Below are 121,896 nucleotides of genomic sequence, written 5' to 3'. Positions count from 1 at the left end.
ACCGGGGCGCTGCAAGGCTGCCTACTTAGCTCCTTCCTATATACCCTATACACACCAGACTGTGTGGCAGAATGTGGCTCCAACTCCATCCACATGTTTGCTGATGACACGACCATAGTGAGTCAGAGTACCGGAGGGAGATAGAAAACTTAATAACGACAACGTTCTCTCCTTCAATGTCAGCAAATCTAAGGGGATGGTCATTGACATCAGGAAGTGAAGGATCGTACATATATCTATCTGCATCAATGGTGCCGATGTGGATATGCTTAACAGCTTCCAATTCCTAAGTGTACAAGTCACCAACAATCCGTCCTGGTCCATCCACATCGATGCTAAGACCAAGAAAGCCTTTCCTCCTCAGAAAATTCGGGATGCCCGGATTGACTCTCACAAATTTTTACGACAGAGAATCGTGGCCACAGCCCATTCCTCGTGATACCACACCCCATCCATTGACTCTGTCTACATCTCCTGCTGAACTGATCTCTCCATGCATCATCTCTACTGAGTAGTACTGCGCTCCATATGTTTCACCGGATGACAATGACTATGTATTTGCATTGTGTATTTATGTATGTCCTATGCTTTTACATGTATGGTACGATCTTTCCGTTCACAGAACAATAATTTTCACTGTGCCTCGGTACACGTGACAATAATTTGAATCGAAGTCCAAACCTGAATTGTGGACTCAACACCAGGCAGATCAGAATTCAATTCCTCTCTCCAAAGATTCTCCACCTACTGCCTCGCTAATGCTTTCAAATGTCTTTCTGCCTTATTTGGCTCCACCCACTAATCACCTCACTCCGCAAACCGAAAAACAAATGACCTCTGCAGAGTGCAAAACACATTAACTCCCCAGGGACTACCCCAGTCAAATCACAATCCATTAGCCTCGAATAAAACACACATTCCATTGCCTATTTCACCTTCTGGCTGGTAAAAATACCCAGCCCCTATTGCAGTCAAAGACATTTCAAACCATGATACTAACCCTTAAATTGCACCATACTTAGACTCCAATATTGCTAACGTCTTCCAGTCGTCACAGTGGTCTACGTTTAACAATCTCTAATAGTACAAGAGAGTGATGAATTCATTCTGGACCATTCAATCTCCGGTGTATGTGAAAGAAACGTTCAGTGACTCCCTGCCTCACTGCTTATTGCGTGCAATGGCTTAGTTACAGAAACGGCAACGGGCAGAGGATCATATCAACAGAGGTAGACCGTGTGGATCTTCAAACCTGCTCACTGCCTTCAATGTGACGGAGTGTGGGATTCAAATGTCTGATTGAAGAAATGGTTTCTCATTATTCTAAGCTGCAGAAAGTATAGACTCATTTTACTCAATGTGTCCTCTGAACCCTGGAATAAAACTCGGGATGAGGCCGATATTTTAACAATTAACGCAATCTCAATAAGAGGTATTGCTCCGCAAGATAAAGACTCCAAAACGGCACGTGTTCGTTTATTTCCAATCCCTTGGAACAAAGGTTGTCGAGGAGAGTCAGGGAAGGTGCGGGGGAAGTGCAGGGGAGATGTCAATCAATGGATCACCGAGGTTTTGCAATTTTAACAATTTAGGGAGGGGGAGATGTCAATCAATGGATCACCGGGGCTTTGCAACCTTAACAATTTTTTGGGAATGCAAAATCAGCATTATTGTCCAATATAAACAGATCTGGTCAAAGCACAAAATTCTTAAAGCAGAAATTTCAATTAAAACCAAATTGTTCAGTAAAGGGCAGAAGCAGCAAATACACCAATCTGAAGTAAACACAGAAATATCTGAACTGCCATAAGCACAATGTCTTCCTGGCACTATCAGAGGCTGATGTTTCTCCCGATTTTCGGTATGAAATGAACAGTTTGAACAAAGAACAAAGAACAAAGAAATGTACAGCACAGGAACAGGCCCTTCGGCCCTCCAAGCCCGTGCGGACCATGCTGCCCGACTAAACTACAATCTTCCACACTTCCTGGGTCCATATCCCTCTATTCCCATCCTATTCATGTATTTGCCAAGATGCCCCTTAAATGTCACTATCGTCCCTGCTTCCACCACCTCCTCGGGTAGCGAGTTCCAGGCACCCACTACCCTCTGTGTAAAAAACTTGCCTCGTACATCTCCTCTAAACCTTGCCCCTCTCACCTTAAACCTATGCCCCCTAGTAATTGACCCCTCTAACCCAGGGAAAAGCCTCTGACTATCCACTCTGTCTATGCCCCTCATAATTTTGTAGACCTCTATCAGGTCGCCCCTCAACCTCCTTCGTTCCAGTGAGAACAAACCAAGTTTTTTAACCGCTCCTCATAGCTAATGATCTCCATACCAGGCAACATTCTGGTAAATCTCTTCTGCACCCTCTCTAAAGCCTCCACATCCTTCTGGTAGTGTGGCGACGAGAATTGAACACTTTACTCCAAGTGTGGCCTAACTAAGGTTCTATACAGCTGCAACATGACTTGCCAATTCTTATACTCAATGCCCCGGCCAATGAAGGCAAGCATGCCGTATGCCTTCTTGGCTGTGGTGTTTTTGACACAGATGGTGTAATGGAGCACTAAATCAGGCAGTGGGACTGTGTTGTTGCACAACATTTGAGAGAATTGTTTAAGTCCTTAACCGCAGCAATGGGAAACACCTCGGGCGAGATTCTCTGACCCTGAGGCTAAGTGTTGACGCCGTCGTAAACGCCACCACTTTTCTCGACGGCGTCAACTTGCCGTCAGGAGCAGCGATTTTGACCCGTACAGTGGGCCAGCATGGCACTGGAGCAACCCACGCCACTCCAGCTGCCGATCCTGGCGTCAGATGGGCGCCAGTGGTCTGCGCATATGGAGTGGCTCCCCTCTCCGCACCCGCCCTGACGCAACATGGTGTAGGGCGACAGGGGCCAGCGCGGAACAAAAGAGACCCCCCAGCCTGAGAGGCCGGCTTGCCGATCGGTAGGCCCCGACCGCGGGCCAGGCCACAGCGGAGGCCCGCCCTGCGGTGGGACCCCCTTTCCCCCACCAGGCCATCCCCCGATGCATGCACGTCGAGGTCACGCCGGGTAAGACCACATGTGGATAGCGTGGCCGCTCGGCCCATCCCGGATGGAGAATCGCAGGGGGCGGGGGTACCGTAGAGCGGCCCCCAACCGGCGCCGCGCCGAACGCGCCGGCGCCAATGGCCATTCTCCGGCCCGGCCTGGGCTGAGAGTGTCCCACCTCTCGTGTTTCACCACCTCAATGCCAGAATTTCTCATTTATTTTTTGTGTATGTTTACCAGTATGGAGTCAGTTTTCCGTGTGGAGACCAGCTGCATGTGTGTAAAGTGGATCTGTTAACAGGCGACTCAGGAATTGAATTTAAATCTATAAGACAAAGTCAAAGGTTTGTTCAGTTGACATGCTGTCAGTTCAACTGAATTTCCAAATTTCAATAAATCTTCGAAACCGCTCGCTGCGGTCTAGTGGTTAGCATTCGGTGATTTCACCGCTGCCGCCCGGGTTCAATTTCGATCAAGACATTTTATTAAACAGCTAACAGGTTGGATCCTACCTGTCGGGGAAGGAGAATTCTGTTCACGCTGTGTATGGGCCCTGCACCTGCGAAAGCAAATGTGTCAAGAGTCAGGTCACCCATCAGTGTCTCAGGCGAAACTAATAAGTTGAACAAAACAGAAACACCTAACTTCTTGTTCTCAGGTCAAAGCCAGGGTGACAATACAACGCGGAATCATCTGGATTACCATCAAAAACATTCGCTGCGAATCAAATATACGTCAACTTCCTGGAACGCAGCTCTGCTCACCAATATACCACATCACTGACAAACGCTAGGTGAATTTAGGCATATGTCTCAGGCTTTTGACAAAGGAGCAACAAGACATGATGTATTTTACAATAACATTATCATAAAGCGCAGCAGGGGGCCATTAGGCCCACCGAGTCTGCACCAACCCTCTGAAAGAACATGCTACCTGGGCTCACGCCACGCAACTTCCCGGACCTGCACATCTTTGGACTGTGGGAGGAATTCCACGCAGAAAGTGCAAACTGTACACAGACACTTCAAGCCGGAATGAAACGCGGTCCCTAGCGCTGTGAGGCACTGCGCCACCGTGACGCTCCTAATTGTGGCCAATGAAATAAAGTTGACGCTGAGCCACAGAAGGAGATATTAGGTCAGCTGCCAAAAGCTTGGCCAAAGAGGTAGATTTTGAGGATCTTCTTAAAGAGGAGAGCAAGCGAGATAAGAGGAGAGGTTTAGGAAAGGAGTCCAGAACGTTGGACCATAGATTAAAATCGGGAATGTACGGAATATCAAAAGAGCAGAAATCTGGAAGATTTGTTGGGCTGGAGAGGGTTTCAGAGAAAGGGAAGGACGATGTCATGGAAGGATTTGGACGTAAGGATGGGGATTTTAAAACATGCATTTTCGGGACAGGAGCCAGTGTCGATCAGCAAACACGGGGCTGATTGGTGAACTGGACTTGGTTCAGGTGAAGTTCCAGGCCGCAGGAGTCTGGATGAGCACAGCTATATTTAAGGTGGAAGATGGGAGGCCGGCCAGAGGAATACTGGAATGGTCAAGTCCAGAATGAACAAAGGCATGGATGAGTCTTTCAACTGCAGGTGAGCTGAGGCATGGTCGGAGTTGGACAATTTTTAGAATGTGGAAATACAATGTATTCAACTGATAACATTCTGTCAGTCCGTCTAATATCACAGTAAGAAGTCTCACAACACCAGGTTAAAGTCCAACAGGTTTGTTTCAAACACTAGCTTTCGGAGCGCTGCTCCTTCCTCAGGTGAATGAAGAGGTGTGTTCCAGAAACACATATATAGACAAAGTCAAAGATGCAAGACGATACTTTGAATGCGAGCATTTGCAGGTAATTAAGTCTGGTGTTAAGAAGTTGTAAGACTTCTTACTGTGCTCACCCCAGTCCAACGCCGGAACCTCCACATCATGTCTAATATCATACAGTTCAGTCAGGGATATTGAGGCGTAATGGATACAGTGTCAGTCATTGCTGAATATTAGGATTATTCCTGTATCTGTATCTCTGGAATATTATATCAGTGCGGAACATTCCATAATTCATTGTGATCAGAAGCGGTACATAATGTTTCAATAACTCCATGAATATAATCATGCTGCACAGACTTGCTTTTGCGATCCCTCAGCACTCAATCCTGAAAAACCGAGTTCAAATTGGAAAGCCTGTTAATAAAAGGAAACTTCTCCCCGTCGGGGAATTGAACCCCGGTCTCCCACGTGACAGGCGGGGATACTAACCACTATACTAACGAGGAACAGCTGGTCAACTGCCAATACTGATCATCCAACAATCCAATTTCCGCCACTCAACAAAATCTGTTGAATTGTGTTAATGACCGTCCTGCATCCCAGATGAGAATTGGAACACAGTCAGTTCACTGAGAGGAGGTTTCCTGTAATCCGCCCAGTCTCACTCCGAGATATCTGAAGGAAACCCGCAGCCCCTCCAATCTCCGTTTGTGGTTAATTCCTGAATGGAGTGGACCACTCCTTCATTTTCAGATGATTGTGTTCAGATCTGAAGTAAACAACGATTTTTCAACATTCGAGAGAATTGTTTGAGTCCTTAACCCGCAGCAATGTTTAATACCTCGTGTTTGACCACCTCAGTGCTGGACTTTTTAATTTATTTTTCGTACATGTTTCCCAGTATTGAGTCAGTTTTCTATGTGGACACCAGCTGCACGTGTGTGAAGTGGACCTGTTAACAGGAATTGAATTTGAATCTATCAGACAAAATCCAAGTTTTGTTCAGTTGACATCTCTCAGTTCAACTGAATATCCAAATTTCAATGAGTATTCGAAACCACTCCCTGCTGGTCTATTGGTGAGGATTCGGTGCTTTCCCGCTGCGGCCTGGGTTCAATTTCGGTCAAGACATTTTATTAAACAGCTAACCAGTTCGATGCTATCTGTCGGGGAAGGAGAATTCTGTTCACGCTGTGTATGGGCCCTGCACCTAAAAGCAAATGTGTCAAGCGACAGGTCACCGTCAGTGTCTCAGGCGAAACTACTAAGTTGAACAAAATGGAAACACCTAACTTCTTGTCCTCAGGTCAGAGCCAGGGTGACGATGAAACGCGGAATCACCTGCATTACCAAAAGAAACATTCAATCAAATACACGTCAACTGCCTGGAAGGCAGCTCTGCTCACCATTATACCACATCACTGAAAAAAGCTAGGGTGAAGTTAGGCATATGTCTCAAGCGTTTGACAAAGGAGCAACAAGACATAAGGTATTTTACAAGAACATTATCATAAAGCGCAGAAGTAGGCCATTCGGCCCACTGAGTCTGCACCCACCCTCTGAAAGAACATGCTACCTGGGCTAATTCCCGCAACCTCCCCGGACCTGCACATCTTTGGTCTGTGGGAGGAATGCCCCGCAGACACGGTGAGAAAGTGCACACTGTACACAGGCACCTCAAACCGGAATGAAACGCGGCCCCTCGCGCTGTGAGGCAGTGGTGCTAGCCACTGCGCCACCGTGACGCTTCTATTGTGGGCAATGAAATAAAGTTGACGCTGAGCCACAGAAGGAGATATTAGGTCAGCTGCCAAAAGCTTGGCCAAAGAGGTAGATTTTAAGGATCATCTTAAAGAGGAGAGCGAGCGAGATAAGTGGGAGGCTTAGGAAAGGAGTCCAGAACGTTAGACTACAGATTAAAATCGGGTTATTTAGAATGTCAAAAGAGCAGAAATCTGGAAGATTTGTTGGGCTGGAGAAGGTTCCAGAGAAAGGGAAGGACGATGTCATGGAAGGATTTGGACGTAAGGATGGGGATTTTAAAACATGCATTTTCGGGACAGGAGCCAGTGTAGATCAGCAAACAAGGGGCTGATTGGTGAACTGGACTTGGTTCAGGTGAAGTTCCAGGCAGCAGGAGTCTGAATAAGCACAGGTATATTTAGGGTGGAAGATGGGAGGCCGGCCAGAGGAATACTGGAATGGTCAAGTCCAGAATGAACAAAGGCGTGGATGAGGCTTTCAACTGCAGGTGAGCTGAGGCATGGTCGGAGTTGGACAATGTTTAGAATGTGGAAATACAATGTATTCAACTGATAACATTCTGTCAGTCTGTCTAATATCACAGTAAGAAGTCTTACAACACCAGGTTAAAGTCCAACAGGTTTCTTTCAAACATTAGCTTTCTGAGCACTGCTCCTTCCTCAGGTGGATGAAGACGTGTGTTCCAGAAACATAACGATAGACAAAGTCAAAGATGAAAGATTATACTTTCAATGCGAGCATTTGCAGGCAATTAAGTCTGGTGCTAAGAAGTTGTAAGACTTCTTACTGTGCTCACCCCAGTCCAACGCCGGCACCTCCATATCATGTCTAATATCATACAGGGATATTGGGGCATAATGGGTACAGTGTCAGTCATTGCTTCACATTAAGATCATTGTTGTATCTGTATCTCTGGAATATTATATCAGTACAAAACATTCCACAATTCACTCTGATCAGAAGTGGAACATAATGTTTTAATAACTCCGAGAATATAATCATGCTGCACGGACTTCCTTTTGCGATGCCTCAGCACTCAATCCTGAAAATCCGAGTTCAAATTGGAAAGCCTGTTAATAAAGGGAAACTTCTCTTCGTTGGGGAATTGAACCCCGGTCTTCCTCGTGACAGGCAGGGACACTAGCCACTATACCAACGAGGAACAGCTCCTAAGTAGCCAACACTGATCATTGAAAATACATTTTCCGCCATTCAACAAAATATGTTGAGTTATGTTAATGACCATCATACATCCCAGATGAGAATTGGAACACAGTCAGTTCACTGAGAGGAATATTCTTACGATCCGTCCAGTCTCATTCCGAGATAACTGAAGTAAACCCGCAGTCCCTCCAATCTCACAGTTTGTGACTAATTCCTGAATGGATTGTAGCAGTCCTTCATTTTCAGATGATTGTGTTTAGATCTGAAGTAAAACTCGATTTTTCCGCCAATTTCACCAATTAAGACTTGAATTGTTAGAGATGACTTCATATAATTAAATACAGTTTACGGAATTGGAAATCGAATTCGAATTAGATATTTGTAAATAAAACATTTATTTACTTACTTTATCTAAACTCACCATAAACCCGGACAGCTCTCGGGAATCTCCGGTCAATCTATTTTACCCTTGTGTTATTTGCTGTTACAGAGACATGAAAAGTTCACTCTGTTTCTCTTAGATGTCTCTCACACTTACCTCTCAGAGGGAAGATGTGGAAATGCCGGCATTGGACTGGGATGAGCACAGTAAGCACTCTTACAACATCAGGTAAAAGTCCAACAGGTTTGTTTTGAATCATTAGCTTTTGGAGTTCCTTCCGCAGGTGAATGAAGAGGTGTGTTCCAGAAACACATAGATAGACAAAGTCAAAGATGCAAGACGATACTTTGAATGCGAGCATTTGCAGGTAATTAAGTCTGGTGTTAAGAAGTTGTAAGACTTCTTACTGTGCTCACCCCAGTCCAACGCCGGTACCTCCACATCATGTCTAATATCATACAGTTTAGTCAGGGATATTGGGGCGTAATGGATACAGTGTCAGTCATTGCTGAATATTAGGATTATTCGTGTATCTGTATCTCTGGAATATTATATCAGTGCGGAACATTCCACAATTCATTGTGATCAGAAGCGGTACATAATGTTTCAGTAACTCCATGAATATAATCATGCTGCACAGTCTTGCTTTTGCGATCCCTCAGCACTCAATCCTGAAAAACCGAGTTCAAATTGGAAAGCCTGCTAATAAAAGGAACGTTCTCCCCGTCGGGGAATTGAACCACGGTCTCCCGCGTGACAGGCGGGGATACTAACCACTATACTAACGAGGAACAGCTGGTCAACTGCCAATACTGATCATCCAACAATCCAATTTCCGCCACTCAACCAAATCTGTTGAATTATGTTAATGACCGTCCTACATCCCAGATGAGAATTGGAACACAGTCAGTTCACTGAGAGGAGGTTTCCTGTAATCCGCCCAGTCTCACTCCGAGATATCTGAAGGAAACCCGCAGCCCCTCCAATCTCCGTTTGTGGTTAATTCCTGAATGGAGTGGACCACTCCTTCATTTTCAGATGATTATGTTTAGATCTGAAGTAAACAACGATTTTTCAACATTCGAGAGAATTGTTTGAGTCCTTAACCCGCAGCAATGTTTAATACCTCGTGTTTGACCACCTCAGTGCTGGACTTTTTAGTTTATTTTTCGTACATGTTTCCCAGTATTGAGTCAGTTTTCTATGTGGACACCAGCTGCACGTGTGTGAAGTGGACCTGTTAACAGGAATTGAATTTGAATCTATCAGACAAAATCCAAGTTTTGTTCAGTTGACATCTCTCAGTTCAACTGAATATCCAAATTTCAATGAGTATTCGAAACCACTCCCTGCTGGTCTCTTGGTGAGGATTCGGTGCTTTCCCGCTGCGGACTGGGTTCAATTTCGGTCAAGACATTTTATTAAACAGCTAACCAGTTCGATGCTACCTGTCGGGGAAGGAGAATTCTGTTCACGCTGTGTATGGGCCCTGCACCTAAAAGCAAATGTGTCAAGCGACAGGTCACCGTCAGTGTCTCAGGCGAAACGACGAAGTTGAACAAAATGGAAACACCTAACTTATTGTCCTCAGGTCAGAGCCAGGGTGACGATGAAACGCGGAATCACCTGCATTACCAAAAGAAACATTCAATCAAATACACGTCAACGGCCTGGAAGGCAGCTCTGCTCACCATTATACCACATCACTGACAAAAGCGAGGGTGAAGTTAGGCATATGTCTCAAGCTTTTGACAAAGGAGCAACAAAACATAAGGTATTTTACAAGAACATTATCAAAAAGCGCAGAAGTAGGCCATTCGGCCCACTGAGTCTGCACCCACCCTCTGAAAGAACATGCTACCTGGGCTCACTCCACGCAACCACCCCGGACCTGCACATCTTTGGACTGTGGGAGGAATGCCCCGCAGACACGGTGAGAAAGTGCACACTGTACACAGGCACCTCATGCCGGAATGAAACGCGGCCCCTCGTGCTGTGAGGCAGTGGTGCTAACCACTGCGCCACCGTGACGCTTCTATTGTGGGCAATGAAATAAAGTTGACGCTGAGCCACAGAAGGAGCTATTAGGTCAGCAGACAAAAGCTTGGTCAAAGAGGTAGATTTTAAGGATCATCTTAAAGAGGACAGCGAGCGAGATAAGTGGAGAGGTTTAGGAAAGGAGTCCAGAACGTTGGACCATAGATTAAAATCGGGAATGTACAGAATATCAAAAGAGCAGAAACCTGGAAGATTTGTTGGGCTGGAGAGGGTTTCAGAGAAAGGGAAGGACGATGTCATGGAAGGATTTGGACGTAAGGATGGGGATTTTAAAACATGCATTTTCGGGACAGGAGCCAGTGTCGATCAGCAAACACGGGGCTGATTGGTGAACTGGACTTGGTTCAGGTGAAGTTCCAGGCCGCAGGAGTCTGGATGAGCACAGCTATATTTAGGGTGGAAGATGGGAGGCCGGCCAGAGGAACACTGGAATGATCAAGTCCAGAATGAACAAAGGCGTGGATGAGTCTTTCAACTGCAGGTGAGCTGAGGCATGGTCGGAGTTGGACAATGTTTAGAATGTGGAAATACAATGTATTCAACTGATAACATTCTGTCAGTCCGTCTAATATCACAGTAAGAAGTCTCACAACACCAGGTTAAAGTCCAACAGGTTTGTTTCAAACACTCGCTTTCGGAGCGCTGCTCCTTGCTCAGGTGAATGAAGAGGTGTGTTCCAGAAACACATATATAGACAAAGTCAAAGATGAAAGATTATACTTTCAATGCGAGCATTTGCAGGCAATTAAGTCTGGTGCTAAGAAGTTGTAAGACTTCTTACTGTGCTCACCCCAGTCCAACGCCGGCACCTCCATATCATGTCTAATATCATACAGGGATATTGGGGCATAATGGGTACAGTGTCAGTCATTGCTTCACATTAAGATCATTGTTGTATCTGTATCTCTGGAATATTATATCAGTACAAAACATTCCACAATTCACTCTGATCAGAAGTGGAACATAATGTTTTAATAACTCCGAGAATATAATCATGCTGCACGGACTTCCTTTTGCGATGCCTCAGCACTCAATCCTGAAAATCCGAGTTCAAATTGGAAAGCCTGTTAATAAAGGGAAACTTCTCTTCGTTGGGGAATTGAACCCCGGTCTTCCTCGTGACAGGCAGGGACACTAGCCACTATACCAACGAGGAACAGCTCCTAAGTAGCCAACACTGATCATTGAAAATACATTTTCCGCCATTCAACAAAATATGTTGAGTTATGTTAATGACCATCATACATCCCAGATGAGAATTGGAACACAGTCAGTTCACTGAGAGGAATATTCTTACGATCCGTCCAGTCTCATTCCGAGATAACTGAAGTAAACCCGCAGTCCCTCCAATCTCACAGTTTGTGACTAATTCCTGAATGGATTGTAGCAGTCCTTCATTTTCAGATGATTGTGTTTAGATCTGAAGTAAAACTCGATTTTTCCGCCAATTTCACCAATTAAGACTTGAATTGTTAGAGATGACTTCATATAATTAAATACAGTTTACGGAATTGGAAATCGAATTCGAATTAGATATTTGTAAATAAAACATTTATTTACTTACTTTATCTAAACTCACCATAAACCCGGACAGCTCTCGGGAATCTCCGGTCAATCTATTTTACCCTTGTGTTATTTGCTGTTACAGAGACATGAAAAGTTCACTCTGTTTCTCTTAGATGTCTCTCACACTTACCTCTCAGAGGGAAGATGTGGAAATGCCGGCATTGGACTGGGATGAGCACAGTAAGCACTCTTACAACATCAGGTAAAAGTCCAACAGGTTTGTTTTGAATCATTAGCTTTTGGAGTTCCTTCCGCAGGTGAATGAAGAGGTGTGTTCCAGAAACACATAGATAGACAAAGTCAAAGATGCAAGACGATACTTTGAATGCGAGCATTTGCAGGTAATTAAGTCTGGTGTTAAGAAGTTGTAAGACTTCTTACTGTGCTCACCCCAGTCCAACGCCGGTACCTCCACATCATGTCTAATATCATACAGTTTAGTCAGGGATATTGGGGCGTAATGGATACAGTGTCAGTCATTGCTGAATATTAGGATTATTCGTGTATCTGTATCTCTGGAATATTATATCAGTGCGGAACATTCCACAATTCATTGTGATCAGAAGCGGTACATAATGTTTCAGTAACTCCATGAATATAATCATGCTGCACAGTCTTGCTTTTGCGATCCCTCAGCACTCAATCCTGAAAAACCGAGTTCAAATTGGAAAGCCTGCTAATAAAAGGAACGTTCTCCCCGTCGGGGAATTGAACCACGGTCTCCCGCGTGACAGGCGGGGATACTAACCACTATACTAACGAGGAACAGCTGGTCAACTGCCAATACTGATCATCCAACAATCCAATTTCCGCCACTCAACCAAATCTGTTGAATTATGTTAATGACCGTCCTACATCCCAGATGAGAATTGGAACACAGTCAGTTCACTGAGAGGAGGTTTCCTGTAATCCGCCCAGTCTCACTCCGAGATATCTGAAGGAAACCCGCAGCCCCTCCAATCTCCGTTTGTGGTTAATTCCTGAATGGAGTGGACCACTCCTTCATTTTCAGATGATTATGTTTAGATCTGAAGTAAACAACGATTTTTCAACATTCGAGAGAATTGTTTGAGTCCTTAACCCGCAGCAATGTTTAATACCTCGTGTTTGACCACCTCAGTGCTGGACTTTTTAGTTTATTTTTCGTACATGTTTCCCAGTATTGAGTCAGTTTTCTATGTGGACACCAGCTGCACGTGTGTGAAGTGGACCTGTTAACAGGAATTGAATTTGAATCTATCAGACAAAATCCAAGTTTTGTTCAGTTGACATCTCTCAGTTCAACTGAATATCCAAATTTCAATGAGTATTCGAAACCACTCCCTGCTGGTCTCTTGGTGAGGATTCGGTGCTTTCCCGCTGCGGACTGGGTTCAATTTCGGTCAAGACATTTTATTAAACAGCTAACCAGTTCGATGCTACCTGTCGGGGAAGGAGAATTCTGTTCACGCTGTGTATGGGCCCTGCACCTAAAAGCAAATGTGTCAAGCGACAGGTCACCGTCAGTGTCTCAGGCGAAACGACGAAGTTGAACAAAATGGAAACACCTAACTTATTGTCCTCAGGTCAGAGCCAGGGTGACGATGAAACGCGGAATCACCTGCATTACCAAAAGAAACATTCAATCAAATACACGTCAACGGCCTGGAAGGCAGCTCTGCTCACCATTATACCACATCACTGACAAAAGCGAGGGTGAAGTTAGGCATATGTCTCAAGCTTTTGACAAAGGAGCAACAAAACATAAGGTATTTTACAAGAACATTATCAAAAAGCGCAGAAGTAGGCCATTCGGCCCACTGAGTCTGCACCCACCCTCTGAAAGAACATGCTACCTGGGCTCACTCCACGCAACCACCCCGGACCTGCACATCTTTGGACTGTGGGAGGAATGCCCCGCAGACACGGTGAGAAAGTGCACACTGTACACAGGCACCTCATGCCGGAATGAAACGCGGCCCCTCGTGCTGTGAGGCAGTGGTGCTAACCACTGCGCCACCGTGACGCTTCTATTGTGGGCAATGAAATAAAGTTGACGCTGAGCCACAGAAGGAGCTATTAGGTCAGCAGACAAAAGCTTGGTCAAAGAGGTAGATTTTAAGGATCATCTTAAAGAGGACAGCGAGCGAGATAAGTGGAGAGGTTTAGGAAAGGAGTCCAGAACGTTGGACCATAGATTAAAATCGGGAATGTACAGAATATCAAAAGAGCAGAAACCTGGAAGATTTGTTGGGCTGGAGAGGGTTTCAGAGAAAGGGAAGGACGATGTCATGGAAGGATTTGGACGTAAGGATGGGGATTTTAAAACATGCATTTTCGGGACAGGAGCCAGTGTCGATCAGCAAACACGGGGCTGATTGGTGAACTGGACTTGGTTCAGGTGAAGTTCCAGGCCGCAGGAGTCTGGATGAGCACAGCTATATTTAGGGTGGAAGATGGGAGGCCGGCCAGAGGAACACTGGAATGATCAAGTCCAGAATGAACAAAGGCGTGGATGAGTCTTTCAACTGCAGGTGAGCTGAGGCATGGTCGGAGTTGGACAATGTTTAGAATGTGGAAATACAATGTATTCAACTGATAACATTCTGTCAGTCCGTCTAATATCACAGTAAGAAGTCTCACAACACCAGGTTAAAGTCCAACAGGTTTGTTTCAAACACTCGCTTTCGGAGCGCTGCTCCTTGCTCAGGTGAATGAAGAGGTGTGTTCCAGAAACACATATATAGACAAAGTCAAAGATGCAAGACGATACTTTGAATGCGAGCATTTGCAGGTAATTAAGTCTGGTATTAAGAAGTTGTATGACTTCTTTCTGTGCTCACCCCAGTCCAACGCCGGAACCTCCACATCATGTCTAATATCATACAGTTTCGTCAGGGACATTGAGGCGTAATGGATTCAGTGTCAGTCATTGCTGAATATTAGGATTATTCCTGTATCTGTATCTCTGGAATATTATATCAATGCGGAACATTCCACAATTGATTGTGATCAGAAGCGGTACATAATGTTTCAATAACTCCATGAATATAATCATGCTGCACAGTCTTGCTTTTGCGATCCCTCAGCACTCAATCCTGAAAAACCGAGTTCAAATTGGAAAGCCTGTTAATAAAAGGAAACTTCTCCCCGTCGGGGAATTGAACCCCGGTCTCCCGCGTGACAGGCGGGGATACTAACCACTATACTAACGAGAAACAGCTGGTCAACAGCCAGTACTGATCATCCAACAATCCAATTTCGGCCACTGAAACAAATCTGTTGAATTCTGTTAATGACCGTCGTACATCCCAGATGAGAATTGGAACACAGTCAGTTCACTGAGAGGAGGTTTCCTGTAATCCGCCCAGTCTCACTCCGAGATATCTGAAGGAAACCCGCAGCCCCTCCAATCTCCGTTTGTGGTTAATTCCTGAATGGAGTGGACCACTCCTTCATTTTCAGATGATTATGTTTAGATCTGAAGTAAACAACGATTTTTCAACATTCGAGAGAATTGTTTGAGTCCTTAACCCGCAGCAATGTTTAATACCTCGTGTTTGACCACCTCAGTGCTGGACTTTTTAATTTATTTTTCGTACATGTTTCCCAGTATTGAGTCAGTTTTCTATGTGGACACCAGCTGCACGTGTGTGAAGTGGACCTGTTAACAGGAATTGAATTTGAATCTATCAGACAAAATCCAAGTTTTGTTCAGTTGACATCTCTCAGTTCAACTGAATATCCAAATTTCAATGAGTATTCGAAACCACTCCCTGCTGGTCTCTTGGTGAGGATTCGGTGGTTTCCCGCTGCGGACTGGGTTCAATTTCGGTCAAGACATTTTATTAAACAGCTAACCAGTTCGATGCTATCTGTCGGGGAAGGAGAATTCTGTTCACGCTGTGTATGGGCCCTGCACCTAAAAGCAAATGTGTCAAGCGACAGGTCACCGTCAGTGTCTCAGGCGAAACTACTAAGTTGAACAAAATGGAAACACCTAACTTCTTGTCCTCAGGTCAGAGCCAGGGTGACGATGAAACGCGGAATCACCTGCATTACCAAAAGAAACATTCAATCAAATACACGTCAACTGCCTGGAAGGCAGCTCTGCTCACCATTATACCACATCACTGACAAAAGCGAGGGTGAAGTTAGGCATATGTCTCAAGCTTTTGACAAAGGAGCAACAAAACATAAGGTATTTTACAAGAACATTATCAAAAAGCGCAGAAGTAGGCCATTCGGCCCACTGAGTCTGCACCCACCCTCTGAAAGAACATGCTACCTGGGCTCACTCCACGCAACCACCCCGGACCTGCACATCTTTGGACTGTGGGAGGAATGCCCCGCAGACACGGTGAGAAAGTGCACACTGTACACAGGCACCTCAAGCCGGAATGAAACGCGGCCCCTCGTGCTGTGAGGCAGTGGTGCTAACCACTGCGCCACCGTGACGCTTCTATTGTGGGCAATGAAATAAAGTTGACGCTGAGCCACAGAAGGAGCTATTAGGTCAGCTGCCAAAAGCTTGGCCAAAGAGGTAGATTTTAAGGATCATCTTAAAGAGGAGAGCGAGCGAGATAAGTGGGAGGCTTAGGAAAGGAGTCCAGAACGTTAGACTACAGATTAAAATCGGGTTATACAGAATGTCAAAAGAGCAGAAATCTGGAAAATTTGTTGGGCTGGAGAAGGTTTCAGAGAAAGGTAAGGACGACGTCATGGAAGGATTTGGACGTAAGGATGGGGATTTTAAAACATGCATTTTCGGGACAGGAGCCAGTGTCGATCAGCAAACACGGGGCTGATTGGTGAACTGGACTTGGTTCAGGTGAAGTTCCAGGCCGCAGGAGTCTGGATGAGCACAGCTATATTTAGGGTGGAAGATGGGAGGCCGGCCAGAGGAACACTGGAATGATCAAGTCCAGAATGAACAAAGGCATGGATGAGTCTTTCAACTGCAGGCGAGCTGAGGCATGGCCGGAGTTGGACAATGTTTAGAATGTGGAAATACAATGTATTCAACTGATAACATTCTGTCAGTCCGTCTAATATCACAGTAAGAAGTCTCACAACACCAGGTTAAAGTCCAACAGGTTTGTTTCAAACACTCGCTTTCGGAGCGCTGCTCCTTCCTCAGGTGAATGAAGAGGTGTGTTCCAGAAACACATATATAGACAAAGTCAAAGATGCAAGACGATACTTTGAATGCGAGCATTTGCAGGTAATTAAGTCTGGTGTTAAGAAGTTGTATGACTTCTTTCTGTGCTCACCCCAGTCCAACGCCGGAACCTCCACATCATGTCTAATATCATACAGTTTATTCAGGGATATTGAGGCGTAATGGATACAGTGTCAGTCATTGCTGAATATTAGGATTATTCCTGTATCTGTATCTCTGGAATATTATATCAATGCGGAACATTCCACAATTCATTGTGATCAGAAGCGGTACATAATGTTTCAATAACTCCATGAATATAATCATGCTGCACAGTCTTGCTTTTGCGATCCCTCAGCACTCAATCCTGAAAAACCGAGTTCAAATTGGAAAGCCTGTTAATAAAAGAAAACATCTCCCCATCGGGGAATTGAACCCCGGTCTCCCGCGTGACAGGCGGGGATACTAACCACTATACTAACGAGAAACAGCTGGTCAACAGCCAATACTGATCATCCAACAATCCAATTTTGGCCACTGAACCAAATCTGTTGAATTCTGTTAATGACCGTCGTACATCCCAGATGAGAATTGGAACACAGTCAGTTCACTGAGAGGAGGTTTCCTGTAATCCGCCCAGTCTCACTCCGAGATATCTGAAGGAAACCCGCAGCCCCTCCAATCTCCGTTTGTGGTTAATTCCTGAATGGAGTGGACCACTCCTTCATTTTCAGATGATTATGTTTAGATCTGAAGTAAACAACGATTTTTCAACATTCGAGAGAATTGTTTGAGTCCTTAACCCGCAGCAATGTTTAATACCTCGTGTTTGACCACCTCAGTGCTGGACTTTTTAATTTATTTTTCGTACATGTTTCCCAGTATTGAGTCAGTTTTCTATGTGGACACCAGCTGCACGTGTGTGAAGTGGACCTGTTAACAGGAATTGAATTTGAATCTATCAGACAAAATCCAAGTTTTGTTCAGTTGACATCTCTCAGTTCAACTGAATATCCAAATTTCAATGAGTATTCGAAACCACTCCCTGCTGGTCTCTTGGTGAGGATTCGGTGCTTTCCCGCTGCGGACTGGGTTCAATTTCGGTCAAGACATTTTATTAAACAGCTAACCAGTTCGATGCTATCTGTCGGGGAAAGAGAATTCTGTTCACGCTGTGTATGGGCCCTGCACCTAAAAGCAAATGTGTCAAGCGACAGGTCACCGTCAGTGTCTCAGGCGAAACTACTAAGTTGAACAAAATGGAAACACCTAACTTCTTGTCCTCAGGTCAGAGCCAGGGTGACGATGAAACGCGGAATCACCTGCATTACCAAAAGAAACATTCAATCAAATACACGTCAACTGCCTGGAAGGCAGCTCTGCTCACCATTATACCACATCACTGACAAAAGCTAGGGTGAAGTTAGGCATATGTCTCAAGCTTTTGACAAAGGAGCAACAAGACATAAGGTATTTTACAAGAACATTATCAAAAAGCGCAGAAGTAGGCCATTCGGCCCACTGAGTCTGCACCCACCCTCTGAAAGAACATGCTACCTGGGCTCACTCCACGCAACCACCCCGGACCTGCACATCTTTGGACTGTGGGAGGAATGCCCCGCAGACACGGTGAGAAAGTGCGCACTGTACACAGGCACCTCAAGCCGGAATGAAACGCGGCCCCTCGTGCTGTGAGGCAGTGGTGCTAACCACTGCGCCACCGTGACGCTTCTATTGTGGGCAATGAAATAAAGTTGACGCTGAGCCACAGAAGGAGCTATTAGGTCAGCAGACAAAAACTTGGTCAAAGAGGTAGATTTTAAGGATCATCTTAAAGAGGACAGCGAGCGAGATAAGTGGAGAGGTTTAGGAAAGGAGTCCAGAACGTTGGACCATAGATTAAAATCGGGAATGTACAGAATATCAAAAGAGCAGAAATCTGGAAGATTTGTTGGGCTGGAGAGGGTTTCAGAGAAAGGGAAGGACGATGTCATGGAAGGATTTGGACGTAAGGATGGGGATTTTAAAACATGCATTTTCGGGACAGGAGCCAGTGTCGATCAGCAAACACGGGGCTGATTGGTGAACTGGACTTGGTTCAGGTGAAGTTCCAGGCCGCAGGAGTCTGGATGAGCACAGCTATATTTAGGGTGGAAGATGGGAGGCCGGCCAGAGGAACACTGGAATGATCAAGTCCAGAATGAACAAAGGCATGGATGAGTCTTTCAACTGCAGGTGAGCTGAGGCATGGCCGGAGTTGGACACTGTTTAGAATGTGGAAATACAATGTATTCAACTGATAACATTCTGTCAGTCCGTCTAATATCACAGTAAGAAGTCTCACAACACCAGGTTAAAGTCCAACAGGTTTGTTTCAAACACTCGCTTTCGGAGCGCTGCTCCTTCCTCAGGTGAATGAAGAGGTGTGTTCCAGAAACACATATACAGACAAAGTCAAAGATGCAAGACGATACTTTGAATGCGAGCATTTGCAGGTAATTAAGTCTGGTGTTAAGAAGTTGTATGACTTCTTTCTGTGCTCACCCCAGTCCAACGCCGGAACCTCCACATCATGTCTAATATCATACAGTTTAGTCAGGGATATTGAGGCGTAATGGATACAGTGTCAGTCATTGCTGAATATTAGGATTATTCCTGTATCTGTATCTCTGGAATATTATATCAATGCGGAACATTCCACAATTCATTGTGATCAGAAGCGGTACATAATGTTTCAATAACTCCATGAATATAATCATGCTGCACAGTCTTGCTTTTGCGATCCCTCAGCACTCAATCCTGAAAAACCGAGTTCAAATTGGAAAGCCTGTTAATTAAAGGAAACTTCTCCCCGTCGGGGAATTGAACCCCTGTCTCCCGCGTGACAGGCGGGGATACTAACCACTATACTAACGACGAACACCTGGTCAACAGCCAATACTGATCATCCAACAATCCAATTTCGGCCACTGAACCAAATCTGTTGAATTCTGTTAATGACCGTCGTACATCCCAGATGAGAATTGGAACACAGTCAGTTCACTGAGAGGAGGTTTCCTGTAATCCGCCCAGTCTCACTCCGAGAGATCTGAAGGAAACCCGCAGCCCCTCCAATCTCCGTTTGTGGTTAATTCCTGAATGGAGTGGACCACTCCTTCATTTTCAGATGATTATGTTTAGATCTGAAGGAAACAACGATTTTTCAACATTCGAGAGAATTGTTTGAGTCCTTAACCCGCAGCAATGTTTAATACCTCGTGTTTGACCACCTCAGTGCTGGACTTTTTAATTTATTTTTCGTACATGTTTCCCAGTATTGAGTCAGATTTCTATGTGGACACCATCTGCACGTGTGTGAAGTGGACCTGTTAACAGGAATTGAATTTGAATCTATCAGACAAAATCCAAGTTTTGTTCAGTTGACATCTCTCAGTTCAACTGAATATCCAAATTTCAATGAGTATTCGAAACCACTCCCTGCTGGTCTCTTGGTGAGGATTCGGTGCTTTCCCGCTGCGGACTGGGTTCAATTTCGGTCAAGACATTTTATTAAACAGCTAACCAGTTCGATGCTATCTGTCGGGGAAGGAGAATTCTGTTCACGCTGTGTATGGGCCCTGCACCTAAAAGCAAATGTGTCAAGCGACAGGTCACCGTCAGTGTCTCAGGCGAAACTACTAAGTTGAACAAAATGGAAACACCTAACTTCTTGTCCTCAGGTCAGAGCCAGGGTGACGATGAAACGCGGAATCACCTGCATTACCAAAAGAAACATTCAATCAAATACACGTCAACTGCCTGGAAGGCAGCTCTGCTCACCATTATACCACATCACTGACAAAAGCTAGGGTGAAGTTAGGCATATGTCTCAAGCTTTTGACAAAGGAGCAACAAGACATAAGGTATTTTACAAGAACATAATCAAAAAGCGCAGAAGTAGGCCATTCGGCCCATTGAGTCTGCACCCACCCTCTGAAAGAACATGCTACCTGGGCTCACTCCACGCAACCACCCCGGACCTGCACATCTTTGCACTGTGGGAGGAATGCCCCGCAGACACGGTGAGAAAGTGCACACTGTACACAGGCACCTCAAGCCGGAATGAAACGCGGCCCCTCGTGCTGTGAGGCAGTGGTGCTAACCACTGCGCCACCGTGACGCTTCTATTGTGGGCAATGAAATAAAGTTGACGCTGAGCCACAGAAGGAGCTATTAGGTCAGCAGACAAAAACTTGGTCAAAGAGGTAGATTTTAAGGATCATCTTAAAGAGGACAGCGAGCGAGATAAGTGGAGAGGTTTAGGAAAGGAGTCCAGAACGTTGGACCATAGATTAAAATCGGGAATGTACAGAATATCAAAAGAGCAGAAATCTGGAAGATTTGTTGGGCTGGAGAGGGTTTCAGAGAAAGGGAAGGACGATGTCATGGAAGGATTTGGACGTAAGGATGGGGATTTTAAAACATGCATTTTCGGGACAGGAGCCAGTGTCGATCAGCAAACACGGGGCTGATTGGTGAACTGGACTTGGTTCAGGTGAAGTTCCAGGCCGCAGGAGTCTGGATGAGCACAGCTATATTTAGGGTGGAAGATGGGAGGCCGGCCAGAGGAACACTGGAATGATCAAGTCCAGAATGAACAAAGGCATGGATGAGTCTTTCAACTGCAGGTGAGCTGAGGCATGGCCGGAGTTGGACAATGTTTAGAATGTGGAAATACAATGTATTCAACTGATAACATTCTGTCAGTCGGTCTAATATCACAGTAAGAAGTCTCACAACACCAGGTTAAAGTCCAACAGGTTTGTTTCAAACATTAACTTTCTGAGCACTGCTCCTTCCTCAGGAGGATGAAGACGTGTGTTCCAGAAACATAACTATAGACAAAGTCAAAGATGAAAGATTATACTTTCAATGCGAGCATTTGCAGGTAATTAAGTCTGGTGTTAAGAAGTTGTATGACTTCTTTCTGTGCTCACCCCAGTCCAACGCCGGAACCTCCACATCATGTCTAATATCATACAGTTTAGTCAGGGATATTGAGGCGTAATGGATACAGTGTCAGTCATTGCTGAATATTAGGATTATTCCTGTATCTGTATCTCTGGAATATTATATCAATGCGGAACATTCCACAATTCATTGTGATCAGAAGCGGTACATAATGTTTCAATAACTCCATGAATATAATCATGCTGCACAGTCTTGCTTTTGCGATCCCTCAGCACTCAATCCTGAAAAACCGAGTTCAAATTGGAAAGCCTGTTAATTAAAGGAAACTTCTCCCCGTCGGGGAATTGAACCCCGGTCTCCCGCGTGACAGGCGGGGATACTAACCACTATACTAACGAGGAACACCTGGTTCTCAGTCAATACTGATCATCCAACAATCCAATTTCGGCCACTGAACCAAATCTGTTGAATTCTGTTAATGACCGTCGTACATCCCAGATGAGAATTGGAACACAGTCAGTTCACTGAGAGGAGGTTTCCTGTAATCCGCCCAGTCTCACTCCGAGAGATCTGAAGGAAACCCGCAGCCCCTCCAATCTCCGTTTGTGGTTAATTCCTGAATGGAGTGGACCACTCCTTCATTTTCAGATGATTATGTTTAGATCTGAAGGAAACAACGATTTTTCAACATTCGAGAGAATTGTTTGAGTCCTTAACCCGCAGCAATGTTTAATACCTCGTGTTTGACCACCTCAGTGCTGGACTTTTTAATTTATTTTTCGTACATGTTTCCCAGTATTGAGTCAGTTTTCTATGTGGACACCATCTGCACGTGTGTGAAGTGGACCTGTTAACAGGAATTGAATTTGAATCTATCAGACAAAATCCAAGTTTTGTTCAGTTGACATCTCTCAGTTCAACTGAATATCCAAATTTCAATGAGTATTCGAAACCACTCCCTGCTGGTCTCTTGGTGAGGATTCGGTGCTTTCCCGCTGCGGACTGGGTTCAATTTCGGTCAAGACATTTTATTAAACAGCTAACCAGTTCGATGCTATCTGTCGGGGAAGGAGAATTCTGTTCACGCTGTGTATGGGCCCTGCACCTAAAAGCAAATGTGTCAAGCGACAGGTCACCGTCAGTGTCTCAGGCGAAACTACTAAGTTGAACAAAATGGAAACACCTAACTTCTTGTCCTCAGGTCAGAGCCAGGGTGACGATGAAACGCGGAATCACCTGCATTACCAAAAGAAACATTCAATCAAATACACGTCAACTGCCTGGAAGGCAGCTCTGCTCACCATTATACCACATCACTGACAAAAGCTAGGGTGAAGTTAGGCATATGTCTCAAGCTTTTGACAAAGGAGCAACAAGACATAAGGTATTTTACAAGAACATAATCAAAAAGCGCAGAAGTAGGCCATTCGGCCCACTGAGTCTGCACCCACCCTCTGAAAGAACATGCTACCTGGGCTCACTCCACGCAACCACCCCGGACCTGCACATCTTTGGACTGTGGGAGGAATGCCCCGCAGACACGGTGAGAAAGTGCACACTGTACACAGGCACCTCAAGCCGGAATGAAACGCGGCCCCTCGTGCTGTGAGGCAGTGGTGCTAACCACTGCGCCACCGTGACGCTTCTATTGTAGGCAATGAAATAAAGTTGACGCTGAGCCACAGAAGGAGCTATTAGGTCAGCAGACAAAAACTTGGTCAAAGAGGTAGATTTTAAGGATCATCTTAAAGAGGACAGCGAGCGAGATAAGTGGAGAGGTTTAGGAAAGGAGTCCAGAACGTTGGACCATAGATTAAAATCGGGAATGTACAGAATATCAAAAGAGCAGAAATCTGGAAGATTTGTTGGGCTGGAGAGGGTTTCAGAGAAAGGGAAGGACGATGTCATGGAAGGATTTGGACGTAAGGATGGGGATTTTAAAACATGCATTTTCGGGACAGGAGCCAGTGTCGATCAGCAAACACGGGGCTGATTGGTGAACTGGACTTGGTTCAGGTGAAGTTCCAGGCCGCAGGAGTCTGGATGAGCACAGCTATATTTAGGGTGGAAGATGGGAGGCCGGCCAGAGGAACACTGGAATGATCAAGTCCAGAATGAACAAAGGCATGGATGAGTCTTTCAACTGCAGGTGAGCTGAGGCATGGCCGGAGTTGGACAATGTTTAGAATGTGGAAATACAATGTATTCAACTGATAACATTCTGTCAGTCCGTCTAATATCACAGTAAGAAGTCTCACAACACCAGGTTAAAGTCCAACAGGTTTGTTTCAAACACTCGCTTTCGGAGCGCTGCTCCTTCCTCAGGTGAATGAAGAGGTGTGTTCCAGAAACACATATATAGACAAAGTCAAAGATGCAAGACGATACTTTGAATGCGAGCATTTGCAGGTAATTAAGTCTGGTGTTAAGAAGTTGTATGACTTCTTTCTGTGCTCACCCCAGTCCAACGCCGGAACCTCCACATCATGTCTAATATCATACAGTTTAGTCAGGGATATTGAGGCGTAATGGATACAGTGTCAGTCATTGCTGAATATGAGGATTATTCCTGTATCTGTATCTCTGGAATATTATATCAATGCGGAACATTCCACAATTCATTGTGATCAGAAGCGGTACATAATGTTTCAATAACTCCATGAATATAATCATGCTGCACAGTCTTGCTTTTGCGATCCCTCAGCACTCAATCCTGAAAAACCGAGTTCAAATTGGAAAGCCTGTTAATTAAAGGAAACTTCTCCCCGTCGGGGAATTGAACCCCGGTCTCCCGCGTGACAGGCGGAGATACTAACCACTATACTAACGAGGAACACCTGGTCAACAGACAATACTGATCATCCAACAATCCAATTTCGGCCACTGAACCAAATCTGTTGAATTCTGTTAATGACCGTCGTACATCCCAGATGAGAATTGGAACACAGTCAGTTCACTGAGAGGAGGTTTCCTGTAATCCGCCCAGTCTCACTCCGAGATATCTGAAGGAAACCCGCAGCCCCTCCAATCTCCGTTTGTGGTTAATTCCTGAATGGAGTGGACCACTCCTTCATTTTCAGATGATTATGTTTAGATCTGAAGGAAACAACGATTTTTCAACATTCGAGAGAATTGTTTGAGTCCTTAACCCGCAGCAATGTTTAATACCTCGTGTTTGACCACCTCAGTGCTGGACTTTTTAATTTATTTTTCGTACATGTTTCCCAGTATTGAGTCAGTTTTCTATGTGGACACCAGCTGCACGTGTGTGAAGTGGACCTGTTAACAGGAATTGAATTTGAATCTATCAGACAAAATCCAAGTTTTGTTCAGTTGACATCTCTCAGTTCAACTGAATATCCAAATTTCAATGAGTATTCGAAACCACTCCCTGCTGGTCTCTTGGTGAGGATTCGGTGCTTTCCCGCTGCGGACTGGGTTCAATTTCGGTCAAGACATTTTATTAAACAGCTAACCAGTTCGATGCTATCTGTCGGGGAAGGAGAATTCTGTTCACGCTGTGTATGGGCCCTGCACCTAAAAGCAAATGTGTCAAGCGACAGGTCACCGTCAGTGTCTCAGGCGAAACTACTAAGTTGAACAAAATGGAAACACCTAACTTCTTGTCCTCAGGTCAGAGCCAGGGTGACGATGAAACGCGGAATCACCTGCATTACCAAAAGAAACATTCAATCAAATACACGTCAACTGCCTGGAAGGCAGCTCTGCTCACCATTATACCACATCACTGACAAAAGCTAGGGTGAAGTTAGGCATATGTCTCAAGCTTTTGACAAAGGAGCAACAAGACATAAGGTATTTTACAAGAACATTATCAAAAAGCGCAGAAGTAGGCCATTCGGCCCACTGAGTCTGCACCCACCCTCTGAAAGAACATGCTACCTGGGCTCACTCCACGCAACCACCCCGGACCTGCACATCTTTGGACTGTGGGAGGAATGCCCCGCAGACACGGTGAGAAAGTGCACACTGTACACAGGCACCTCAAGCCGGAATGAAACGCGGCCCCTCGTGCTGTGAGGCAGTGGTGCTAACCACTGCGCCACCGTGACGCTTCTATTGTGGGCAATGAAATAAAGTTGACGCTGAGCCACAGAAGGAGCTATTAGGTCAGCAGACAAAAACTTGGTCAAAGAGGTAGATTTTAAGGATCATCTTAAAGAGGACAGCGAGCGAGATAAGTGGAGAGGTTTAGGAAAGGAGTCCAGAACGTTGGACCATAGATTAAAATCGGGAATGTACAGAATATCAAAAGAGCAGAAATCTGGAAGATTTGTTGGGCTGGAGGGGGTTTCAGAGAAAGGGAAGGACGATGTCATGGAAGGATTTGGACGTAAGGATGGGGATTTTAAAACATGCATTTTCGGGACAGGAGCCAGTGTCGATCAGCAAACACGGGGCTGATTGGTGAACTGGACTTGGTTCAGGTGAAGTTCCAGGCCGCAGGAGTCTGGATGAGCACAGCTATATTTAGGGTGGAAGATGGGAGGCCGGCCAGAGGAACACTGGAATGATCAAGTCCAGAATGAACAAAGGCATGGATGAGTCTTTCAACTGCAGGTGAGCTGAGGCATGGCCGGAGTTGGACAATGTTTAGAATGTGGAAATACAATGTATTCAACTGATAACATTCTGTCAGTCCGTCTAATATCACAGTAAGAAGTCTCACAACACCAGGTTAAAGTCCAACAGGTTTGTTTCAAACACTCGCTTTCGGAGCGCTGCTCCTTCCTCAGGTGAATGAAGAGGTGTGTTCCAGAAACACATATATAGACAAAGTCAAAGATGCAAGACGATACTTTGAATGCGAGCATTTGCAGGTAATTAAGTCTGGTGTTAAGAAGTTGTATGACTTCTTTCTGTGCTCACCCCAGTCCAACGCCGGAACCTCCACATCATGTCTAATATCATACAGTTTAGTCAGGGATATTGAGGCGTAATGGATACAGTGTCAGTCATTGCTGAATATTAGGATTATTCCTGTATCTGTATCTCTGGAATATTATATCAATGCGGAACATTCCACAATTCATTGTGATCAGAAGCGGTACATAATGTTTCAATAACTCCATGAATATAATCATGCTGCACAGTCTTGCTTTTGCGATCCCTCAGCACTCAATCCTGAAAAACCGAGTTCAAATTGGAAATTTCCTGTTAATTAAAGGAAACTTCTCCCCGTCGGGGAATTGAACCCCGGTCTCCCGCGTGACAGGCGGGGATACTAACCACTATACTAACGAGGAACACCTGGTCAACAGCCAATACTGATCATCCAACAATCCAATTTCGGCCACTGAACCAAATCTGTTGAATTCTGTTAATGACCGTCGTACATCCCAGATGAGAATTGGAACACAGTCAGTTCACTGAGAGGAGGTTTCCTGTAATCCGCCCAGTCTCACTCCGAGATATCTGAAGGAAACCCGCAGCCCCTCCAATCTCCGTTTGTGGTTAATTCCTGAATGGAGTGGACCACTCCTTCATTTTCAGATGATTATGTTTAGATCTGAAGGAAACAACGATTTTTCAACATTCGAGAGAATTGTTTGAGTCCTTAACCCGCAGCAATGTTTAATACCTCGTGTTTGACCACCTCAGTGCTGGACTTTTTAATTTATTTTTCGTACATGTTTCCCAGTATTGAGTCAGTTTTCTATGTGGACACCAGCTGCACGTGTGTGAAGTGGACCTGTTAACAGGAATTGAATTTGAATCTATCAGACAAAATCCAAGTTTTGTTCAGTTGACATCTCTCAGTTCAACTGAATATCCAAATTTCAATGAGTATTCGAAACCACTCCCTGCTGGTCTCTTGGTGAGGATTCGGTGCTTTCCCGCTGCGGACTGGGTTCAATTTCGGTCAAGACATTTTATTAAACAGCTAACCAGTTCGATGCTATCTGTCGGGGAAGGAGAATTCTGTTCACGCTGTGTATGGGCCCTGCACCTAAAAGCAAATGTGTCAAGCGACAGGTCACCGTCAGTGTCTCAGGCGAAACTACTAAGTTGAACAAAATGGAAACACCTAACTTCTTGTCCTCAGGTCAGAGCCAGGGTGACGATGAAACGCGGAATCACCTGCATTACCAAAAGAAACATTCAATCAAATACACGTCAACTGCCTGGAAGGCAGCTCTGCTCACCATTATACCACATCACTGACAAAAGCTAGGGTGAAGTTAGGCATATGTCTCAAGCTTTTGACAAAGGAGCAACAAGACATAAGGTATTTTACAAGAACATTATCAAAAAGCGCAGAAGTAGGCCATTCGGCCCACTGAGTCTGCACCCACCCTCTGAAAGAACATGCTACCTGGGCTCACTCCACGCAACCACCCCGGACCTGCACATCTTTGGACTGTGGGAGGAATGCCCCGCAGACACGGTGAGAAAGTGCACACTGTACACAGGCACCTCAAGCCGGAATGAAACGCGGCCCCTCGTGCTGTGAGGCAGTGGTGCTAACCACTGCGCCACCGTGACGCTTCTATTGTGGGCAATGAAATAAAGTTGACGCTGAGCCACAGAAGGAGCTATTAGGTCAGCAGACAAAAACTTGGTCAAAGAGGTAGATTTTAAGGATCATCTTAAAGAGGACAGCGAGCGAGATAAGTGGAGAGGTTTAGGAAAGGAGTCCAGAACGTTGGACCATAGATTAAAATCGGGAATGTACAGAATATCAAAAGAGCAGAAATCAGGAAGATTTGTTGGGCTGGAGGGGGTTTCAGAGAAAGGGAAGGACGATGTCATGGAAGGATTTGGACGTAAGGATGGGGATTTTAAAACATGCATTTTCGGGACAGGAGCCAGTGTCGATCAGCAAACACGGGGCTGATTGGTGAACTGGACTTGGTTCAGGTGAAGTTCCAGGCCGCAGGAGTCTGGATGAGCACAGCTATATTTAGGGTGGAAGATGGGAGGCCGGCCAGAGGAACACTGGAATGATCAGGTCCAGAATGAACAAAGGCATGGATGAGTCTTTCAACTGCAGGTGAGCTGAGGCATGGCCGGAGTTGGACAATGTTTAGAATGTGGAAATACAATGTATTCAACTGATAACATTCTGTCAGTCCGTCTAATATCACAGTAAGAAGTCTCACAACACCAGGTTAAAGTCCAACAGGTTTGTTTCAAACACTCGCTTTCGGAGCGCTGCTCCTTCCTCAGGTGAATGAAGAGGTGTGTTCCAGAAACACATATATAGACAAAGTCAAAAATGCAAGACGATACTTTGAATGCGAGCATTTGCAGGTAATTAAGTCTGGTGTTAAGAAGTTGTATGACTTCTTTCTGTGCTCACCCCAGTCCAACGCCGGAACCTCCACATCATGTCTAATATCATACAGTTTAGTCAGGGATATTGAGGCGTAAAGGATACAGTGTCACTCATTGCTGAATATTAGGATTATTCCTGTATCTGTATCTCTGGAATATTATATCAATGCGGAACATTCCACAATTCATTGTGATCAGAAGCGGTACATAATGTTTCAATAACTCCATGAATATAATCATGCTGCACAGTCTTGCTTTTGCGATCCCTCAGCACTCAATCCTGAAAAACCGAGTTCAAATTGGAAAGCCTGTTAATTAAAGGAAACTTCTCCCCGTCGGGGAATTGAACCCCGGTCTCCCGCGTGACAGGCGGGGATACTAACCACTATACTAACGAGGAACAATACTGATCATCCAACAAACCAATTTCCGCCACTGAACCAAATCTGTTGAATTATGTTAATGACCGTCGTACATCCCAGATGAGAATTGGAACACAGTCAGTTCACTGAGAGGAGGTTTCTGTAATCCGCCCAGTCTCACTCCGAGATATCTGAAGGAAACCCGCAGCCCCTCCAATCTCCGTTTGTGGTTAATTCCTGAATGGAGTGGACCACTCCTTCATTTTCAGATGATTATGTTTAGATCTGAAGTAAACAACGATTTTTCAACATTCGAGAGAATTGTTTGAGTCCTTAACCCGCAGCAATGTTTAATACCTCGTGTTTGACCACCTCAGTGCTGGACTTTTTAATTTATTTTTCGTACATGTTTCCCAGTATTGAGTCAGTTTTCTATGTGGACACCAGCTGCACGTGTGTGAAGTGGACCTGTTAACAGGAATTGAATTTGAATCTATCAGACAAAATCCAAGTTTTGTTCAGTTGACATCTCTCAGTTCAACTGAATATCCAAATTTCAATGAGTATTCGAAACCACTCCCTGCTGGTCTCTTGGTGAGGATTCGGTGCTTTCCCGCTGCGGACTGGGTTCAATTTCGGTCAAGACATTTTATTAAACAGCTAACCAGTTCGATGCTATCTGTCGGGGAAGGAGAATTCTGTTCACGCTGTGTATGGGCCCTGCACCTAAAAGCAAATGTGTCAAGCGACAGGTCACCGTCAGTGTCTCAGGCGAAACTACTAAGTTGAACAAAATGGAAACACCTAACTTCTTGCCCTCAGGTCAGAGCCAGGGTGACGATGAAACGCGGAATCACCTGCATTACCAAAAGAAACATTCAATCAAATACACGTCAACTGCCTGGAAGGCAGCTCTGCTCACCATTATACCACATCACTGACAAAAGCTAGGGTGAAGTTAGGCATATGTCTCAAGCTTTTGACAAAGGAGCAACAAGACATAAGGTATTTTACAAGAACATTGTCAAAAAGCGCAGAAGTAGGCCATTCGGCCCACTGAGTCTGCACCCACCCTCTGAAAGAACATGCTACCTGGGCTCACTCCACGCAACCACCCCGGACCTGCACATCTTTGGACTGTGGGAGGAATGCCCCGCAGACACGGTGAGAAAGTGCACACTGTACACAGGCACCTCAAGCCGGAATGAAACGCGGCCCCTCGTGCTGTGAGGCAGGGGTGCTAACCACTGCGCCACCGTGACGCTTCTATTGTGGGCAATGAAATAAAGTTGACGCTGAGCCACAGAAGGAGCTATTAGGTCAGCAGACAAAAGCTTGGTCAAAGAGGTAGATTTTAAGGATCATCTTAAAGAGGACAGCGAGCGAGATAAGTGGAGAGGTTTAGGAAAGGAGTCCAGAACGTTGGACCATAGATTAAAATCGGGAATGTACAGAATATCAAAAGAGCAGAAATCTGGAAGATTTGTTGGGCTGGAGAGGGTTTCAGAGAAAGGGAAGGACGACGTCATGGAAGGATTTGGACGTAAGGATGGGGATTTTAAAACATGCATTTTCGGGACAGGAGCCAGTGTCGATCAGCAAACACGGGGCTGATTGGTGAACTGGACTTGGTTCAGGTGAAGTTCCAGGCCGCAGGAGTCTGGATGAGCACAGCTATATTTAGGGTGGAAGATGGGAGGCCGGCCAGAGGAACACTGGAATGATCAAGTCCAGAATGAACAAAGGCATGGATGAGTCTTTCAACTGCAAGTGAGCTGAGGCATGGCCGGAGTTGGACAATGTTTAGAATGTGGAAATACAATATATTCAACTGATAACATTCTGTCAGTCCGTCTAATATCACAGTAAGAAGTCTCACAACACCAGGTTAAAGTCCAACAGGTTTGTTTCAAACACTCGCTTTCGGAGCGCTGCTCCTTCCTCAGGTGAATGAAGAGGTGTGTTCCAGAAACACATATATAGACAAAGCCAAAGATGCAAGACGATACTTTGAATGCGAGCATTTGCAGGTAATTAAGTCTGGTGTTAAGAAGTTGTATGACTTCTTTCTGTGCTCACCCCAGTCCAACGCCGGCACCTCCATATCATGTCTAATATCATACAGGGATATTGGGGCATAATGGGTACAGTGTCAGTCATTGCTTCACATTAAGATCATTACTGTATCTGTATCTCTGGAATATTATATCAGTGCAAAACATTCCACAATTCACTCTGATCAGAAGCAGAACATAATGTTTTAATAACTCCGAGAATATAATCATGCTGCACAGACTTCCTTTTGCGATGCCTCAGCACTCAATCCTGAAAATCCGAGTTCAAATTGGAAAGCCTGTTAATAAAAGGAAACTTCTCTTCGTTGGGGAATTGAACCCCGGTCTTCCTCGTGACAGGCAGGGACACTAGCCACTATACCAACGAGGAACAGCTGTTAAGTAGCCAACACTGATCATTGAAAATACATTTTCCGCCATTCAACAAAATATGTTGAGTTCTGTTAATGACCATCATACATCCCAGATGAGAATTGGAACACAGTCAGTTCACTGAGAGGAATATTCTTACGATCCGTCCAGTCTCATTCCGAGATAACTGAAGTAAACCCGCAGCCCCTCCAATCTCACAGTTTGTGACTAATTCCTGAATGGATTGTAGCAGTCCTTCATTTTCAGATGGTTGTGTTTAGATCTGAAGTAAAACTCGATTTTTCCGCCAATTTCACCAATTAAGACTTGAATTGTTAGAGATGACTTCATATAATTAAATACAGTTTACGGAATTGGAAATCGAATTCGAATTAGATATTTGTAAATAAAACATTTATTTATTTACTTTATCTAAACTCACCATAAACCCGGACAGCTCTCGGGAATCTCCGATCAATCTATTTTACCCTTGTTGTATTTGCTGTTACAGAGACATGAAAAGTTCACTCTGTTTCTCTTAGATGTCTCTCACACTTACCTCTCAGAGGGAAGATGTGGAAATGCCGGCATTGGACTGGGATGAGCACAGTAAGCACTCTTACAACATCAGGTAAAAGTCCAACAGGTTTGTTTTGAATCATTAGCTTTTGGAGCTCCTTCCGCAGGTGAATGAAGAGGTGGGTTCCAGAAACATATATATATCGACAAAATCAAAGATGCAAGATGATACTTTGAATGCAAGTCTTTGTAGGTAATTAAGTCTTTACAGGTCCAGATGGAGCAACTGGAGAGAGCGATAATGACAGGTTAAAGAGGCGTGATTTGTCTCAAGCCACGACAGTTTCACAGAGACATGGCTCACTGGACTGCGCCACACAAGCTGTCAGATTCTCAATACACCGGATGGACTGCATGGCGACGCGAAGGGTGGAGGATTTTGCCTGGAACTTCACCTGAACCAAGTCTAGTTCACCAATCAATTCCTACTGTTGTTTGTACATGGCGACCCTGGCGAACTACTGCTCCTCGGACCTGGAATACCTGATGCGAAGTGCCGCCCATGCTACCTTCCACGGGAGCTCACTTCTGATATCATAGCGATCTACATCCTACCCCAGGCGGAAGTGCGAGATTGACTCTGTTAGAATTGTTCTCGCTCTAGGTCAGAAGAATGAGGTTGGATCTCATGGAAACTTATAAAATTCTAACAGGGCTAGACAGGGTAGATACAGGAAGGATGTTCCCGATGGTGGGTATGTCCAGAATCAGGGATCACAGTCTGAGGATACAGGGCAAATCATTTCGGACAGAGATGAGGAGACATTTCTTCACCCAAAGAGAGGTGAGCCTGTGGAATTCATTACCAGAGGAAGTAGTTGATGCTAAAACATTGAATATAATGAAGAGGCGGTTAGATATTGCATTTGGGTGAATGGGATCAAAGGTTATGGGGAGAAAGCAGGATTAGGCTATTGCATTGGATGATCAGCCATGATCGTGATAAATGATGGAGCATGCTCGAAGGGCCAAAATGCCTCCTCCTGCTCCTGTGTAACTATGAAGAAGGTACATGATGAATTGTACTTCTTTTAAAAATTCATTCATGGGATGTGAGAGTTATTGGCCATCGCGTGCATTTAATGGTCAACCACATTGCTGTGGGTCTGGAGTCACATGGAGGCCAGACCAGTAATGACAACAGATTTCCATTTCATGGTCATCTTTGGAGTTTTAGTTCCAGAATGTTTCACTGAATTCAAATTTCACCATCTACCATGGCGGTATTTGAACCTGGGTCCCCAGAGCATGACTCCAGGTTCTGGGGTACTCATAAAGCAACAGCACCACAATGCCACTGCCTCCCCACATCGTGAAAATATCAGTGAAACAGAATACCCAGAGGCCTTGTTCATCATTGCCGGGGTCTTCAACCAGACCAACCTCAAGAACGTACTGCCAAAATTCCACCAACATATTACTTGTCCCAGCAGGGGTGCCAACATCCTTGACCACTGCTGCAAAATCATCAAGGACACCTACCGATCAATCCCCTGACCAGACTTCGAAAAATCGGCCCATAAGGCTCTGCACCTTATCCCTTCATTCAACAGAAACGTAAGGGAAGATTCCGGCTAAGAAAGTCATACACTGATGGTCTTAGGCAACAGAAATCTGATATATGACTGTTTGGAGTCACTGGATTAGTCCATATTGAAAAACTCAGCAGCAAACCTAAACGAGTATGCCTACAGTGTCACAAACTTCATCAGCAAGTGTGCCGAAGATTGCATGCCAAACAAGGTAGTACGTACATTCCCCAACTGGAAATCACAGTTTAATCAGGAGATTCACTCTCGACTGAAGGCCAGGTCTGAGGCATTCAAGACAGGCGACCTGACCTATACAAGAAATCTAGATGCGACCTCCACAAAGCCATCAGGGATGCCAAGAGACAATACCAAAGTAAGCCAGAGTCACAGACTAACGACACGGCCACTCGTTGGCCGTGGCAAGGCTTAAACAACATAACGGGCTACAAAGCAAAGCTGAATAGAATCTTCAGCAGCAGCGTACCCCTCCCCAATTAACTCAATGCATTCTGTAGCTTCGTTCGAGCAGGAAACCAAAAAAATTGTTGTCAACTTCCCCAGCAGTCTCGGACACACCCATACCTACCTAGAGCATCTCGACAACAAGGACTCCTATGTCAGACTCTTTTTCATTGACTAAAGCTCTGCTTTCGACACCATAATCCCAGCCAAGCTCATAACAAAACTTCAAAACCTCGGACCTCACTCCTCCCTCTGCAACTGGGTCCTTGGCTTCCTGACTCATAGACCACAAACAGTAAAGGTAAACAACAATACCTCTTCAATGATAGTCCTCAATACCGGGGCGCTGCAAGGCTGCCTACTTAGCTCCTTCCTATATACCCTATACACACCAGACTGTGTGGCAGAATGTGGCTCCAACTCCATCCACATGTTTGCTGATGACACGACCATAGTGAGTCAGAGTACCGGAGGGAGATAGAGAACTTAATAACGACAATGTTCTCTCCTTCCATGTCAGCAAAACTAAGGGGATGGTCATTGACATCAGGAAGTGAAGGATCGTACATATATCTATCTGCATCAATGGTGCCGATGTGGATATGCTTAACAGCTTCCAATTCCTAAGTGTACAAGTCACCAACAATCCGTCCTGGTCCATCCACATCGATGCTAAGACCAAGAAAGCCTTTCCTCCTCAGAAAATTCGGGATGCCCGGATTGACTCTCACAAATTTTTACGACAGAGAATCGTGGCCACAGCCCATTCCTCGTGATACCACACCCCATCCATTGACTCTGTCTACATCTCCTGCTGAACTGATCTCTCCATGCATCATCTCTACTGAGTAGTACTGCGCTCCATATGTTTCACCGGATGACAATGACTATGTATTTGCATTGTGTATTTATGTATGTCCTATGCTTTTACATGTATGGTACGATCTTTCCGTTCACAGAACAATAATTTTCACTGTGCCTCGGTACACGTGACAATAATTTGAATCGAAGTCCAAACCTGAATTGTGGACTCAACACCAGGCAGATCAGAATTCAATTCCTCTCTCCAAAGATTCTCCACCTACTGCCTCGCTAATGCTTTCAAATGTCTTTCTGCCTTATTTGGCTCCACCCACTAATCACCTCACTCCGCAAACCGAAAAACAAATGACCTCTGCAGAGTGCAAAACACATTAACTCCCCAGGGACTACCCCAGTCAAATCACAATCCATTAGCCTCGAATAAAACACACATTCCATTGCCTATTTCACCTTCTGGCTGGTAAAAATACCCAGTCCCTATTGCAGTCAAAGACATTTCAAACCATGATACCAACCCTTAAATTGCACCATACTTAGACTCCAATATTGCAAACGTCTTCCAGTCGTCACAGTGGTCTACGTTGAACAATCTCTAATAGTACAAGAGAGTGATGAATTCATTCTGGACCATTCAATCTCCGGTGTATGTGAAAGAAACGTTCAGTGACTCCCTGCCTCACTGCTTATTGCGTGCAATGCCTTAGTTACAGAAACGGCAACGGGCAGAGGATCATATCAACAGAGGTAGACCGTGTGGATCTTCAAACCTGCTCACTGCCTTCAATGTGACGGAGTGTGGGATTCAAATGTCTGATTGAAGAAATGGTTTCTCATTATTCTAAGCTGCAGAAAGTATAGACTCATTTTACTCAATGTGTCCTCTGAACCCTGGAATAAAACTCGGGATCAGGCCGACATTTTAACATTTAACGCAATCTCAATAAGAGGTATTGCTCCGCAAGATAAAGACTCCAAAACGGCACGTGTTCATTTATTTCCAATCCCTTGGAACAAAGGTTGTCGAGGAGAGTCAGGGAAGGTGCGGGGGAAGTGCAGGGGAGATGTCAATCAATGGATCACTGAGGTTTTGCAATTTTAACAATTTAGGGAGGGGGAGATGTCAATCAATGGATCACCGGGGCTTTGCAATCTTAACAATTTTTTGGGAATGCAAAATCAGCATTATTGTCCAATATAAACAGATCTGGTCAAAGCACAAAATTCTTAAAGCAGAAATTTCAATTAAAACCAAATTGTTCAGTAAAGGGCAGAAGCAGCAAATACACCAATCTGAAGTAAACACAGAAATATCTGAACTGCCATAAGCACAATGTCTTCCTGGCACTATCAGAGGCTGATGTTTCTCCCGATTTTCGGTATGAAATGAACAGTTTGAACAAAGAACAAAGAAATGTACAGCACAGGAACAGGCCCTTCGGCCCTCCAAGCCCGTGGCGACCATGCTGCCCGTCTAAACTAAAATCTTCCACACTTCCTGGGTGGGGGAAAGAGGGTCCCACCGCAGGGCGGGCCTCCGCTGTGGCCTGGCCCGCAGTCGGGGCCTACCGATCGGCAAGCCGGCCTCTCAGGCTGGGGGGTCTCTTTTGTTCCGCGCTGGCCCCTGTCGCCCTACACCATGTTGCGTCAGGGCGGGTGCGGAGAGGGGAGCATCCTATTCCCATCCTATTCATGTGTTTGTCAAGATGCCCTTAAATGTCACTATCGTCCCTGCTTCCACCACCTCCTCGGGTAGCGAGTTCCAGGCACCCACTACCCTCTGTGTAAAAAAACTTGCCTCGTACATCTCCTCTGAACCTTTAACCTCGCACGTTAAACCTTTGCCCCCTAGTAATTGACCCCTCTAACCCGGGGAAAAGCCTCTGACTATCCACTCTGTCTATGCCCCTCATAATTTTGTAGACCTCTGTCAGGTCGCCCCTCAACCTCCTTCGTTCCAGTGAGAACAAACCAAGCTTATTCAACCGCTCCTCATAGCTAATGCCCTCCATAGCAGGCAACATTCTGGTAAATCTCTTCTGCACCCTCTCTAAAGCCTCCACATCCTTCTGGTAGTGTGGCGACGAGAATTGAACACTTTACTCCAAGTGTGGCCTAACTAAGGTTCTATACAGCTGCAACATGACTTGCCAATTCTTATACTCAATGCCCCGACCAATGAAGGCAAGCATGCCGTATGCCTTCTTGGCTGTGGTGTTTTTGACACAGATGGTGTAATGGAGCACTAAATCAGGCAGTGGGACTGTGTTGTTGCACAACATTTGAGAGAATTGTTTAAGTCCTTAACCGCAGCAATGGGAAACACCTCGGGCGAGATTCTCTGACCCTGAGGCTAAGTGTTGACGCCGTCGTAAACGCCACCACTTTTCTCGACGGCGTCAACTTGCCCTCAGGAGCAGCGATTTTGACCCGTACAGTGGGCCAGCATGGCACTGGAGCAACCCACGCCACTCCAGCTGCCGATCCTGGCGTCAGATGGGCGCCAGTGGTCTGCGCATATCGAGTGGCTCCCCTCTCCGCACCCGCCCTGACGCAACATGGTGTAGGGCGACAGGGGCCAGCGCGGAACAAAAGAGACCCCCCAGCCTGAGAGGCCGGCTTGCCGATCGGTAGGCCCCGACTGCGGGCCAGGCCACAGCGGAGGCCCGCCCTGCGGTGGGACCCTCTTTCCCCCACCAGGCCATCCCCCGATGCATGCACGTCGAGGTCACGCCGGGTAAGACCACATGTGGATGGCGTGGCCGCTCGGCCCATCCCGGATGGAGAATCGCAGGGGGCGGGGGTACCGTAGAGCGGCCCCCAACCGGCGCCGCGCCGAACGCGCCGGCGCCAATGGCCATTCTCCGGTCCGGCCTGGGCTGAGAGTATCCCACCTCTCGTGTTTCACCACCTCAATGCCAGAATTTCTCATTTATTTGTTGTGTATGTTTACCAGTATGGAGTCAGTTTTCCGTGTGGAGACCAGCTGCATGTGTGTAAAGTGGATCTGTTAACAGGAGACTCAGGAATTGAATTTAAATCTATAAGACAAAGTCAAAGGTTTGTTCAGTTGACATGCTGTCAGTTCAACTGAATTTCCAAATTTCAATAAATCTTCGAAACCGCTCGCTGCGGTCTAGTGGTTAGCATTCGGTGATTTCACCGCTGCCGCCCGGGTTCAATTTCGATCAAGACATTTTATTAAACAGCTAACCGGTTGGATCCAACCTGTCGGGGAAGGAGAATTCTGTTCACGCTGTGTATGGGCCCTGCACCTGCGAAAGCAAATGTGTCAAGAGTCAGGTCACCCATCAGTGTCTCAGGCGAAACTAATAAGTTGAACAAAACAGAAACACCTAACTTCTTGTTCTCAGGTCAAAGCCAGGGTGACAATACAACGCGGAATCATCTGGATTACCATCAAAAACATTCGCTGCGAATCAAATACACGTCAACTTCCTGGAACGCAGCTCTGCTCGCCATTATACCACATCACTGACAAACGCTAGGTGAATTTAGGCATATGTCTCAGGCTTTTGACAAAGGAGCAACAAGATATAATGTATTTTACAATAACATTATCATAAAGCGCAGCAGGGGGCCATAAGGCCCACCGAGTCTGCACCAACCCTCTGAAAGAACATGCTACCTGGGCTCACGCCACGCAACTTCCCGGACCTGCACATCTTTGGACTGTGGGAGGAATTCCACGCAGAAAGTGCAAACTGTACACAGACACTTCAAGCCGGAATGAAACGCGGTCCCTAGCGCTGTGAGGCACTGCGCCACCGTGACGCTCCTAATTGTGGCCAATGAAATAAAGTTGACGCTGAGCCACAGAAGGAGATATTAGGTCAGCTGCCAAAAGCTTGGCCAAAGAGGTAGATTTTGAGGATCTTCTTAAAGAGGAGAGCCAGCGAGATAAGTGGAGAGGTTTAGGAAAGGAGTCCAGAACGTTGGACCATAGATTAAAATCGGGAATGTACAGAATATCAAAAGAGCAGAAATCTGGAAGATTTGTTGGGCTGGAGAGGGTTTCAGAGAAAGGGAAGGACGATGTCATGGAAGGATTTGAACGTAAGGATGGGGATTTTAAAACATGCATTTTCGGGACAGGAGCCAGTGTCGATCAGCAAACACGGGGCTGATTGGTGAACTGGACTTGGTTCAGGTGAAGTTCCAGGCCGCAGGAGTCTGGATGAGCACAGCTATATTTAGGGTGGAAGATGGTAGGCCGGCCAGAGGAATACTGGAATGGTCAAGTCCAGAATGAACAAAGGCATAGATGAGTCTTTCAACTGCAGGTAAGCTGAGGCATGGTCGGAGTTGGACAATTTTTAGAATGTGGAAATACAATGTATTCAACTAATAACATTCTGTCAGTCCGTCTAATATCACAGTAAGAAGTCTCACAACACCAGGTTAAAGTCCAACAGGTTTGTTTCAAACACTAGCTTTCGGAGCGCTGCTCCTTCCTCAGGTGAATGAAGAGGTGTGTTCCAGAAACACATAGATAGACAAAGTCAAAGATGCAAGACGATACTTTGAATGCGAGCATTTGCAGGTAATTAAGTCTGGTGTTAAGAAGTTGTAAGACTTCTTACTGTGCTCACCCCAGTCCAACGCCGGTACCTCCACATCATGTCCAGTATCATACAGTTTAGTCAGGGATATTGGGGCGTAATGGATACAGTGTCAGTCATTGCTGAATATTAGGTTTATTCGTGTATCTGTATCTCTGGAATATTATATCAGTGCGGAACATTCCACAATTCATTGTGATCAGAAGCGGTACATAATGTTTCAGTAACTCCATGAATATAATCATGCTGCACAGTCTTGCTTTTGCGATCCCTCAGCACTCAATCCTGAAAAACCGAGTTCAAATTGGAAAGCCTGTTAATAAAAGGAACGATCTCCCCGTCGGGGAATTGAACCCCGGTCTCCCGCGTGACAGGCGGGGATACTAACCACTATACTAACGAGGAACAGCTGGTCAACTGCCAATACTGATCATCCAACAATCCAATTTCCGCCACTCAACCAAATCTGTTGAATTATGTTAATGTCCGTCCTACATCCCAGATGAGAATTGGAACACAGTCAGTTCACTGAGAGGAGGTTTCCTGTAATCCGCCCAGTCTCACTCCGAGATATCTGAAGGAAACCCGCAGCCCCTCCAATCTCCGTTTGTGGTTAATTCCTGAATGGAGTGGACCACTCCTTCATTTTCAGATGATTATGTTTAGATCTGAAGTAAACAACGATTTTTCAACATTCGAGAGAATTGTTTGAGTCCTTAACCCGCAGCAATGTTTAATACCTCGTGTTTGACCACCTCAGTGCTGGACTTTTTAGTTTATTTTTCGTACATGTTTCCCAGTATTGAGTCAGTTTTCTATGTGGACACCAGCTGCACGTGTGTGAAGTGGACCTGTTAACAGGAATTGAATTTGAATCTATCAGACAAAATCCAAGTTTTGTTCAGTTGACATCTCTCAGTTCAACTGAATATCCAAATTTCAATGAGTATTCGAAACCACTCCCTGCTGGTCTCTTGGTGAGGATTCGGTGCTTTCCCGCTGCGGACTGGGTTCAATTTCGGTCAAGACATTTTATTAAACAGCTAACCAGTTCGATGCTACCTGTCGGGGAAGGAGAATTTTGTTCACGCTGTGTATGGGCCCTGCACCTAAAAGCAAATGTGTCAAGCGACAGGTCACCGTCAGTGTCTCAGGCGAAACGACGAAGTTGAACAAAATGGAAACACCTAACTTCTTGTCCTCAGGTCAGAGCCAGGGTGACGATGAAACGCGGAATCACCTGCATTACCAAAAGAAACATTCAATCAAATACACGTCAACTGCCTGGAAGGCAGCTCTGCTCACCATTATACCACATCACTGACAAAAGCGAGGGTGAAGTTAGGCATATGTCTCAAGCTTTTGACAAAGGAGCAACAAAACATAAGGTATATTACAAGAACATTATCAAAAAGCGCAGAAGTAGGCCATTCGGCCCACTGAGTCTGCACCCACCCTCTGAAAGAACATGCTACCTGGGCTCACTCCACGCAACCACCCCGGACCTGCACATCTTTGGACTGTGGGAGGAATGCCCCGCAGACACGGTGAGAAAGTGCACACTGTACACAGGCACCTCATGCCGGAATGAAACGCGGCCCCTCGTGTTGTGAGGCAGTGGTGCTAACCACTGCGCCACCGTGACGCTTCTATTGTGGGCAATGAAATAAAGTTGACGCTGAGCCACAGAAGGAGCTATTAGGTCAGCAGACAAAAGCTTGGTCAAAGAGGTAGATTTTAAGGATCATCTTAAAGAGGACAGCGAGCGAGATAAGTGGAGAGGTTTAGGAAAGGAGTCCAGAACGTTGGACCATAGATTAAAATCGGGAATGTACAGAATATCAAAAGAGCAGAAACCTGGAAGATTTGTTGGGCTGGAGAGGGTTTCAGAGAAAGGGAAGGACGATGTCATGGAAGGATTTGGACGTAAGGATGGGGATTTTAAAACATGCATTTTCGGGACAGGAGCCAGTGTCGATCAGCAAACACGGGGCTGATTGGTGAACTGGACTTGGTTCAGGTGAAGTTCCAGGCCGCAGGAGTCTGGATGAGCACAGCTATATTTAGGGTGGAAGATGGGAGGCCGGCCAGAGGAACACTGGAATGATCAAGTCCAGAATGAACAAAGGCGTGGATGAGTCTTTCAACTGCAGGTGAGCTGAGGCATGGTCGGAGTTGGACAATGTTTAGAATGTGGAAATACAATGTAATCAACTGATAACATTCTGTCAGTCCGTCTAATATCACAGTAAGAAGTCTCACAACACCAGGTTAAAGTCCAACAGGTTTGTTTCAAACACTCGCTTTCGGAGCGCTGCTCCTTCCTCAGGTGAATGAAGAGGTGTGTTCCAGAAACACATATATAGACAAAGTCAAAGATGCAAGACGATACTTTGAATGCGAGCATTTGCAGGTAATTAAGTCTGGTGTTAAGAAGTTGTATGACTTCTTTCTGTGCTCACCCCAGTCCAACGCCGGAACCTCCACATCATGTCTAATATCATACAGTTTCGCCAGGGACATTGAGGCGTAATGGATTCAGTGTCAGTCATTGCTGAATATTAGGATTATTCCTGTATCTGTATCTCTGGAATATTATATCAATGCGGAACATTCCACAATTGATTGTGATCAGAAGCGGTACATAATGTTTCAATGACTCCATGAATATAATCATGCTGCACAGTCTTGCTTTTGCGATCCCTCAGCGCTCAATCCTGAAAAACCGAGTTCAAATTGGAAAGCCTGTTAATAAAAGGAAACTTGTCCCCGTCGGGGAATTGAACCCCGGTCTCCCGCGTGACAGGCGGGGATACTAACCACTATACTAACGAGGAACAGCTGGTCAACAGCCAATACTGATCATCCAACAATCCAATTTCGGCCACTGAAACAAATCTGTTGAATTCTGTTAATGACCGTCGTACATCCCAGATGAGAATTGGAACACAGTCAGTTCACTGAGAGGAGGTTTCCTGTAATCCGCCCAGTCTCACTCCGAGATATCTGAAGGAAACCCGCAGCCCCTCCAATCTCCGTTTGTGGTTAATTCCTGAATGGAGTGGACCACTCCTTCATTTTCAGATGATTATGTTTAGATCTGAAGTAAACAACGATTTTTCAACATTCGAGAGAATTGTTTGAGTCCTTAACCCGCAGCAATGTTTAATACCTCGTGTTTGACCACCTCAGTGTTGGACTTTTTAATTTATTTTTCGTACATGTTTCCCAGTATTGAGTCAGTTTTCTATGTGGACACCAGCTGCACGTGTGTGAAGTGGACCTGTTAACAGGAATTGAATTTGAATCTATCAGACAAAATCCAAGTTTTGTTCAGTTGACATCTCTCAGTTCAACTGAATATCCAAATTTCAATGAGTATTCGAAACCACTCCCTGCTGGTCTCTTGGTGAGGATTCGGTGCTTTCCCGCTGCGGACTGGGTTCAATTTCGGTCAAGACATTTTATTAAACAGCTAACCAGTTCGATGCTACCTGTCGGGGAAGGAGAATTCTGTTCACGCTGTGTATGGGCCCTGCACCTAAAAGCAAACGTGTCAAGCGACAGGTCACCGTCAGTGTCTCAGGCGAAACTACTAAGTTGAACAAAATGGAAACACCTAACTTCTTGTCCTCAGGTCAGAGCCAGGGTGACGATGAAACGCGGAATCACCTGCATTACCAAAAGAAACATTCAATCAAATACACGTCAACTCCCTGGAAGGCAGCTCTGCTCACCATTATACCACATCACTGACAAAAGCGAGGGTGAAGTTAGGCATATGTCTCAAGCTTTTGACAAAGGAGCAACAAAACATAAGGTATTTTACAAGAACATTATCAAAAAGCGCAGAAGTAGGCCATTCGGCCCACTGAGTCTGCACCCACCCTCTGAAAGAACATGCTACCTGGGCTCACTCCACGCAACCACCCCGGACCTGCACATCTTTGGACTGTGGGAGGAATGCCCCGCAGACACGGTGAGAAAGTGCACACTGTACACAGGCACCTCATGCCGGAATGAAACGCGGCCCCTCGTGCTGTGAGGCAGTGGTGCTAACCACTGCGCCACCGTGACGCTTCTATAGTGGGCAATGAAATAAAGTTGACGCTGAGCCACAGAAGGAGCTATTAGGTCAGCAGACAAAAGCTTGGTCAAAGAGGTAGATTTTAAGGATCATCTTAAAGAGGACAGCGAGCGAGATAAGTGGAGAGGTTTAGGAAAGGAGTCCAGAACGTTGGACCATAGATTAAAATCGGGAATGTACAGAATATCAAAAGAGCAGAAACCTGGAAGATTTGTTGGGCTGGAGAGGGTTTCAGAGAAAGGGAAGGACGATGTCATGGAAGGATTTGGACGTAAGGATGGGGATTTTAAAACATGCATTTTCGGGACAGGAGCCAGTGTCGATCAGCAAACACGGGGCCGATTGGTGAACTGGACTTGGTTCAGGTGAAGTTCCAGGCCGCAGGAGTCTGGATGAGCACAGCTATATTTAGGGTGGAAGATGGGAGGCCGGCCAGAGGAACACTGGAATGATCAAGTCCAGAATGAACAAAGGCGTGGATGAGTCTTTCAACTGCAGGTGAGCTGAGGCATGGTCGGTGTTGGACAATGTTTAGAATGTGGAAATACAATGTATTCAACTGATAACATTCTGTCAGTCCGTCTAATATCACAGTAAGAAGTCTCACAACACCAGGTTAAAGTCCAACAGGTTTGTTTCAAACACTCGCTTTCGGAGCGCTGCTCCTTCCTCAGGTGAATGAAGAAGTGTGTTCCAGAAACACATATATAGACAAAGTCAAAGATGCAAGACGATACTTTGAATGCCAGCATTTGCAGGTAATTAAGTCTGGTGTTAAGAAGTTGTATGACTTCTTTCTGTGCTCACCCCAGTCCAACGCCGGAACCTCCACATCATGTCTAATATCATACAGTTTCGTCAGGGATATTGAGGCGTAATGGATTCAGTGTCAGTCATTGCTGAATATTAGGATTATTCCTGTATCTGTATCTCTGGAATATTATATCAATGCGGAACATTCCACAATTGATTGTGATCAGAAGCGGTACATAATGTTTCAATAACTCCATGAATATAATCATGCTGCACAGTCTTGCTTTTGCGATCCCTCAGCACTCAATCCTGAAAAACCGAGTACAAATTGGAAAGCCTGTTAATTAAAGGAAACTTCTCCCCGTCGGGGAATTGAACCCCGGTCTCCCGCGTGACAGGCGGGGATACTAACCACTATACTAACGAGGAACAGCTGGTCAACAGCCAATACTGATCATCCAACAATCCAATTTCGGCCACTGAAACAAATCTGTTGAATTCTGTTAATGACCGTCGTACATCCCAGATGAGAATTGGAACACAGTCAGTTCACTGAGAGGAGGTTTCCTGTAATCCGCCCAGTCTCACTCCGAGATATCTGAAGGAAACCCGCAGCCCCTCCAATCTCCGTTTGTGGTTAATTCCTGAATGGAGTGGACCACTCCTTCATTTTCAGATGATTATGTTTAGATCTGAAGTAAACAACGATTTTTCAACATTCGAGAGAATTGTTTGAGTCCTTAACCCGCAGCAATGTTTAATACCTCGTGTTTGACCACCTCAGTGTTGGACTTTTTAATTTATTTTTCGTACATGTTTCCCAGTATTGAGTCAGTTTTCTATGTGGACACCAGCTGCACGTGTGTGAAGTGGACCTGTTAACAGGAATTGAATTTGAATCTATCAGACAAAATCCAAGTTTTGTTCAGTTGACATCTCTCAGTTCAACTGAATATCCAAATTTCAATGAGTATTCGAAACCACTCCCTGCTGGTCTCTTGGTGAGGATTCGGTGCTTTCCCGCTGCGGACTGGGTTCAATTTCGGTCAAGACATTTTATTAAACAGCTAACCAGTTCGATGCTACCTGTCGGGGAAGGAGAATTCTGTTCACGCTGTGTATGGGCCCTGCACCTAAAAGCAAATGTGTCAAGCGACAGGTCACCGTCAGTGTCTCAGGCGAAACTACTAAGTTGAACAAAATGGAAACACCTAACTTCTTGTCCTCAGGTCAGAGCCAGGGTGACGATGAAACGCGGAATCACCTGCATTACCAAAAGAAACATTCAATCAAATACACGTCAACTCCCTGGAAGGCAGCTCTGCTCACCATTATACCACATCACTGACAAAAGCGAGGGTGAAGTTAGGCATATGTCTCAAGCTTTTGACAAAGGAGCAACAAAACATAAGGTATTTTACAAGAACATTATCAAAAAGCGCAGAAGTAGGCCATTCGGCCCACTGAGTCTGCACCCACCCTCTGAAAGAACATGCTACCTGGGCTCACTCCACGCAACCACCCCGGACCTGCACATCTTTGGACTGTGGGAGGAATGCCCCGCAGACACGGTGAGAAAGTGCACACTGTACACAGGCACCTCATGCCGGAATGAAACGCGGCCCCTCGTGCTGTGAGGCAGTGGTGCTAACCACTGCGCCACCGTGACGCTTCTATAGTGGGCAATGAAATAAAGTTGACGCTGAGCCACAGAAGGAGCTATTAGGTCAGCAGACAAAAGCTTGGTCAAAGAGGTAGATTTTAAGGATCATCTTAAAGAGGACAGCGAGCGAGATAAGTGGAGAGGTTTAGGAAAGGAGTCCAGAACGTTGGACCATAGATTAAAATCGGGAATGTACAGAATATCAAAAGAGCAGAAACCTGGAAGATTTGTTGGGCTGGAGAGGGTTTCAGAGAAAGGGAAGGACGATGTCATGGAAGGATTTGGACGTAAGGATGGGGATTTTAAAACATGCATTTTCGGGACAGGAGCCAGTGTCGATCAGCAAACACGGGGCCGATTGGTGAACTGGACTTGGTTCAGGTGAAGTTCCAGGCCGCAGGAGTCTGGATGAGCACAGCTATATTTAGGGTGGAAGATGGGAGGCCGGCCAGAGGAACACTGGAATGATCAAGTCCAGAATGAACAAAGGCGTGGATGAGTCTTTCAACTGCAGGTGAGCTGAGGCATGGTCGGTGTTGGACAATGTTTAGAATGTGGAAATACAATGTATTCAACTGATAACATTCTGTCAGTCCGTCTAATATCACAGTAAGAAGTCTCACAACACCAGGTTAAAGTCCAACAGGTTTGTTTCAAACACTCGCTTTCGGAGCGCTGCTCCTTCCTCAGGTGAATGAAGAAGTGTGTTCCAGAAACACATATATAGACAAAGTCAAAGATGCAAGACGATACTTTGAATGCCAGCATTTGCAGGTAATTAAGTCTGGTGTTAAGAAGTTGTATGACTTCTTTCTGTGCTCACCCCAGTCCAACGCCGGAACCTCCACATCATGTCTAATATCATACAGTTTCGTCAGGGATATTGAGGCGTAATGGATTCAGTGTCAGTCATTGCTGAATATTAGGATTATTCCTGTATCTGTATCTCTGGAATATTATATCAATGCGGAACATTCCACAATTGATTGTGATCAGAAGCGGTACATAATGTTTCAATAACTCCATGAATATAATCATGCTGCACAGTCTTGCTTTTGCGATCCCTCAGCACTCAATCCTGAAAAACCGAGTACAAATTGGAAAGCCTGTTAATTAAAGGAAACTTCTCCCCGTCGGGGAATTGAACCCCGGTCTCCCGCGTGACAGGCGGGGATACTAACCACTATACTAACGAGAAACAGCTGGTCAACAGCCAATACTGATCATCCAACAATCCAATTTCGGCCACTGAACCAAATCTGTTGAATTCTGTTAATGACCGTCGTACATCCCAGATGAGAATTGGAACACAGTCAGTTCACTGAGAGGAGGTTTCCTGTAATCCGCCCAGTCTCACTCCGAGATATCTGAAGGAAACCCGCAGCCCCTCCAATCTCCGTTTGTGGTTAATTCCTGAATGGAGTGGACCACTCCTTCATTTTCAGATGATTATGTTTAGATCTGAAGGAAACAACGATTTTTCAACATTCGAGAGAATTGTTTGAGTCCTTAACCCGCAGCAATGTTTAATACCTCGTGTTTGACCACCTCAGCGCTGGACTTCTTCATTTATTTTTCGACATGTTTCCCAGTATTGAGTCAGTTTTCTATGTGGACACCAGCCGCACGTGTGTGAAGTGGACCTGTTAACAGGAATTGAATTTGAATCTATCAGACAAAATCCAAGTTTTGTTCAGTTGACATCTCTCAGTTCAACTGAATATCCAAATTTCAATGAGTATTCGAAACCACTCCCTGCTGGTCTCTTGGTGAGGATTCGGTGCTTTCCCGCTGCGGCCTGGGTTCAATTTCGGTCAAGACATTTTATTAAACAGCTAACCAGTTGGATGCTATCTGTCATGGAAGGAGAATTCTGTTCACGCTGTGTATGGGCCCTGCACCTACGAAAGCAAATGTGTCAAGCGACAGGTCACCGTCAGTGTCTCAGGCGAAACTACTAAGTTGAACAAAATGGAAACACCTAACTTCTTGTCCTCAGGTCAGAGCCAGGGTGACGATGAAACGCGGAATCACCTGCATTACCAAAATAAACATTCAATCAAATACACGTCAACTGCCTGGAAGGCAGCTCGGCTCACCATTATACCACATCACTGACAAAAGCTAGGGTGAAGTTAGGCATATGTCTCAAGCTTTTGACAAAGGAGCAACAAGACATAAGGTATTTTACAAGAACATTATCATAAAGCGCAGAAGTAGGCCATTCGGCCCACTGAGTCTGCACCCACCCTCTGAAAGAACATGCTACCTGGGCTCACTCCACGCAACCTCACCGGACCTGCACATCTTTGGACTGTGGGAGGAATGCCCCGCAGACACGGTGAGAAAGTGCACACTGTACACAGGCACCTCAAGCCGGAATGAAACGCGGCCTCTCGCGCTGTGAGGCAGTGGTGCTAACCACTGCGCCACCGTGACGCTTCTATTGTGGGCAATGAAATAAAGTTGACGCTGAGCCACAGAAGGAGCTATTAGGTCAGCTGCCAAAAGCTTGGCCAAAGAGGTAGATTTTAAGGATCATCTTAAAGAGGAGAGCGAGCGAGATAAGTGGGAGGCTTAGGAAAGGAGTCCAGAACGTTAGACTACAGATTAAAATCGGGTTATACAGAATGTCAAAAGAGCAGAAATCTGGAAGATTTGTTGGGCTGGAGAATGTTTCAGAGAAAGGAAAGGACGACGTCATGGAAGGATTTGGACGTAAGGATGGGGATTTTAAAACATGCATTTTCGGGACAGGAGCCAGTGTCGATCAGCAAACACGGGGCTGATTGGTGAACTGGACTTGGTTCAGGTGAAGTTCCAGGCCGCAGGAGTCTGGATGAGCACAGCTATATTTAGGGTGGAAGATGGGAGGCCGGCCAGAGGAACACTGGAATGATCAAGTCCAGAATGAACAAAGGCATGGATGAGTCTTTCAACTGCAGGTGAGCTGAGGCATGGCCGGAGTTGGACAATGTTTAGAATGTGGAAATACAATGTATTCAACTGATAACATTCTGTCAGTCCGTCTAATATCACAGTAAGAAGTCTCACAACACCAGGTTAAAGTCCAACAGGTTTGTTTCAAACACTCGCTTTCGGAGCGCTGCTCCTTCCTCAGGTGAATGAAGAGGTGTGTTCCAGAAACACATATATAGACAAAGTCAAAGATGCAAGACGATACTTTGAATGCGAGCATTTGCAGGTAATTAAGTCTGGTGTTAAGAAGTTGTATGACTTCTTTCTGTGCTCACCCCAGTCCAACGCCGGAACCTCCACATCATGTCTAATATCATACAGTTTAGTCAGGGATATTGAGGCGTAATGGATACAGTGTCAGTCATTGCTGAATATTAGGATTATTCCTGTATCTGTATCTCTGGAATATTATATCAATGCGGAACATTCCACAATTCATTGTGATCAGAAGCGGTACATAATGTTTCAATAACTCCATGAATATAATCATGCTGCACAGTCTTGCTTTTGCGATCCCTCAGCACTCAATCCTGAAAAACCGAGTTCAAATTGGAAAGCCTGTTAATAAAAGGAAACCTCTCCCCGTCGGGGAATTGAACCCCGGTCTCCCGCGTGACAGGCGGGGATACTAACCACTATACTAACGAGAAACAGCTGGTCAACAGCCAATACTGATCATCCAACATTCCAATTTCGGCCACTGAACCAAATCTGTTGAATTCTGTTCATGACCGTCGTACATCCCAGATGAGAATTGGAACACAGTCAGTTCACTGAGAGGAGGTTTCCTGTAATCCGCCCAGTCTCACTCCGAGATATCTGAAGGAAACCCGCAACCCCTCCAATCTCCGTTTGTGGTTAATTCCTGAATGGAGTGGACCACTCCTTCATTTTCAGATGATTATGTTTAGATCTGAAGTAAACAACGATTTTTCAACATTCGAGAGAATTGTTTGAGTCCTTAACCCGCAGCAATGTTTAATACCTCGTGTTTGACCACCTCAGTGCTGGACTTTTAAATTTATTTTTCGTACATGTTTCCCAGTATTGAGTCAGTTTTCTATGTGGACACCAGCTGCACGTGTGTGAAGTGGACCTGTTAACAGGAATTGAATTTGAATCTATCAGACAAAATCCAAGTTTTGTTCAGTTGACATCTCTCAGTTCAACTGAATATCCAAATTTCAATGAGTATTCGAAACCACTCCCTGCTGGTCTCTTGGTGAGGATTCGGTGCTTTCCCGCTGCGGACTGGGTTCAATTTCGGTCAAGACATTTTATTAAACAGCTAACCAGTTCGATGCTATCTGTCGGGGAAGGAGAATTCTGTTCACGCTGTGTATGGGCCCTGCACCTAAAAGCAAATGTGTCAAGCGACAGGTCACCGTCAGTGTCTCAGGCGAAACTACTAAGTTGAACAAAATGGAAACACCTAACTTCTTGTCCTCAGGTCAGAGCCAGGGTGACGATGAAACGCGGAATCACCTGCATTACCAAAAGAAACATTCAATCAAATACACGTCAACTGCCTGGAAGGCAGCTCTGCTCACCATTATACCACATCACTGACAAAAGCTAGGGTGAAGTTAGGCATATGTCTCAAGCTTTTGACAAAGGAGCAACAAGACATAAGGTATTTTACAAGAACATTATCAAAAAGCGCAGAAGTAGGCCATTCGGCCCACTGAGTCTGCACCCACCCTCTGAAAGAACATGCTACCTGGGCTCACTCCACGCAACCACCCCGGACCTGCACATCTTTGGACTGTGGGAGGAATGCCCCGCAGACACGGTGAGAAAGTGCACACTGTACACAGGCACCTCAAGCCGGAATGAAACGCGGCCCCTCGTGCAGTGAGGCAGTGGTGCTAACCACTGCGCCACCGTGACGCTTCTATTGTGGGCAATGAAATAAAGTTGACGCTGAGCCACAGAAGGAGCTATTAGGTCAGCAGACAAAAACTTGGTCAAAGAGGTAGATTTTAAGGATCATCTTAAAGAGGACAGCGAGCGGGATAAGTGGAGAGGTTTAGGAAAGGAGTCCAGAACGTTGGACCATAGATTAAAATCGGGAATGTACAGAATATCAAAAGAGCAGAAATCTGGAAGATTTGTTGGGCTGGAGAGGGTTTCAGTGAAAGGGAAGGACAATGTCATGGAAGGATTTGGACGTAAGGATGGGGATTTTAAAACATGCATATTCGGGACAGGAGCCAGTGTCGATCAGCAAACACGGGGCTGATTGGTGAACTGGACTTGGTTCAGGTGAAGTTCCAGGCCGCAGGAGTCTGGATGAGCACAGCTATATTTAGGGTGGAAGATGGGAGGCCGGCCAGAGGAACACTGGAATGATCAAGTCCAGAATGAACAAAGGCATGGATGAGTCTTTCAACTGCAGGTGAGCTGAGGCATGGCCGGAGTTGGACAATGTTTAGAATGTGGAAATACAATGTATTCAACTGATAACATTCTGTCAGTCCGTCTAATATCACAGTAAGAAGTCTCACAACACCAGGTTAAAGTCCAACAGGTTTGTTTCAAACACTCGCTTTCGGAGCGCTGCTCCTTCCTCAGGTGAATGAAGAGGTGTGTTCCAGAAACACATATATAGACAAAGTCAAAGATGCAAGACGATACTTTGAATGCGAGCATTTGCAGGTAATTAAGTCTGGTGTTAAGAAGTTGTATGACTTCTTTCTGTGCTCACCCCAGTCCAACGCCGGAACCTCCACATCATGTCTAATATCATACAGTTTAGTCAGGGATATTGAGGCGTAATGGATACAGTGTCAGTCATTGCTGAATATTAGGATTATTCCTGTATCTGTATCTCTGGAATATTATATCAATGCGGAACATTCCACAATTCATTGTGATCAGAAGCGGTACATAATGTTTCAATAACTCCATGAATATAATCATGCTGCACAGTCTTGCTTTTGCGATCCCTCAGCACTCAATCCTGAAAAACCGAGTTCAAATTGGAAAGCCTGTTAATAAAAGGAAACTTATCCCCGTCGGGGAATTGAACCCCGGTCTCCCGCGTGACAGGCGGGGATACTAACCACTATACTAACGAGGAACAGCTGATCAACAGCCAATACTGATCATCCAACAATCCAATTTCGGCCACTGAACCAAATCTGTTGAATTCTGTTAATGACCGTCGTACATCCCAGATGAGAATTGGAACACAGTCAGTTCACTGAGAGGAGGTTTCCTGTAATCCGCCCAGTCTCACTCCGAGAGATCTGAAGGAAACCCGCAGCCCCTCCAATCTCCGTTTGTGGTTAATTCCTGAATGGAGTGGACCACTCCTTCATTTTCAGATGATTATGTTTAGATCTGAAGGAAACAACGATTTTTCAACATTCGAGAGAATTGTTTGAGTCCTTAACCCGCAGCAATGTTTAATACCTCGTGTTTGACCACCTCAGTGCTGGACTTTTTCATTTATTTTTCGTACATGTTTCCCAGTATTGAGTCAGTTTTCTATGTGGACACCAGCTGCACGTGTGTGAAGTGGACCTGTTAACAGGAATTGAATTTGAATCTATCAGACAAAATCCAAGTTTTGTTCAGTTGACATCTCTCAGTTCAACTGAATATCCAAATTTCAATGAGTATTCGAAACCACTCCCTGCTGGTCTCTTGGTGAGGATTCGGTGCTTTCCCGCTGCGGACTGGGTTCAATTTCGGTCAAGACATTTTATTAAACAGCTAACCAGTTCGATGCTATCTGTCGGGGAAGGAGAATTCTGTTCACGCTGTGTATGGGCCCTGCACCTAAAAGCAAATGTGTCAAGCGACAGGTCACCGTCAGTGTCTCAGGCGAAACTACTAAGTTGAACAAAATGGAAACACCTAACTTCTTGTCCTCAGGTCAGAGCCAGGGTGACGATGAAACGCGGAATCACCTGCATTACCAAAAGAAACATTCAATCAAATACACGTCAACTGCCTGGAAGGCAGCTCTGCTCGCCATTATACCACATCACTGACAAAAGCTAGGGTGAAGTTAGGCATATGTCTCAAGCTTTTGACAAAGGAGCAACAAGACATAAGGTATTTTACAAGAACATTATCAAAAAGCGCAGAAGTAGGCCATTCGGCCCACTGAGTCTGCACCCACCCTCTGAAAGAACATGCTACCTGGGCTCACTCCACGCAACCACCACGGACCTGCACATCTTTGGACTGTGGGAGGAATGCCCCGCAGACACGGTGAGAAAGTGCACACTGTACACAGGCACCTCAAGCCGGAATGAAACGCGGCCCCTCGTGCTGTGAGGCAGTGGTGCTAACCACTGCGCCACCGTGACGCTTCTATTGTGGGCAATGAAATAAAGTTGACGCGGAGCCACAGATGGAGCTATTAGGTCAGCAGACAAAAACTTGGTCAAAGAGGTAGATTTTAAGGATCATCTTAAAGAGGACAGCGAGCGAGATAAGTGGAGAGGTTTAGGAAAGGAGTCCAGAACGTTCGACCATAGATTAAAATCGGGAATGTACAGAATATCAAAAGAGCAGAAATCTGGAAGATTTGTTGGGCTGGAGGGGGTTTCAGAGAAAGGGAAGGACGATGTCATGGAATGATTTGGACGTAAGGATGTGGATTTTAAAACATGCATTTTCGGGACAGGAGCCAGTGTCGATCAGCAAACACGGGGCTGATTGGTGAACTGGACTTGGTTCAGGTGAAGTTCCAGGCCGCAGGAGTCTGGATGAGCACAGCTATATTTAGGGTGGAAGATGGGAGGCCGGCCAGAGGAACACTGGAATGATCAAGTCCAGAATGAACAACGGCATGGATGAGTCTTTCAACTGCAGGTGAGCTGAGGCATGGCCGGAGTTGGACAATGTTTAGAATGTGAAAATACAATGTATTCAACTGATAACATTCTGTCAGTCCGTCTAATATCACAGTAAGAAGTCTCACAACACCAGGTTAAAGTCCAACAGGTTTGTTTCAAACACTCGCTTTCGGAGCGCTGCTCCTTCCTCAGGTAAATGAAGAGGTGTGTTCCAGAAACACATATATAGACAAAGTCAAATATGCAAGACGATACTTTAAATGCGAGCATTTGCAGGTAATTAAGTCTGGTGTTAAGAAGTTGTATGACTTCTTTCTGTGCTCACCCCAGTCCAACGCCGGAACCTCCACATCATGTCTAATATCATACAGTTTAGTCAGGGATATTGAGGCGTAATGGATACAGTGTCAGTCATTGCTGAATATTAGGATTATTCCTGTATCTGTATCTCTGGAATATTATATCAATGCGGAACATTCCACAATTCATTGTGATCAGAAGCGGTACATCATGTTTCAATAACTCCATGAATATAATCATGCTGCACAGTCTTGCTTTTGCGATCCCTCAGCACTCAATCCTGAAAAACCGAGTTCAAATTGGAAAGCCTGTTAATTAAAGGAAACTTCTCCCCGTCGGGGAATTGAACCCCGGTCTCCCGCGTGACAGGCGGGGATACTAACCACTATACTAACGAGGAACACCTGGTGAACTATCAATACTGATCATCCAACAATCCAATTTCCGCCACTGAACCAAATCTGTTGAATTCTGTTAATGACCGTCGTACATCCCAGATGAGAATTGGAACACAGTCAGTTCACTGAGAGGAGGTTTCCTGTAATCCGCCCAGTCTCACTCCGAGATATCTGAAGGAAACCCGCAGCCCCTCCAATCTCCGTTTGTGGTTAATTCCTGAATGGAGTGGACCACTCCTTCATTTTCAGATGATTATGTTTAGATCTGAAGTAAACAACGATTTTTCAACATTCGAGAGAATTGTTTGAGTCCTTAACCCGCAGCAATGTTTAATACCTCGTGTTTGACCACCTCAGTGCTGGACTTTTTAATTTATTTTTCGTACATGTTTCCCAGTATTGAGTCAGTTTTCTATGTGGACACCAGCTGCACGTGTGTGAAGTGGACCTGTTAACAGGAATTGAATTTGAATCTATCAGACAAAATCCAAGTTTTGTTCAGTTGACATCTCTCAGTTCAACTGAATATCCAAATTTCAATGAGTATTCGAAACCACTCCCTGCTGGTCTCTTGGTGAGGATTCGGTGCTTTCCCGCTGCGGACTGGGTTCAATTTCGGTCAAGACATTTTATTAAACAGCTAACCAGTTCGATGCTATCTGTCGGGGAAGGAGAATTCTGTTCACGCTGTGTATGGGCCCTGCACCTAAAAGCAAATGTGTCAAGCGACAGGTCACCGTCAGTGTCTCAGGCGAAACTACTAAGTTGAACAAAATGGAAACACCTAACTTCTTGTCCTCAGGTCAGAGCCAGGGTGACGATGAAACGCGGAATCACCTGCATTACCAAAAGAAACATTCAATCAAATACACGTCAACTGCCTGGAAGGCAGCTCTGCTCACCATTATACCACATCACTGACAAAAGCTAGGGTGAAGTTAGGCATATGTCTCAAGCTTTTGACAAAGGAGCAACAAGACATAAGGTATTTTACAAGAACATTATCATAAAGCGCAGAAGTAGGCCATTCGGCCCACTGAGTCTGCACCCACCCTCTGAAAGAACATGCTACCTGGGCTCACTCCACGCAACCACCCCGGACCTGCACATCTTTGGACTGTGGGAGGAATGCCCCGCAGACACGGTGAGAAAGTGCACACTGTACACAGGCACCTCAAGCCGGAATGAAACGCGGCCCCTCGTGCTGTGAGGCAGTGGTGCTAACCACTGCGCCACCGTGACGCTTCTATTGTGGGCAATGAAATAAAGTTGACGCTGAGCCACAGATGGAGCTATTATGTCAGCAGACAAAAACTTGGTCAAAGAGGTAGATTTTAAGGATCATCTTAAAGAGGACAGCGAGCGAGATAAGTGGAGAGGTTTAGGAAAGGAGTCCAGAACGTTGGACCATAGATTAAAATCGGGAATGTACAGAATATCAAAAGAGCAGAAATCTGGAAGATTTGTTGGGCTGGAGGGGGTTTCAGAGAAAGGGAAGGACGATGTCATGGAAGGATTTGGACGTAAGGATGTGGATTTTAAAACATGCATTTTCGGGACAGGAGCCAGTGTCGATCAGCAAACACGGGGCTGATTGGTGAACTGGACTTGGTTCAGGTGAAGTTCCAGGCCGCAGGAGTCTGGATCAGCACAGCTATATTTAGGGTGGAAGATGGGAGGCCGGCCAGAGGAACACTGGAATGATCAAGTCCAGAATGAACAACGGCATGGATGAGTCTTTCAACTGCAGGTGAGCTGAGGCATGGCCGGAGTTGGACAATGTTTAGAATATGAAAATACAATGTATTCAACTGATAACATTCTGTCAGTCCGTCTAATATCACAGTAAGAAGTCTCACAACACCAGGTTAAAGTCCAACAGGTTTGTTTCAAACACTCGCTTTCGGAGCGCTGCTCCTTCCTCAGGTGAATGAAGAGGTGTGTTCCAGAAACACATATATAGACAAAGTCAAAGATGCAAGACGATACTTTAAATGCGAGCATTTGCAGGTAATTAAGTCTGGTGTTAAGAAGTTGTATGACTTCTTTCTGTGCTCACCCCAGTCCAACGCCGGAACCTCCACATCATGTCTAATATCATACAGTTTAGTCAGGGATATTGAGGCGTAATGGATACAGTGTCAGTCATTGCTGAATATTAGGATTATTCCTGTATCTGTATCTCTGGAATATTATATCAATGCGCAACATTCCACAATTCTTTGTGATCAGAAGCGGTACATAATGTTTCAATAACTCAATGAATATAATCATGCTGCACAGTCTTGCTTTTGTAATCCCTCAGCACTCAATCCTGAAAAACCGAGTTCAAGTTGGAAAGCCTGTTAATAAAAGGAAACCTCTCCTCGTCGGGGAATTGAGCCCCGGTCTCCCGCGTGACAGGCGGGGATACTAACCACTATACTAACGAGGAACACCTGGTCAACAGCCAATACTGATCATCCAACAATCCAATTTCCGCCACTGAACCAAATCTGTTGAATTCTGTTAATGACCGTCGTACATCCCAGATGAGAATTGGAACACAGTCAGTTCACTGAGAGGAGGTTTCCTGTAATCCGCCCAGTCTCACTCCGAGATATCTGAAGGAAACCCGCAGCCCCTCCAATCTCCGTTTGTGGTTAATTCCTGAATGGAGTGGACCACTCCTTCATTTTCAGATGATTATGTTTAGATCTGAAGTAAACAACGATTTTTCAACATTCGAGAGAATTGTTTGAGTCCTTAACCCGCAGCAATGTTTAATACCTCGTGTTTGACCACCTCAGCGCTGGACTTCTTCATTTATTTTTCGACATGTTTCCCAGTATTGAGTCAGTTTTCTATGTGGACACCAGCCGCACGTGTGTGAAGTGGACCTGTTAACAGGAATTGAATTTGAATCTATCAGCCAAAATCCAAGTTTTGTTCAGTTGACATCTCTCAGTTCAACTGAATATCCAAATTTCAATGAGTATTCGAAACCACTCCCTGCTGGTCTCTTGGTGAGGATTCGGTGCTTTCCTGCTGCGGACTGGGTTCAATTTCGGTCAAGCCATTTTATTAAACAGCTAACCAGTTTGATGCTATCTGTCATGGAAGGAGAATTCTCTTCACGCTGTGTATGGGCCCTGCACCTAAATGCAAATGTGTCAAGCGACAGGTCACCGTTACTGTATCAGGCGAAACTACTAAGTTGAACAAAATGGAAACACCTAACTTCTTGTCCTCAGGTCAGAGCCAGGGTGACGATGAAACCCGGAATCACCTGCATTACCAAAATAAACATTCAATCAAATACACGTCAACTGCCTGGAAGGCAGCTCTGCTCACCATTATACCACATCACTGACAAAAGCTAGGGTGAAGTTAGGCATATGTCTCAAGCTTTTGACAAAGGAGCAACAAGACATAAGGTATTTTACAAGAACATTATCATAAAGCGCAGAAGTAGGCCATTCGGCCCACTGAGTCTGCACCCACCCTCTGAAAGAACATGCTACCTGGGCTCACTCCACGCAACCTCCCCGGACCTGCACATCTTTGGACTGTGGGAGGAATGCCCCGCAGACACGGTGAGAAAGTGCACACTGTACACAGGCACCTCAAGCCGGAATGAAACGCGGCCTCTCGCGCTGTGAGGCAGTGGTGCTAACCACTGCGCCACCGTGACGCTTCTATTGTGGGCAATGAAATAAAGTTGACGCTGAGCCACAGAAGGAGCTATTAGGTCAGCTGCCAAAAGCTTGGCCAAAGAGGTAGATTTTAAGGATCATCTTAAAGAGGAGAGCGAGCGAGATAAGTGGGAGGCTTAGGAAAGGAGTCCAGAACGTTAGACTACAGATTAAAATCGGGTTATACAGAATGTCAAAAGAGCAGAAATCTGGAAGATTTGTTGGGCTGGAGAAGGTTTCAGAGAAAGGGAAGGACGACGTCATGGAAGGATTTGGACGTAAGGATGGGGATTTTAAAACATGCATTTTCGGGACAGGAGCCAGTGTCGATCAGCAAACACGGGGCTGATTGGTGAACTGGACTTGGTTCAGGTGAAGTTCCAGGCCGCAGGAGTCTGGATGAGCACAGCTATATTTAGGGTGGAAGATGGGAGGCCGGCCAGAGGAACACTGGAATGATCAAGTCCAGAATGAACAAAGGCATGGATGAGTCTTTCAACTGCAGGTGAGCTGAGGCATGGCCGGAGTTGGACAATGTTTAGAATGTGGAAATACAATGTATTCAACTGATAACATTCTGTCAGTCCGTCTAATATCACAGTAAGAAGTCTCACAACACCAGGTTAAAGTCCAACAGGTTTGTTTCAAACACTCGCTTTCGGAGCGCTGCTCCTTCCTCAGGTGAATGAAGAGGTGTGTTCCAGAAACACATATATAGACAAAGTCAAAGATGCAAGACGATACTTTGAATGCGAGCATTTGCAGGTAATTAAGTCTGGTGTTAAGAAGTTGTATGACTTCTTTCTGTGCTCACCCCAGTCCAACGCCGGAACCTCCACATCATGTCTAATATCATACAGTTTAGTCAGGGATATTGAGGCGTAATGGATACAGTGTCAGTCATTGCTGAATATTAGGATTATTCCTGTATCTGTATCTCTGGAATATTATATCAATGCGGAACATTCCACAATTCATTGTGATCAGAAGCGGTACATCATGTTTCAATAACTCCATGAATATAATCATGCTGCACAGTCTTGCTTTTGCGATCCCTCAGCACTCAATCCTGAAAAACCGAGTTCAAATTGGAAAGCCTGTTAATTAAAGGAAACTTCTCCCCGTCGGGGAATTGAACCCCGGTCTCCCGCGTGACAGGCGGGGATACTAACCACTATACTAACGAGGAACAGCTGGTCAACAGCCAATACTGATCATCCAACAATCCAATTTCGGCCACTGAACCAAATCTGTTGAATTCTGTTAATGACCGTCGTACATCCCAGATGAGAATTGGAACACAGTCAGTTCACTGAGAGGAGGTTTCCTGTAATCCGCCCAGTCTCACTCCGAGATATCTGAAGGAAACCCGCAGCCCCTCCAATCTCCGTTTGTGGTTAATTCCTGAATGGAGTGGACCACTCCTTCATTTTCAGATGATTATGTTTAGATCTGAAGTAAACAACGATTTTTCAACATTCGAGAGAATTGTTTGAGTCCTTAACCCGCAGCAATGTTTAATACCTCGTGTTTGACCACCTCAGCGCTGGACTTCTTCATTTAATTTTCGACATGTTTCCCAGTATTGAGTCAGTTTTCTATGTGGACACCAGCCGCACGTGTGTGAAGTGGACCTGTTAACAGGAATTGAATTTGAATCTATCAGACAAAATCCAAGTTTTGTTCAGTTGACATCTCTCAGTTCAACTGAATATCCAAATTTCAATGAGTATTCGAAACCACTCCCTGCTGGTCTCTTGGTGAGGATTCGGTGCTTTCCCGCTGCGGACTGGGTTCAATTTCGGTCAAGCCATTTTATTAAACAGCTAACCAGTTTGATGCTATCTGTCATGGAAGGAGAATTCTGTTCACGCTGTGTATGGGCCCTGCACCTAAATGCAAATGTGTCAAGCGACAGGTCACCGTTACTGTATCAGGCGAAACTACTAAGTTGAACAAAATGGAAACACCTAACTTCTTGTCCTCAGGTCAGAGCCAGGGTGACGATGAAACGCGGAATCACCTGCATTACCAAAATAAACATTCAATCAAATACACGTCAACTGCCTGGAAGGCAGCTCTGCTCACCATTATACCACATCACTGACAAAAGCTAGGGTGAAGTTAGGCATATGTCTCAAGCTTTTGACAAAGGAGCAACAAGACATAAGGTATTTTACAAGAACATTATCATAAAGCGCAGAAGTAGGCCATTCGGCCCACTGAGTCTGCACCCACCCTCTGAAAGAACATGCTACCTGGGCTCACTCCACGCAACCTCCCCGGACCTGCACATCTTTGGACTGTGGGAGGAATGCCCCGCAGACACGGTGAGAAAGTGCACACTGTACACAGGCACCTCAAGCCGGAATGAAACGCGGCCTCTCGCGCTGTGAGGCAGTGGTGCTAACCACTGCGCCACCGTGACGCTTCTCTTGTGGGCAATGAAATAAAGTTGACGCTGAGCCACAGAAGGAGCTATTAGGTCAGCTGCCAAAAGCTTGGCCAAAGAGGTAGATTTTAAGGATCATCTTAAAGAGGAGAGCGAGCGAGATAAGTGGGAGGCTTAGGAAAGGAGTCCAGAACGTTAGACTACAGATTAAAATCGGGTTATACAGAATGTCAAAAGAGCAGAAATCTGGAAGATTTGTTGGGCTGGAGAAGGTTTCAGAGAAAGGGAAGGACGACGTCATGGAAGGATTTGGACGTAAGGATGGGGATTTTAAAACATGCATTTTCGGGACAGGAGCCAGTGTCGATCAGCAAACACGGGGCTGATTGGTGAACTGGACTTGGTTCAGGTGAAGTTCCAGGCCGCAGGAGTCTGGATGAGCACAGCTATATTTAGGGTGGAAGATGGGAGGCCGGCCAGAGGAACACTGGAATGATCAAGTCCAGAATGAACAAAGGCATGGATGAGTCTTTCAACTGCAGGTGAGCTGAGGCATGGCCGGAGTTGGACAATGTTTAGAATGTGGAAATACAATGTATTCAACTGATAACATTCTGTCAGTCCGTCTAATATCACAGTAAGAAGTCTCACAACACCAGGTTAAAGTCCAACAGGTTTGTTTCAAACACTCGCTTTCGGAGCGCTGCTCCTTCCTCAGGTGAATGAAGAGGTGTGTTCCAGAAACACATATATAGACAAAGTCAAAGATGCAAGACGATACTTTGAATGCGAGCATTTGCAGGTAATTAAGTCTGGTGTTAAGAAGTTGTATGACTTCTTTCTGTGCTCACCCCAGTCCAACGCCGGAACCTCCACATCATGTCTAATATCATACAGTTTAGTCAGGGATATTGAGGCGTAATGGATACAGTGTCAGTCATTGCTGAATATTAGGATTATTCCTGTATCTGTATCTCTGGAATATTATATCAATGCGGAACATTCCACAATTCATTGTGATCAGAAGCGGTACATCATGTTTCAATAACTCCATGAATATAATCATGCTGCACAGTCTTGCTTTTGCGATCCCTCAGCACTCAATCCTGAAAAACCGAGTTCAAATTGGAAAGCCTGTTAATTAAAGGAAACTTCTCCCCGTCGGGGAATTGAACCCCGGTCTCCCGCGTGACAGGCGGGGATACTAACCACTATACTAACGAGGAACAGCTGGTCAACAGCCAATACTGATCATCCAACAATCCAATTTCGGCCACTGAACCAAATCTGTTGAATTCTGTTAATGACCGTCGTACATCCCAGATGAGAATTGGAACACAGTCAGTTCACTGAGAGGAGGTTTCCTGTAATCCGCCCAGTCTCACTCCGAGATATCTGAAGGAAACCCGCAGCCCCTCCAATCTCCGTTTGTGGTTAATTCCTGAATGGAGTGGACCACTCCTTCATTTTCAGATGATTATGTTTAGATCTGAAGTAAACAACGATTTTTCAACATTCGAGAGAATTGTTTGAGTCCTTAACCCGCAGCAATGTTTAATACCTCGTGTTTGACCACCTCAGCGCTGGACTTCTTCATTTAATTTTCGACATGTTTCCCAGTATTGAGTCAGTTTTCTATGTGGACACCAGCCGCACGTGTGTGAAGTGGACCTGTTAACAGGAATTGAATTTGAATCTATCAGACAAAATCCAAGTTTTGTTCAGTTGACATCTCTCAGTTCAACTGAATATCCAAATTTCAATGAGTATTCGAAACCACTCCCTGCTGGTCTCTTGGTGAGGATTCGGTGCTTTCCCGCTGCGGACTGGGTTCAATTTCGGTCAAGCCATTTTATTAAACAGCTAACCAGTTTGATGCTATCTGTCATGGAAGGAGAATTCTGTTCACGCTGTGTATGGGCCCTGCACCTAAATGCAAATGTGTCAAGCGACAGGTCACCGTTACTGTATCAGGCGAAACTACTAAGTTGAACAAAATGGAAACACCTAACTTCTTGTCCTCAGGTCAGAGCCAGGGTGACGATGAAACGCGGAATCACCTGCATTACCAAAATAAACATTCAATCAAATACACGTCAACTGCCTGGAAGGCAGCTCTGCTCACCATTATACCACATCACTGACAAAAGCTAGGGTGAAGTTAGGCATATGTCTCAAGCTTTTGACAAAGGAGCAACAAGACATAAGGTATTTTACAAGAACATTATCATAAAGCGCAGAAGTAGGCCATTCGGCCCACTGAGTCTGCACCCACCCTCTGAAAGAACATGCTACCTGGGCTCACTCCACGCAACCTCCCCGGACCTGCACATCTTTGGACTGTGGGAGGAATGCCCCGCAGACACGGTGAGAAAGTGCACACTGTACACAGGCACCTCAAGCCGGAATGAAACGCGGCCTCTCGCGCTGTGAGGCAGTGGTGCTAACCACTGCGCCACCGTGACGCTTCTATTGTGGGCAATGAAATAAAGTTGACGCTGAGCCACAGAAGGAGCTATTAGGTCAGCTGCCAAAAGCTTGGCCAAAGAGGTAGATTTTAAGGATCATCTTAAAGAGGAGAGCGAGCGAGATAAGTGGGAGGCTTAGGAAAGGAGTCCAGAACGTTAGACTACAGATTAAAATCGGGTTATACAGAATGTCAAAAGAGCAGAAATCTGGAAGATTTGTTGGGCTGGAGAAGGTTTCAGAGAAAGGGAAGGACGACGTCATGGAAGGATTTGGACGTAAGGATGGGGATTTTAAAACATGCATTTTCGGGACAGGAGCCAGTGTCGATCAGCAAACACGGGGCTGATTGGTGAACTGGACTTGGTTCAGGTGAAGTTCCAGGCCGCAGGAGTCTGGATGAGCACAGCTATATTTAGGGTGGAAGATGGGAGGCCGGCCAGAGGAACACTGGAATGATCAAGTCCAGAATGAACAAAGGCATGGATGAGTCTTTCAACTGCAGGTGAGCTGAGGCATGGCCGGAGTTGGACAATGTTTAGAATGTGGAAATACAATGTATTCAACTGATAACATTCTGTCAGTCCGTCTAATATCACAGTAAGAAGTCTCACAACACCAGGTTAAAGTCCAACAGGTTTGTTTCAAACACTCGCTTTCGGAGCGCTGCTCCTTCCTCAGGTGAATGAAGAGGTGTGTTCCAGAAACACATATATAGACAAAGTCAAAGATGCAAGACGATACTTTGAATGCGAGCATTTGCAGGTAATTAAGTCTGGTGTTAAGAAGTTGTATGACTTCTTTCTGTGCTCACCCCAGTCCAACGCCGGAACCTCCACATCATGTCTAATATCATACAGTTTAGTCAGGGATATTGAGGCGTAATGGATACAGTGTCAGTCATTGCTGAATATTAGGATTATTCCTGTATCTGTATCTCTGGAATATTATATCAATGCGGAACATTCCACAATTCATTGTGATCAGAAGCGGTACATCATGTTTCAATAACTCCATGAATATAATCATGCTGCACAGTCTTGCTTTTGCGATCCCTCAGCACTCAATCCTGAAAAACCGAGTTCAAATTGGAAAGCCTGTTAATTAAAGGAAACTTCTCCCCGTCGGGGAATTGAACCCCGGTCTCCCGCGTGACAGGCGGGGATACTAACCACTATACTAACGAGGAACAGCTGGTCAACAGCCAATACTGATCATCCAACAATCCAATTTCGGCCACTGAACCAAATCTGTTGAATTCTGTTAATGACCGTCGTACATCCCAGATGAGAATTGGAACACAGTCAGTTCACTGAGAGGAGGTTTCCTGTAATCCGCCCAGTCTCACTCCGAGATATCTGAAGGAAACCCGCAGCCCCTCCAATCTCCGTTTGTGGTTAATTCCTGAATGGAGTGGACCACTCCTTCATTTTCAGATGATTATGTTTAGATCTGAAGTAAACAACGATTTTTCAACATTCGAGAGAATTGTTTGAGTCCTTAACCCGCAGCAATGTTTAATACCTCGTGTTTGACCACCTCAGCGCTGGACTTCTTCATTTATTTTTCGACATGTTTCCCAGTATTGAGTCAGTTTTCTATGTGGACACCAGCCGCACGTGTGTGAAGTGGACCTGTTAACAGGAATTGAATTTGAATCTATCAGACAAAATCCAAGTTTTGTTCAGTTGACATCTCTCAGTTCAACTGAATATCCAAATTTCAATGAGTATTCGAAACCACTCCCTGCTGGTCTCTTGGTGAGGATTCGGTGCTTTCCTGCTGCGGACTGGGTTCAATTTCGGTCAAGCCATTTTATTAAACAGCTAACCAGTTTGATGCTATCTGTCATGGAAGGAGAATTCTGTTCACGCTGTGTATGGGCCCTGCACCTAAATGCAAATGTGTCAAGCGACAGGTCACCGTTACTGTATCAGGCGAAACTACTAAGTTGAACAAAATGGAAACACCTAACTTCTTGTCCTCAGGTCAGAGCCAGGGTGACGATGAAACGCGGAATCACCTGCATTACCAAAATAAACATTCAATCAAATACACGTCAACTGCCTGGAAGGCAGCTCTGCTCACCATTATACCACATCACTGACAAAAGCTAGGGTGAAGTTAGGCATATGTCTCAAGCTTTTGACAAAGGAGCAACAAGACATAAGGTATTTTACAAGAACATTATCATAAAGCGCAGAAGTAGGCCATTCGGCCCACTGAGTCTGCACCCACCCTCTGAAAGAACATGCTACCTGGGCTCACTCCACGCAACCTCCCCGGACCTGCACATCTTTGGACTGTGGGAGGAATGCCCCGCAGACACGGTGAGAAAGTGCACACTGTACACATGCACCTCAAGCCGGAATGAAACGCGGCCTCTCGCGCTGTGAGGCAGTGGTGCTAACCACTGCGCCACCGTGACGCTTCTATTGTGGGCAATGAAATAAAGTTGACGCTGAGCCACAGAAGGAGCTATTAGGTCAGCTGCCAAAAGCTTGGCCAAAGAGGTAGATTTTAAGGATCATCTTAAAGAGGAGAGCGAGCGAGATAAGTGGGAGGCTTAGGAAAGGAGTCCAGAACGTTAGACTACAGATTAAAATCGGGTTATACAGAATGTCAAAAGAGCAGAAATCTGGAAGATTTGTTGGGCTGGAGAAGGTTTCAGAGAAAGGGAAGGACGACGTCATGGAAGGATTTGGACGTAAGGATGGGGATTTTAAAACATGCATTTTCGGGACAGGAGCCAGTGTCGATCAGCAAACACGGGGCTGATTGGTGAACTGGACTTGGTTCAGGTGAAGTTCCAGGCCGCAGGAGTCTGGATGAGCACAGCTATATTTAGGGTGGAAGATGGGAGGCCGGCCAGAGGAACACTGGAATGATCAAGTCCAGAATGAACAAAGGCATGGATGAGTCTTTCAACTGCAGGTGAGCTGAGGCATGGCCGGAGTTGGACAATGTTTAGAATGTGGAAATACAATGTATTCAACTGATAACATTCTGTCAGTCCGTCTAATATCACAGTAAGAAGTCTCACAACACCAGGTTAAAGTCCAACAGGTTTGTTTCAAACACTCGCTTTCGGAGCGCTGCTCCTTCCTCAGGTGAATGAAGAGGTGTGTTCCAGAAACACATATATAGACAAAGTCAAAGATGCAAGACGATACTTTGAATGCGAGCATTTGCAGGTAATTAAGTCTGGTGTTAAGAAGTTGTATGACTTCTTTCTGTGCTCACCCCAGTCCAACGCCGGAACCTCCACATCATGTCTAATATCATACAGTTTAGTCAGGGATATTGAGGCGTAATGGATACAGTGTCAGTCATTGCTGAATATTAGGATTATTCCTGTATCTGTATCTCTGGAATATTATATCAATGCGGAACATTCCACAATTCATTGTGATCAGAAGCGGTACATCATGTTTCAATAACTCCATGAATATAATCATGCTGCACAGTCTTGCTTTTGCGATCCCTCAGCACTCAATCCTGAAAAACCGAGTTCAAATTGGAAAGCCTGTTAATTAAAGGAAACTTCTCCCCGTCGGGGAATTGAACCCCGGTCTCCCGCGTGACAGGCGGGGATACTAACCACTATACTAACGAGGAACAGCTGGTCAACAGCCAATACTGATCATCCAACAATCCAATTTCGGCCACTGAACCAAATCTGTTGAATTCTGTTAATGACCGTCGTACATCCCAGATGAGAATTGGAACACAGTCAGTTCACTGAGAGGAGGTTTCCTGTAATCCGCCCAGTCTCACTCCGAGATATCTGAAGGAAACCCGCAGCCCCTCCAATCTCCGTTTGTGGTTAATTCCTGAATGGAGTGGACCACTCCTTCATTTTCAGATGATTATGTTTAGATCTGAAGTAAACAACGATTTTTCAACATTCGAGAGAATTGTTTGAGTCCTTAACCCGCAGCAATGTTTAATACCTCGTGTTTGACCACCTCAGCGCTGGACTTCTTCATTTAATTTTCGACATGTTTCCCAGTATTGAGTCAGTTTTCTATGTGGACACCAGCCGCACGTGTGTGAAGTGGACCTGTTAACAGGAATTGAATTTGAATCTATCAGACAAAATCCAAGTTTTGTTCAGTTGACATCTCTCAGTTCAACTGAATATCCAAATTTCAATGAGTATTCGAAACCACTCCCTGCTGGTCTCTTGGTGAGGATTCGGTGCTTTCCCGCTGCGGACTGGGTTCAATTTCGGTCAAGCCATTTTATTAAACAGCTAACCAGTTTGATGCTATCTGTCATGGAAGGAGAATTCTGTTCACGCTGTGTATGGGCCCTGCACCTAAATGCAAATGTGTCAAGCGACAGGTCACCGTTACTGTATCAGGCGAAACTACTAAGTTGAACAAAATGGAAACACCTAACTTCTTGTCCTCAGGTCAGAGCCAGGGTGACGATGAAACGCGGAATCACCTGCATTACCAAAATAAACATTCAATCAAATACACGTCAACTGCCTGGAAGGCAGCTCTGCTCACCATTATACCACATCACTGACAAAAGCTAGGGTGAAGTTAGGCATATGTCTCAAGCTTTTGACAAAGGAGCAACAAGACATAAGGTATTTTACAAGAACATTATCATAAAGCGCAGAAGTAGGCCATTCGGCCCACTGAGTCTGCACCCACCCTCTGAAAGAACATGCTACCTGGGCTCACTCCACGCAACCTCCCCGGACCTGCACATCTTTGGACTGTGGGAGGAATGCCCCGCAGACACGGTGAGAAAGTGCACACTGTACACAGGCACCTCAAGCCGGAATGAAACGCGGCCTCTCGCGCTGTGAGGCAGTGGTGCTAACCACTGCGCCACCGTGACGCTTCTATTGTGGGCAATGAAATAAAGTTGACGCTGAGCCACAGAAGGAGCTATTAGGTCAGCTGCCAAAAGCTTGGCCAAAGAGGCAGATTTTAAGGATCATCTTAAAGAGGAGAGCGAGCGAGATAAGTGGGAGGCTTAGGAAAGGAGTCCAGAACGTTAGACTACAGATTAAAATCGGGTTATACAGAATGTCAAAAGAGCAGAAATCTGGAAGATTTGTTGGGCTGGAGAAGGTTTCAGAGAAAGGGAAGGACGACGTCATGGAAGGATTTGGACGTAAGGATGGGGATTTTAAAACATGCATTTTCGGGACAGGAGCCAGTGTCGATCAGCAAACACGGGGCTGATTGGTGAACTGGACTTGGTTCAGGTGAAGTTCCAGGCCGCAGGAGTCTGGATGAGCACAGCTATATTTAGGGTGGAAGATGGGAGGCCGGCCAGAGGAACACTGGAATGATCAAGTCCAGAATGAACAAAGGCATGGATGAGTCTTTCAACTGCAGGTGAGCTGAGGCATGGCCGGAGTTGGACAATGTTTAGAATGTGGAAATACAATGTATTCAACTGATAACATTCTGTCAGTCCGTCTAATATCACAGTAAGAAGTCTCACAACACCAGGTTAAAGTCCAACAGGTTTGTTTCAAACACTCGCTTTCGGAGCGCTGCTCCTTCCTCAGGTGAATGAAGAGGTGTGTTCCAGAAACACATATATAGACAAAGTCAAAGATGCAAGACGATACTTTGAATGCGAGCATTTGCAGGTAATTAAGTCTGGTGTTAAGAAGTTGTATGACTTCTTTCTGTGCTCACCCCAGTCCAACGCCGGAACCTCCACATCATGTCTAATATCATACAGTTTAGTCAGGGATATTGAGGCGTAATGGATACAGTGTCAGTCATTGCTGAATATTAGGATTATTCCTGTATCTGTATCTCTGGAATATTATATCAATGCGGAACATTCCACAATTCATTGTGATCAGAAGCGGTACATCATGTTTCAATAACTCCATGAATATAATCATGCTGCACAGTCTTGCTTTTGCGATCCCTCAGCACTCAATCCTGAAAAACCGAGTTCAAATTGGAAAGCCTGTTAATTAAAGGAAACTACTCCCCGTCGGGGAATTGAACCCCGGTCTCCCGCGTGACAGGCGGGGATACTAACCACTATACTAACGAGGAACAGCTGGTCAACAGCCAATACTGATCATCCAACAATCCAATTTCGGCCACTGAACCAAATCTGTTGAATTCTGTTAATGACCGTCGTACATCCCAGATGAGAATTGGAACACAGTCAGTTCACTGAGAGGAGGTTTCCTGTAATCCGCCCAGTCTCACTCCGAGATATCTGAAGGAAACCCGCAGCCCCTCCAATCTCCGTTTGTGGTTAATTCCTGAATGGAGTGGACCACTCCTTCATTTTCAGATGATTATGTTTAGATCTGAAGTAAACAACGATTTTTCAACATTCGAGAGAATTGTTTGAGTCCTTAACCCGCAGCAATGTTTAATACCTCGTGTTTGACCACCTCAGCGCTGGACTTCTTCATTTATTTTTCGACATGTTTCCCAGTATTGAGTCAGTTTTCTATGTGGACACCAGCCGCACGTGTGTGAAGTGGACCTGTTAACAGGAATTGAATTTGAATCTATCAGACAAAATCCAAGTTTTGTTCAGTTGACATCTCTCAGTTCAACTGAATATCCAAATTTCAATGAGTATTCGAAACCACTCCCTGCTGGTCTCTTGGTGAGGATTCGGTGCTTTCCTGCTGCGGACTGGGTTCAATTTCGGTCAAGCCATTTTATTAAACAGCTAACCAGTTTGATGCTATCTGTCATGGAAGGAGAATTCTGTTCACGCTGTGTATGGGCCCTGCACCTAAATGCAAATGTGTCAAGCGACAGGTCACCGTTACTGTATCAGGCGAAACTACTAAGTTGAACAAAATGGAAACACCTAACTTCTTGTCCTCAGGTCAGAGCCAGGGTGACGATGAAACGCGGAATCACCTGCATTACCAAAATAAACATTCAATCAAATACACGTCAACTGCCTGGAAGGCAGCTCTGCTCACCATTATACCACATCACTGACAAAAGCTAGGGTGAAGTTAGGCATATGTCTCAAGCTTTTGACAAAGGAGCAACAAGACATAAGGTATTTTACAAGAACATTATCATAAAGCGCAGAAGTAGGCCATTCGGCCCACTGAGTCTGCACCCACCCTCTGAAAGAACATGCTACCTGGGCTCACTCCACGCAACCTCCCCGGACCTGCACATCTTTGGACTGTGGGAGGAATGCCCCGCAGACACGGTGAGAAAGTGCACACTGTACACAGGCACCTCAAGCCGGAATGAAACGCGGCCTCTCGCGCTGTGAGGCAGTGGTGCTAACCACTGCGCCACCGTGACGCTTCTATTGTGGGCAATGAAATAAAGTTGACGCTGAGCCACAGAAGGAGCTATTAGGTCAGCTGCCAAAAGCTTGGCCAAAGAGGTAGATTTTAAGGATCATCTTAAAGAGGAGAGCGAGCGAGATAAGTGGGAGGCTTAGGAAAGGAGTCCAGAACGTTAGACTACAGATTAAAATCGGGTTATACAGAATGTCAAAAGAGCAGAAATCTGGAAGATTTGTTGGGCTGGAGAAGGTTTCAGAGAAAGGGAAGGACGACGTCATGGAAGGATTTGGACGTAAGGATGGGGATTTTAAAACATGCATTTTCGGGACAGGAGCCAGTGTCGATCAGCAAACACGGGGCTGATTGGTGAACTGGACTTGGTTCAGGTGAAGTTCCAGGCCGCAGGAGTCTGGATGAGCACAGCTATATTTAGGGTGGAAGATGGGAGGCCGGCCAGAGGAACACTGGAATGATCAAGTCCAGAATGAACAAAGGCATGGATGAGTCTTTCAACTGCAGGTGAGCTGAGGCATGGCCGGAGTTGGACAATGTTTAGAATGTGGAAATACAATGTATTCAACTGATAACATTCTGTCAGTCCGTCTAATATCACAGTAAGAAGTCTCACAACACCAGGTTAAAGTCCAACAGGTTTGTTTCAAACACTCGCTTTCGGAGCGCTGCTCCTTCCTCAGGTGAATGAAGAGGTGTGTTCCAGAAACACATATATAGACAAAGTCAAAGATGCAAGACGATACTTTGAATGCGAGCATTTGCAGGTAATTAAGTCTGGTGTTAAGAAGTTGTATGACTTCTTTCTGTGCTCACCCCAGTCCAACGCCGGAACCTCCACATCATGTCTAATATCATACAGTTTAGTCAGGGATATTGAGGCGTAATGGATACAGTGTCAGTCATTGCTGAATATTAGGATTATTCCTGTATCTGTATCTCTGGAATATTATATCAATGCGGAACATTCCACAATTCATTGTGATCAGAAGCGGTACATCATGTTTCAATAACTCCATGAATATAATCATGCTGCACAGTCTTGCTTTTGCGATCCCTCAGCACTCAATCCTGAAAAACCGAGTTCAAATTGGAAAGCCTGTTAATTAAAGGAAACTTCTCCCCGTCGGGGAATTGAACCCCGGTCTCCCGCGTGACAGGCGGGGATACTAACCACTATACTAACGAGGAACAGCTGGTCAACAGCCAATACTGATCATCCAACAATCCAATTTCGGCCACTGAACCAAATCTGTTGAATTCTGTTAATGACCGTCGTACATCCCAGATGAGAATTGGAACACAGTCAGTTCACTGAGAGGAGGTTTCCTGTAATCCGCCCAGTCTCACTCCGAGATATCTGAAGGAAACCCGCAGCCCCTCCAATCTCCGTTTGTGGTTAATTCCTGAATGGAGTGGACCACTCCTTCATTTTCAGATGATTATGTTTAGATCTGAAGTAAACAACGATTTTTCAACATTCGAGAGAATTGTTTGAGTCCTTAACCCGCAGCAATGTTTAATACCTCGTGTTTGACCACCTCAGCGCTGGACTTCTTCATTTAATTTTCGACATGTTTCCCAGTATTGAGTCAGTTTTCTATGTGGACACCAGCCGCACGTGTGTGAAGTGGACCTGTTAACAGGAATTGAATTTGAATCTATCAGACAAAATCCAAGTTTTGTTCAGTTGACATCTCTCAGTTCAACTGAATATCCAAATTTCAATGAGTATTCGAAACCACTCCCTGCTGGTCTCTTGGTGAGGATTCGGTGCTTTCCCGCTGCGGACTGGGTTCAATTTCGGTCAAGCCATTTTATTAAACAGCTAACCAGTTTGATGCTATCTGTCATGGAAGGAGAATTCTGTTCACGCTGTGTATGGGCCCTGCACCTAAATGCAAATGTGTCAAGCGACAGGTCACCGTTACTGTATCAGGCGAAACTACTAAGTTGAACAAAATGGAAACACCTAACTTCTTGTCCTCAGGTCAGAGCCAGGGTGACGATGAAACGCGGAATCACCTGCATTACCAAAATAAACATTCAATCAAATACACGTCAACTGCCTGGAAGGCAGCTCTGCTCACCATTATACCACATCACTGACAAAAGCTAGGGTGAAGTTAGGCATATGTCTCAAGCTTTTGACAAAGGAGCAACAAGACATAAGGTATTTTACAAGAACATTATCATAAAGCGCAGAAGTAGGCCATTCGGCCCACTGAGTCTGCACCCACCCTCTGAAAGAACATGCTACCTGGGCTCACTCCACGCAACCTCCCCGGACCTGCACATCTTTGGACTGTGGGAGGAATGCCCCGCAGACACGGTGAGAAAGTGCACACTGTACACAGGCACCTCAAGCCGGAATGAAACGCGGCCTCTCGCGCTGTGAGGCAGTGGTGCTAACCACTGCGCCACCGTGACGCTTCTATTGTGGGCAATGAAATAAAGTTGACGCTGAGCCACAGAAGGAGCTATTAGGTCAGCTGCCAAAAGCTTGGCCAAAGAGGCAGATTTTAAGGATCATCTTAAAGAGGAGAGCGAGCGAGATAAGTGGGAGGCTTAGGAAAGGAGTCCAGAACGTTAGACTACAGATTAAAATCGGGTTATACAGAATGTCAAAAGAGCAGAAATCTGGAAGATTTGTTGGGCTGGAGAAGGTTTCAGAGAAAGGGAAGGACGACGTCATGGAAGGATTTGGACGTAAGGATGGGGATTTTAAAACATGCATTTTCGGGACAGGAGCCAGTGTCGATCAGCAAACACGGGGCTGATTGGTGAACTGGACTTGGTTCAGGTGAAGTTCCAGGCCGCAGGAGTCTGGATGAGCACAGCTATATTTAGGGTGGAAGATGGGAGGCCGGCCAGAGGAACACTGGAATGATCAAGTCCAGAATGAACAAAGGCATGGATGAGTCTTTCAACTGCAGGTGAGCTGAGGCATGGCCGGAGTTGGACAATGTTTAGAATGTGGAAATACAATGTATTCAACTGATAACATTCTGTCAGTCCGTCTAATATCACAGTAAGAAGTCTCACAACACCAGGTTAAAGTCCAACAGGTTTGTTTCAAACACTCGCTTTCGGAGCGCTGCTCCTTCCTCAGGTGAATGAAGAGGTGTGTTCCAGAAACACATATATAGACAAAGTCAAAGATGCAAGACGATACTTTGAATGCGAGCATTTGCAGGTAATTAAGTCTGGTGTTAAGAAGTTGTATGACTTCTTTCTGTGCTCACCCCAGTCCAACGCCGGAACCTCCACATCATGTCTAATATCATACAGTTTAGTCAGGGATATTGAGGCGTAATGGATACAGTGTCAGTCATTGCTGAATATTAGGATTATTCCTGTATCTGTATCTCTGGAATATTATATCAATGCGGAACATTCCACAATTCATTGTGATCAGAAGCGGTACATCATGTTTCAATAACTCCATGAATATAATCATGCTGCACAGTCTTGCTTTTGCGATCCCTCAGCACTCAATCCTGAAAAACCGAGTTCAAATTGGAAAGCCTGTTAATTAAAGGAAACTTCTCCCCGTCGGGGAATTGAACCCCGGTCTCCCGCGTGACAGGCGGGGATACTAACCACTATACTAACGAGGAACAGCTGGTCAACAGCCAATACTGATCATCCAACAATCCAATTTCGGCCACTGAACCAAATCTGTTGAATTCTGTTAATGACCGTCGTACATCCCAGATGAGAATTGGAACACAGTCAGTTCACTGAGAGGAGGTTTCCTGTAATCCGCCCAGTCTCACTCCGAGATATCTGAAGGAAACCCGCAGCCCCTCCAATCTCCGTTTGTGGTTAATTCCTGAATGGAGTGGACCACTCCTTCATTTTCAGATGATTATGTTTAGATCTGAAGTAAACAACGATTTTTCAACATTCGAGAGAATTGTTTGAGTCCTTAACCCGCAGCAATGTTTAATACCTCGTGTTTGACCACCTCAGCGCTGGACTTCTTCATTTATTTTTCGACATGTTTCCCAGTATTGAGTCAGTTTTCTATGTGGACACCAGCCGCACGTGTGTGAAGTGGACCTGTTAACAGGAATTGAATTTGAATCTATCAGACAAAATCCAAGTTTTGTTCAGTTGACATCTCTCAGTTCAACTGAATATCCAAATTTCAATGAGTATTCGAAACCACTCCCTGCTGGTCTCTTGGTGAGGATTCGGTGCTTTCCTGCTGCGGACTGGGTTCAATTTCGGTCAAGCCATTTTATTAAACAGCTAACCAGTTTGATGCTATCTGTCATGGAAGGAGAATTCTGTTCACGCTGTGTATGGGCCCTGCACCTAAATGCAAATGTGTCAAGCGACAGGTCACCGTTACTGTATCAGGCGAAACTACTAAGTTGAACAAAATGGAAACACCTAACTTCTTGTCCTCAGGTCAGAGCCAGGGTGACGATGAAACGCGGAATCACCTGCATTACCAAAATAAACATTCAATCAAATACACGTCAACTGCCTGGAAGGCAGCTCTGCTCACCATTATACCACATCACTGACAAAAGCTAGGGTGAAGTTAGGCATATGTCTCAAGCTTTTGACAAAGGAGCAACAAGACATAAGGTATTTTACAAGAACATTATCATAAAGCGCAGAAGTAGGCCATTCGGCCCACTGAGTCTGCACCCACCCTCTGAAAGAACATGCTACCTGGGCTCACTCCACGCAACCTCCCCGGACCTGCACATCTTTGGACTGTGGGAGGAATGCCCCGCAGACACGGTGAGAAAGTGCACACTGTACACAGGCACCTCAAGCCGGAATGAAACGCGGCCTCTCGCGCTGTGAGGCAGTGGTGCTAACCACTGCGCCACCGTGACGCTTCTATTGTGGGCAATGAAATAAAGTTGACGCTGAGCCACAGAAGGAGCTATTAGGTCAGCTGCCAAAAGCTTGGCCAAAGAGGTAGATTTTAAGGATCATCTTAAAGAGGAGAGCGAGCGAGATAAGTGGGAGGCTTAGGAAAGGAGTCCAGAACGTTAGACTACAGATTAAAATCGGGTTATACAGAATGTCAAAAGAGCAGAAATCTGGAAGATTTGTTGGGCTGGAGAAGGTTTCAGAGAAAGGGAAGGACGACGTCATGGAAGGATTTGGACGTAAGGATGGGGATTTTAAAACATGCATTTTCGGGACAGGAGCCAGTGTCGATCAGCAAACACGGGGCTGATTGGTGAACTGGACTTGGTTCAGGTGAAGTTCCAGGCCGCAGGAGTCTGGATGAGCACAGCTATATTTAGGGTGGAAGATGGGAGGCCGGCCAGAGGAACACTGGAATGATCAAGTCCAGAATGAACAAAGGCATGGATGAGTCTTTCAACTGCAGGTGAGCTGAGGCATGGCCGGAGTTGGACAATGTTTAGAATGTGGAAATACAATGTATTCAACTGATAACATTCTGTCAGTCCGTCTAATATCACAGTAAGAAGTCTCACAACACCAGGTTAAAGTCCAACAGGTTTGTTTCAAACACTCGCTTTCGGAGCGCTGCTCCTTCCTCAGGTGAATGAAGAGGTGTGTTCCAGAAACACATATATAGACAAAGTCAAAGATGCAAGACGATACTTTGAATGCGAGCATTTGCAGGTAATTAAGTCTGGTGTTAAGAAGTTGTATGACTTCTTTCTGTGCTCACCCCAGTCCAACGCCGGAACCTCCACATCATGTCTAATATCATACAGTTTAGTCAGGGATATTGAGGCGTAATGGATACAGTGTCAGTCATTGCTGAATATTAGGATTATTCCTGTATCTCTGGAATATTATATCAATGCGGAACATTCCACAATTCATTGTGATCAGAAGCGGTACATCATGTTTCAATAACTCCATGAATATAATCATGCTGCACAGTCTTGCTTTTGCGATCCCTCAGCACTCAATCCTGAAAAACCGAGTTCAAATTGGAAAGCCTGTTAATTAAAGGAAACTTCTCCCCGTCGGGGAATTGAACCCCGGTCTCCCGCGTGACAGGCGGGGATACTAACCACTATACTAACGAAGAACAGCTGGTCAACAGCCAATACTGATCATCCAACAATCCAATTTCGGCCACTGAACCAAATCTGTTGAATTCTGTTAATGACCGTCGTACATCCCAGATGAGAATTGGAACACAGTCAGTTCACTGAGAGGAGGTTTCCTGTAATCCGCCCAGTCTCACTCCGAGATATCTGAAGGAAACCCGCAGCCCCTCCAATCTCCGTTTGTGGTTAATTCCTGAATGGAGTGGACCACTCCTTCATTTTCAGATGATTATGTTTAGATCTGAAGTAAACAACGATTTTTCAACATTCGAGAGAATTGTTTGAGTCCTTAACCCGCAGCAATGTTTAATACCTCGTGTTTGACCACCTCAGCGCTGGACTTCTTCATTTATTTTTCGACATGTTTCCCAGTATTGAGTCAGTTTTCTATGTGGACACCAGCCGCACGTGTGTGAAGTGGACCTGTTAACAGGAATTGAATTTGAATCTATCAGACAAAATCCAAGTTTTGTTCAGTTGACATCTCTCAGTTCAACTGAATATCCAAATTTCAATGAGTATTCGAAACCACTCCCTGCTGGTCTCTTGGTGAGGATTCGGTGCTTTCCTGCTGCGGACTGGGTTCAATTTCGGTCAAGCCATTTTATTAAACAGCTAACCAGTTTGATGCTATCTGTCATGGAAGGAGAATTCTGTTCACGCTGTGTATGGGCCCTGCACCTAAATGCAAATGTGTCAAGCGACAGGTCACCGTTACTGTATCAGGCGAAACTACTAAGTTGAACAAAATGGAAACACCTAACTTCTTGTCCTCAGGTCAGAGCCAGGGTGACGATGAAACGCGGAATCACCTGCATTACCAAAATAAACATTCAATCAAATACACGTCAACTGCCTGGAAGGCAGCTCTGCTCACCATTATACCACATCACTGACAAAAGCTAGTGTGAAGTTAGGCATATGTCTCAAGCTTTTGACAAAGGAGCAACAAGACATAAGGTATTTTACAAGAACATTATCATAAAGCGCAGAAGTAGGCCATTCGGCCCACTGAGTCTGCACCCACCCTCTGAAAGAACATGCTACCTGGGCTCACTCCACGCAACCTCCCCGGACCTGCACATCTTTGGACTGTGGGAGGAATGCCCCGCAGACACGGTGAGAAAGTGCACACTGTACACAGGCACCTCAAGCCGGAATGAAACGCGGCCTCTCGCGCTGTGAGGCAGTGGTGCTAACCACTGCGCCACCGTGACGCTTCTATTGTGGGCAATGAAATAAAGTTGACGCTGAGCCACAGAAGGAGCTATTAGGTCAGCTGCCAAAAGCTTGGCCAAAGAGGCAGATTTTAAGGATCATCTTAAAGAGGAGAGCGAGCGAGATAAGTGGGAGGCTTAGGAAAGGAGTCCAGAACGTTAGACTACAGATTAAAATCGGGTTATACAGAATGTCAAAAGAGCAGAAATCTGGAAGATTTGTTGGGCTGGAGAAGGTTTCAGAGAAAGGGAAGGACGACGTCATGGAAGGATTTGGACGTAAGGATGGGGATTTTAAAACATGCATTTTCGGGACAGGAGCCAGTGTCGATCAGCAAACACGGGGCTGATTGGTGAACTGGACTTGGTTCAGGTGAAGTTCCAGGCCGCAGGAGTCTGGATGAGCACAGCTATATTTAGGGTGGAAGATGGGAGGCCGGCCAGAGGAACACTGGAATGATCAAGTCCAGAATGAACAAAGGCATGGATGAGTCTTTCAACTGCAGGTGAGCTGAGGCATGGCCGGAGTTGGACAATGTTTAGAATGTGGAAATACAATGTATTCAACTGATAACATTCTGTCAGTCCGTCTAATATCACAGTAAGAAGTCTCACAACACCAGGTTAAAGTCCAACAGGTTTGTTTCAAACACTCGCTTTCGGAGCGCTGCTCCTTCCTCAGGTGAATGAAGAGGTGTGTTCCAGAAACACATATATAGACAAAGTCAAAGATGCAAGACGATACTTTGAATGCGAGCATTTGCGGGTAATTAAGTCTGGTGTTAAGAAGTTGTATGACTTCTTTCTGTGCTCACCCCAGTCCAACGCCGGAACCTCCACATCATGTCTAATATCATACAGTTTAGTCAGGGATATTGAGGCGTAATGGATACAGTGTCAGTCATTGCTGAATATTAGGATTATTCCTGTATCTCTGGAATATTATATCAATGCGGAACATTCCACAATTCATTGTGATCAGAAGCGGTACATAATGTTTCAATAACTCCATGAATATAATCATGCTGCACAGTCTTGCTTTTGCGATCCCTCAGCACTCAATCCTGAAAAACCGAGTTCAAATTGGAAAGCCTGTTAATTAAAGGAAACTACTCCCCGTCGGGGAATTGAACCCCGGTCTCCCGCGTGACAGGCGGGGATACTAACCACTATACTAACGAGGAACAGCTGGTCAACAGCCAATACTGATCATCCAACAATCCAATTTCGGCCACTGAACCAAATCTGTTGAATTCTGTTAATGACCGTCGTACATCCCAGATGAGAATTGGAACACAGTCAGTTCACTGAGAGGAGGTTTCCTGTAATCCGCCCAGTCTCACTCCGAGAGATCTGAAGGAAACCCGCAGCCCCTCCAATCTCCGTTTGTGGTTAATTCCTGAATGGAGTGGACCACTCCTTCATTTTCAGATGATTATGTTTAGATCTGAAGTAAACAACGATTTTTCAACATTCGAGAGAATTGTTTGAGTCCTTAACCCGCAGCAATGTTTAATACCTCGTGTTTGACCACCTCAGCGCTGGACTTCTTCATTTATTTTTCGACATGTTTCCCAGTATTGAGTCAGTTTTCTATGTGGACACCAGCCGCACGTGTGTGAAGTGGACCTGTTAACAGGAATTGAATTTGAATCTATCAGACAAAATCCAAGTTTTGTTCAGTTGACATCTCTCAGTTCAACTGAATATCCAAATTTCAATGAGTATTCGAAACCACTCCCTGCTGGTCTCTTGGTGAGGATTCGGTGCTTTCCTGCTGCGGACTGGGTTCAATTTCGGTCAAGCCATTTTATTAAACAGCTAACCAGTTTGATGCTATCTGTCATGGAAGGAGAATTCTGTTCACGCTGTGTATGGGCCCTGCACCTAAATGCAAATGTGTCAAGCGACAGGTCACCGTCACTGTATCAGGCGAAACTACTAAGTTGAACAAAATGGAAACACCTAACTTCTTGTCCTCAGGTCAGAGCCAGGGTGACGATGAAACGCGGAATCACCTGCATTACCAAAATAAACATTCAATCAAATACACGTCAACTGCCTGGAAGGCAGCTCTGCTCACCATTATACCACATCACTGACAAAAGCTAGGGTGAAGTTAGGCATATGTCTCAAGCTTTTGACAAAGGAGCAACAAGACATAAGGTATTTTACAAGAACATTATCATAAAGCGCAGAAGTAGGCCATTCGGCCCACTGAGTCTGCACCCACCCTCTGAAAGAACATGCTACCTGGGCTCACTCCACGCAACCTCCCCGGACCTGCACATCTTTGGACTGTGGGAGGAATGCCCCGCAGACACGGTGAGAAAGTGCACACTGTACACAGGCACCTCAAGCCGGAATGAAACGCGGCCTCTCGCGCTGTGAGGCAGTGGTGCTAACCACTGCGCCACCGTGACGCTTCTATTGTGGGCAATGAAATAAAGTTGACGCTGAGCCACAGAAGGAGCTATTAGGTCAGCTGCCAAAAGCTTGGCCAAAGAGGTAGATTTTAAGGATCATCTTAAAGAGGAGAGCGAGCGAGATAAGTGGGAGGCTTAGGAAAGGAGTCCAGAACGTTAGACTACAGATTAAAATCGGGTTATACAGAATGTCAAAAGAGCAGAAATCTGGAAGATTTGTTGGGCTGGAGAAGGTTTCAGAGAAAGGGAAGGACGACGTCATGGAAGGATTTGGACGTAAGGATGGGGATTTTAAAACATGCATTTTCGGGACAGGAGCCAGTGTCGATCAGCAAACACGGGGCTGATTGGTGAACTGGACTTGGTTCAGGTGAAGTTCCAGGCCGCAGGAGTCTGGATGAGCACAGCTATATTTAGGGTGGAAGATGGGAGGCCGGCCAGAGGAACACTGGAATGATCAAGTCCAGAATGAACAAAGGTATGGATGAATCTTTCAACTGCAGGTGAGCTGAGGCATGGCCGGAGTTGGACAATGTTTAGAATGTGGAAATACAATGTATTCAACTGATAACATTCTGTCAGTCCGTCTAATATCACAGTAAGAAGTCTCACAACACCAGGTTAAAGTCCAACAGGTTTGTTTCAAACACTCGCTTTCGGAGCGCTGCTCCTTCCTCAGGTGAATGAAGACGTGTGTCCCAGAAACATAACTATTGACAAAGTCAAAGATGAAAGATTATACTTTCAATGCGAGCATTTGCAGGCAATTAAGTCTGGTGCTAAGAAGTTGTAAGACTTCTTACTGTGCTCACCCCAGTCCAACGCCGGCACCTCCATATCATGTCTAATATCATACAGGGATATTGGGGCATAATGGGTACAGTGTCAGTCATTGCTTCACATTAAGATCATTACTGTATCTGTATCTCTGGAATATTATATCAGTGCAAAACATTCCACAATTCACTCTGATCAGAAGCGGAACATGATGTTTTAATAGCTCCGAGAATATAATCATGCTGCACGGACTTCCTTTTGCGATGCCTCAGCACTCAATCCTGAAAATCCGAGTTCAAATTGGAAAGCCTGTTAATAAAAGGAAACTTCTCTTCGTTGGGGAATTGAACCCCGGTCTTCATCGTGACAGGCAGGGACACTAGCCACTATACCAACGAGGAACAGCTGCTAAGTAGCCAACACTGATCATTGAAAATACATTTTCCGCCATTCAACAAAATATGTTGAGTTATGTTAATGACCATCATACATCCCAGATGAGAATTGGAACACAGTCAGTTCACTGAGAGGAATATTCTTACGATCCGTCCAGTCTCATTCCGAGATAACTGAAGTAAACCCGCAGCCCCTCCAATCTCACAGTTTGTGACTAATTCCTGAATGGATTGTAGCAGTCCTTCATTTTCAGATGATTGTGTTTAGATCTGAAGTAAAACTCGATTTTTCCGCCAATTTCACCAATTAAGACTTGAATTGTTAGAGATGACTTCATATAATTAAATACAGTTTACGGAATTGGAAATCGAATTCGAATTAGATATTTGTAAATAAAACATTTATTTACTTACTTTATCTAAACTCACCATAAACCCGGACAGCTCTCGGGAATCTCCGATCAATCTATTTTACCCTTGTTGTATTTGCTGTTACAGAGACATGAAAAGTTCACTCTGTTTCTCTTAGATGTCTCTCACACTTACCTCTCAGAGGGAAGATGTGGAAATGCCGGCATTGGACTGGGATGAGCACAGTAAGCACTCTTACAACATCAGGTAAAAGTCTAACAGGTTTGTTTTGAATCATTAGCTTTTGGAGCTCCTTCTGCAGGTGAATGAAGAGGTGGGTTCCAGAAACATATATATATCGACAAAATCAAAGATGCAAGATGATACTTTGAATGCAAGTCTTTGTAGGTAATTAAGTCTTTACAGGTCCAGATGGAGCAACTGGAGAGAGGGATAATCACAGGTTAAAGAGGCGTGATTTGTCTTAAGCCACGACATTTTCACAGAGACATGGCTCACTGGACTGCGCCACACAAGCTGTCAGATTCTCAATACACCGGATGGACTGCATGGCGACGCGAAGGGTGGAGGATTTTGCCTGGAACTTCACCTGAACCAAGTCTAGTTCACCAATCAATTCCTACTGGTGTTTGTACATGGCGACCCTGGCGAACTACTGCTCCTCAGACCTGGAATACCTGCTGTGAAGTGCCGCCCATGCTACCTTCCACGGGAGCTCACTTCTGATATCATAGCGATCTACATCCTACCCCAGGCGGAAGTGCGAGATTGACTCTGTTAGAATTGTTCTCGCTCTAGGTCAGAAGAATGAGGTGGGATCTCATGGAAACTTATAAAATTCTAACAGGGCTAGACAGGGTAGATACAGGAAGGATGTTCCCGATGGTGGGTATGTCCAGAATCAGGGATCACAGTCTGAGGATACAGGGCAAATCATTTCGGACAGAGCTGAGGAGACATTTCTTCACCCAAAGAGAGGTGAGCCTGTGGAATTCATTACCAGAGGAAGTAGTTGATGCTAAAACATTGAATATAATGAAGAGGCGGTTAGATATTGCATTTGGGTGAATGGGATCAAAGGTTATGGGGAGAAAGCAGGATTAGGCTATTGCATTGGATGATCAGCCATGATCGTGATAAATGATGGAGCATGCTCGAAGGGCCAAAATGCCTCCTCCTGCTCCTGTGTAACTATGAAGAAGGTGCATGATGAATTGTACTTCTTTTAAAAATTAATTCATGGGATGTGAGAGTTATTGGCCATCGCGTGCATTTAATGGTCAACCACATTGCTGTGGGTCTGGAGTCACATGGAGGCCAGACCAGTAATGACAACAGATTTCCATTTCATGGTCATCTTTGGAGTTTTAGTTCCAGAATGTTTCACTGAATTCAAATTTCACCATCTACCATGGTGGTATTTGAACCTGGGTCCCCAGAGCATGACTCCAGGTTCTGGGGTACTCATAAAGCAACAGCCCCACAATGCCACTGCCTCCCCACATCGTGAAAGTATCAGTGAAACAGAATGCCCAGAGGCCTTGTTCATCATGGCCGGGGTCTTCAACCAGACCAACCTCAAGAACGTACTGCCAAAATTCCACCAACATATTACTTGTCCCACCAGGGGTGCCAACATCCTTGACCACTGCTGCAAAATCATCAAGGACACCTACCGATCAATCCCCTGACCAGACTTCGAAAAATCGGCCCATAAGGCTCTGCACCTTATCCCTTCATTCAACAGAAACGTAAGGGAAGATTCCGGCTAAGAAAGTCATACACTGATGGTCTTAGGCAACAGAAATCTGATATATGACTGTTTGGAGTCACTGGATTAGTCCATATTGAAAAACTCAGCAGCAAACCTAAACTAGTATGCCTACAGTGTCACAAACTTCATCAGCAAGTGTGCCGAAGATTGCATGCCAAACAAGGTAGTACGTACATTCCCCAACTGGAAATCACAGTTTAATCAGGAGATTCACTCTCGACTGAAGGCCAGGTCTGAGGCATTCAAGACAGGCGACCTGACCTATACAAGAAATCTAGATGCGACCTCCACAAAGCCATCAGGGATGCCAAGAGACAATACCAAAGTAAGCCAGAGTCACAGACTAACGACACGGCCACTCGTAGGCCGTGGCAAGGCTTAAACAACATAACGGGCTACAAAGCAAAGCTGAATAGAATCTTCAGCAGCAGCGTACCCCTCCCCAATTAACTCAATGCATTCTGTCGCTTCGTTCGAGCAGGAAACCAAAAAAATTGTTGTCAACTTCCCCAGCAGTCTCGGACACACCCATACCTACCTAGAGCATCTCGACAACAAGGACTCCTATGTCAGACTCTTGTTCATTGACTAAAGCTCTGCTTTCAACACCATAATCCCAGCCAAGCTCATAACAAAACTCCAAAACCTCGGACCTCACTCCTCCCTCTGCAACTGGGTCCTTGGCTTCCTGACTCATAGACCACAAACAGTAAAGATAAACAACAATACCTCTTCAATGATCGTCCTCAATACCGGGGCGCTGCAAGGCTGCCTACTTAGCTCCTTCCTATATACCCTATACACACCAGACTGTGTGGCAGAATGTGGCTCCAACTCCATCCACATGTTTGCTGATGACACGACCATAGTGAGTCAGAGTACCGGAGGGAGATAGAGAACTTAATAACGACAACGTTCTCTCCTTCAATGTCAGCAAAACTAAGGGGATGGTCATTGACATCAGGAAGTGAAGGATCGTACATATATCTATCTGCATCAATGGTGCCGATGTGGATATGCTTAACAGCTTCCAATTCCTAAGTGTACAAGTCACCAGCAATCCGTCCTGGTCCATCCACATCGATGCTAAGACCAAGAAAGCCTTTCCTCCTCAGAAAATTCGGGATGCCCGGATTGACTCTCAGAATTTTTACGACAGAGAATCGTGGCCACAGCCCATTCCTCGTGATACCACACCCCATCCATTGACTCTGTCTACATCTCCTGCTGAACTGATCTCTCCATGCATCATCTCTACTGAGTAGTACTGCGCTCCATATGTTTCACCGGATGACAATGACTATGTATTTGCATTGTGTATTTATGTATGTCCTATGCTTTTACATGTATGGTACGATCTTTCCGTTCACAGAACAATAATTTTCACTGTGCCTCGGTACACGTGACAATAATTTGAATCGAAGTCCAAACCTGAATTGTGGACTCAACACCAGGCAGATCAGAATTCAATTCCTCTCTCCAAAGATTCTCCACCTACTGCCTCGCTAATGCTTTCAAATGTCTTTCTGCCTTATTTGGCTCCACCCACTAATCACCTCACTCCGCAAACCGAAAAACAAATGACCTCTGCAGAGTGCAAAACACATTAACTCCCCAGGGACTACCCCAGTCAAATCACAATCCATTAGCCTCGAATAAAAAACACATTCCATTCCCTATTTCACCTTCTGGCTGGTAAAAATACCCAGCCCCTATTGCAGTCAAAGACATTTCAAACCATGATACTAACCCTTAAATTGCACCATACTTAGACTCCAATATTGCTAACGTCTTCCAGTCGTCACAGTGGTCTACGTTTAACAATCTCTAATAGTACAAGAGAGTGATGAATTCATTCTGGACCATTCAATCTCCGGTGCATGTGAAAGAAACGTTCAGTGACTCCCTGCCTCACTGCTTATTGCGTGCAATGCCTTAGTTACAGAAACGGCAACGGGCAGAGGATCATATCAACAGAGGTAGATCGTGTGGATCTTCAAACCTGCTCACTGCCTTCAATGTGACGGAGTGTGGGATTCAAATGTCTGATTAAAGAAATGGTTTCTCATTATTCTAAGCTGCAGAAAGTATAGACTCATTTTATCAATGTGTCCTCTGAACCCTGGAATAAAACTCGGGATCAGGCCGATATTTTAACAATTAACGCAATCTCAATAAGAGGTATTGCTCTGCAAGATAAAGACTCCAAAACGGCACGTGTTCATTTATTTCCAATCCCTTGGAACAAAGGTTGTCGAGGAGAGTCAGGGAAGGTGCGGGGGAAGTGCAGGGGAGATGTCAATCAATGGATCACCGAGGTTTTGCAATTTTAACAATTTAGGGAGGGGGAGATGTCAATCAATGGATCACCGGGGCTTTGCAACCTTAACAATTTTTTGGGAATGCAAAATCAGCATTATTGTCCAATATAAACAGATCTGGTCAAAGCACAAAATTCTTAAAGCAGAAATTTCAATTAAAACCAAATTGTTCAGTAAAGGGCAGAAGCAGCAAATACACCAATCTGAAGTAAACACAGAAATATCTGAACTGCCATAAGCACAATGTCTTCCTGGCACTATCAGAGGCTGATGTTTCTCCCGATTTTCGGTATGAAATGAACAGTTTGAACAAAGAACAAAGAAATGTACAGCACAGGAACAGGCCCTTCGGCCCTCCAAGCCCGTGGCGACCATGCTGCCCGTCTAAACTAAAATCTTCCACACTTCCTGGGTCCGCATCCCTCTATTCCCATCCTATTCATGTGTTTGTCAAGATGCCCCTTAAATGTCACTATCGTCCCTGCTTCCACCATCTCCTCGGGTAGCGAGTTCCAGGCACCCACTACCCTCGGTGTAAAAAAACTTGCCTCGTACATCTCCTCTAAACCTTGCCCCTCTCACCTTAAACCTATGCCCCCTAGTAATTGACCCCTCTAACCCAGGGAAAAGCCTCTGACTATCCACTCTGTCTATGCCCCTCATAATTTTGTAGACCTCTATCAGGTCGCCCCTCAACCTCCTTCGTTCCAGTGAGAACAAACCAAGTTTATTTAACCGCTCCTCATAGCTAATGATCTCCATAGCAGGCAACATTCTGGTAAATCTCTTCTGCACCCTCTCTAAAGCCTCCACATCCTTCTGGTAGTGTGGCGACGAGAATTGAACACTTTACTGCAAGTGTGGCCTAACTAAGGTTCTATACAGCTGCAACATGACTTGCCAATTCTTATACTCAATGCCCCGGCCAATGAAGGCAAGCATGCCGTATGCCTTCTTGGCTGTGGTGTTTTTGACACAGATGGTGTAATGGAGCACTAAATCAGGCAGTGGGATTGTGTTGTTGCACAACATTTGAGAGAATTGTTTAAGTCCTTAACCGCAGCAATGGGAAACACCTCGGGCGAGATTCTCTGACCCTGAGGCTAAGTGTTGACGCCGTCGTAAACGCCACCACTTTTCTCGACGGCGTCAACTTGCCCTCAGGAGCAGCGATTTTGACCCGGACAGTGGGCCAGCATGGCACTGGAGCAACCCACGCCACTCCAGCTGCCGATCCTGGCGTCAGATGGGCGCCAGTGGTCTGCGCATATGGAGTGGCTCCCCTCTCCGCACCCGCCCTGACGCAACATGGTGTAGGGCGACAGGGGCCAGCGCGGAACAAAAGAGACCCCCCAGCCTGAGAGGCCGGCTTGCCGATCGGTAGGCCCCGACCGCGGGCCAGGCCACAGCGGAGGCCCGCCCTGCGGTGGGACCCTCTTTCCCCCACCAGGCCATCCCCCGATGCATGCACGTCGAGGGCACGCCGGGTAAGACCACATGTGGATGGCGTGGCTGCTCGGCCCATCCCGGATGGAGAATCGCAGGGGGCGGGGGTACCGTAGAGCGGCCCCCAACCGGCGCCGCGCCGAACGCGCAGGCGCCAATGGCCATTCTCCGGCCCGGCCTGGGCTGAGAGTGTCCCACCTCTCGTGTTTCACCACCTCAATGCCAGAATTTCTCATTTATTTTTTGTGTATGTTTGCCAGTATGGAGTCAGTTTTCCGTGTGGAGACCAGCTGCATGTGTGTAAAGTGGATCTGTTAACAGGAGACTCAGGAATTGAATTTAAATCTATAAGACAAAGTCAAAGGTTTGTTCAGTTGACATGCTGTCAGTTCAACTGAATTTCCAAATTTCAATAAATCTTCGAAACCGCTCGCTGCGGTCTAGTGGTTAGCATTCGGTGATTTCACCGCTGCCGCCCGCGTTCAATTTCGATCAAGACATTTTATTAAACAGCTAACCGGTTGGATCCTACCTGTCGGGGAAGGTGAATTCTGTTCACGCTGTGTATGGGCCCTGCACCTGCGAAAGCAAATGTGTCAAGAGTCAGGTCACCATCAGTGTCTCATACGAATCTGAGAAGCTCGACAAGATGGAAACAACTAACCTCCTGTCCTCAGGTCAAAGACAGGGAGACAGTAAAATGCGGAATCATCTCCATTAACTTGAAAAACATTCGCTGCGAATCAAACCGACGTCTACCCCCTGACTAGAACCCAATCACTAGAATGATTGGGAGTAGGTTGATTTGATCTTTGTTTCAGACTAGTTCAGCACAACATCGTGGGCCGAAGGGCCTGTACTCTGCTGTACAGTTCTATGTTCTTGCTCTAACCGCCTGGAAGACAGCTCTGCTCACCCCTATTCCACATCACTGACAAAAGCTGGGTGAATATGTCCCAGGCTTTTGACAAAGGAGTAAGAGGTCATAAGGTATTTTGGAAAAAGATTAGCATACAACGCAGAAGGAGGCCATTCGGCCCATCGAATGCACTCACATTCTGAAAGAACACGCTACCTGGACTCACTGCCTGTCACCCCACCGAACCTGCACATTTTTGGACTGCGAGAGGAATCCCACGCAGACAGGGTGAGAAAGTACAAACTGCACACAGACAACTCAAGCCGGAATAGAACCTGGCCCCTGGCGCTGTGAGGCAACAGTGCTAACCACAGCGCCACGGTGACGCCCCGAATTGTGGACGATGAAATAAAGTTGATGCTGAGCCACAGAAGAAGATATTAGGTTAGTGACAAAAGGTTGGTCAAGGTACTAGATTTTAAGAACCATGTTAAAGAGGAGAGGGAGCGAGTTTAGGAAGGGAGACCAGAGATTAAAATCGTGAAAGTACAAAATGCCAAAAGAGCAGAAATCTGGAAGATTTGTTTGGCTGGAGGACATTACAGTAAAAGGGAAGGACGATGTCATGGAGGGATTTGAATGTCAGGATGGGGATTTTAAAACTGCGGCATTGCCCAGCCAGCAGCCAGTGTAGGTCAGAAGCACAAAGCTGATTGGGAACTGGACTTGGTTCAGGTGAAGTTCCAGGCAGCAGGAGTCTGGATGAGCACAGGTGTATGTCGGGTGGAAGATGGGAGGCCGGCCCGGGGAACACTGGAATAGTCCAGAGTGAACAAAGTGGTGGGTGAGGTTTCAGCAGCAGATGGGCTCAGGCGGGGTCTGATTTGGACAATGTTAAGGATGTGGAAGTACAGTGAATACACCTGATAACATTCTGTCAGTCTGTCTAATATCAGAAAAATTGGGGGTGAAATTGATACAGTGTCAGTCATTGTTTAATATTAGGATTGTTCCTGTATTTGTTTCTCTGGACTATCATATCAGTGCAGAACATTCCACAATTCACTGTGATCGTAAGTGGTACATAATGTTTCAATTACTCCCAGAATATAAACATGTAGCACAGACTGTGGACATTCGGCCCCTTTTGCCTATGCAATCCCTCTGCACTCTGTGTCCTGAAAAACCGAGTTGCAAATCGAACTCCTTTCGATTTACTGTTAATAAAAGTTTCTCCCCGTCAGGGAAATGAACCTTGGTCTCTCGCGTTACAGGCAGAGATACTAACCACTATACTAACAAGGAATAGCTGCTAAATCGGCAGCACTGATCACTCAACAATCTAATTTCTGCAACTCAACAAAATATGCTGAATTTTGTTAATGACCGTCATTAATCCCAGATGGGAATTGGAACACAGTCAGTTCACTGAGAGATTTCCTGTAATCCGTCCAGTCTCACTCCGAGATAACTGAAGTAAACCCGCAGCCCCTCCAATCTCACAATTTGTGGCTAATTCCTGAATGGATTGGACCACTCCTTCATTTTCCGATGATCATGTTTATATCTGAAGTAAAACTCGGATTTTTCTTCCCAATTTTACCAAGTAAGACCATACTTGTTTGAGATGATTCGTTGTAATTAAAGAGAACTCACAGAATTGGAATTGAATTAGAATTAGATTTGTGTAAAGAACGCAATCATTTATTTACCTTACCTAAACTGACCATAAACTTAAATACCTCTTAGAAATCTCCCATCAATCTATTTTACCCTTGTTGTATTTGCTGTTAGTAACTCGAAAGATTCACTCTGTTTCTCTTAGATTTCTCTCAGACTCTCAGAGGGAAGTAAGAGGCTGCTCTGTGCTCTGTGCCCACCCCTGCCTCACCGGACTGTGCCATGCAACCTGACAGCTTCTCAATGCACTGGGTCGACTGCACAGGGGCATCGAACAAAGCAAAGGGTGGAAGGGTTTGTCTCATAATTCATTCCTATTTGTGCTGGGACATGGCAACGCTGGGAAACTACTGCTTTCCGGACCTGGAATACCTGACTGAAATACCGACCGTACCACCTTCAAAGTGAGTTCATTTCTGCCATCATCACGGCAGTCTACATCCCGTCCCAGGCTGAACAGGAGAAGGCAATTCATGAACTGTACACCAACACAAATAGTCTGTCCTGAGGAGTGGTATATTGGCAAGACCATGCAGATGCTGCGACAATGGATGAAGGGACATCGCGTGACAATCGCCAGGCAGGAATGTTTCCTTCCAGTCAGGAGGCGAGGGGCACACTGCCCCCTACGCTAGCACAGGCCCCAAACTCGCTGATACCTTAGAAAGATAAAGATTCCACGGAATGTGGGTCATACAGACCCATCTCGCTGCTGAACACAGGTGCCACAATACTAGCCAAAATCCTAGCCAAAAGCCTAGAAGACTGCAGACCAGAAGTGGCCGCAGAGGACCAGACGTGTTTAGTCAAAGATAGGCAGCTAAACTCGAACATCAGGCGCCTGCTAAACGGGATAATGACCCCATCCAGGGAGAGAACACCAGAGGTGATCATCTCCCCAGACACAGAAAAGGCCTTCGACTGGGTCGAATGGAAATATCTCATCGAGGTACTGGAGCAGTTTGTGCTTGGAACAGGGTTCACCTCCTGGGTAAATCTCCTGTACAACACTCCCATGGTGAGCGTACGGACCAACAACACCAACTCCCGATACTTCCAGATGCTCTGTGGCACCAGACAAGGATGCCCACTGTCCCCGCTGCTGTTCGCTCTAGCGATCGAACCATTAGCAATTGCTCTCAGAGCAGCAAAAAACTGGAGGGGGATTCAAAGGGGCGGAAGAGAGCACAGAGTCTCACTCTATGCAGATGACCTGCTCCTCTACATTTCGGACCCACAAAGCAGCTTGGACGGAATCATCGCGCTCCTGAAAGAGTTTGGTGCGTTCTCGGGCTACAAATTCAACATGAGGAAAAGCGAGATCTTCCCGGTACACCCACAAGGAGGGGGGGGGGCAGCACTAATGGGACTGCTGCTTAAACAAGCCCAACACAAATTCCGCTACCTGGGGATCCAAATAGCCCATGACTGGAAAGACATCCACAAATGGAACCTCACCAGTCTGACAGAGGAAGTAAAAAAGAACCTGCAAAGGTGGAACACACTCCCACTCTCCCTCGCGGGGCGAATCCAGATGATCAAAATGAACATTTTCCTACTTAGATCCAAACCGATCTACATCCCCATGGACTTTTTCAAAGCACTAGACAAACTAATCATGGCATTCGCATGGGGGGGGGGGGGGTGGTGGAGAATGCTAGGATCCCATAGAAGGTCCTAAAAAAAACAAAATCCAGGCGGGGGCAAGCCCTCCCAAATTCTACCACTGAGCGACGAGGGCCGAGCGAATAACGCGATGGATCAAGGAGCCAGAAGCCGAGTGGGTGCGCGCGGAAGAGGCCTCCTGCAAGGGAACCTCCCTCCAGGCCCTCGTTACGGTGGCTCTCCCAACCCCACCCAAAAAACACTCCAGCAGCCCGGTGGTGATAGCCACCCTCCAGTCCCGGAACCAACTACGGCAGCAATTTGGCCTGACCAAAATGGCGGACAAAGCTCCCATCTGAAACAACCATAGGTTCACACCAGCGCTGACAGACGGCACCTTTAAATAGTGGCGACAGGACAGAGGGACACTGACCTGTACACAGACGGCAGGGTCACAACAATGGACGAACTGACAGAGAAATTCCAGGTAGGCTGGAGGAATGAGCTAAGGTACCTGCAACTCAAAAACTTCCTACAAAAGGAGAAAAGGACGTATCCACAACCGCCACGACAGACATTACTGGAAGAGTTACTGGACGCAAGCATCCTCGATAAAGGGAACTGTAGCGAAATATATGACCGACTGGTGGAAAGGGCCGACACCGTACTGGACGCAACAAGAAAGAAATGGGAGGAGGCCTTGGGATTGAAATAGGGTGGGAACTCTGGAACGAAGCACTGCATAGGGTCAACTCCACCGCCACGTGCGCAATGCTCAGCCTGATGCAACTAAAAGTGGTACATAGAGCCTACTTAACAAGAACTCGTATGAGTAGGTTCTTCCCGGAGGTGGAGGATAGATGTGAACGGTGCCAAGGAGGCCCGGCCAACCACACCCACATGTTCTGGTTCTGCCCCAGACTTGCGGGTTACTGGACAGCCTTCTTCGAGGCAATGTCCAAAGTGGTGGGGGTGAGGGTGGAGCCAAGCCCGAAAGAGACGGTCTTCGGGGTATCAGACCAGCCAGATCTATTCCTGGGGAGGAGGGTGGAGGCCCTTGCGTTTGCCTCCCTGATCGCCCGCCATAGAATCCTGATCGGCTGGTGGTCAGCAGCACCATCCAAAGCTGCAGACTGGCTGTCCGACCTCTCAGAATCTCTCCAAATGGCGAAAATCAAATTCGCCATCCGAGGGCCAGGTGACAGCTTCCACAGAATGTGGGAGCCATTCACCCAATTGGTCTGGGGCCTGTTTGTGGCCAACGAACAAGCAGAAGAGTAGCCAGGCAGCCAAGAATCAGGGGAAAGTAGCCGAGGCAAGGGAGGGATTGATAGACGGGGGGGAGGGAGGGGGGAAAGCAGCTAAACCTAAGAGAAAAGAAAGGCGAATCACAGGAGAAGGGGAGGGGAGAGGGGGTGGAAGAGGGAGGAGACAGGGAACAATAGAGGGGAACCAGTGAGGTGGGGGGGAGGCAAGGGAATGACAGCCGGGAGGAGGGCACGGGAAACAGTAACCAACTTGGCACCTACAGGAGCTGAGAACAAGGAAAGTCCAGGCGAAAGACAGGATGAACGGCTGAAGCGGAGGTGAACGCGAGATGACAACGGCAGCGAAAATCATCCGGGAGACGCAAGCGACAACACCAACACCAGATCCATTCATGTATTGCCCTCTGTAATTGTTCTGTACTTGTTTCAGAGCTGCTGTTGTTGAGCTGGCATATAATACCCTACCAGTTATTTTATGCTAACTTTTTTTTAGTTGTTTTTTGTGCATGTTCCCTTCTCTGTGTATACATATGTATTCTATTTTGTGTACACAACGGTAAATATACTTTTTTCAAAAACCCAATAAAAAACATTTATAAAAAATAATATATGGTTGTGGAGCCCACCTCTTCGCTCACCTGATGAAGGAGCTGTGCCCTGAAAGCTAGTGATTCGAAATAAACCTGTTGCACTTTGACCTGGGGTTTTAAGACTTCTTATTCTGCCCACTCTAATCTAATGCCAGAATCTCCACATCATGACCGCTATAAACATCAGTGAAACAGAATGCCTGGAGGCCTTGTTCATTGTGGCCCGGGAGTTGAAATACGCCAACCTCAAGAGTGTAGAGCCAAATTTCTACCAACACATATCTTGTCCCACCAGCAGTTCCAACATCCTTGACCACTGCTACACAAACATCAAAAATGCCTACTGATCAATCCCCGTTCGCACATCATAAAATCAGACCATAAGACGGTGCTCCTTCTCCTGGCATAAAAGCAGAAAGTAAAGCGGGTGAATTCAGTTAAGAAGGCCGTGCAGTTCCGAGGTAACAGAAAAGCTCCTGCATGACTTTTTGGAGTCAGTGGAGTGATCCATCTTCAAGAACTCAGACGCCAACATAAACGAGTATGCACCACCGTCACAGACTTCACCAGCAGGTGTGCAGGAGATTGCATGCCAAACAAGGTAGGAAGCATGTTCCCCAACCGGAAACCAAAGTTTAACTGGGAAGGCCAGATCCGGGGCATTTAAGACAGGCGACTCTGAGCTCTAAATTAAATCCAGGTACGACGTCCGCAAAACCATCTGTGTTGACAAGAGACAAGACCAGACTAAGCTAGAGTCACAGACTAATGATACTGCCAGTCGTCAGTTGTGTCAAGGTTTAAACAGAGTAACGGGCTACAAAACAAGGCCGAGAAGAATCAGCAGCAGCAGCACCAGCCCAACAGCCGCTTTACCCCCATCGCCTTACCCCCAACCTTACCTCCCCACCATACCCGCTGCCTTACCCCCTGGCTTACCCCTGCCTTACCCCCCCCGCTTTACCCACCCACCTTACCCCCCTGCCTTACCCTCCACCTTGGCCCCCCACCGTACCACCCCCGCTCCGCCTTACCAGCCCCCGCCTTACCACCCCCCAGACTTACCTGCCACCATGGCCTTACCCTCCCCTTACGTCCATACGCCCACCTTACCCCTCCCAACTTATCTCTCTGCTCTACCCCCCCACCTTACCCCCCGGCTTTACCCACCCACCTTACCCTCCACCTTGCCCCTCCACCTTACCACCCCCCAGCCTTACCCATTACCAAGGCCTAACCCTCCCCTTACGCCCATACGCCCACCTTACCACCCCGCCTTACCCACCTGCCTTACTCCCCCGCCTTACCACACCACCTTATTACCTCCCGCCTTACTACCCCCGCCTCTCCACCCCGCCTTATCACCCCCAACCCTTACCCACCCCGCATTACCACCCTCCCCCTTACGCTCCCCACCTTACGCCCTCCCCAACTTACCGCCCCACTTTACCCCCTTGCCTTACCTTCCCGCCGAATCCACCGCCTTACCTCCCATATTAACCCCCCGGCTTTACCAACCCCCCCCCTACCCCCCGCCTAACCACCTTGAATTACCCCCCAGCCTTTGCACCCCCCATCCCACCTTACTCCCCTGCCTTATCACCCCCCACCTCGCCTTAACCGCCCCCACAGCCTTACCCCCATCTTACTCCACCAGCCTCACCCCCCACCATCCACCATACCACCCACCTGCCTTACCCGTCCCCACGACCTTACCCCCGACTTACCCCCTAGACTTACCGCCCCCCCCAACATTTCCCCCCACTTTACCCCCTCCGCCTTACCACCTGCCTTACCCAGCCCGAGCCTTACCCCCATCTTACCTCCATGTTACGCCACCCCACCTTATCGCCTCCATCTTGCCGCCTGCTTTACCCAACCCCAGCCTTATCCCCCCCTGTCTTATCGCGCCACCTTAGAGCCCCGCCTTCCACCCCCACCTTACCCTCCTGCCTTACCCTCCTGGCTTACCCCCCATGTTATGAGCCCCACCTTACACCCCTGCCTTATCCCCCTCCACATTATCCCCCTGCCTTACCCCTGCCGAACTCCTCCCCACCTTACCCCCCTCACACACCGCCACCTCACACCCCCATGCCTTACCAACCCCCGTCTTAGGCCCCCCCCGTCTTACCCCTGCCTTACCCCATCGCCTTACCCCTTCACCTTATCCCCGCCTTACTCCCCTTGCCCCCCTGCTTTACACCCCCACCTTACCCCCCGTTTTACCCAGCCGGCCTTACCACCCCCGACTTACCTCCTCCGCCCCACCTTACCCACCCTGCCTTACCGCCCCCCCATCTTACCACTCTGCCTTAACACTCCCACCCCGCCTTACCCACTCTGCCTTACCCACCCCCCTGCATTACCCCCCCCACCTTACACCCCCCCCACCTGACCCCCCACCTGACCACTGCCCCGTCATACCACCCCCTCACCTTACCTTACCAACCCCCACCTTACCACCCCACCTTACCACCCCCCTGAATTACCACCCCCACCCCACCTTCTCAACCCCCCCAGCTTATCATCTCTCCGCCTTTCCACACCCCCGCCTTACCCGCCCACATGGCCTTACCCCCCCCGCCTTACCACCCCGACTTACCCCTCCACCTTACACTCCTGCCTTACTCCCACGCCTTTCCCACTGGTCTTACCACCCCACCTTATCCCCCCAACCTTACCATCCACACCCCGCTTTAACCCCCGCCTTACCACCCCCCACCTCACCTTACCCGCCACACAGCCTTACCTCCCCCCCCAGCCCGTTTTCCCACCCCAGCCTGCTATACATTTAAAACTTCTGATACGTTCGACCAGGTTACTTACTAAAAGTTTTACTCAGGTGTCTTTATTTATGATATGAACAAAGGGAAAACAGCTTCACAGTTTAAATCAATTTTATTCACAATTCTATTACTCAAGAAAATATGACTCAGGCTCACAGCTGAGCTTTGGGTTTTACCCGCACTTAGCAAAGGAGGCTGGCAGGCTTCGATCACTCAATGTTGATCTCTGGGTTCAAACCCCAGGGCCCTTTCTTCTTGCGATGGTTGTGCCTGGGGAACTCCCAGGTTCTCTCTCAAGTTCTGTTCAATGCTGCTTTCTTAAACTGGGAAGCTTGGATTGAGTCATATGTATATGCCCACCACCGGCCATTGTCCTAGCCAGACCCCACTTGTTTATCGATGGTGGTTCAATCAAGACCCATTGTCCTCTGAAACTTCCCTTTGTCTTACCAGCCATCAGCTCATTCAGGAGTCTAATGGCTTCTTTTGTCTGTCCTTCGCCCTGCTGCAAAGTTGATCACCTGTGTCTGGATGTTTGTTACATATTCAGAGACTTGGAGTGGGTAAACACAGTCCATATCACAATAACAGGTTTATGCTTCGACTTGAGTGCTTTTGCAGCCAGTATGGATTCCAGCCAGGGTTTCATGAGGCAGTTTCTGTTCCTGGTCCATGTGCATCCCCTCAGCATGCCTTTGGTACCACATGCCTTATCTCTCCGCTTTACTCTCCCATCTTAACCCCGCTTTATTCCCCCCACCTTACAGCACAACCCCACCTTGCCACCCTCCGCCTTACCACACCCCACCTTACCACTCTCGCCATACCACCCAACTGCCTTACCTGCACCCATGACCATACCCCCAACACCCCCACCGCCTTACCCCTTGCATCACCCCCACCTTATCCCCTCCGCCTTACTCCCCACCTTACCCAACCCCAGCCTTACCCCCTGTCTTACCCCTGCACCTTAACCCCCGTCTTACCCCCACCACCTTCCCCCACTGCCTTATCCGCCCACCTTACCTACCCACCTTACCCTCCCGCCTTACCCTCCCGCCTTACTCACCCGCCTTACCCCACGCCTTATCCCCCCAGCCTTATCCCCTACACCTTACTCCCCCGCCTTACTCCCTGCCTCACCCCCCCACCTTACCAACCCCCATCTTACCCCCCCACCTTACCCCCGCCACCTTATCCACCCCTACACCCCGCCTTACCCTCCTCTTTGCCCCCCGCCTTACCACCCTCACCCGGCCTTACCATCCCCACCTTGCCTTACCACCCCCCACATTCCCACGCCCCCGCCTTATCAGCCCCCGCCTTACCACCCCCGCCACCTTACCCCCATGCCTTATCCCTCACCTTACCCCCCACTTTACCCCCCTGCCTTACTCCCCTGGTCTTACCTCCCCGCCTTACCCACCTGTCTTATCCCCCCGCCTTACCCCATCGCCTTATGCCCACGCCTTATCCCACGTGAACCCCGGCTTTACACTTTCCCACCTTATACCTCCCACCTTACCGCCCTCTGCCTTCCCCCCCCCCCACTTTACCCTCCCAGCCTTACCAGCTGCCTTACCCCCCACCTTACACCCCCCCCCGGTTTTACCAGCCACTTTACCCCACCACCTTCCCCCAAGCCTTAAACTCCCCCTTACCCCCGCCTTACCACCCACCTTACACCCAGCCTTACCCCCGCCTTATGCCCACTGCCTTACGCCCATGCCACACCCCCACCTTAATCCCCCCACCTTGCCCCCCCACCTTACACCCCCCACCTTACACTCCTGCCTTAACTCCCAGCTTGCCCCCCCTCCGCCTTATACCCTGTCATGATATGCAAACTTGCAGCTGATGAACACATAGCATAGGACACGACCAATGGGCAGTCGGGACACTCAGGGTGGTATCTCCCCCCCACCCCGCCTTACCAATCCGCACCTTCACACCCCCCCCCCCCCCGCCTTACCCACCACCACGGCCTTCACCCCCCCTAGCCTTACCGTCGACTTACCTCCACCTTACCCTTCCGCCTTACTCCCCCGCCTGACTCCCCACATTACTCCCCCACCTTATTCCCCTGCCTTACCCCTCCTGCCTTACCCCCTTCATACCACCCTGCCATACCTCCCCCTTAGCCCCCCACTTACCTTCCAGCCTTGCCTCCCCGTCTTATCCCTCCGCTTATCCACCCCACTTTACACAACTGCCTTACCCCTGCCTTACCCCACCCCACCTTGCCCCACGCAATAAGCACCCCCCGCCTCAACCCCCCCCTCCCAGCCTTATGCCGTCTGCCTTACCCCCTTGACTTACCACTCCCACTCCGCCTTACCAACCCCGCCTTACCACCCACCTTACCCCCACATCTTAACCCCGCCTTACACCCTGCCTTACCCCACCCCACTTGCCCCCCGCTCTACCCCCAACCTTACCCTCCCCGCCTTACCCACCCGCCTTACCCTCCATGCCTTACCCACCTGCCTTACCCTCCCTGCCTTACCCCCCCCCCACCTTACCCCCCACATTACCCCCCCGGCCTTACCAGCCACCTTACTGCCCCGCCATATCCCCCCCGCCTCACTCCCCTTGCCTTAACCCACCAGTTTACCACCTTGCCTTAACCTCCAGCCTTACCACCCCCACCCTGCCTTACCCCCCCCCCCCACCTCCCGACCACTGACGTAAGGCTCGCTGGCCTATAATTTCCTGGATTATCCCTGCTGCCCTTCTTAAACAATGGAACGACATTGGCTACTCTCCAGTCCTCTGGAAATTCACCTGTAACCAATGAGGATACAAAGGTTACTGTCAAGGCCCCAGCAATTTCCTCCCTTCCCTCCCGAAGTATTGTGGGGAAGATCCCATCAGGCTCTGGGGACTTATCTATTTAATGATTTTTAAGATGTCCAAACACTCCTCTTTCTTAATATCAACATGACTCAGAATATCTACACACTCTACCCTATACTCCTCATCCACCGAGTCCTTCTGTTTGGTGAATACTGAGGCAAAATATTAATTTAGTATCGCTACCATTTCCTTTGGTTCCATATATAGATTCCCTACAATATCCTTGAATGGACCAACCCTTTCTCTGGCTACCCTCATGCTCTTCACATATGAATAAAACGCCTTAGGATTTTCCTTAATTCTGTTTGCCAATGACAATTCATGACCCCTTTTAGCCTTCCTAACTCCTCCCTTAAGTTCCTTCCTACTTGCATAATATATTCTTCAAGGGCTTTATCTGTCCTAAGCCTTTTAGACCTTATAAATGCTTCCTGTTTCTTTTTGACAAGATTCATAATCTCCCTCGTTATCCAGGGTTCCCTATACTTGCCACCCTTATCTTTCATCCTCACAGGTACATGCCGGTCCTGAATTCTAATCAACTGACATTTGAAAGCCTCCCCCATGCCGGATGTTGATTTTCGCTCGAACAGCCTCACACAGTCAACACTCTCCAGATCCTGCCTAATGCTATTGTAATTAGCCTTCCCCCAGTCTAACACCTTCACCTGAGGACCACTCTTCATTTTTTTGATAAGCAGTTTAAAACTTACAGAATTATGATCACGTTCCCGAAATGATCTCCTACTGAGACTTCGATGACCTGGCCTGGCTCATTTCCCAGCAGCAGGTCTAATATGGCCCCTTCCCGAGTTGGGCTGTTTACATATTGTTTCAAGAAACCCTCCTGGTCGCTCCTTACAAATCCTGCTCCATGTATGCCTCTAGCAGTAAGTGTGTCATAGTCAACATAGGGAAAGTGAAAATCACCCACCACGGCAACCCAATTGTTTCTACATCTTTCCAAGATCTGTCTGCCTGTCTGCTCCTCTATCTCGTTGGCTGTCAGGAAGTCTGTAGTAAATCCCCAACATTGTGACAGCACCCTTTCTATTCCTGAGCTCTACCCAGAATGCCTCGCTGCCTGAACCCTCCAAGGTGTCCTCCTTCAGCGCAGCTGTGATATTCTCCTTAACCAATAATGCAACTCCCCCACCCCTTTTGCAACCCCTCTAACCTGCCTGAAGCATCTAAGTCCTGGAATTTTTAGTTGCCAATCCTGTCCCTTTTTCAACCATGTTTCTGTAGTAGCAACAGCATCATAATTCCACGTACTAATCCAAACAGAGGACCAGTGTGACTCAGTGAGCAGCTCTCGCACATCATACCGAACAGATATCTCTTTCTGCATTGTTGGAATAATTGACCGATTATTTAACGGAAAGCGGTCGCTTTCCCCACGATATCCCATGTCCCCGAAACAGATCTACCAATCTCGCTAATTTCCCCAGGGGCTGTGAATGCGCATGCTCCCCAGGCCACCCGCGCGGCATTCCAGGTGGCTCTTTTGTTGTACATTGGACTCGGTGGGAACAGGAGAAGAAACTGGGAAATGGCAGTGAGGAGGGGGGGAAGGGCTGCAGCATCGCTTTGATGGTCGTCCCTTCCCCCGACCTCCAACCCAGGGTCATGTTGGAGAGGGGCCATTAATTTTCCAGGCAAACAACAGCAAGAGGAGCTCAGAGGCTGGAGGAGCAAAGGCAGCAGCGAGTTGTGTCCCCAATCTAGGAGGGGTTGAGGACCGGAACCTGAGTCACTCAGTGAGGGGAGTCACTGTGAACCCCTGAGAAATCATTCAGCTCTTCTAAATTCAATGAGTATTTATGCGATCACAAATCATTTAACATTTGTCAGTTTATTTATTTTCTAATTTATTTGTTATCTTCTCAATCCCTGGAGATTGCTGGAGGAGTTCCTCAAGACAGTAATCTTGACCCAAGCAAAAGCCTTTCTCCCATCATCAGAGTTGGAAATATATTGCGTTCCTTCAGTGTCACTAGGACAAAATCCTGGAAATCCCTTCCTAATGGCTCCTACACTATGACTTTTGCACCGGTTTAAGAAAGTGACTCATCACACCTTCTGCAGAACAATTGTCGATAGGCAAAAAATATTGGGCCTTGGCAATGAGACCCATATCCAATAAACAAATTACAAAAATAGATTAGAAACTGGAATTGTATGCTCCGAATTTCTAACTTGTACTGGCTTTTGTGAACTCGTTTGATAAGATTTTTGAATCCTTGAATTTTCAGTCAGGAAACTCAAACCAAACATCACCAAAATCTGACAGATTCACTCCGTGTATCAGGAGCTGGATAGCACTGAAGCTCTAATATAGGAGAAATGTTTTAACACGTTGCACATCAACAAGCCAGAGAGACACAAGGACATTAGCCGCAGGCAAAAATTGTGGAAAAGGGATTTGGTTCTCCATCAAAGCTGGAAATTCATCGACACAGTCACACTGGGAGAGGCTGTTCACCGGCACCATGTGTGGGAAGGATTCACTAATTGGCACCAGGACATTCACACTGAGCAAAGTTCAGTCATCTGCTCTGTGTGTGGGAAGGCAATCTGTTATAGAATTTACAGTGCAGGAAGAGGCCATTTGGCCCATCGAGTCTGCACCGGTCCTTGGAAAGAGCACCCCACTTAAGCCCAATCCCATTCCCGTAACCCAGTAACCCCACCTAATTTTTTGGGGCACTAAGGACAATTTAGCGTGGCCAATCCACCTAACCTGCACGTTTTTGGATTGTGGGACGAACCGGAGCACCTGGAGGAAACCCACGCAGACATAGGGAGAATGTGCAGACTCCGCACAGACAGTGACCCAAGCTGGGAATCGAACCTGGGACCCTGGGAGCTGTGACGCAACTGTGCTAACCACTGTGCTACCGTGCCGCCCGTTCATTATCGAGCTTTCTGAGACATCAACAAACTCACAGTGGAGCGAGGCCGTTCACCTGCTCATGTGTGGGAAAGGATTCACTCAGTCATCCTACCTACTAACGCACCAGCGCATTCACACTCGGGAGAGTTTGTTCATCTGGTCCGTGTGTGGGGAGGGATTTAATCGATTACCCAGGTTCCTGAAACATCAGCGCCTTCACACTGGCGAGAGTCCATACACCTGCTTTATCTGTGGCAAGGGATTTAATCGGCCATCTAAACTACTGACACACGAGCGCGTTCATACTGGGGAGAGGCCATTCATCTGCTCCATGTGTGGGAAAGGATTTACTAATTCATCCGACCTGCTGACTCATGAGTGAGTTCACACTGGAGAGAGGCCTTTCACCGACTCTGTTTGTGGAAAGGGATTTACTCGGTCATCCCACCTTCAGCCACATCAGCTTCTTCACACTGATCAGAGACTTTATAAATGCTCTGACTGTGAGAAGACCTTTAAAAGTAAAAAGGATTTACTGACACACAAGCGAGTTTACACTGGGGAGAGCTCATTCACTTCCTTTATGTGAGGGGAGAGAATCACTCAGTCGTGTTCCTGGCTGACACAAGAGTGAGTGCACAAATGATAAAAGAGGATAGATTTTGGGGTCACTGTTGCAGCTAATCGTATTCAGGTTTGATTTTTTTCATTCTGACAGTTGGAGTTTATTCCTGCTGATGTTAATAAACTATATGTGCAGGTTAGGTGGATTGGCCATGCTAAATTGCCCTTAGTGTCCAAAAAAATGTTGGGTGGTATTATGGGATAGGGTTGAGGTGTGGGCTTTGGTAGGGTGCTCTTTCCAAGGGCTGATACAGACCCGATGGGTCGAATGGCCTCCTTCTGCATTGTAAATTCTATGATTTTATGATTATGTAAATGGCTGCTGTTTAATAGTCTGGATAAATGTCAAATAACATGTGAAGCTTTTTATTAAACACATTTTTGTGGATTTCTGTCTTTCTCACCTTAGTGTTCAACGTCACCTGGCTGGAGCTCAGAATGGGCTTTAGAACCAGGTATATTTAGTCCTCAGTCCCGGCCATCCTGCAGTCATGTTTCTGTAATGGCTACTACGTCATTTGAATTTGCACCTCCAGCTCATCTAGTTTAGTTTATTTCTTACACTCCATGCATTAGTATAAAGAGCTCTTAATAGGGCTAAACCCCCTAACCTGTCCCGCAGCGCTGCTGCTTTATTCGGGTGTTTATTATTTCTCTCTTCTAGTTTACATTTTGCAGTTTGGGCAATAACTGCAGTTCCTGAAGTTGTGTTCCTGATTGTTTCTTTTTTTTTTCCAATTAGAGGGCAATTTAGCGTGGCCAATCTATCTACCCTTTTGGGTTGTGGGTGTGTGACTCACGCAGACACGGGGAGAATGTGCAAACTCCACACGGCCGACCCCGAGCCAGGACTGAACCCGGGTCCTCGGCGCTGTGAGGCAGCAGTGCTAACCACTGCGCCGCCGTGTTGCCCTAGTTCCTGATTATTTCTTTACTCTCCCCTGCTTATTTATGGAGCTGTATTGACTTCCCCTGAGGCCTCCTCCCCATTTACTACCTTAAAGTCCTGATGACCATCCTATTTGTGCTTTCTGTTAGGACACTGGTCCCACATCGTTTCAGATGGAGACCTTCCCATCGAGGCAGTTCCACAGCCAGAGTTTTATCTGTTTGAAGCCACAAACAGAAAGGTCCAATCTTCTCCTGCCGTTTGAGTGTATTAGGCTTTCAAGTAAACCAATGAGGGAGATCTGGATTCAGCCCCGCCCCTTATTCGTTCCGATTGGCTGGAGGACCTACCGCTTCCGGTCAGTCCTCCAACCCCGCCCCCTCTTCCTGTTGGCATCCGTCAATCACTGCGGGAATTGTGGCCGGGAACATGCGCAGTGTGGCTTTTGGAGTTGGACGCTGACGCAGTGTCGGAGTTTGGCGCATGCGCAGTGTTTTTCATGGTTCTGGAGACAGAAGCGCATTAGTCCCGGAGAAGCGGAGGCGCCGTCAGGCGGTGGGTGGGAGGATTTGGAAACACTTTGTCGATCCGGAAACCCTTCACAATTATTGTCAGCTGCCTGGTTTGCAGCTGCCTTCCCGGGAACTGGCCCAGGTTAACGGCCACAATCCTGGTTCAGCGAGTGGAGGATGATTCACATCAGAGGATGGGGGGGGGGACGACGACAATAAATCAGAGGTTACACTTTGGCCTCAAATCAATGAGGACTCTAGGCCGGGATTCTCCGAAAATGGGGCTATGTCCCCACGCCCGCTGGAAAAAAGTCGAGTGATTCTCCGGTTTTAAGAGAGATAGCAGGGCCCTGGCGTGCGCCCCGCAGCTCCTGCTGCTGATATGGGGGCCTGCACTTGCAGCCGCAGGTCCACTCATATGTGCGCCGGTCGTTTTCGCACCAGCCCCCGCGGTGCCACACAGCGGGTCAGCGCAGAAGAAGATAGCCCCCCCCCCCCCCTCCCCCCTGGATCACGTGCGCCCGCCAGATCAGTAGCCCCCAATCGCGGGCCTGTCCGTCATGGAGGCCCCCCCGGAAACTGATCCCCACCAGGACGGCCAGCACGGTCGCGAGTCCGAGCTCACGCCAAGTGGAACCAGGTTGGAACCACGGCGGCGGAACTCGGCCGGTAACTCGCGGAGAATCGCCGCGGAGCCTCTTTCAACGGCCCCCGACTGGCGCTCAATCACACGCACGGCTGGCGGTGATTCTCCAGTCCGCGGAGAAATGCATCCCGGCTCAGAGAATGCCGTCCCAGATCTCTGGGCATGAAGGAAACTCTGGGAGGTGGGCAGGGAGGATGCAGAAACACCCGCTGGAGGCCCCAAATCCCCAATAAGACCCGTTGATTTTATTGTTAGTCTACAGACAGGAGCTGGAGAACTAAACCCAGGCAGAGGAGCGGGAAGGAGGGAGAAAATTGGGGTGGAGGAAAAGGATGGTGAGATGGGTTTGCACATCAATTCAGGGAGAGTGTGTGAGACAGGGATTTAGAGCTTTAGGGGAACAAAAGAGGAAAAAATATTCTGTAGGAGCTGTAATTGTTCTGAATTTGTATTCTGTGCTTACAGCTAAGAATTTTGTAAACTCCTTTTGCAGGATATTAGTAGGGGAATATTCACAGCCACAAAACTCAAATTTCTTTGTGGGTGGACAAGGCTTTAACTCACCATCCTGGTGAGACACGAGGACACAAACACCATGGGAAACCATGGAAATGTGAGGACTGTGGTAAAGGATTCAGGTATCCATCGCTGCTGGATATCCATCGACGCATTCACACGGGGGAGAAACCATTCACCTGCTCCGTGTGTGGGAAGGGATTTACTCAGTCAACAAAACTCATGTCACATCAGCGAATCCACACTGAGGAGAGGCCATTCATCTGCCCTGTATGTGGGAAGAGATTTATTCAGACATCCTGCCTCATATTACACCAGCGAAGTCACACTAAGGAGAGGCCATTCAGCTGCGTTCACTGTGGGAAGAGATTCAAATCTTCATCCGACCTCAATGTACACCAGCGACTTCACACTGGGGAGAAACCATTCACTTGTTCTCTCTGTGGGAAGGGATTCACTCATTCATCCAGCCTTAGGTCACACCAATGAACTCACTCTGAAGCGAAGGCATTCAGCTGCACTTCCTGTGGGACTAGGTTCCGGCATTCATCCGCCCTGGTTGAACACCAGCGAGTCCACACTGGGGAGAAGTCATTCACCTGCTCTGTGTGTGGGCAGGTATTTACTCACTCAGCCAGTCTGATGAGACATTAGCGGATTCACACTGGGGAGAAGCCATTCAGCTGTAATTCCTGTGGAAAGAGTTTCAGGCAGTCATCCACCCTCATTGCACACCAGCGATTTCACACTGGGGAGAGCCCATTCACCTGTTCCATGTGTGGGAAGGGATTCAGTATGTCATTTGCCCTCAAGTCACACCAGCAAATTCACACCGAGGAGAAACCATTCAGCTGCACTGACTGTGGAAAGAGTTTCAGGTGTTCATCTGCTCTCCTGGCACACCAACGTGTTCACACTGGAGAGAGACCATTCAGCTGCTCTGTGTGTGGGAAGAGATTCACTCGGCCCTTCAACTGCGTGAAACATGAACGAGTTCATAAGTGACTGCAGAGGTTGAATTCAGCTGTTGTTGCTCCATTCCAGGATTGTTCGTCTGACAATATTTGGTTTGTTTCTGCTGATGCTAATAACTCTGTAACTGACTGTCGTTTCTGGAGATGTCACTGATTTTCGGGGCTGCATTGTCTTTTTTTAAACACACTTTGAGATCTTTCCCCTTAATTCAAGAACTCTACTAGAAGGTAGGATCTGTTCCAAAGATCAAGGGTGACAGGAGAATTGACGCAATATACAAATACAAAGGTGACAGAGGAGATGCCACAATGCTCTGTCCAACAAAGCTCCCCAGCCTCATTCACTCTCAACGATAACCTGCCAAATCATATTTTGGGACAGGCTGTTTTTAAGACAGTGACAAAATGAAAATAAAGGAATCTAATAATTGAAACGCATTCGGTGGGTGTAGGATTAAATGAGGGTAAACGTTTTAAATGAAAATTGGTTAAGAAGACAGATTGGCTCAGGTGAAGGAACTGAAGTTTTTGATCTGCGAATTAGCCTACCAACATCGTAAACAGATATTTACCTAAGGGAAGTGGACAAAAATAAGGCATACGATTTCAAGATGGAAACAAAGGTGGTAAAAATTCAAAAGAGAAGATGAGGGTGAATTTCACACTTAAAGGGTGAGCACATGTAAGAAATGTCATTAAGGGAGTCTGATATAGATAGTTCAGATAAGAAAATATCAAAACAGAAGCAGTACGTCAGTGGCAGAGTTCGTCCTATACAAAGTCCATGGTCTTAGCCACACATAGCAGGAAACTGTGTTCACTCCGAAACCAGCAAGTGCCTGGAGAAATTGTGTTTGAATAGCCAATTTTCTCTAATCTAAACCATAAGCAACCCCTCATTAGACATACCTGGCAAGAGTGTTGATTATTGCTTCATTTTGCTTATGCTTGAAACCTATGGAATGGTGTTTGAGGAAGTTTAGGTCTGATGTTCAGAAAGTAGAGGAATTTGTAACTGGATCAATTTCAATGTATTTTGTACAGCCATTAATGGAGTTAAATGTATGTTTTAGTTGCCTTTCTTATTGTGTGTTTTACAATTGTAATAATTAAACAAAATAAATGTTTATTAAAGACTGGAACGCTCTTCCCTGTTCTTTACATCTTTCCTCACACTATACCAAATTGTGAAAACTACAGTTCGGGGATTTGGAATACCCTAGCATTTAACATCAGCTGGGTTCTTCATTGTGTCTTAACAAAGCTTACAAGTATGTTGGCACTCATCAAACAGAGGCACTTTTGCTGGCCCCAAGAAGAGTCATATTGAACTGGAAACATTAATACTTTCTCTCTCCGTAGATGCTACCAGACCTCCTGACTTGTTCCAGCATTTTTCGTAACCCAAAAGAGGCTGCTGGCCTCCCTTCCATGGTGTTATCTGTGCCTGGTGGCTTTGGAGAGGGCACCTGTAGTGTACACTGGTATGGTTAATAGCTTCCATCACCAGTCTGTACCTCAGGGTTCAGAGTGTCTCATAGACCCTGGTAAAACTATTCTGGTCTAGTTAGGAAGGTTCTCTTTTGAAAATAATAATCTTTATTGTCACAAGTGGGCTTACATTAACACTGCATGAAGTTCCTGTGAAAAGCCCCTAGTCGCCATATGCTGGCGCCTATTCGGGTGCACAAAGGGAGAATTCAGAATGTCCAAATTACCTAACCGTGGGCAGCACGGAGGCATAGTGGTTAGCAGAATTGCTTCACAGCTCCAGGGTCCCAGGTTCGATTCCCGGCTTGGGTCACTGTCTGTGTGGAGTCTGCACATTCTCCCCGTGTGTGCATGGGTTTCCTCCGGGTGCTCCGGTTTCCTCCCACAGTCCAAAGATGTGCAGGTTAGTTGGATTGGCCATGCTAAATTGCCCGTAGTGTCCAAAATTGCCTTTTGTGTTGGGTGGGGTTACTGGGTTAGGGTGGAGATGTGGATTTGGGTAGGCTCTTTCCAAGAGCAGGTGCAGACTCGATGGGCCGAATGGCCTCCTGCACTGTAAATTCTATGATTCTAACAGCACGTATTTTGGGATTTGTGGGAGGAAACTGGAGCACACGGAGGAAGCCCTTGCAGACACAGGGAGAACGTGGAGACTCCACAGAAACGGTCAACAACCGGGATTCGAACCTGGGACCTGGGAGCTGTGAAGCAATACTGCTAACCACTGTGCTACCGTGCTGCCCAATTAAGACATGTTGAGACATGGTTGCTGATTTTGGTCTCTTTCAGTTTGATTGGACAACATGTTTGTGAGAATAAGGGAGGATAGAATTTTCCAGAGAAACTAGAATTGTCCATTCTGAATTTCTACCCTGGACTTACAATGACGATGTTTGTAAACTCTGTTTGCAGAATATGAGAGAGGTTTGCAGGTGGGAATCTCAAATGAACCATCACATCAAGATCTGACAGAGTCATTCGATTCATCAGGACCTGAATATCATCGGACTTTAAAGTGAAAGGAGAAATGTTTGTCTGTGAGAAAGATTTTTAAGCATTATTGCAATTGGAAAATCCCTGATACGCACATCCGAGTGAGAGTGTTCCAATGAATGACTGTGGTAAGTGTTTTAACCAGTTACACAGCCTGAAAAAACATCACACCATTCACAGTGGGGAACAAGTGCAGAATTGTGCTATTCAACCCATTGAGTCTGCTCTGCCATTCGATCATGGCTAATATGTTTCTCATACCCATTCTCCTGCCTTCCCCGCAACCCCTGATCTCCTTATCAAAAACTTGTCTGTCTCTGCTGCAAAAGCACTCAGGGACTTTGCCCCCACAGCCTTCTGTGATAATGAGTTGCACAGATTCACGACAGTCTGGCTGAGAAAAATCCTCCTCATCTGTTTCCTTGCCCAGTGAAGGATTGTCATATGACGAGTGGTTGAGGACTCTGGGTCTGTACTCAGTGGAATTTAGAAGGATGAGGCGGGATCTCATTGTAAGTTACCAAATACTACGAGGCGTAGAGAAGATGTTTCCATGTGTAGGCGAGACTAGAACCAGAGAAGACAGCCTCAGACTGAAAGGATGATCCTTTAAAACATAAGAACATAAGAACTAGGAGCTCCTTCATTAAATGTTTTTAAGATAAAGATAGATAGTTTTTTGAAGAATAAAGGGATTAAGGGTTATGGTGTTCGGGCCGGAAAGTGGAGCTGAGTCCACAAAAGATCAGCCATGATCTCATTGAATGGCGGAGCAGGCTCGAGGGGCCAGATGGCCTACTCCTGCTCCTAGTTCTTATGTTCTTATGTTTTAAAGGATCATCCTTTCAGTCTGAGGCTGTCTTCTCTGGTTCTAGTCTCGCCTACACATGGAAACATCTTCTCTACGCCTCGTAGTATTTGGTAACTTACAATGAGATCCCGCCTCATCCTTCTAAATTCCACTGAGTACAGACCCAGAGTCCTCAACCACTCGTCATATGACAATCCCTTCATTCTCAGATCATTCTTCTGAACCTGCTCAGGGCCCCCTCCAAAGCAAGCATTTCCTTAGGTATGGGGCCCAAAACTGCTCACACTTTCCCAAATGTGGTCTGACCAGAGCCTTATACAGCCTCAGCATTACATCCCCACTCTTGTATTCTAGCCCTCTTGAAATGAATGCTAACATAGCATTTGCCTTCCGAACTGCCAACTGAACCAGCATGTTAACTTTAAGAGAACCATTAAGAGGGACTCCTAAGTCCCCAAGCCTTTCTCATTTAGAAAATAGTCTGTGCACCAAAGTGCATTGTATTCCATCTGCCACTTCTTCACCCATTCTTCTAGCCTCTCCAAGTCCTTCTGCAGCCTCCCCATTTTCTCAACACTACCTGTCCCTCTGCATACCTTTGTATCATTTGCAAACCTAGAAACAATGCTCTCAGTTCCTTCTTCCAGATTATTAATGTACATCATGAATAGCTGTGGTCCCTACACTGACTCTTGCAAAACACCACTCATCACTGGCTGCCATCCTCAAAAAGATCCCTTTGTCACCACGCTCTGCCTTGTGCCAGTCAGCCAATCCTCTATCCATGCCAGCACATTGCACCTTACACTATGGGTCCTCATCTTATTTTGCAGCCTCCTGTATGGTACCTTGTCAATGGCCTTCTGGAAATCCAATTAGATCACATCCACTAACTCTCCTTTGTCTTATTACCTTGTTACCTCCACAAAGAATTCTAACAGATTTGTCAGGAATGACCGCCCTTGACGAAGCCATGCTGACTCAGCCCTATTTTACCATACACTTCCAAGTACTCCATGATCTCATCCTTAATAAAGACTCTAAAATCTGAAGTCAGGCTAACCGGACTATAATTTCCAGTCTTCTGTCTCCCTCATTTCTTGAGCAGGAGTGTTACAATATCCATTTTCCAGTCCTCTGGGACCTCCCTGACTCCAGTGATGACTGAAAGATCACCACCAATGCCTCCACAATCTTCTCAGCTATCTCCTTGGGTGTGGTCCATTTCGTCCACCTTCAGACATTTTAGCTTCCCCAGCACCTTCTTGATGATGGTCATTGCACTCATCTCTGCTTCCTGACTCTCTTGAAGTTCTGTTATGCCACTGGTGACTTCCAGATGAAGACTGATGCAAAGTATCAATTCAGTGTATCTCCCAGTTCTTTGTCCCCCATTACTATTTCTCCAGCCGTTATTTTCCCAGTGGTTCAATGTCCCTTCTTGCCTCTCTCTTACCTTTTATAAATTGAAAAAAACTCTTCCTATCTTCTTTTGTATTACTAGTGAGCTTACACTCATATTTCTTTTTAAAATGTTTTTTATTGGATTTTTGAACAGAGTATATTTTGCCGTTATGTCCACAGGGTATGATACATCTATATATATGTAAGTAGGCATCTGTTCGTGCTGTGAGGCCCTTCAGGAGGGCAATCCTCGCATGGGTCTGGTGCCGGTGTTGCCCCTTGCTTCTCCCGGTCGGATTTTGCCGCCGTTGTCTTCTCGTGCACGTTCCCGCTTCATCCGGCCCTCCCATCCTCTGCCTGTGTTCTCCTTTTTCTCTGTTCCTGTGGCTGTCAGGTTGGTTAACGTTTCCCTGCCCCCCCCCCTCTCTACCTCCCTGGCTCTCCTCTGTCGTTCCCTGTTTCTTCCATCCACCCCTCCTCCCCTGCAGTTCGCCTTTCCTTTCCTCTTCACCCCCCCCCCCCCTCCCCGCCGTGGTTCACCTTTCCTTCCTCTTAGAATGAGTTGTCCCCCTCTCCTCTCCCGTTCAATCTCCCCCTCCCATGCTTTGGCTGCTTTCCCCTGTTTCTTGGCTACCTGGCTATTCTTCTCCTTGTTTGTTGGCCACAAACAAGTCCCGGAACAATCGGGTGAATGGCTCCCACGTTCCGTGGAAGCTGTCGTCTGATCCTCGGATGGCGAATTTAATTTTTTCCATTTGGAGGGATTCCGAGAGGTCGGACAGCCAGTCTGCAGCTTTGGGTGGTGCTGCTGATCGCCAGCCAAACAGGATACTACGTCAGGCGATCAGGGAGGCAAAGGCAAGGGCATCTGCCCTCCTCCCCAGAAATAGATCTGGCTAGTCTGAAACCCCGAAGACCGCCACTTTCGGGCATGGCTCCCCCCTCACCCCCACCACATTGGAACAGTGCCTCAAAGAAGCCAGTCCAGAACTCCACAGGTCTGGGGCAGGACCAGAACATGTGGGTGTGGTTGGCCGGGCCTCCTTGGCACCGTTCACATCTGTCCTCCACCTCCGGGAAGAACCTACTCATACGGGTCCTTGTTAAGTGGGCTCTATGTACCACTTTTAGTTGCGTCAGGCTGAGCCTTGCGCAGGTGGAGGTGGAGTTGACCCTATGCAGTGCCTCGCTCCAGAGTCCCCACACTATCTCGATCCCCATGTCCTCCTCACATTTCCTTCTTGTTGCGTCCAGTACGGTGTCTGCCCCTTCTATCAGTCGGTCATACATGTCGCTACAATTTCCTCTCTCTAATATGCTTGTGCCCAGTAACTCTTCCAGTAATGTCTGTCGTGGCGGTTGTGGGTAAGTCCTTGTCTCCTTTTGTAGGAAGTTTCTGAGCTGCAGGTACCTTAGCTCGTTCCCCCGGTCAGCTGGAATTTCTCCGTCAGTTCGTCCAATGTCGCAACCCTGCCGTCGGTGTATAGGTCCTTGACTGTCACTGTCCCCTCGTCCTGTCTCCACCTTTTGAAGGTGGCGTCAGTCAGTGCTGGTGTGAACCTATGGTTGTTACAGATGGGAGCTTTGTCTGACATTTTCGTCAGGCCAAATTGCTGCCGTAGCTGGTTCCAGGACTGGAGGGTGGCTATCACCACCGGGCTGCTGGAGTGTTTTTTGAGTGGGGATGGGAGTGCCGCCATGACGAGGGCCCGGAGGGAGGTCCCTTTACAGGAGGCCTCCTCCGCGTGCACACACTCAACTTCTGGATCCTTGATCCATCCCCTGACTCGCTCGGCCGTCGCCGCCCAGTGGTAGAATTATAGATTTGGGAGGGCTAGCCCTCCCCTTGATTTTGTTTTTTGGAAGACCTTCTTTGTGATCCTAGCATTCTTCCCCCCCACCCCCCTCCCAACCCATACGAACGCCATGATTAGTTTGTCTACTGCTTGGAAAAAGAACTTGGGGATGTAGATTGGGATGGCTCTGAATAGGAAGAGGTACCCGGGCAGCACGTTCATTTTGATCGTCTGTACTCTCCCCGCAAGGGAGAGTGGGAGTGTGTTCCATCTTTGAAGGTCCTTTTTTACTTCCTCTGTCAGACTGGTGATGTTCCATTTGTGGATCCCTTTCCAGTCGTGGGCTATTTGGATCCCCAGGTAGCAGAATTTGAGTCGGGCTTGTTTAAACGGCAGTCCCATTAGTGCTGCTCCACCTACTTGTGGGTGTACCAGAGAGAACCCGCTTTTGCTCATGTTGAGTTTGTAGCCCAAGAAGGCTCCAAACACTTTCAGGAGCGCGATGATTCCATCCATGCTCCTTTGTGGGTCCGAGATGTAGAGGAGCAGGTCATCTGCATAGAGTGAGACTCTGTGCTCGCTGCCGCCCCTTCGGATCCCCTCCAGCATTTTGCCACTCTGAGCGCAATTGCTAGTGACTCGATCGCTAGGGCGAACAGCAGCAGGGACAGTGGGCATCCTTGTCTGGTGCCCCTGTGCAGCTCCAAGTATCGGGAGTTGGTGTTGTTTGTCCGTACGCTCGCCATGGGAGCGCTGTATATATGTTTTACCCAGGAGGTTAATCCTGTTCCAAACCCGAACCGCTCCAGTACATCTATGAGGTATTTCTATTCGACTCTATCAAAGGCCTTCTCTGCGTCTAGGGAGACAATCACCTCTGGTGTTCTCTCCCCGGAGGGGGTCATTATCACGTTCAGCAGGCGCCTGATTTTGGAGGTAAGCTGTCTACCTTTGACAAAGCCCGTCTGGTCTTCTGCGACCATCTCTGGCATGCAGTCTTCTAGCCTTTTGGCAAGAATCGTGGCCAGTAATTTGGCATCTGCGTTCAGCATGGAAATGAGTCTGTTTGACCCACATTCCATTGGGTCTTTATCTTTCTTGGGAATCAGCGAGGTTGAGGCCTGTGCTAGCGTGGGTGGCAGTGTGCCCTTGGCCAGCAAGTCTATGAACATCTCCCGCAGGTGCGGGGCCAGTGCTGTCGCAAGTATTTTGTAGAAGTCCATCGGGAATCCATCCAGTCCCGGTGCCTTCCCCACCTGCATGGAGCTTATGCTGTCCATGACCTCTCCCAGTGCAAGTGGTGATTCCAGGCCCCGTTTTCTGCCCTCCCTCACGACTGGTATGTCCAGTCCATCAAGGAACCGTTTCATCCCGGCCTCCCCTGTTGCAGGCTCTGAGGTGTACAGCCCTTGGTAAAAGGCCCTGAATGCCTTGTTGATGTTTTCTGGCTCTGTTTGTAATGCGCCTCTAGTATCCCTGATTTGCGCAATTTCTCTGGTGGCTGCCTGCTTTCTCAGCTGGTGTGCCAGCAAGTGGCTGGCTTTGTCTCCGTGAGCTTACACTCATATTTGATCTTTTCCCCCCCACCCCTTATTACTTTTTTAGTTCTCCTCTGCTTGCTTTTAAAGGCTTCCCAATCCTTTGGCTTCCCACTAATCCTCACTGCCTTTCCTTTTGCTTTTATGCTGTCCCTGACTTACCTTGTCAGCACTGGTTGCCTCATCCTCCCCTTAGCATGTTTCCTCCTTGGGATGAATTTCTGTTATGCCTCCCTAATAACCCCTCAAAAATCCCTGCCAGTGCTTCCACCGTCTTGCCTGCTAGGTTTCCTTTCCAACCAACTCTGGTCATCTCCTCTCTCGTGTCTTTGTAGTTACCATTTACTCAATAGTAGAACCGTTACATCTGATTCTAGCTTGTCCCTCTCAAACTGCAGGTTGAATTCTATCTTATTGTGATGACTGCCCCCTCAGCGGTCCTTCCCCCTAAGTTCCCTAATCAAGTCTGCCTCATTACACATCACCAAATCTAGAATTGCGTGACATCAGCAAGTTCACACTGACGAGATGTTCCGACTGTGGGAAATGCTTTAAAATCTCACCAGCCCAAATTAAACACCAGCTCATTGACACTGGTGAGAAACCATTCGCTTGTTCTCAATGCGAAAAGAGATTCAGACAGTCATCTCACCTCATTCAACACCAGTGAGTTCACATTGGGGAGAGGCCGTACACCTGCTCAGTGTGTGTGGGAAAGGGATTCATTTCATCATCCAACCAGGTGACGCACCAAAGGGTTCACACAGGGGAGAATATATTCACTTATTCTGTGCGTGGGAAAGAGTTTTCTCAGTCATCAAATCTGCTGACACACCAACACGTTCACAACTGTTCTGTGTGTGGGAAGACATTTTCACAATCATCTCACTTGCTGACCCACCAGCGTGTTCACAAGCGACTGCAGGAGTTGAATTTTAAAATTTAAAATAAAATACTATATTCAATGCCCTGTAATATCCTGCATGATTCACGACTTAAGTTGCTGGTCCATTGCACATGTGCGACATGATGACCCCGAATTGTGGGTGTTCAAGCATGCGCACTTGAAGCACGTAGCGTTTAAAGTCCCGACTTTTTTTTTCTGACAGCTGTCCTGGAACAGCAGAATGAGAAATCCAGTTTGGGCCTCTTTCCCGGATTTATGTTGAGTTTTTAACTCTTGTCACGGAAATGTTTCAGTCTAGTAGAGGCAGGAGACATCGGAAGATATTCTTTTGGTTGGTTTATATTATTTGTGTTTAGCATTTATAAATATGTTTAAAATGCAAATAAAATGAAAGGAAGATACATACACACACATTATATATTTAAAACTTTGGTTTGTCATGAGGCTGTTAATTCCATTAAAGGACCTATATTGGATAGAATGCATTGGTCACTCGCTTAGTGTGATTGAATGCATTGATCACTTGCTTACGGTGTGATTGTCCACCCAAGTTTTCAAGTGTTACTGATTACGTATTTTGTAGGTACTTGTCTGGTTGTTAAGCCCGATCCTAGAGTTGCAACTTCAATCACTCACTTGTCAGGAGTTATCAAAGGTGGGATTGGTCCTTGGACGCTAGTCAGGGGTATTCCTTTCTCAGGCTCCTTTTCCAGCCTCCTCTTGCTGTTGGGTGTTCGCGAAGAAATGTGACCGTTCAATCAGGAGGTTCCTCCAAGTTGCTCTCTTCTGCACAAAGGTTTCCCAGGCATTGATGTCTATGTTCCATTTTTTGAGGCAAGCATACAAAGTGTCTTTGAAAAGCTTCCTCTTGTTCAGGGTCCTTCTTTGAGCTGGGTGAAGAGGATTTGCTTTGGAAGTTGGGACCCCGACATGCTACACAGATGGGTGGCCCAGAGGAGTTGGTTTTAGAAGATCATGGCCCCATTACTGGTGCTATTCACTCCTTCAAGGACATTGATGGTAGCACGCCTGACCTCCCAGCTGATTCAGAGCTAAAGTACATTTGTATTTTGCAATGTATTTTAAGCTAAGTTGATTATAAGTCTTCCTGATGTAATGTTCATCCTTGCAAGCCTTAGTGATTATTTCAAACGCTTTAACAAAGTTTAATGCCTTATTTTACATATGCAAGCCTTCTGTAAGCTAATGTGAACTCTCAGCAAATCAATCACCCACCCCTAAGAGTGTAATGTCAAAAAATGATGTGCTTCAGCAGCTGCTGCTTTCGGATGTTGAGCTTGTCAATTAACAATTGATATGTCAAAATCCTCACCTCCCCCTCCCCCCCGCCTCCCCCTTCCCCTAATGGACGGAATTGTTGTGTCCGAGTGAGAATATGTATTTTATTGCAAGAAATATGTAAAAGGTCAGATAGTTTGTCATTGATCAACTGATAAAAGTTAAATGTTAACTAGTTTCAGAGTTTTGTATTTATATAATTATTTTTGTTAATAAATGTTTTGCATTAAACTTTATAAGCTTCTACAAACATCTCAGTTAAACAACAGAACACAACATTTAATTATGCCTCCAGGGACCAGTGTTCAATTCGAACCTTGGTGACTGTGAGGTGTTTGTACATTTTCTCTGGGTCTGCATCAGTTTCCTAGAACCATGGAATAGAATCATAGAATTACTACAGTGCAGAATGAGGCCATTTGACCCATCAGGTCTGCACTGATCCTCTGAAAGAGTACCCTACCCAGATCCATTCTCCCACCCTATCCCCGGAACCTAACCTGTGCATCCCTGCCACTAAGTGGTAACTTAGGATGGCCAATCCAGCAAACATGCACATCTTTAGACCGTGGGAGGAAACCAGAGCATCTGCAGGAAACCCATGTAAGACACAGGGTGTACTTACCAAGTCCACACAGTCACCCAAGGTCGGAATTGAAACCGGGACCCTGCTGCTGTGAGTCAGCAGTGCTAACCAATGTGCCACAATGCCGTCCTTACCCTAAAACTATTTCTGTCACCTATATCCTCATATAAAAGTCGGAGCAAAGAAGCAGGCCATTCGGCCCAACTTGTCCATGCCTCCCCGAGGACACCCAGGTGCCCTTTTTAATCCCACCTTCCTGCACCCGGTCCATGGCCTTGTAGCTTAGAGCACTTAAGGTGCAGATTCAGATACCTTTTAAAAGAGTTTAGGGCTTCTGCCTCCACCACCAACTCGGGCAGTGAATTCCAGACACCAACTACCCTCTGTGTAACAAATGTTTTCCTCATGTCCACTCTCTGCACCTTGTGCCACTTATCTTGAATCTATGTCCCCTGGTTCTAGAATTCTCCACCAAGGAAAACTATTTCATCCTGTCCATGCTATCTCTTTCCCTCAGAATTTTGTGCACCTCAATCAAGTCACCCCTTAGCCTTCTTTGTTCCAGCGAAAATAACCCCAACCTGTCCAATCTCTCCTCGTACCCTGGCAACATTCTTGTAAACCACCTCTGCACTCCCTCCAGAGCAATAACATCCTTCCTGCAATGTGGCGACCAGAACTGTCTACTTCAACTGCTGTTTTTTGGGACCTTCGTATCTGTACGGCAAGATGTCTCACTTAATCTACCACTCTTCAGTATATTCCTATTTATTGTATACTCGCTACAACTGTTTGACCTCCCCAAATGCATGACCTCGCACTTCTCAATGTTAAATTCCATCTGCCACTTTATCTCCCACTCCACCAATCCATCTATATCATTCTGGAGATTATAGCTATCCTCTGCACTGTCCACCACTAAGCCAATCTTTGTGTTATCTGCAAATGTTCTAATCGTGCTCCCCATGTTCAAGTCCAATAATTAATATATAACACAAACAGTAAGGGTCCCAACACTGAGCCCTGTGGAGCGACACTTGAAACAACTTTCCAATTGCAAGGGCAGTCATCGACCATTACACTTTGTTTTCTGTTAATAAGCCAACTTTTTATCCAGTTTGCCACATTGCCCGGTATCCCATGGACTTTAACTTTCTTGACCAATCTGCCATGTGGGACTTTGCTAAATGCCTTGCTAAAATCCATGTACACCACACCCATTGCACTACTTTCATCAACCCTTCTTGTCAGTTCCTCAAAGAATTCGATCAAACTTGTGACACAAGACCTTCCTTTAACAAATCCATGCTGACTATCCCTGACCAGTCCAAGTCTTTCTATGTAACAGTTAATCCCATCTCTCAGGATTGATTCTACTGATTTGCCCACCACTGACATAAGACTAACTGGCCTATAATTGCTCAGCAATTCCTCCCTGACCTCCTTCAGTTGCCTCGGATCAATCCAGCTGGTCCTAGCAACTTATCAACTTTCAAGGATTTCAATCCTCGAGAACTTCCTCTCTATGATTATTGCATCCAGTATACGAGTGTTCCTCCTGAACGACTATTTCTGTATCACCCATTTCCTTTGTAAACACGGAGACAAAACTTGTTTAAAGCCTTCCCACAGCCTCTGCATCTACACAAAAATTCCCCTCTTGATCTATGATAGGTCCCCACTTTTTCCTTAACTAACCTTTTACCATTAATTTATTGGTAAAACATCTTTTGAGTTTTCTTTAACTTTACTTGCCAATCTTTTTTCATGCCCTCTGTTTGATTTCCTTTTTGACTATGTCCCCACACTTCCTATCCTCGTCTAGGTTATCTGCAGTGCTTAGTTTTTGAGCCTTTCATACTTTCTTTTTCTGTTTGATCTTCCCCTGTATTCCTCTAGACAACTGGAAGGGGTGGGAGAGAGTCTAGCTTTGGCAGTTCCACTCTTATTTTGGGAGGGAATATGTCTACTTTGTACATTTAGAATCTCTCCTTTTAATGCTTCCCACTGGTTTTCCACTGATTTATCCTCTAGCAGTGCTGGCCAGCCCACCTCAGCCAAGTCCCTTCTCATTTTCACAAAATTTGCCTTCACCCCTCCAGTTCAAAATTTTGCCTCCTGCTTTATCTCTTTCCTTTTCCATGGTTATATTCACCCATTTGCCCTTTTTGTTCCCCAAGATTAGTTCCAGAATAGTATCGCCTCTCGGTGGGTGTCACTAATTGGGTGATAATAAATTCCTAGACATACTGCATGAATTTTTCTCCCTCAGTTCCCCTTATATTGTTTGATATTGGAATACTTAAAATCTCCTCCTATTATTGCCCTCTTGCTCTTACAGGCAGAAATGTGTCTACATATTTTCTAGCTCCCATTCAGAATTTAATTTGCAGGGCGTATAATATACTATCAGTAGTGTGACTGCCCCTTTTTTATTTCTATGTACAACTTATAAAGCCTTGTTTGTTGACCCGGTCAATATAACATCACTTCTCACAACTGGAATGAATTCCTTAACCATTAGTGCTACTCTCTCCTTTTTTATCCACCCCCCCCCCCCCCTCTGTCCTACCTGAAAACTCTGTATCCAGGGATTTTGAGCTGCCAATGTTGACCATCCTTTAGCCAAGTTTCCATTGGAGCAATGTGCCTACCTGTGCTTTAACCCGTCGACCTTGTTTATAATACTCCTTGCATTGAAGTAGAAAGTTTAACCTCACCATTTTGCCTTGCTGGACACTATTAAAACTTTGCTTCACCTGTAATTCCAAGTTAATCATTACATCTTATTCTCGCTAAAGTTCTACCTCCATTTTCCTGATCTGATTTTGACCTATCTGATCCTACTCCTGGGATCCCACACCCCTGCCACGCTAGTTTAAATACTCTCCAAAGAACTAGTAAAAGCCTCCTCTAGGATATATGTCCCAGCTCCTACTCAGTGCAATCTTTCCAGGTTGTACAGTTCCCACCTGCCTCAGAACCGGTCCCACTGCTACAAGAATCTGAATCCCTCTCGGCTACACCATCTCTCCAGCCATACATTCCTATCCTCCTATTCCTGCTCTCTCGAGTGTGTGGAACTGAGAGTAATCCTGAGATTACTACATTTGAGGCCCTGCATTTTAGTTTATCTCCTAACTTCCTATACTCGGCTTGCAGGTCCTCATCTCTTAATTTACCTATGTCGTTGGTACCAAATGTGTAACATGACCACTGGCTGTTCACCTTCCCTCCCAAGAATGCCCTGCAATCGCTCTATGTCATCCCAGACCTGCCACCAGGGAAGCAACATACCATATTGGATTTATGATTTTGGCCCCAGAAGCATCTGCCTGTATCCCTAACTATTCAATACCCTATCACTATAGCCCTGACACTTGCTTTTCTCCCACCCATCTGAGCAGCAGAGCCACCCATGGTCCTGTGGATTTGGCTGCTGCTGCTTTCCAGAGAGGCCACCCCACTTACAGTATCCAAAGCGGTATAGAACATAGAACAGTACAGCACAGAACAGGCCCTTCGGCCCTCGATGTTGTACCGAGCTTTGTTCGAAACGAAGCCCAACCTATCCCACTCCCTGTCATTCTGGTGTGCTCCATGTGCTTATCCAATAACCACTTCAAAGTCCCTAAAGTGTCTGACTCCACTATCACAGCAGGCAGGTATACCTGTTTGAGAGGGGGATGAGTGTTTTACTGTTCCTGATGGTCACCCATTCCCTTTCTGCCTGTGCAATTCTCACCTGCAGTGTGACCCATGTTGCTAAATGTGCTATCCACTACTTCCTCAGCAGTGCGGGAGCTCCACAGTCAGCCCACCTGCAGCTCCAGCTCCGAAATCCGATTAGCTACAAGCTGTATTGGGGCATACCTTCTGCACACATGGTCGCCAGGGATACTGGAAGTGTCCCCCATTTCCCACATTGTGCACAAGGAGCATTTCACAGGTCTGAGGTCTCCTGCCATGATGTCCTTCTAGTTTAAGTTAGTTACTCTTTGGAAAGAAAACGTACATTAGCTAGGGGCCTTATTTATGTTGGCTAGGAACTTTGTTTTTTACTTAACACTTGTAAGGTACTAATCGATACTTCTTTAAAAAAAAATTTTAACATTTGAATAAAATCTCACCTGGATGTTTTCACCAATCAGCTGTTTTGGTTGGTCCTTTGTCAGTTTTTGAACCGGCGTTTGTATTTATCCTTCTCCTCTCTCGCTCTTACTCCTTCTTCTCTACTTCTTGCTTTTATAGAATTCCAATGGATTTATTGCACGATCAGTGAATTCTGACCGTTGAGAGGTTGTTTCAATGTTGTGTGTGTTGAAAACAAATTCATTCATTTGTGAAGGGAAAATCATGTCTGACTAATTTATTAGAGTTTTTTGAGGAAGTAACAAGAACATGGATAAAGGGGAAGCTGCAGATGTGGTGAACCTGAATTTCCAAAAGGCATCTGCTGTGTTGCAACATCAAAGGTTATTACACAAAAATAAGAGCTCATGGTGCACAGGGTAACATATTAACAAATAAAGCATGGGTTAGCTACAGGAAGCAGATAGAGATAAATGGATCATTTCAAGTTGGCAACGGTCATTGCAGCACAGAAACAGGCCCTTCGGCCCACCAAACCTGCGCCGATCCAGATTCGTTATTTAGACTTACTACTTCTTGCCCAAACGATCTTTAGCACAGTGGGCTAAACAGCTGGCTTGTAAAGCAGAACAAGGCCAGCAGTGCGGGTTCAATTCCCCTACCGGCCTCCCCGAACAGGCGCCGGAATGTGGCAACTAGGGGCTTTTCACAGTGACTTCATGTGAAGCCTGCTTGTCAAGATACATCTCAAACTTTACTATCATGCCTGCCTCCAC

The 121,896-nt window shown here is 46.3% G+C and overlaps 26 non-coding genes and 1 pseudogene across 26 annotated transcripts; 1 reads left to right on the top strand and 26 right to left on the bottom strand.

The window, feature by feature from the left end:
- Positions 1-5,243: 5,243 nt before the first annotated feature.
- Positions 5,244-5,315, bottom strand: trnad-guc (transfer RNA aspartic acid (anticodon GUC)). Its single transcript has one exon. It is a non-coding gene; the product is annotated as a tRNA-Asp (tRNA).
- A 3,523-nt stretch (positions 5,316-8,838) lies between these two features.
- trnad-guc (transfer RNA aspartic acid (anticodon GUC)) lies at positions 8,839-8,910 on the bottom strand. The gene has a single exon. It is a non-coding gene; the product is annotated as a tRNA-Asp (tRNA).
- Positions 8,911-12,436: 3,526 nt separating this feature from the next.
- Positions 12,437-12,508, bottom strand: trnad-guc (transfer RNA aspartic acid (anticodon GUC)). Its single transcript has one exon. It is a non-coding gene; the product is annotated as a tRNA-Asp (tRNA).
- Positions 12,509-14,868: 2,360 nt separating this feature from the next.
- trnad-guc (transfer RNA aspartic acid (anticodon GUC)) lies at positions 14,869-14,940 on the bottom strand. Its single transcript has one exon. It is a non-coding gene; the product is annotated as a tRNA-Asp (tRNA).
- A 2,358-nt stretch (positions 14,941-17,298) lies between these two features.
- trnad-guc (transfer RNA aspartic acid (anticodon GUC)) lies at positions 17,299-17,370 on the bottom strand. Its single transcript has one exon. It is a non-coding gene; the product is annotated as a tRNA-Asp (tRNA).
- Positions 17,371-22,162: 4,792 nt separating this feature from the next.
- Positions 22,163-22,234, bottom strand: trnad-guc (transfer RNA aspartic acid (anticodon GUC)). Its single transcript has one exon. It is a non-coding gene; the product is annotated as a tRNA-Asp (tRNA).
- Positions 22,235-24,594: 2,360 nt separating this feature from the next.
- trnad-guc (transfer RNA aspartic acid (anticodon GUC)) lies at positions 24,595-24,666 on the bottom strand. The gene has a single exon. It is a non-coding gene; the product is annotated as a tRNA-Asp (tRNA).
- A 2,362-nt stretch (positions 24,667-27,028) lies between these two features.
- On the bottom strand, positions 27,029-27,100 carry trnad-guc (transfer RNA aspartic acid (anticodon GUC)). Its single transcript has one exon. It is a non-coding gene; the product is annotated as a tRNA-Asp (tRNA).
- A 2,360-nt stretch (positions 27,101-29,460) lies between these two features.
- On the bottom strand, positions 29,461-29,532 carry trnad-guc (transfer RNA aspartic acid (anticodon GUC)). Its single transcript has one exon. It is a non-coding gene; the product is annotated as a tRNA-Asp (tRNA).
- Positions 29,533-40,228: 10,696 nt separating this feature from the next.
- On the bottom strand, positions 40,229-40,300 carry trnad-guc (transfer RNA aspartic acid (anticodon GUC)). The gene has a single exon. It is a non-coding gene; the product is annotated as a tRNA-Asp (tRNA).
- A 2,360-nt stretch (positions 40,301-42,660) lies between these two features.
- trnad-guc (transfer RNA aspartic acid (anticodon GUC)) lies at positions 42,661-42,732 on the bottom strand. Its single transcript has one exon. It is a non-coding gene; the product is annotated as a tRNA-Asp (tRNA).
- A 2,360-nt stretch (positions 42,733-45,092) lies between these two features.
- Positions 45,093-45,164, bottom strand: trnad-guc (transfer RNA aspartic acid (anticodon GUC)). The gene has a single exon. It is a non-coding gene; the product is annotated as a tRNA-Asp (tRNA).
- A 2,360-nt stretch (positions 45,165-47,524) lies between these two features.
- On the bottom strand, positions 47,525-47,596 carry trnad-guc (transfer RNA aspartic acid (anticodon GUC)). Its single transcript has one exon. It is a non-coding gene; the product is annotated as a tRNA-Asp (tRNA).
- Positions 47,597-49,955: 2,359 nt separating this feature from the next.
- On the bottom strand, positions 49,956-50,027 carry trnad-guc (transfer RNA aspartic acid (anticodon GUC)). The gene has a single exon. It is a non-coding gene; the product is annotated as a tRNA-Asp (tRNA).
- Positions 50,028-52,387: 2,360 nt separating this feature from the next.
- trnad-guc (transfer RNA aspartic acid (anticodon GUC)) lies at positions 52,388-52,459 on the bottom strand. The gene has a single exon. It is a non-coding gene; the product is annotated as a tRNA-Asp (tRNA).
- A 2,360-nt stretch (positions 52,460-54,819) lies between these two features.
- On the bottom strand, positions 54,820-54,891 carry trnad-guc (transfer RNA aspartic acid (anticodon GUC)). The gene has a single exon. It is a non-coding gene; the product is annotated as a tRNA-Asp (tRNA).
- Positions 54,892-57,251: 2,360 nt separating this feature from the next.
- trnad-guc (transfer RNA aspartic acid (anticodon GUC)) lies at positions 57,252-57,323 on the bottom strand. The gene has a single exon. It is a non-coding gene; the product is annotated as a tRNA-Asp (tRNA).
- Positions 57,324-59,680: 2,357 nt separating this feature from the next.
- trnad-guc (transfer RNA aspartic acid (anticodon GUC)) lies at positions 59,681-59,752 on the bottom strand. Its single transcript has one exon. It is a non-coding gene; the product is annotated as a tRNA-Asp (tRNA).
- Positions 59,753-62,109: 2,357 nt separating this feature from the next.
- trnad-guc (transfer RNA aspartic acid (anticodon GUC)) lies at positions 62,110-62,181 on the bottom strand. The gene has a single exon. It is a non-coding gene; the product is annotated as a tRNA-Asp (tRNA).
- Positions 62,182-64,538: 2,357 nt separating this feature from the next.
- trnad-guc (transfer RNA aspartic acid (anticodon GUC)) lies at positions 64,539-64,610 on the bottom strand. The gene has a single exon. It is a non-coding gene; the product is annotated as a tRNA-Asp (tRNA).
- Positions 64,611-66,967: 2,357 nt separating this feature from the next.
- trnad-guc (transfer RNA aspartic acid (anticodon GUC)) lies at positions 66,968-67,039 on the bottom strand. The gene has a single exon. It is a non-coding gene; the product is annotated as a tRNA-Asp (tRNA).
- A 2,357-nt stretch (positions 67,040-69,396) lies between these two features.
- Positions 69,397-69,468, bottom strand: trnad-guc (transfer RNA aspartic acid (anticodon GUC)). Its single transcript has one exon. It is a non-coding gene; the product is annotated as a tRNA-Asp (tRNA).
- Positions 69,469-71,825: 2,357 nt separating this feature from the next.
- Positions 71,826-71,897, bottom strand: trnad-guc (transfer RNA aspartic acid (anticodon GUC)). Its single transcript has one exon. It is a non-coding gene; the product is annotated as a tRNA-Asp (tRNA).
- Positions 71,898-74,254: 2,357 nt separating this feature from the next.
- trnad-guc (transfer RNA aspartic acid (anticodon GUC)) lies at positions 74,255-74,326 on the bottom strand. The gene has a single exon. It is a non-coding gene; the product is annotated as a tRNA-Asp (tRNA).
- Positions 74,327-76,677: 2,351 nt separating this feature from the next.
- Positions 76,678-76,749, bottom strand: trnad-guc (transfer RNA aspartic acid (anticodon GUC)). The gene has a single exon. It is a non-coding gene; the product is annotated as a tRNA-Asp (tRNA).
- Positions 76,750-79,100: 2,351 nt separating this feature from the next.
- Positions 79,101-79,172, bottom strand: trnad-guc (transfer RNA aspartic acid (anticodon GUC)). The gene has a single exon. It is a non-coding gene; the product is annotated as a tRNA-Asp (tRNA).
- A 22,949-nt stretch (positions 79,173-102,121) lies between these two features.
- On the top strand, positions 102,122-115,182 carry LOC140411375 (uncharacterized; annotated as a pseudogene).
- Positions 115,183-121,896: the final 6,714 nt, after the last annotated feature.

This window comes from Scyliorhinus torazame, chromosome 4 (genome assembly GCF_047496885.1).
Source record: "Scyliorhinus torazame isolate Kashiwa2021f chromosome 4, sScyTor2.1, whole genome shotgun sequence".
Classification (NCBI taxonomy): Eukaryota; Metazoa; Chordata; class Chondrichthyes; order Carcharhiniformes; family Scyliorhinidae; genus Scyliorhinus; species Scyliorhinus torazame.
This window is presented reverse-complemented; position numbering and strand designations above follow the sequence as displayed.